The following is a 117,866-nucleotide window of genomic DNA, read 5'->3' as shown; positions in this document are numbered from 1 at the left end:
CAGGACATGGACCATTTGTCATAATTCTTCCAATGATTTAGTTTTTTAAAAAAAGCAAAACCTAATTATTTTTCCCTCCTTACTTTTCCTCAAGTTTCAACTCTAATACTTATACCACTCCACCAGACTCACCCTTTGTTTTGTGTTCCATTTTCCATATTTTGTATATTTCCTTTTCTAAACCTGAAATCATCAGAGAACTGTACAATCATGTTGATTTCTTTAGGTATCTTTTCCTCCCTTCTTATTTATTGATTATTGATTTCTAATTCATTGAATATTCATGCCTATATAGTGAGGGTTTTTTTTAAAAAAAAAAACCCATCTTTCTGGAGTCATTTTTTATTTTAGATTAAGCCATGGATTTGAACCTATTTTTTTCTGAATTAAAAAAGTGCTTTCATGTGGGTCATATGGTAAAATTAATGGACAACAGATTGGAGTTCATATAGGGCCATAAATGACCAATCAGGAAAAAAACACTTCAGTGTAATGAGCTAGTTCTTTGGAGAGTTGGATAGAAAAAATTGAAGAGACCAGCCTATGTCATTCTGATTGAGAACAGTCACCTTGTTGTGTCAAGTAAAGAATGACCCTTGATTGATTCTTTTCTGAAAATCAAGGGTACACCTTTAAAATGAGGGAGCTGGGCTGGATGGCTTCTGAGGTCCTTGCTAAAACCACATCTATCATCCTCTGATCATGTATCTGACTATGCTCCACTTTTCCTTCTTTGACTAATGTTGACTTATCAGATGTCACTTTCTCCTATTATTTCCATTTTATCAGTAAGTAGGTTTAGAGGACCCTTCCTCCTCACTGCTTACAGCACCTCTGGCTCTGTAAGAAAGGGTGTGTGTTTTTCTCCAGCAGGTCTGCCAGACGGCTAACAACAATCAGTTTATAATACAAACAGAATGTTAGGACCAGTTCCAGTGGAACACAGAGGAGGCCTATCAAAGACAGGCAGAGCTCGAAGGCACTTGGCCTTGAATACAACAGCCAAATCATCCACATGGAGTTTGTTTAGTCTGACTTAATGGTATGTGATAGAAAACAACATTATGCAAGGATGATTAAATCCTGTATATTTCTAGGATGGCTATCCATTGTTTTCAGATGAATAGACATTTCCAATCAGGGGGTCATATCTAGTGCACTTACTTAGAGCATATTAACAGGATGACGTTGCCAGAATGAGGCTACAGGAAAGGCATTAGTCAGTGGCTGTCTCCAGGCAGCACCAAAGCCCTTGGGGTTGGGCATCGTGACTAGTGAGATTCATAAGATCCTCCCCTCTACCCTCCACAAGGCACTTCTAAAAAATGACAGGCATTAAGAGAACCCACTCCTAATCCTATTCAGAATGACTTTCCCAGGTAGAAGTAACTAGTCTGGGACTATCTAGCTGCCTTTCCTCTTCTCACACCAATTTTGAGTAGACTCAAATAGTCAGGGAAATGTGTTGATGCAATAAGAAGTTGACACACAAAAAAATTATTTTAGAGGGCTGCTTATTCCAGTTATTTTCTCATCTAGAACCTCTTCCTTCCTCTTTCTGTCCATATTTTGGATTTCATTGCTCTAGGAAAATTAAGAAAAGAAATGCACTACTATTAACACCTCCAGTTAAATGGAATGGTAGAAAAAGAGCTGAAGTTGTTGGCTAAAAAGAAATATAAGGGAAGGTGGGGGCAAGCATTTATTAAGCCCCTGCTGTGTGTCAAGTACTGTGCTAAACACTTTGCAAATATCTCATTTGATTAAGAGTTCATGGCAGCTGGGTGTGCTGGTACTTTTAGTCATAAGTCTTATTATTAGACTCTCTCATTCTATGCCTCATGTCCTCTCAGGACAAGATGCAAATTAAATGTTTAGGAATGATCTAAGCTAATGTTTTTTTAGTAGTGGTCTTAATTTGCCTGGGCTTCAGACTTTCCACTGTCCCATTTAAAACATTATTCCAATGAAACTAACATCCTTTGTAATGTTATTTCACTTAACGTTCTGTTTTTCATGAAACCAGTTAACAGGTAGGTGAAGTATACCTATGTAATATCTTGGTTCCACATGTAGAAACTTAAGGACAGAAAACTGATTAGGTTCAAGTAAACCAAATGCAATGTCAATAGCTATTGAAAATGGTCAATTAGCAATGCAAATACCAAATTAAGTAGACACAAAAAATAATCAATTTATTAGTAGGTACCAGATAGAAATTCAGGCTTTGAAAATTTACTTTGAAGCCTTTGAAAGGCAAAATATGAAGGTATAGTATTAGGTCTGACTTTGGTAGGGCTTTTAAAATTCTGCTTAAAGTGGGAGTTAATAATCTTAATGATTTTGAATGGATCATAATGGTGCCACAAATGTTCCCTCCTATCTGACCACCATTCTGGGCTAGTTTGGGCACACTAACTGGCAAATGTCATCCCTGAAAAGGAAATGCCAGTGGTAGTATTCACCTAAAAGCCTAACCTTTGCATGCCTACATTAGGGATTGCCTCCAGATTTCAGCTGTTCATGCTATTCCTGATCCACTTCCCTCATCCTCCATGTCAGTTGGATAATCTAGAAATAAGTCCATTATAAATTTAGGAAGGTGTTTAGAAGCATAAATTCAGAAGATGTGAAGAGGTACCATAAAGGATGCCAACATAGCATTGATTGAAAGACATAGGACTGAAAAAGAAGGTGGGCTAGTCATGTGCTAAGAGTGGATAACCAACAGACAGGCTCTACTGGTAGCCATCCAACACCAAAAGAATTATAAGAAGGTCCCTAGCAGGTTGGATGGAATCCTTTACAGAGGATTTATTGGAAGACATGGAGAAGAGTGGAGTGGGATTAAAGGGCATGGACAGTGTGTAATTTGCATCGATGAAGAGAACCCATGTTGATAAGATCACAGATCCACTGAGGTATCTTAGGACAGAAGCTTTGAAGTTTAGAAGCAAGTCATAGAAGTAAAATACAGGGTATCCCACTCTTTGTCTGAATAAGAATGGGTTCTGTTAATGACTGTCATTTCTTAGAAGTGCCCTGTAGAGGGAGGGGGAGGGGACAATCTTATGGATTGCACTAATGATAATGCCTAGTCCCAAGGGCTTCAGTGCTGCCTGGAGATAGACACCTTTCCTCCAACCTCATTCTGGCAATGCAATCCTGCTAATATGCTCTAAGCTACTGGAACTTAAAAATGCACTAAGAGTTTAGAGTATCTTGTGTAGCATTCTCGTTCCTATCTACATTCCGTGCAGTGCTGCATCCTGTAGGTGCTCAATAATAACAATTCTCTTAATAACATTGTTAAGTTCCCCAAGCTTACTTTGTAAGCAAGCTTACTTACTTGTATGTAACCTCATTTTGTCTTTGCCAGCAGAGTGCCTGACACAAACAAAGTAGGTGTTTCAATAAATATTTCTTCATTTATTTTATATATGAAGCTTTATGGATTGCCAAATAATTTCTCCCTAATTATCCTACCTGTGAAGTAGATATAGCAAGAATTATTTATCTCATTTTGCATATAAAGAAAATTAGGCTCCAGTGAATAAAGTGACTTGTTCAAGGTCACAAGGCTAGTTAGTAGCAGTTAGATTTCAAATCTAAGTCTATTGATTCCAAGTCCAGAGATCAATGATATTTCCATGTGTTATGCTGCCTCATTAACTTCATGTTAGTTAATTGACGTAATTCATCAAGAAGAGGTCTGGATGGCACCACTTGGCAAGGTCCTACCAGGACTGGGAGTGTGGAATTTAGGCTTCTTTGGAGGAGTTGGGCACCCGAGGGCAGAGTAGATGATCTGTCAGGAGTATAGGAGGTCAATCCAGGTTGGAAGGATCAGAGGTCTATACTACTATCCCTTTTTGTCCCCCACAATCTCAACCACAACAAATACACTTATGTATATGATGCTTTAATATTTGCAAAGTGTTTTGTTCACAACCACCTCATTTTACAGATTAAACACTAAGGCTCAGAGAAGTTAAGGATTTGCTCACAATTATACAATGACTAAGCATTGGAACCTGGGTTCCCAGCACTCTTTCCACTACACCATATTGACTTTCTCATGTTAGAGCAGAAAATGAATCAGTGCAGGGAGTTAGGCAGGGCTTGAAATGTTGGATTGGTCACAGACGTCCAAGTAGGAAAAAGGATCAGGGTCAGAGTGTTCTGTAGAGGTGCTAATAAGCAGGAACAAATGAGCTCTCCTCCCAGGCTAGGGTGCTGTCTTCTCTCCCAGTTCCTGTTGGGAATAGACCACCAGTATGCAAAATCAACCCAAAGGAAAGTCACAAGACAGCATTGGTACCCGACCCACTTGGGGGCAAGGACAAAGGTACTGGAATTGCAAGCATGTTCTTGAAAAGTGATTATGCTTTTGTGGTTATGGAAGAGAATCCTAATCTAAACCAGAATCTTCAAGGCTATTGAGCTTTGTCTTTTCCTCCTGTAACAGTAATTTATCCCTGGTTGACTGTCTATGACAGTATGTTGCTCTCGTGGGTGTAATGAGCCCTCACTCACTTACATATGAGGAGACCCTCTGGTTAGTGCAGAAACTAAGCACTTTAGGAACTCCTGGGACTCCATTGCAGGCTCAGCTACTGAAAAGCTCAAGGCAGATAGCCCGATTCATGGCTCAGTTTCTTAATGTGCAAAGTGAAGATCCCACTGACATCACAGGAGTGAGGTAGGAATTAATGAGAGCCTCAGAAAGACTAAACTCCCTAAGCTTCGGGAAAGTGCCAGCATAACATTATTAAAGTGCTTTGAGACCACCCAGATGAAAGTCTCTCTCCTTTAAGTACAAAGGAACAGGAATGATAATAAACACTGTGATTTAAGAAAAGGTTCTGACAATTTGGAGGATTGCTGGACAAATATTTGCTATTCTTTTAATCTGTGTATTTTTTTGGCTTTTGCATTAATCAGATTACTTCAGGGAGGACTTTCAATAGGAACAGTTGAAAGAAATCTAAACATTAAGTTCTAGAATTTATTTTTTTTTAAAAATAAATCTTATTTTCTTTGATTATCAAGAATTTATTTTCTTCTACCTTCCACCTAGAATTCATTTTAAAAAATCATAACCTATCTCCTATCACTAATCTTGGCTGGTAATTTGTTTCTTACATACACACAAGTTTAATGTATGTGTACACATATACATATATACATATGATACAAATCATATGTATATATACACACACACCTGTATGTAAAAGGTAGGCATTTGTTGTTGTTCAGTTGTTTCAGTCATGAATGACTCCTTGTGATCCCATTTTGGGTGCTCTTGGCAAAGATAGTGGAGTGGTTTTCATTCCCTTCTCCAACTCATTTTACAGATGAAAAAACGGAGGCCAATAAGACTAAGTGACTTGTCCAAGGTCACACAGTGAGTGTTTGAGGTCAAATTTGAACTCAGGAATATGAAGCTCCTTAATTCCAAGCCCAGTGCCACTGTGCTACCTAGTTGTCTTCAAAGACATATGGATACACACACACACACATATACATATATACACATATGTGGAAATATGTACATGTGTATGAGTAGATAGATTTAGCTATATCTATGATACCTGTAGAATCTTAACAAATAACTATAGATCTCTACATCCATATGCTGAAATCATTTTGCAGATGAACTCAGTCTACCTTTGGGATCTTCATGGACCATTTGAAAGCATAAGGATTATTAACTCTCATCTTAGAATTTTTTAAAAAGCTTTGAAACAGTAACAGCCACATTGTGTGATGACTTTGATAGACTTATCTCTTCTTAGCAACTCAAAGATCTAAAACAACTCAAAAAGACTCATGATGAAAAATGCTGTCCACATCCAGAGAATGCAGATCAAAGCATACTATTTTCTCTCTCTTTTTTGTTTGTTACTTCTTTCTCATGGTTTCTCCCATTAGTCCTAAAAATAGGTTTAATATGAATGTATATTTAGAGCCGCCTATATCAAATTACACCTCATCTTGGGGTGACAGAGGGAAGAAATGGAGAGACAATTTGGAACTCAAAATCTTATGGAAGTGAAAACAAATAAATAATTTTTTTTAAAAAAAAAGCTCTGCTAAAATAATATCTAATGATATATCCTTTTTCCAAGTTCAAAGGTAGCAAATTTGATTTTCAAGGCTGAATTTCTAACAAGGATCTACTAATAATCAGCTCACTGTTTTCTTTATTCTCTTTAAGGCAGACCATAGATAATTTGGTATTCACATTGCTAATAGCTCATTTTCAAAGCTTTTTGACATTTCGTTTGATTTTTGCTAGACCTAACAGTGCTTATAGATATACTTTCTTTGGCTTCTTGTCTCCATCTGGAGTTGCTCTAGAAAAGTCTTATGTATTAGTGGTATAGCTTACAGTTAGGTTTCCCCAAATACAGGCAAAAGGGATCCCCAGCACCCATATAAGCACACAAGATACAATGGGAGTTTGGAGTCTGGAACAACCTTTATTTCCCCCCATGAAACATGTAAAAGATTCAAAGGACACACAAAAGTTTATAAACAGATACAGTGAAATAAGCCTGGAAAAGGCATCTGTAGCCAGGTTACAAAGGGCTTTAAATGCCTAGCTGAGAGGGTTGTATTTTATCCTAGAAACAATAAGGAGCCATTTAAGGTTCTTGAGTAAGAGAATGACTTGATTGAACTTGTGCTTTAGCCAGATAATTTTGGCTGCTGTGTGGAGGATGGATTAGAGAAGAGAATGACTAGAAATCAAGAGTTCAATTAAGGAGACTCCTGCAATTCTCCAGGTAAGAGGTAATAAAGGCCTGAAGAGCTGTACCAACTCTAAGAAGTGATTTTTAATCTTTGCACACTGAACTGGGCCTAGGAAAAGTTGTGAAGAAGGTAAAACTTATCTTTCGCATGCCTATGTTAGGAAATTGGAATGCTGTAGGACTAGGAAACAGAGGAAGTGCATGGCCAGGGGTGTGTTGGAGCCAGCTCTAACTGGCTCAGGAGAACCATTTAATTTTCAGTGTGAACATTTATACTTCAGAAATAGCCAAGTGTTACCAATCAGGGCTCATATTATTGTTTTACTGGTTGTCTAGATTTAAAAAAATGATGTCTATTAAGTTTAAAACTGGGTTGCGCATACATTTTTTTCTTGGAGAACTAGTTATTATCATATTTACCAGTACATTTCATGCACAATCATCTATGGTGCCCAAGGAAAACTTTCTTTTATTTTAAATTTACTTTATTTTTAATTTGTGGAATAAAACAAGCATTTCCATAGCACAACATAAGAAAAAAAAAAAGATGATTGTACATGAGACTGCAAATCTACAACTTGCTATCCCTTTTAAATAAATAATAAAGTTATCATGTAAATTCCTTTTATTTTCTTGCCCTCACCTGCCCTAGACATGGCTCTCTCTCTCTCTCTCTCTCTCTCTTTCTCTCTCTCTTTCTCTCTCTCTCTCTCTCTCTCTCTCTATATATATATGTATACATATATATGTATATATGTATGTGTGTAAAATCATTCTACACATACTTCCATTTATCATTTATTTTTCTGGATGCAGATAGCATCTTCCTTCATATGTCCTTTATAGTTAATTTGGGTATTTATAATAGTCAAAATGACTCATTTGCTCCAAGTTGTTCTTAAAATAATATTATTACCGTATACCGCATTCTCTTGGCTCTGCTCATTATAGAACCAAGGGACAGCTTCTTCCACAGTTCTCACAACTTAAGAGGGATATTTAGTTGGGGCAGGGATAAATTTAGAGGCACCAGGAGGCAGGTAAATTGTTGTATAGCAGATGATGGAAGATGGATGAGACCAAGCTTAAGCCACAGAGAATGGAGGGTGTTAGACCATTTTAGGCAGAAGAAGATGGGCTATGAACAGCGTGTTACTTGGTGTGAAAATCTAGAGAGAGAAATGAAGGGAATACTTGCTGGGGAGAGATCTGGAGTTGCAGAAAGGGTAGGGAGGTAGTGCCATGATGCCTAGGTGCCCTCCTTAGGTGTCCTTCTCTAGGAAGGGGTAGCAATGTATTGATATCACATTGGGTTTTTTCTTCTCAACATGGAGAGGAACTCTAAGGAGACAACATTTCATAATAAATAGTTCCTTTTTCCAAACACTAAAAAAAGGTAATGAAAAATACAGCATGTTACTCATTATAAGCCAATCCCATAGGTTATATTTATTTTCAGCCATAAAAACATCGCCATAAGAGAAAGTGTTGTTGTTCTCTTAGTACTGTACTGGTGACACTGAGTTGGTATCTTTGGTGCTGAGTTTGCTTATACCAATTTAGGGACCAATCACTGATAATTCCATAACATCAGATGCTGGCTAGGAATACTTATCTGAATTGTATCAGCTGACTTTGCTTTCAATTCTGGTCCCTAGAGTGTAGTACATGGTGGGTAGAGGGAAAGGAGGAGAAGACAGGGTGTGGTATCACATCACAGAACTGTAAAGCCTGCTTTGACAGCCAGTCAATATCTTTTTTCCTCTTCAGCAAGAAGGATTTGAAGGAGGACATTCCTCACTGATTCCTCATGCTCACCCGCAGGTTATGCACATCTGCTCTGTTACACAGAAGAGCTAAGAATCAAGCTCTCCTTGATTCTCAGCCACCACGTTTTTGGGGGTCATGTCAACTCATTGTTGCATGTGAATTATTGTGGTCTTAGTCAGAAGAGAAGGTCTTAAGCCCTGACCTCTGGTAAGGAGCACTTCTTTGAGCTTCTGAGCCTGAATTATTCGACGACTGCATAATGGAATTGACTCCTCAGAAACAGACGACCATGCTTAACTGTGAACAGTGTATTTTCTCTTGGCTTAGAATTAATCAGCAAATAAATAGTACATAATAACAAGAACAGGCAACTAGGTGGCTCAGTGGAGAGAGCATGGGACCTGGAGTCAGGAAGACCTGTGTTCAAATCTAACCTCGGATGCTTACTAGCTGTGTGGTTCCGTGCAAATCACTTAACCTCTGTTTGTTTTAATTCATTGGAGAAGGAAATGGCAAACCATTCCAGTATCTTTGCCAAGAAAGATGGACTTTATCCATGGGATCCTGCAGAGTCAGACATGACTGAATGACTAAACAACAACAATCCACATTAAAAATCTCCTGAGCAGCTGTGTTCTTCTATTTTATTAAACTCTGGAACCATACAGACTGCCACCCAGAAATTCTGGGAAATTTGTAGGTCAGTCCTCCTCCAAGGGCACAAAAGAGCACAGATAATATAACAAAGTTCAAAAGTTCAGCCTAAAGCAACTGTCCTAGGTGCTGCCTTGGGTTCAGGTGCAGTCCAGGTGGCACATCACTTGTATAATGAAAGAATTTCAGGTCCAAACCTCATGACATGAGGGTCATTATCAGCAGTGGAGCTGCTTCATTCTTCCTCTGGTCAAGGACTGATAGTTCTGGGAATTACTTCATACGAGTGAAGCTCACACGAAAGCTGAGATGCTCCAGCCTACAAATATCTACTCTGTTCTGAGCTGACTTAGTATTCTGAAATTCACTGGCATTATTATTTTAGTTGTAAAGAAGGAGCCCAGACCAGTGGTCTCAGATCTACTGATTCTTTGGTCAGTCATTTCTCTGCTGGGTTTGTAGACTGTGATGTTTTTCATATTTCCCACTTAAACTCAGCCTAAGGGGTAATTGTTTAGCATATGGTACCTTTCAATTCTTTCAAGGCAATAATGGGAAGCCAGCTAAGGGGAATGGGAAAGCTGAACAAATATAGTGGCATCATGTACTTAGAAACTGGAGCTGACTGACACCCTCATCTGACATTATCTCTTCTGCTGCATAAGGTTGTATTGATCAGGATAACAGGATAAAATCTATTTCCTAAGACTTTTCTATGCCAGGGAGTCTTTGATCATCTCCCAGGCAAAGAGAAGAAGTCAGCAATGTTACTGAAACTTGTAGACTTCCAGGGAAACCCTGATGTTTAATTTCCATCGTAAAATGGTAATAAAAGCCCTGTTCTCTTTGGCAATATCATAGGCCAAATCTTTGTCCTTCAAGAAGTTTGGCTTTGCCAGGCATGATGTTACATGCCTGAACTCCCTGTTGTTAGGCAAGACTGGGACCAGCAGATTGCTTGACTTGAGGAGTTCTGAGTATATTGGGTATCTGCCATAAGTCCAGTATGATGAGTCCCCAGATTAATGCCACTAGGCTGCCTAAGAAGGGGCAAACAGGCCCAAGTTGGAAATTGAGTGATAAAAACTTGAGTGCCCTCAACAATAGTGTTGGGTTCATGAATGACCACTATATTTCCACATTCTGGGCAAGATATGGATACCCAGGCTCTTTCTCTATCACCCCCCCTTCCCCTCTGTCTCTTTGTTTCTCTGTCTCTCTCTCTGTCTCTCTCTGTCTCTCTGTCTCTCTCTGTCTCTGTCTCTGTCTCTGTCTCTCTCTCTCTCTCTCTCTCTTTCTCACTGTCTCTCTATCTCACACACACACACACACACACACACACACACACATACACACACACACACAGAAAGAAAAAAGTTTGACCTCAGCTTTCAAACTGTTCTTGTGACATTAGATTACATTGAGTCATCCACACTTTCTCACCTTTGTGATCAATAATACATATTAGTGAGACAGTCAGTATGCAAGACAGTTTCAGGGAATACAGTCTTTATATATTAATAAATATTTATTAAAAATTTTGATTATCACCTGGGTCTTTTGAGACCAATTTACAAGAATGATCTTATTAGTATCCCACTCACAGAAGACACTTAATGCTTGATGATTGGTGGAATGATTTGTACCACTCTATAGCCAATGGAAATGTTTCCTCTAGTAGGGAATGGTTTAGTTCTCCCCTTTTCATTCATTTATTCTCCCTTCAACAAATATTGGATACCTATTATGCGCAGGATGTACTGCCCATAATTCTGAGGCTGTCTACCCCTCAAAGAACTTATAGTCCAGTAGGGAGAGTAAGGCAAGGATATATATATATATATATATATATATATATATATATATATATATATATATATATATATATATATATATATATATATATATATATATATATATATATATATATATATGGTAGAATGTGATGAGTTGCATCATCAAAAGGGCACAAAGGATTGGAATTCAAAGAAGGGGGACATCACATTAAGTGTGGGTGAGTCAGGGAGTAAGTTGTATTGGAGCTAGGATCTGAAGAATGGTTAAGGTTCCCATAGGCAGATATGGGGGCATTTGAAGTAGAGGGAATGGTATAAAGAAAAGCAGAGTTGAGCTAGTCAGAGCAAGAGCACATAGTTGAGTTTATGAAAGGGAGTCAAAAAAAGATTGAAAAGGAAGATTGAAGTCAGAGCTGTGAATGCCAGTCTGGGCTTATTTGGTAGGTAATTCAAAGACATTGAAAGTTTTAAAACAGTTTCTATATATCTCTTCTTTAAAAAGAATATAACAAGGCACATAAATTCTCTGCTACCAAAGAATAACTCCTCTTCTTCTCTCCTGTACTGGTGGGCCAAAGCCGAGTCTCAGAATATTGACTCTTAGATAGGAATTGATGAATAGGGTAGCCTGGGAGACAAATTTCATTATAGTGGTTCAGCTTATTCAGAATCAGGTCCCAATTCCCTCAAGTACCTAATAGCACAGATAGACCAGTAAGGATACTCAAGAGACTCCTCGACACAAAGAAAACATAACATAGAGAGCCTGGAACGATGATAGCTACCTCTAGTTAAGGCCAGAGAGCCAGGAATGAGAGCCCAGACCATCAGACAATTTACAGACATATTCCTTGGTGAATCAGATCTTGTAAATGCTCTCAGTCCATTTGTCCAGCTCCACAGGACTCTGAAGATTCCTAATATGCTTGCTGGCAATCTAACAGTCAGTGCTGCTTCTTTCTGTTTATTTTTTATTAATCTTACTTTATTCCCATTAACAAGCCTTTATTTTGTGGCTCACTTTTCGTAACACTTTAAGGTCTACAAAATGCTTTATATACATATCTCATTAGGCTATTTCATCATCTCCAATGTATCTTCACCTACAGCCGCCATGATAGAGTCTGACTGCCACTGCCCCATTAGGGTTTGAAAATCTCTAATACAACCCTACCTGAGAGATGAGAGAAGACTTCAGAATGTTTAGTCAAGGGTGTTGCTACCAATCCACAGCATAATGTTCCAAATTATCCCACTGTGTTCTTTATGCCCAAGGGGAAGAGAAGGAAATAAGCATTTATAAAACACCTATTCCATATCAGGCACCATGCCAACCATTTTACAAATATCATTTCATTTGATCCTTTCAACAACCCTGAGAGGTAGGTACTAATTTCACCCCCATTTTACAGTTGAGGAAACTGAGGCAGACAGAAGTTAAGTGATTTACCCAGGATCACATAGCCAGTAAGTGTCTAAGACTAAAGTCTTCCTGACTCCAAGGCCACTGCACGACCAGCTGCCCAAGACCTCAGGTGGCTCACAGCACAGCCCGGCATACAAGCTATCCTCAGCTATACAAATAAAATGTAGGAGGAAGAAAAGAGACAGGGAAATCTATCTGGAACAACAATCTCCACCGCCCCTACTTCCCATCTCAGCTGCATTCCTCAGCCATGCAAACATTCTTTTGTTATCCTTATCTCCAAGGCAACCAACTCTCCAACTGCATTATAATTATAGGGTCACAAGTATAGAGTTGGAAGGGACTTCAGAGGTCACTAGTCCGAACTTCTCATTTTACAGATGGGGAAACCGAGGTCACTCAGAACCATTAAGGGACTTGCCTATTGGCACACAGACAGTAGGTGGTGGAGCCAGGATTTGAATCCAGGAATTTTGACTTGAGTTTCAAGGCTCTTGCCATTACACCATGTTGCCTGCTCCATGGATCAACTTAGAAACTTTTATGCCTTTTGCTTTTATGTCCTTCTTGAAGACTGCCTCATAGTGAAAGAAAGGCTAATACCTCATTCCTCAGAGTCAGTGCTTGCTTTCCTTGTTTGCTGGCCCCACAGCTAGGTTGCTCTGGCTTTGGCCTTGTTGTAACAGCCCCACCTACATAATCCTCAGCAGCAACAGCTGTGCCACATGAGATGATTTGTCCTGGTGCTTTATCCAAGTGCCTGAATACTCTTGAGTCAGGCATGTTTAACATCGGGGCCACAGTCTGGGCCCTATGTTTCTTTAATTCTCTGGGCCACAAAGAAAATCAGTACGGTTTTATCAAAATTTCCCTAAAGAACAGCAATAACAATTGGATCTAATTTATTTACTTGTGGTTGATTCCTTGTGATTCTATTTTGGGTCTTTTTGGCCAAGATTTTGGAGTGATTTGCCATTTCCTTCTCCAGCTCATTTTATAGATGAGGAAACTGAGGTAAACAGAGTTAAGTGACTTGCCCAGGGTCACACAGCTAGGAAGTGTCTTAGACTGGATTTGAACTCAGGTCTTCCTGACCCCAGGCTTGGCACTGTATCCATTGAACCACCTATCTCCCCAGTCTGGCTTCAACTTACCTTTCTAGATAACTTCATATTACTCCTGCTCACACTATTTTAGCCAAACTAATCTATTTGCTTAATTCCATCTCCTGCCTCCATAGCTTTGCACAGACTGCCTTTCCTTCCTCACCTTTACTTTTTGAGGATGGGAATAGTTTTCATTTTTGTCCTTGTATTTGCAGTGCCAAGGATGTAGTAGATGCTTAATAAATAAATGTTTGTCAAAATGAATTAAGTTAAATTCTTTCCCAAATGAGCCTCTACAATTCAAACTGAAACAAAAATGAATGAGACTCCTGGAGGAGGCTATGCTAAGGGGTCTTTTCTCTCTTCCAGGCCTAGGCAGGTGTTTTGTTTCCCAGGGCCCAACCCCAATATAAATCCAATCCAAAGCTAAGAGGTGGTGATGTGATATGCCTTGGAACCAGATTCTTCTTTTCTAAGGAGTTACATTCCTTTCTGTAAGTAAAAGTGTGAACACGACCCATAGAACTTGTTTGGAAAAGCCATAGTGTACATTCAATACATCAGCGCTTCTCATGTTGGCTGTCACATATGGAAAAGAACTCTCCAGGCTAATCAAGAAAACAGACCACAACCAGTTTGGTCTTGGTAATGAGTCAGCTAACCAAAAATCAGAGAAGTCATTTGTCTTTCTGCCATGATCATTTTCAAGGTCAGATTGCTTGTGTGTATAGACACATCCATCATTCAAACATCCAGACTTTCGTTTTCTCCTTTACTGACAGTTGTTGTATCCATCAAATCAGATGTGCCCACAAACACAAGTAGAAACAAGATCTTTAATTTTGGAAACCACTGCAAGAAAGAAAAAGACAACTAGGTTCCTGAGTGCTTCCAGATGATGCTGGATGCCCAAGGATCTCTGTCCTTGGAATGTTCACACAAAAATGCCTTACAGCTAAGTGGGTGTTCAAGCATGTTCTCTTGTTAGGGGTTCTTAACCTTTTTTGTCTTATGGACCCCTCTGATAGTCTGGGGAAATCTATGAACTCTCCTCAGGATAATGTTTTTAAATATTAAAAAAGCATAGAATTATAAAGAATAGGTAATCTTTGTATAGTGCTTCCAGTGTGCCAGATATAGTTAATATCTCATTTCATCCTCACAACAACCCTGGGAGGTAGGTACTATCATTATCCTCATTTCTTGTTCAGTCATTTTGATAGGATGCTTAGGAGCATGTACTTGGGCCCCAATTCTAAAATCACATTTCTCTCTAGCCTCAAAATACTATCCCAGGCAGTTTCTCCCCAGCCCAAGGACACAGCCTGCCCTAGCAACAACTGTTATATCCTTTCCTGATATAGCAGCCAGCTGCACCTGTTGAACTTATTAGTCTGAACCAACTGTGTACTGACTGAACTGGCTGTGCATTGAGTCATAATGACATTTACTACTCACTGACCAATCATATGTATCCTAGACTTAGACATACGTATACTGCCTTACATTTATCTTGTCTAACAAGACATTGATGAGAGCAATCTGCATTTCTGAGCCAACCCTGATAGCTAGTTGACTTAGTGATGTTTCAGGGCTAAAGCCACACCTCCAGTTTGCCCCTGCTTGGGCTATTTCCCGATGAACTTTGGGTAAAATACCTGTGCAGTAGATACCAAAACTGCATGTTCCTTTAAGAACTGACCACTCCTTCATCACTCCCTAATCCCACCCCAAAACACCTAGTTAGCATATTTGGCACATGTTTCCCTGTATCCTCTTAAGGTTGCAGATTCCCTAAGAACTCTTGCTCGCTGAAAAGCATAATAAATCTTTACCTTAAGCTCAACATTGCTTGAGTCCGTGAATTCTTCTCCAGGCGACCTCCCCCTAGTACCATGGTCTTTGTGGGGGTCTCACACCCCACTTCCAGCCCTCATCAATTTCAGTAGTGTCTGAATCTTCATTACTCTATTTGGGGATTTCTTGGCAGAGATACAGGAGTGGTTTGCCATTTCCTTCTCCAGCTCATTTAACAGATGAGAAAACTCAGGCAAACAGAAGTTAAGTGACTTGCCCAGGGTCACAAAGCTAGCAAGTATCTGAGGCTGGGTTTGAACTCAGATCTTCTTGATTCTAGACCCTCCACTCAATCCATTGCACTACCTAACTGACTTACAAAGGAAACCAATCATATCAAAATATTTTCAAAAAACAAGTTCACAGACCCAAGTTCTTGAAGGGTTTTTTGTTTTTTTACATAAGGAACCACTTTGAAGGTGATCTCAATGATTATATTTGCCAGTTCACTTTTCTCCTCATCTGATGATGCCCTTTGTATGTGGCAAAGGTAACACGTGTTGAGAAGCAAGCCTTCTGTGGAGAGGTTGAAGAGGGCGTTTCTTGCCCCTGGGACTTATCAATCTCTCTAAAGTCTCCTTCTTTTGGGGTCTCCTTCCCACCTACAATCCTGACTTGGTAATCAGAGCTCACAGTTATTGCTTCTCCATTATCATCCTAGGCTGCCTTGCCCGCTACTTTACTTAACCTGATTTTGTCCCTTAAAGGAGGAGCTGAATGGTTTCTGTAGCAACAAGTTCCTCTAGTCTCCTTTTTACCAACCAGATGCATAAGTTAAAGGGACGGTGAGCATGGAGTTAATATAAATATACCCACAGCATACCCTTTAAAAAAATTCTTTGTTCTTCTAATAATGAAACCAGAATTAAACTGTAAGTCTCTACATATGAACATCCGATCGGATGTATTTATTTCCTTCTTTCCACCTCTCTCAGACTAGACTGCCTTCTTTCCCTCAGGAACCAGCTTTCATTTCTAAGAAGCAACAGCCTGGTATAGAATTTCTCAGATTTGGGATTGAGACCCACTGAGGAGGGACAAAAAATGTGGATGCCTCAGCTACTGAGATTTGGATGAACAGTCAGCAAGCTGCTCCCTGTCTCATTTCCTGCCTAACTCTTGGTAGGCAGTTTCTTAGACAATGCTGCAAATCTCAGTGCTGTTGACCAATTTCATTTGACTTCCACTACGCACCTAGAACATATTATAGAATCATAGATTTAGAACTTGGAGAGAGTTTAGAGGTCACATTATCATTTTAGAAATTAGATATTTGAGACCTAGGAGAGGTTACACAGTAAAGTAGCAGAACCTAATTCAGACCCAGGTCTCCCAAATCAGAATTCAGAATTTCCACTATGTCATGTTAGTTCAGATTGTATAAGTCCATAGCCAGAACTTCCTCCATGTAAAATTATTCTCATTTCACACATGAGATGTGCCTAAAACCCAGAGAGATTATTTCATTGGTCCCTGGCTTTACTGTGAGCCATGGCAAAAGTTTTAATAGAAAATGAATTTCCCAGCTCGCTGGTCAGAGTTATTCCCATGGGCTACTCAGTTAGTCTATGATTAGTTCCAATTAAATACAGTTGGGTTTCTCTAGGCTAACCTTGCTTGAAGCTTTGGTGGTCATTGAGGCCCAACTCCTTTGAGAGGTGGGCAGGTAGCAATTATTATCATGTCCATTTTATTGATGAGGGCTCTTAAGGCACAGAGATCAAAGGCAAAATTGGAACCAATCTCTCCCTGACTCTAAGACCAGCTCCTTCTCTGCTACTATCTCAGAAATGCATTTTAGCAGGAGTGATAAGGGATTCCAATATAAATGAATAAGAGAAGTGCAAAGTGCTGTAACTTCAGATGAGGGAAAGATCAGTGTAATATAAAAATGGCTAGCCAAGCCCCGACTGCCTGAAGGCCAGGGATATTCTATTGCATTCCACCCCTAGATTTTCTCCTGGAATTTTAGGGAGTTCAAGGTGTTTAGGTTCTCTGTCAATTACTTCAGCTCCCACTGGGGGTGTTCCTTCAAGGTATAAGAGGAGTCACCTGTACCTCAGTTCTGTTGAACCACTTAACAGTCAGTGTAACTTTTACAAAGGAATATATACTTCAAAGGAATAGTAAGAAATATACAAACATCTCCAACACATGGGGCATAATTTCCCACCCCACTTCTTGTTGTGAGAATTTTCAGGGTCCTTGTTAGCTATTGCCCAAATAAGCCAGTACAGAATATAGAAAGTCGACAAACTACAATTTCTTTCCTCAAGAGTGTGACACACATATATATGTGCAAACTTGGCAAATGACACACACACACATATATACATACACACACATACACACATAGTGTGTATGATTATATATGTATGTATATGTATAATTATGATTATGTATCATAATACATATATATATATTCTTCTTTCCAAAGTTATGCGAGCCAGAGAGAACAAAAGAGAAGATGGGACGTTTGGTCAAAGCAGGTACAACTGATAGACAGGAAATGATACTTATGACAACAAAAAAGAGAATGCTTAAATTGTTATAAAAGAAAGAATATTGTCCTTGTTGGCTTAGCCATTCACACTGGACCAAAGAAAATAGTGCCTTCTTTATCACAGTCAGCATCTGTTAAGCTTCTACTATGTGTTTTATTAGATAGACTAAAGAAAAGAGGGCTGCTTCCTTGAACTATTGAGATCCTCTGAGCTTACTCTTGTAGCAGTAGAGTGGTTAAGTGAAAGGGAGATATTGAAGGAAACATTTAGTATGTGTTGAGGTATCATGCAGTTAAAAAAAACTGCAAATGCAGAACAAATGGAGTCAGTTATGTTCTGCCAAAAATCTACTTTCAACACTCCAATACCACCTCTGTCTCTGGGGAGGGGAAGGGGATTAGCTTCATAGCTCAGCCTGGTTCCTATACAGCAGAATCCCAAATTCCAAGCCTAAAACCCACTTTGGGCTTGAATTCCAGGAACACTGGCTTCTGAGGGGTTTCTTGTGGGGGCTGGTTGTCTGCAATATTCAGACTGGAATGCTTGGCTCCAAGTTGGCTAGTTATAACTTCCAAGTCCAGTGGGGATTACTGCTTGTGCCTGAAACTGAGAAGGTCAAATGAAGCAAGCAAACAAAAAATCAGAGACCCCAGGCTCATTTCTTGGAGCCTTGGGATAAAAAGAGAAAGGAAGTAAGGTATCCCTCCTTCTTGCTTCAGCTCATGGTGTGGGTAAACACTGTGGGTAAACTATATGTTATTTTCACCCTCTGGATGAAACAGGATAGAAAATGTCCCAGTCTGACAGTTTTAAAGATACAACCTGTTTTGGCTACCCAGCTAATCACACAAGACTCCTATCCATGTGGTAAGGAGGGTGCAAGATGGAAGAGGAGCCCCTCCCCAGAAGCAAGGTGCCTCCATGGTAGGAGATCTGGGCATGAGTAAAGTTAGCCCCCATTACACAGGTAAAGAAAGTTTCATGGACGTTTCATGTAGCATTTGATCTGGACTTGGAGAGAAAAAATTCCATAAAGGTTTGGAATTAGTAAAGTTTAGATTCTGGGTCCTTGTGCAATTGTTTCTTTTTATTTTTAGGAGTCTTTTCACTCTCTGAAGAATTACAAAATACAACTCTATAACTTTGATCCTTTGGTCTTACTTCTGTCCTTTGGAACAAGCAGAACTCAAGCCTCATGATAGACCTCATGATAGACCTTTGTTTAAGGATTGCCATTATGTCCCTCAAAATCTTCTTCTCAAGGCTGAACCCTTGGGTGTTATTGGTATGACATGAATTACTTAGTGGAAAGGTGGGGAGAAGGGGGTGAAGGACAGAGTGGATACAGTGATACACCCTTATCCAGTCTATGACTAAATAGCGAAGGGATGATAATTCCTACAGTCTCTTGGTAAGAAGAGGCTCTTGTTGCAGTAGAATGGGAGAGGCAGTAGAAGGGATTCAAACTGGGGAAATGAAAGGAGGGGGTCTCAACTTAAAGGGCAGGACATTCCACTGAAAAGCATTTTCATTGGAGAAGAGATGTATTCAGGTGATAGGAGATGGAGTCGGTCTGGGAGGAAGGAGTTGACACTGTTGTACCTCCATGGATAACCTACTACCCCCAGAAGGAGGAAAACATGAGCTCCTCGGGGTTGCTAACACTCATCAATCGATTCAGGGAGCACAAGCAGAAGACATATTTAAATGGAAACAATAATAATCCCTTAATAATAAAGGTTTTTGTCCTGTTGTGTTCTTCTGGGAGACTTATGATCCTCAGGTTGTTTTTGTACATACTGTCTTTGAGTTCCATATGTTTTGCTTACATAGGGAACATATTTACTTTTAGTGTTTTTGTTTTTTCTTCTTTTCTCCTGGGTTGTTCTTCACTTCTGTACATTTTCATTCACAATCTATTGTTCTCTCTGTCATTTCTTTGATAAGACTTGCCATTACAGAGTTAAGTTTTTCTAATTTGCTTACTATTTTTGCTTTGCAGGAGATAAATTCTGCTCTCAAAACTCTCATTTCTCTTCTTAAACTACTCAAGAACAATTGTGGTTTCATGTTTTCAAAAGTCACAGGGTCCTCTGCCTCAGTGTTATGTCGTTTACCTTTATCTTGCAGTGTTTTTTTCATAGGCACCTGAATTCATTTACTAGATCTGGAGGTCATATTTCCTTCTGTCACTATTTTTTCTATTGGTTCATCTGTTTGTTCAAGGTCTTTGAATTTTTTTCTTCTTAAAATCTTTGATAGTTTCAGTCTTTTCCCCACTCCCTTGTTTTCTTATCACTCTCTTCCTGACTCCCCTCTGATTATGGTTTCCTTAGGAGCTGGATTTCAAAGCATCTAAGCCTCCTTCCACACTAGGAAATCTGGAGTTCACCAGCCTGATTCTCTGTGCAAGCTGACTTTTGGATAGTCAGCTAGATGATGTGCTCTTTCTCTCATGTTCAGTGGGGTGCTGCACAGCACCCCACATGTAGTGTCCCATCCCCTGGTGACCAGTCTCATTTCCTCTATTCCTCACTTTTCTGACCCAGGACTGGCAATTCAGAGCCTGCTTTCCCTGGCACCAGTGCTTCTGGATCACATCCCTAATCAGGCTTTTGGTCCTGAAGGGCTAAAGCCAAACTGCTATTGAAGCTCAAGCAAACTTGTCTAGCCTGCATCCTGGGTCTCCTAGGCTCTAGAAAGAAGTAGAAGGGAACTGGTCATAGGGGTAGGTTGTGATGTCAGCCTGTGTCCTATTTTTGGGTCTGCTATTGTTGCCTCACTACTGATAGTGTGGGAGGTGGAGAAGGGGTGCTGAATGAGCTCTGAGTCAATAGGTATCGTTTTCTGAGTTTGGAGGGATATATTTTTACCTTCCTTTGGATTCTGGGTATCATGGAAACAGCTGAAGTTGCTTTATCTTTGGCACATAATTTCTGTTTTTGAGAGGTTTGAGAGGTCAGGGAGATCAGAGAAAATGTCTAGTCCACCATCTTGTTGCTCATATGACCTGGAAGTCTATGATCTTATATTAAAGATCATAACTTAAAAAATTGAGAAGAAGCAACTCATCTATCTTTCATAGCTGTATTTAGGGAGTGAATTCTTAACCAAAAGAGGCAATTATAAATGATTAGGTAGATAATTTTGATTATATGAAATTGGAAAGCTTCTGTATGAACAAAATTCATGAAACTAGACTAAGATGAGAACCAGTTGACTAAAGGGAAAAAAAAAGTCTTTGTATCAATTGTATTTGGTAAATGTCTAATATCCAATACATATAAATAACTGACAGAAGTATTTAAGGCCAAACGCCATTCCCCAAAAGATAAGTAGTCAAAAGATATGGGGAAAAAATTCTCAAAAGAACTCCAGATTATTAGTAACCCTATGAAACAATGCTCCAAATCATTAATATTGAGAGACCCAAGGAGGCCAAACTTTTTTGTTACTCCAATTATCTTTTAATTTCTTACTTTAGCATTCTAATACCCTACAATGAATGTGACATCTTTTTGGTATTATTTCTAGAAGACTTTGTAGAACTGATCAATTTTTGGCCTTATTTGCATCAGTGGTTGAAGCATAGACTTGTGTTATTATAATATTGTATTGGATTTGCCTTAGATTCAAACAGATATCATTCAGTCTTTTTAAAGATTATACTCCAGCACTGCTTTTTCCTCCCTCTTATTGACTCTAAAGACTACTCAACTTCTTCTAAGGGATTCTTGCCCACAGTAGTATATGTAGTGATGATCTGGATTAAATTTGCCCAATCCCTTCCATTTAAGTTCACTGATACTCAAGATTTTGTTGTTTAATCTTTCCATATCCTGCTTGATTGACCACATCCAGTTTACCTTGGTTCATAGTCCTCACATTCCAGGTTTCTATGTACTTCCTTTACAGCACTGGATTTTCCTTTCATCACCAGATGCACCCACAGCTGAGTTTCCTTTTGGCCTTGGCCCAACAGTTTCACTAATACTGAAGCTTCCTGTAGTAGTCCTCTGCTCTTCCCCAGTAGTGTATTAGATACCTGAGGGGCCCATCTTCTGATGTCATCTCTTTATCATTTTAGTGTTGTCCATGAGGTTTTTTTTTTTTTTTTGGCAGAGATACTGGATTGGCTTGCCATTTCCTTTTCTAAAAGGATCACCTTTTGTCAGAATTCTCCCCTATGATCTGCTGATCTTGGGTAACCCTGCACAGAAGAGTTCATAGTTTTTTGAACTATGCAAGCCCGTCTGCTATGATAAGGCAGTGATCCAGGAGGGAAATAATAAGAGAAATGAAAATAAGGTTGCTCACATGCAGCAAACTGGCATGGATGATAAAAGATTGGTACAACCTTCCTGGAAATCAATGTGAAATTATGCAATGAAGATGACTAAAAGCTCCATATCTCTTGACTCAAAGATTCCACTGCTGGGCACATACCACCAAAGAAGTCAATAATAAAAAAAAAGGTCCCATATGCACAAAAAATATTTATAGCAGGACTTTTTGTAATAGCAAAGTACTAGAAACAAAGTAGATGCCCTTTGAATGAAGAATGGCTAAACAAACTGTGGTGCATGAATGTTATGGAATATTACTGTGCTGTAAGAAACAATGAACATGATGAATTCAAAGAAGCATGAGAAGGCATATGAATTAATGCACAATGAAGTAAGTAAGCTAGGAAAACAATATGCACAATGACTATAACAATAATTTTCCTTTCTTGTCAACTAGGCTGATTTGATAGATTGCTTTAATTTGTATTTCCCTAATTATTAGAGATTTAGTGAATTTTAAAAAAAATATGACTGAGGTTTCTTTCCTTGAGAACTGCTTATTCTTATTCTTTGATTATTTATCAATTGGGGAATGGCTTGTATGCTTATAAGTTTGAATCAGCCCCCTATTTATCCTGGAAATGGTACCTTTATCAGAGAAACTTATTTTTAAAAAACTTTTTCAGCTGTTTTCCTTCTAATTTTGGCTACACTAATTTTGTGTTAAAATTTTTAAGTTTTATAAAAACAAAATTTCCATTTTATCTTATGTGAATGATTCTTTTCCTTGTTTGATCATGAATTCTTTCCTTATCTGACAAGATATTTCTTCCTTACTTTTCTAATTTGTTTATGATATTACTTTTTATATATAATCCATGTATCCCTGATCTTAATATATGGTATGTAGTTTAACCATTTCATAACCTTGAGATGCAGAGAGGGTAAGTAATTTGCTCATTGAGTCATTAGCTTCTACTTTTTACCAAATTATTTTCTTCAGTTAACTTTTGCATCTTCTTTTCCATCTGTCCAATTGTTCCTTTGAAGGAGTTATTTTCTCCAGTTAGTTTTTGTGCTTCCTTTTCCATTAGTCCAATTTTCCTTTGAAATTCTTCTGTGATTTCTTTTCTCATATTTTTAAAATCATTGGCCAGTTTTTTCCTACTTCCCTAATTTGTCTTTTAAAATCCTTCTCAAGCTCTTCCAAGAATGCTCTTTGGGCTTGAGACCAGTTCATAGTGCCTTCTGAAGTTTCAGATGGAAGTACAGTCTCAATACTGACCTCTTTGGTATTTGTGTTTTGGTCCTTGCCCCCATTGAAAGATTCTATGGTCTTATCTTTTCTGGTTTGCTTCTTGCTCTTGATGATTACCTTTTTCCTGGCTTTTAAAGTGGATCTCTGCTTCTGGGGCACAGAGGGCTCTGTCCCACCATTCTTGTACTTAGAACTTGAGGCTTTGCGTGTTGTGGCCTCTGGTTCTTTCATTTAGAAGCTAGAATGCTGTAGCTTACCTGGTTCTGAGTTGGCTGATGCACCAAAGCAGAGGTCAGGGGAAGTCTTTCTGAGTTTCCCAGGAGTTACCCTGGAGCTAGCTCCATTAAGTGTGGGGGAAAGGTGGTCTGGCCGCAGGAGGTCTCCTCTCCTGAGCACAGGTAGACTCAGTGGTTGATGAACTCAGTTTGCCCTAGTGTCTTCCCTATTCCCCTGGCTGTGCTGAGGCATGCCTGGGGTCCCAGTGTTGACGACTGTGGGGCTTCACTCACCTGGGTCTCAGGATCTCCTCTTGGTTCACTGAGGTGGGGTTGTCTGAGACAGCTCTGGTTCTGCATGGTCCCCTTCAGCCACAGCAAGAGGGACCCCCCCCCCCTTTGCAATTTTCCTAACCTCAGGGGCTAAGAGACTGTTTACCCCTTTGACTGATTCCACTGTTACAGGATTTTTCCTGGGGAAATATTCTCTAAGTTTTTCAAGGTCAACAAGGGGAGGGTTAGAGCATTCACCAATCACTCTGCCATCTTGGCTCCCAGAAGTTCAAGTAGGTGACTGACAGACATTTACTCTGCAGGCTGAAAGTCTCAGGAGCAGTTGCTGCAGTTACCTGCGGTTCTGCGGTTCTCTCTCACTCACTAGACTCCCATCCTGGACTAATATGTTAGCGATTCTGCAGTGTTGCTGCTGCTTCAGATCACCTGGAGATTCCCGCTCGGCTTTGCTATGGCGGAGTCTGCAGTGAAACAGCCTGTGTGCTGTGCTCCTCCAGCCCTGGGCAATAGTTCCTTTCTGTTGACCTTCCAGTCTGTCCTGGGTTGCAAATCTGCCACACTCAGTCTCCTAGTGGATTCTGTCACTCTAAAATTTGTTCAGATTCTCTTTTTAGAGGTTTCTGAAGGAGTTTGTCTTAGAGCTTAGGTGAATAGTTGCTCTCACTCTACCATCTTGGCTCCACCCCTCAAGTAATTTGCTTAAGGTCACACAGGGAGTGGTTTTCTCGTTATAGGTGTTGTTAATTTTGGTTTTTACAATCCAGAAGATTTGGGGCATGGGTTACAAATTAGAAACCTTTTGAAAATTTTCTCCTATGGAAAATGCTCTTATGACTGAGGAAAATGATTTGGAATATGAGTTCACTTTCTACTACCCCAAGTTTTTGAGCTATTGAAATGGCTTTTCGCTGATGTAAGCAGGGTCTCCCTCTTACTAGAGATCAGCAGTCTTCAAAGGATGTGCTATATGTAGCTCAGTGGAATATCTCTGACTTTCACTAGAAGTGGTATAGATTACATGGAATTTAAGCCTGTGATGTATCATATGTGTTTGTGATAGAGTCCCCCTCTCTACACTGAGGTTGACATCATCAGTCAGCATGCAGAGAGTTCATACTCTTCTATATTCCAGTCTGTTATGGGCTCAAGAAAAATTAGGTAGGTGTCACCTTGGATCCCTTATTTCTCATTCATTTGTTTTTAACCAGACAGTTTTCAAATAAAATCCATATATGAAAAAGAGAAAAGGAAAAGTCAAGTAGAACACAAATCATGGAATCTCAGAGTTGGGAGGGATCTCAGAGGTCATTTAGTCCAATTTGTACCTGAATAGGAATTCCCTCTTCAGCAACCCTGTAAAATGGTCATTCCACTTGACTTGAAACTCTCCAGCGATGGGAAAGTGGATATGGTGCTTAGCTTGGAATCAGGAGGACCTGGGTTTTAATCCACCTTGTGATACTTATTCACTTTGTGACCATGAGCAAATCACTTAACTTCTCTGTGACTCAATTTTCTCACTTATTAAATGGGTGTAATAATACCTACAATGCACACCTCACGGTGTCAGTCAAGAGGATAAACTGAGATAATGTATTTCAAGTATTTTGTAAACCTTAAAATACTTTATAAATGTTGAATTATTGCAGTCAATTTCAAACTTTTGGAAAGTTAGAATTATTGGGAAAGTTTGCTTTATTATGAACCTAATTCTGCCTTTCTGCAGCTTTCCTCTATTGATCCTAGTTCTGCCCTCTGGAGTGAATAGAAAATTGTAACCTCCCTTCTTGAAGACAGATTTTTAAATACTGGAAAGATAGCATTTATATTCTGTTCTCTTCCATTGCCCACCTTATTCCCTAGTTTCTCCTTTCTAAGATTAGTAGCCCCAGTTTCCTTTAAAATTTTTTTATAATATTTTATTTTTTTCCCAATTTACGTGATAAATTGGTAGTGATAAATCAAAGAGTATGAACAGTTTTATAGACATTTGTAGTCCCTAGTTTCTTCAACTGATCTTTATGGTATGGACTCCTATATTCTCACCATCTTGGTCTGCCTTCTGCCAATGTCCTTCCTAAAATATGGAACTTGTAAATGAGCATGATCTTCCAGCTGAAGTCTGACCAGAGCAGAAGGCAATATAACTACCACCTCCCTTGTTCTAGAAACTCCTTCAAGGGAACTGAAAGAGTTAACTAGAGATCATGAAACCTTATGGGTCTTTCTGTTTTAGTCCAGTGACCCAGAGTTTTCCATGTCAGCAACATAGTTCTGTAAGAGAATGCTGTGGTGGTAAGGGCCTAGATATTAGCAGCACCTCACAGATTCCCTAGACTGTGTAACCAGAAATATTTGCCAAGCTCCATTTATGGAAATGAAGTGTGCCTACTATTGGGCTGGGGGGAGGGCTGTACTGGGATGAGGAAAGGAGGAAAGGAGCCTCTTCTAGTCATACTCAAGGGCTGGTAAGTTTTTTTATAAACTGGACTTTCATTTGGTTTTGTTTGTGAAGATGTCACTGCCTATTCTCTGGAAAACTTTCAGTTGTTGTTTTCTTGAAAGTTATCATTTGTTGGGGGTAGTAAATAGAATGCTGGTCTTGGAAAGGACCCCAGAAACCATTTGGTCTAATCTATACATAACTAGGAATTCCCTCTATAATTAGAATCAGATAGGCCTGAGTCTAAATCTTGTTGTAGATACTAGCTGTGTGGCCCTGGGCAAGTCACTTAACTTATCTTAGTTTCCTCATCTGTAAGATGGAAATAATAATGGCACCTGCCTTAAGGAGTTGTTATAAGGATCAAATGAAATAGTATATGTAAAGCACTCTGCAAACATTAAAATGTGACATTAATGTTGTCTATCATTATTGTTATTATACAGTCTCAATTATTAATCCTTAGTACATAGTGAGTTCTCTATCTCTTGACATCCTTAGTGGAATATAGTTCCAACTGCCTTAAATGTTATGGATATTATAGTCACCCTTCAATAAGAGGCTAAATTGAAGAACCTAACTGAACCACTTATTTTCCATTTGACCTAGGGCAAGTTGCTTAACTTCTGGGCTTCAGTTTCCTTCATTTTTCTATTAAAGGAGAGGATTAAATTTTTAAAGGAATAATATTAAAGTATTTTTAATTAAAAATTAATTTTCTTACAGTTTCTTCCAGTGCCACTAGGGGAAAAAAAGAAAATCAAATTCTTTCATTGACTATGTTAAAAAAAAGTCTCATTCTGTACCCTAAATCTATCTTTGTCAGCAAGTGGATAGCATGCTTTATCATTGGTCCTCTGAATCATGCATTGGGTTGATCATGGTTCTTATAGCTTTCAAAAGTTGTTTGCCTTTATGGTGTTGTTATGGAATAGGTTCTCTTTATTTTGCTCATTTCACTCATTTCAGCCTTCAAAATTATTTATTTTTACAAGATTGATGTTATAAATAGTTCTTCTGGTTCTGCTTACTCCACTTGGCATCAGTTCAAACAAGTTTTTCCATGTCTTTTAAAAATCATCTGTTTATTTCTCATGACATAATAGTTTTCAGTCACAGTCATATACCATATTTTGCTCAACCATTCTCCAACTGATGGGTATTCCCCTACTTTGGGCAGCTAAGTGGTGCAGTGGATAGAGCACCAGTGAAGGAGTCAGGAGGACCTGAGTTCAAATCTCACCTCAGACACTGGACACTCACTAGCTATGTGACCCTGAGCAAATCACTTAACCCCAATTGCCTCATCCTGGGTCATCTCCAGTCATCCTGATGAATATCTGGTCACTGAATTCAGATGGCTCTGGAGGAGAAGTGAGGCTGGTGACCTGCACAGCCCTCTCTCACTCAAAACAAAGTCAAGGGCAAGTCATGTCTTTATTTCTCTGATGGTGTGGTCTTCTTTGACAACGAAGGATGAACACACACACACCCTTACTTTACATTAGATTAAGCTTGAGGAAAATGACCTCTAAGATCCCTAACAGCTTTAAATCTTTCTTCTATGATCCTATGACTACTGAGGCTCTTCCAACTTGAATTTTATGACTCAGCCTGTATCAGCAGCATATGGCAGGAGCAAGGACAATTAACTTCCTCTAAGTAGACTGAAAGATTCCTCAGATGCCAAACCATAAGAAAAAGCTTCTGGAATTGAGAGCCCATTGATGCTCCACTCTCTTGCTCCAGAGAAGATTAAAAAAACTTTTGGTCTACTTAATGCAAAACAATCATTGTGTATACTAGGTACTAAGCCAGGTGGTAAATACCAGGATGCTAAGACAAAAATGAGAGTCTCTGCCTTCCAACAGCTTACATTTTACTTGAGAACCAGGAATGGGAACATATACATAGATAAGTAAATACAAAAATAATTCAAAGTAATTTCAGGAGTTGAGGGTGGGGAGCACTAATGACCAAAGTATCAAGAAAGTCATCTTTTGGTAAGTGACACTTTAACTAAATCTTACGGGACGCTAGGAATTCCCAGAAGCAAAGATGGGGACAGAGAGTTATTTCAGGCATGGGGGACAGCCTGTGGGGAAAAAATGCTAGCTTCAGGGAGTAGTAAATAGGCCAGTTTGGCTGGACTACATAGTGAATGAGGAAGAGTAATATGAACTCAGTCTGGAAAGATAGGTTGGACATCCAGAGAAAGAACTAATGGAGTCTGAGTGCAGATTGAAGCATATTGTTTTCACTTTTTCTTATAGTTTTTTTCTTTTGTTCTGTATCTTCTTTTACAACATGACTAATACGGAAATATATTTTATATAATTGCACATTTATAACCTTTATCAGATTGCCTGCTGTCTTGGGGAAGAGAGGGAAGAAGAAAAATTTGAACTCAAAACCTTATAAAAAATGAATGTTGAAAATCGTCTTTACATGTCATTGGAAAAGATAAAATACTATTAAGTAAAAAATAAAATTTTGATGATACTTTAAAAAGAAAAGAAAGCTAGGCTGGAGCCATATTGTGAGGATATTAAATGCCAAAAGACTTTGTGATTTATCCTAAAGGAAATGTGTTGCGGCTGAAGTTTCTGGAGTATGGGAGTGACAAGGTCAGATCTGTGTTTTAGAAATTCAAATGTGCCGTTAATGTAGTGGTTGAAATTGGAGAGAGGAGAGACTGTAGGTTAGAGAGACCAATTAGGAGGTCTTTGTTTTTTAGTTGAGGTAAGAGGTGAGAAAGGTTTGAACTAAGATGGTGGATGGGAGATTGGTGAGAGAGATCATTTGAAGGTAGAGTTAACAAGATTTGGCCACTATTAGATATGGGAGGAGAAGAGAGAAAAGTAAGGGAAGAATCCCAGGTTTCAAACCTGGAAAGAGGATGGTGGTCTCAACAGAAATAGGGAATTTAAAAGTAAGGATAAGTTTGGGGTGAAAGATTTTGGACATCTATTTTAGAGTTGAGTTTGAGATGAAGGGACATCCAGGTAGAAATTCTCAGCAGATGCTGGAATATTTACTAGTGTTAATATCTCCTCTACCCCTATCCCTTGCCAGATGACCTTGTGACTGTTTTGTATATATGTTTTTGTACATATTTGTCTCGCCCTGATAGATTGCAAACCTTTTGTGGGCAGAAACTGAGGCACGTTTGTCTCTGCATCCCTAATGCCTAGCACAATGCTTGGCACATTGTAGGCACTCATTAACAATAATAATGATAGTAATACCAATAATGTTAGCTAACTTCATATAGCACTTTAAGATTTTGAGGTGCAAAAATTAAAAAATAAAAAAAAAAGATGTGTGAGGTACTATACAAATGTTATCTCATCTTAACCTCACAACATCCTTGGAAAGCAGGTGCTATTATTATACCTGTTTTACAGATGAGGAAACGGAGGTACACAGACATTAAGCGACTTGCCCAGGGTCACATAGCTAGATTATTAAATGATTGTTGATAGATCGAATGTTCACCCAGAACAAAAGAAAGGGGGGAGGGGAATTGTAATATCCTGAGGATATTGTTTATAATTCCACTACAGAGAACACGGGTTTAGATTTAAAATACTAGAGATCCCCATTGAGAAATATCAGGAGCTTTAAATATGTAATCTTTACTAATGTTTTCTATATATCACTACTAAAAAGACTGGGGCCAAGAGAAGAAAGGCAGAAACTTAGTTGCAGATTCTCTTTGACAGAGGGGTGAGTGTGGAAGGAAAAGACTGATTCTTCAGGGCTTGGAAATCTTTTCCCACTCAACCCCACCCCCAATTTCCTAATAGACATCAGCCCCTCATACTGACATTGAACCAGGTTATCCAAACTCTTCCCTCCCAATGTCTCCATCACAAAGGTTTCTGATGAGAAGGAAAGTATTTTATTTCTTTTTCTTCTTTTCTTTTTTGGTATGTCTCTAACACCTCATTTACTAGGCCCAGTCATCTGGGTTTGTTTTACTTTCTCTCAGCAGAAAAGCTTCTGGTGTTTATAGACAAGTCTTATGCTGAGGGAGGAGCAGAATGCCAGACTGTTAGAGACACTGAAGGCAATTCCTTGGGTCCCTTTGAAAACATGCTGCTCTGAGGAAGTTAGCCATATTTGGGGTGATGCTGATATCTCAGATGGAGCTTGGAAATGAATGGCTGCTCTAGGTCAGCCACTCAGACAAATAATGAGCTAATTTCTCCTCAGCAGTGTCTCCTATGCAGGCTGGTCAGAGTCTGCCAAGGAGTTACTATGCATGGAAATGAATTACCCCTTTCATCAACACTTCCCCTGCGTCACAAACCCCTCGCTCAATTTCATGTTTAAATAGCTCACTCCATTGATTCTGAGTTATATGTGATCATTTATTCAGAGCAGAAACAGAGCCAGAAGCAAACAAAGAAGAAGACAAGAGGAGGGAAGGATTTTATGCAGCTAAAAACTGTGCATGTTTAACTAACCCTTGAACATTCTACTTTTCAGATTAGCTGTAAAGAAAATTCTTAATCCATAGTTGCCTTCCCTCTGTAATACTCCTGGGAAATTTTACTTTGTTGCCAGATTTTGAGAGCTCGGAGACGGATACTTATGGACACTGTAGGTCAAGGAAAATATAATTTGGGAGAGTGACTTTGGCAGCTTGGCATAGTGGGTAGAGTACTGGAACTCAAATCATTATTGTTCAGTCCTTTCAGTAGTCTCAGACTCTTCGTGACCCCATTTTGGATTATCTTGGCAAAGACACTGGAATGATTTGCATTTTTTCTCCAGCTTATTTTACAGGTAAGGAAACTGAGGTAAACAAGGTTAAGTTCACTTGCCCAGGGAACTAAAATAGAGAAGGCCTTAATTCTTATTCCACCTATGATATTTCTAGCTGTGTGACTCCATGCGAGCAATCTAACCTCTCCGACCCTCGGTTCCTCATCTATAACCACTGTGGTATACATTTCAACTTGTAGCTGTGAGGCTAAAGTAAGATAAGTAGGTAAGACAGTAAGGTGCTAAATAAATGTCATTATTGTTGCTAAAAAAGAGTCTTGGCTAAAGACAAAACTGAGCTGATAGAAACTCATCAACTGGGATCCTGCTAAGTTTTTGTAATGTCCAGTTCGATAATCTGTATGTGTCAAAGACTTCCCCCTTTATTATAGCCCCACTTTGAATTCTCTTCATGTCTTTTCTTTCTTCTCTTGCTCTACTCCTTGGGGCCAGATAATAAGAGGAAGGGGGCTAATGAAGAAGGAAGAAAATGTCAACATTTGAGCCTGTAAATGAATGATAATCTGTCGCAATTTTGCAAGTCTTACTAGGCACCTACGTGTTGCTGTCTGTCCTTCATTCTCCAAGAGGACCACCATGACATCACCATGTGTCTGACTGTAGCTGATCAGACAAATAGAAGCTTGGAATGCTCTACCACAGGTCAGCACAAGTAGTCTATATGAACATTTGGGATGGATTCCCTAAATTTGTGAATCACTTTTGAGCTACTTCAGTTCTGCTTTGCTTATAGAGAATAGTGCCTTCTCTGATGAGGGCATGTGGTGCTGGATAGTCCTGTGTCAGTGTTTCCCATTTCATGCAATCAGTTCCAAAGTTCTTAAGAGAGACCTTGAGTGTGCCCTTGTATCGCTTCTTCTGACCACCATGTGAGTGCTTGTTCTGTGTGAGAGATCTCCATAAAAAAGTCTTTCAGGAAAGCTCTCGTTTGGTATTTGAACAATGTGACCAGCTCTCAAGAGTTTTACCCTCTGCAATAGAATTTGAGTGCTTGGCAGTTTAGTTCCAGAAAAAGACCTCAGTGTCTGATATCTTAGCCTATCAGGTGATCTTCAGAATCTTCCTAAGACAATTCAAATGGAAGTGACTTAGTTTCCTGGTATGGTGCGAGTAATATTCCCCTCCTCCCCGCCCCCCCCATGCCCATGTAAGTTGTTATTTTTTTTCTTAAAAGGTATTGAAACCCTACTTGAGATTTGATTAGCTTGAGACTAAATACTCAGGCTGTCACCATCACCTCTTAGTGACGTGAGTACAAAACATCCAAAAAGAGCTGCAGTCATATGTTCTGACGTGTATGTGGTGGACTACATGGGGCAACTCAGGGAGGGAAGCTTTGATCCCCTAGAACTGTCCTTAGTGCATTTTCTCATTGAATGCTCTTCTCCTCTAGCTAGGTAAATCTTTTAACTGTTGAATGACCTACGAGTGTCTCATTTCACTCTAGTGTTGAACACAACCTATCAGGGCAATATCCCAAATCAAATCCAACTTATAAAAATTGGTACAGAATAAGCTGGTTGTGGTGTCAAAAAAAAAGATTCAAGAGATATAATTTTGGGTAATTTAATCATTCTATTAATAAGGTCAACTTGTATATTAATAAAAGGATGGTCATTTGGCCATTTCTCTTAGACCAAAGACCTCTAATGGTGGTGGGCTCACAGTTTATATGCCTTTGGAAGAGCAGGTATTTCTGATGGTGGCAATCAATTCTGATTGGTTAAAAATTAATCTTGGTCAAAAAGACTTATTTTTTTCCATATCACCTGTCTGACAAAAGGGTGGATCTACATTTTCCCAGACCTATCTGAGCAAACATAACAAGCAGAATCCACCCATTGGCCCAAACTTTGAATTTCTTTCACTCTCTTTGATTAGATCTCAGCCATCCTGACTGGGTAAGTGTTTTAGAAAGATTTCCCACACTGGTTGATTTTTGGAGGTAGAAGAGGGGAAAAACTTTGCTTCTGATTCAAGAGTTTGCTATTAATACAAAAAAGAAATAATCACTTCTCACATTATTGAAGTGTGGTCTGAGCAGTGCAGAAGAAGGTGAGTCTTTGGACACTATCTCTAGAGATGATGGTTGTTTACTATGAGGTACTGCCACCTCTCCCTCCCCCTCATGAGACTGGGGAGTAAACTATGATCATTCATTAAGACAGACAAATGTAAATGTGCTCTGTGTCCTTAAGAACTGTTTCTAGGAGATAATTGTAGCAAATCATCTTTTATGAATAGCAGTGGGTTATTTTGGGGCCCTCCAACCTGGCAGTTTAATAGGTTCTACTAGTTGATTTCCTCAGAACTTAGTTTATCTTCAAAGCATCCAGGAACCAAGAGGGATTGACATTTTGGGAGGTTTGTGTGTATCATTAAAATTTATTTTCTCCTCATTAGAAAAGGACAAATAAAGAAGAAAAGGATGAGCTTAGTTCTTGGTGGGAATGGATACCTTTGTGTTGCCAGTGGTCATCATTACCCAATGTCCTTGAAGGAATCCTACTGAAAGAAGGTACCTTCTAGTTTTAAGAAAGTAGTTGTATGTGAATGGGGAAAGAATTGTTTGGTTTTTAGTGATGCTTTCAAAATGACAATGCAGATGAACAGCTTGTATTCAGTCCTGCAACTGTATATGGATCTAACCAGTTACTTGAAGGGGTGGCATGAGAGACCCAAACCTGAAAAAATGCAAACCAATGCAGATCTCTGGAATTTTAGGATTATCTAACAACTGTGCTGAAGGAACTGTTTGAAATTTTCTAAAAAAAATTGACATTTGAGAGGTCAAGTGAAATTGGACCAATATGGACTTTGTTGTGATTCTTTGGCACAAGTCATTGAGGGAGGCACTTGAAAATACAATGCTTAATTCTCCTTCAGAAATCAAAGACATTTCTGGAATTAGGAACATGGGCAAATGTGTCAATTGAACCCTACTTAATTTGCTACAGATGGACAGGGGTATGATATCAGTTTAAGAAGTTTCTACAATGAGGCAGCTGATGGCAAAGTACATAGATCATTGGACCAAGAGTCAGGAAGACCCAAGTATAAATCTGGCATTAGGTACTTACTAGCTTTATGACACAGGGCAAGTCACTTAACCTGTGCTTGCTTCAATTTCCTCAACTGAAAAATGTGAATAATAGCACTTTACCTCCCAGGGTTGTTGTGAGGATCAAATGAGAGAATATTTGTAAAAGTATAAAAATGCTTAATCCCTCCCCTTTTCCTACTCTTAGCCACAGCATATAAATTGTAAACTCTCCTCTCTCTCTGTCTGTCTCTTTCTGTGTCTGTCTGTGTCTGTCTGTCTCTCTCATCTCTCTCTCTAGCTCTGATTTTCTGTGTCTGTCTCTCTCTTGTCTCTTTCTCTGATTTTCTGTGCCTCAGTTTCTCTGTCTCTGTTTGTCTCTTTCTGTCTGTTACTTCTAGTGAGATGCTTTTGTAGAGCTTAGTCTCAGGTGCCCTTTTTGGAACTAGAAATAATGACTGCTGCTTGCACATGGCAGAGGGAACACGTATCAGACTGGAGAAGTCTCTAGCTTTGTGTCATTTGGCTTTTATTTGTGTCTTTCCACAAGTATAGGCAGGCAAGCAATCCTGAACTGGATGTGCCTCCTCTTTGTGGCTTTGAAGTGCCAGCAGTTCCTCGATCTTTCAACAGCAGCGGGAGGAATTTCCTGCATTGGAAGAGGAAGGGGAAGTCAAGCCCTGACATGATGAGCTAGAATCTTTTATGGTTGCCTCTGTCATCTCATGTGATAGTTCCAGACCTCATCAATCATACTCACCAGATAGGGACAGTTACACTTTGGCCTACAGTCCTCCACTCCAGCAAAAGAGGACAGAATCAGGATTCTGAAGTAGCTCCTGCACTAAGACTTTTGGACTACCTTGTATAAGTAAATTAAATAGGAAGAGGTTAATAGGTACCTGGAAAGTAAGGAACTTACAGGTGGGTGGACTAGATAGAAGGAGGGGCTTGACGGAATCAAGGAAAAAAAATAATAATTCAAGGATTCCAAGGGATGAGAGGAGGAGGAAGAACATTCCAGGCCTGGGGGTCAGCCAGTGCAAAGACAATGTTACTGGAATGTCATATGTGAGTAATACCAAATAAGTCAGTTGGACTAGACAAAAACTAGAGTTTGTGGAGGGGAGTAAGAAGGCTAGAAAAGTAGGGTGCGGTCAGATTGGAAAGAGTTCCGAATGACAAACAGAATATATTTGATCCTGAAGGTAACATGGAATTATTGGAGTTTATTGAGAAGAAGGTGAGGAGTTTCCTCATGGAAGATTTTCCTATAGCAATAAAATCATAGGTCTGGTCTAAAGAAATGTATTTCATAAAGATCTTTCCAGATTTTTTTGTATTACTCATACTGGCTAGCCTTAATCATCCTTTTACTCTTCATTTCCTCTGTCCTAGTTCTTAAGACCTTTCTGGGAGGCCCTTCCCCCAGCCCTGTGATGAACCAGTTCATTCTTTGATCAGCTTCCTGTTACTCTTAGAGCCTCTAGGCTCTCTGAAAAGGTCTCTTAGCTCTTCGCAACTCTTCCTGCCCTGACAGCAACTTCAATCCACACCCTACTTATAGCATGGATCACCGTAAGAGGCAGAATGGTAGAATGGAAAGAATACCGCACCTGGATTCAGGCAGAAACAGGTTCAAGTCCTACCTTAGATACTTGCTAGATGTATTGGGCAAGTCATTAAACCTCTCAGAGTCTCAGTTCCCTCATCACTAAAATGAGAGATTTGTATTCGTTGGCCTCCAAGAACACTTCTAGTTCTGTCTATGATCTCATAAATTCCTTCTTCCAGTAGTTAGCTGAGTAAGTCACTTAACTCTTGAGTTTCAGTTTCTTCATTTGCAAAATGGTTATAATAATAACTATTAATAATATATTATAATATATATTATATATAATAACTATTAATAATATATTATAATATATATTATATATAATAACTATTAATAATATATTATAATAAATAACAGATATCCCCTGGCAGAGTGGGTGGATGAGAACAATTTGTTCCAATTACCATAAAGGTGGCTGAAGCAGGCTCTGGGCTTAGAGCTTGGTCATTCCTCAAACATGTCAAAGTCATCCATTACATCCCAGGCCACTGTCAGTTGTTCTGACTGTCATCTTGCCACCAGACTTTAATGACTCTGGAAGAAAGAGTGAGGCTGACAACTTTGTGCAACTCTGCCTCACTTAATTCCAATTTATGTGCAAACCAAGACATCACCTCATGATGTCATGGGTCCTCTTTGACAAAAAGGATGGACAATAAGGTACCTTCTTCATAAGATTGTTGTGAGACTCCAATGAGATAATATATATTAAGTTTTTCATAGACTGTAAAGTATCATTTAAATGCTAGTTATTATTATTATGGAAAAGAAGTGATTATCCTATTTTAGTATGCTTGATAGTGAAGAGGAGTGTCTGGTACATGGCAGACAACAAATAGAAACACAAGCAAAAAGAAAGACAATCTCAGAATGGGAGAAGACAACACATAAAAGAAGATGAAAATATTGGTTGTGGGGTGAAGAGGGATGAAGGCAAAGTCTAAAGAATAGGAAACTGAGCTGGGAAGGGAATAAAGAAAGCTTGGCTGGTGTAGGACTATCCACAAGATGGAGGTGTCTGGAAAGAATTTACCAGAAGGAAAAGAAGACCAGCATGATGAAGGGATGTTCTAGGGGAAGACGGCTCCAGGCACTGACAAAGTTCCATGGTGAGAAGGCAACTGGATTATGTTGGTAAAATCTGGAGAGAATAAGAAACACAGTTGGCAGAGTGGTGAAGCATGGTTGAACCATACCTGTTGCCAAAAATGAGGCCCTTGAAGAAACTCACCCATGGGAAAAGGGGGCTATCATGGCAGATAGATGTTTGTGGGTGAGAAAGCCCCAAATGCTGAAGGAAGTTTCACTGGTGGTGGTAGGTTAGAATACCTCTTGCTATTTTTAGGCCCTTCCTCCATCACCTTTATTCAATAACTTCTCCTCCTTTAGCATTCATTGAATCCATCACCAAGGCAAGATTTTGGTAGCTGTTGTTTATAGACCTGTAGGACACTTACTTTTCTTCCTCAGTGAGTTCAGTGCCTAACTCACAGTCATTCTCTCCTACCTATCAAAGTCAACTGCATTTCCCTGAAGTCATGTTCCTCTTCAAAAATGAAGGAAAAACACAACACCTTGAATATAAATTTTGATACTCCCTCAAACATTCTAACCACCCAATCCTTAACTTACTCATTTCTTATGACTTCTACCTCCACCCCACATCAGCTGGACACAGAAATGATCATACTCTTCATCTTACCATGACACACAAGTGTTCTACTTTCAAGTTTGTGAACTCTGAAATCCCATTATCCCATCACAATCTGTCATCATTCCACCTCTCTTTCTGCATTGTAATCCCTAACCCTATTCTTCATCCTTACTGAGACCTCCAATCCCTCCACTCCTTAGTTATTTCCTAGGCCATCACCCCTACATTGGCTATGCTCTCCTTTTTTCCCCATCTTGACCTCTTGGTGAACCAGTTCAACTCTATACTGTCCTCTTCTCTTGAGTTCTTTGCTTTTTTATTCTAGTAGTGTCAATACTGCCCTGCCAACCTTCAGATATTATGTGGGAAATTTTTCTTCCTTTTCTCCTTCCATTTTTAATTTAAAATGGTCTCAGAAACACCCCCCCCCAAGCAAATATATATCTTGCCAACTTTTGTTTTTCCTTTTGAATTTTTAATTACAAATTTAATATCAGTCCATAAAATGATTTCATCTTACTTTACAACTATTTTTGTTTAAATAAATTACTTTACACATCAATAAGCATTTGTTAAGCAACTATTAGGTAGCTAGGTGACACAGTGAATAGAGCACCAGGCCTGGAGTTATGAAGACCCAAGTTCAAATCCAGCCTCAGACACTTAATTAGCTGTGTGATGCTGGACAAGTCATTTCATCCTGTTTGCCTTAGTTTCCTCATCTGTTAAATGAGTCAGAGAAGGAAATGGCAAACCACTTTTTGCCAAGAAAACCCCAAATAAGTTCATGAAGAATCAGACATGATTGAAAATGACTCAACAATAACCATAAGCACCTGTTATGTGCCAGGTACTGTGCTAACTATTGGAGATGTACAGAAAGGCAAAAAATAGTTGCTGATCTCAAGGAACTCACAATTTAATGGGGGAAACAATGTGCAGATAACTATGTATAAACAAGATACACATGGGATAAAATGGAGATAATCTCAGAGGGAAGCCACTGGAATTAAGGGAAGCTGAGAAAGGCTTCTTGCAGAAGGCAGGACTTTAGCTGAGACTTGAAGAAGCCAAGGAAGCTAGGAGGCAGAGATGAGGAAGCAGGTAGGCATATGATTCTAGTCTTATCCAAGATTGGCCATGTAATCCTGCTGTGATACAGTTTGGAGCCTTGTGTTTCTAGGGAAGATGAAGTCTTCAAGGCCATTATAGAACTAATCAATCAAGTACTATTATATAACACTGTCCTAGGCACAATAGGAAGCATAAAAGAAAGATGATATACTCTCTGTTCAAAAGGAATGTATGATCTTTTCTGTTGGAAAGCAATAATATCTGAACCCATCAAAAACTCCTCTTTTCTCCTGCAAAGAGGGTTCTACAAAGAAAAGCTCAATGGGCCAATTGAGCTGTACTCCTGGTCATTAGAGTATGATTTATAGGTACCAATCCATATGATTCACACTTAGTTCTTTGGGTATCCAATTTTTATTCTCCAACTTTACCTCTAGACTCAGGGGCATGGTCATGGACGAGCAAAGAGTAAGCAAGAGTTGGACATACGTGGAAAAGGAAGGAGAGGGTATTTGGGCTGGCCTCGTATTGGTTTCAGTGCTATTGTACTATACTCATACCAAACCCTCCTTGCAAAAACTTATAGTACATGAGAGAATGATTAAGAGAACAGTAGATAAAAAAAGATAAAGAAGCTTATTTCAGCATGGCTATGATGATCTGAATTTTCACCTTGCCCCCTTCACTTATAGGGAAAGTAGTCAGGAGAATATATGGAATATATATGCTCTTGTCAAGTGTCTCACTTAGTCCATATTTTGGTCCTGTATCGCTCCAAAAACACAAAGTACTTGTGAGTTAGATATCCTTAACTGTTAGCACTCTGGTCAAGCCTATGGACTTCTTCTGAGAGTAGCATTTTTAAATGCATACAATAAAATCTATAGGATTACAAATAAAATCAATCATATTAAAATGTGCCCATCATTTGAGATCCAGTTTCTTACCCATCTTATACGGTAGGAATCTGAGGTGGATAGGGTGTGGGAGAGCAAAAATCCCTTGAAAAAAAAACTTTAGATCTAGCAATCAATAAAGTATAAGCTAGAGGGTGCTACATAGACAGAGAAGATTTACATGTGATTTTCTAGTTCTATTTTCACAAAGATATGAACTACACTTCTCTCAATGACACTCAGAGGAATTTTCCATGAGCAGAGCCATTTACTCTTGATAAACATTGGCTGCCTTCTCTTGCTTGAGTATTCAATGCGAGCACCCAAAGTCACTGAAATAATATACTGAACTGGCTGCACTAGGGAGAGCAACTCAGGCTTTAATTACAAAGATATAATTATGTGAAGAATTACTGGTGATTTTCAAACAAGAAGGGACTGACAGCGATGAATCTAATTAGCCAGCGGAAAAGGGAAAGGATCCACATTTAGCTGAGTCTGATTCTTTCACAGGAGAATACACTAAATATAAATTATTCCTGTGTATTTAAGAATCTTGCAAATTCTGTCAGACTTATGTAGCACAGACTTCTGTGTTCATATTGCAGGAATTTTAAGTTTAAATGTTTCTATTTCTATTTTAAATTAAAATTTTAAAAATTAAAATGTGGGAAGCCCAATTTCTTTTTAAAATATCGTTTTTATTACATATACTTCTAGCCTAGAACATTTGAAGATTCTAGCATCTTCAAAAATGATGAATTCTTGGTGTTTTCTTCTTCTTTTAATAATATTTTCAGTAACAAAAAAGGAAGGAAGAAGAAAAGACAGAGGAAAGGAAAAAGAAAGAAAGATGTATTCTTTATGTTGCTTGGTACATGGTATGAAGTGCCAATCTAAACTTAATTTCTGCCAAACTACTGTCTAGTTTTCCCCTCTGTTTTCGTCAAATGGTAAATTCTTCTCCTAAGCAACTAGGGTCCCTTAGTTTATTTAACACTATAATACTGTGTTTGTTTGTTTATTTATGTTGTTAATCTAATTTGTTCCACTAACCCAGCTCTATTTTTTACACAGTATGAAGTCATTTGAATGATTATTGTTTTGTAGTACAGTTTGAGATGTGGTACTAATAAAACCCTCTTTCTTCCTACATTTTATCATAGTTGTTCTTGAGATTCTTGACATTTTTTTCTTCCATATGAATTTTTCTATCATTTTTTTCTAGGTCTAAAAATATTCCTTTGGTAGTTTGATTGGTATTAAACTGAATAAGTAAAATAGGCTAGGTACAATTATTATTTTAATTATATTGACTGAACTTAACCTTCAGCAATTACTGTTTCTCTAATTATTTAGGTCAATACTTTTGCAGTTTTTAAAAATATTTGAATTCATATAATTCCTAGGTTCATCTTTGTAGATGTACTCCTAAATGTTTTATAACTTCTGTAGCTATTTTGAATGGAATTTTTCTTTCTCTTTTTCAGCTGTTTTTTTTAAGGGGGGGTAATATATAAGTATGTTGGTGATTTATATGGATTTATTTTGCATTCTATAATTTTATTTATTTATTATTTCTAAATTAATTTTTGGTTAATTCTTTAGAGTTTTCTAAATAAATAATCATACCTGCAAAAAAGCAATAATTTTGTTTCCTCTTTCCTTACTCCCTCAATTTCTCTTTCTTATGTTATTACTATAGCTAGTATTTCTCAGAATAGGTTAAATAGTATTGATGATAATGGCCATCCTTGTTTTGCCCCTGATTTTATTGTAAAGAACTCAAACTTGTCTCTATTACATATGTTTGCTCTTGAATCTACAAATATATTATTTACCATATTAAAATAGACCAATTTATTCTTGTGATTTCTAGAGTTTTTAATAGAAATGAGTATAGGATTTTTTAAAAAGTCTTTTTAGCATTAATTCGCATAAACATACTTTTTTATTATTTATAATATTCCATTATTTCATATTTATAGTCTTCCTTATGTTGAACTAACTTTGTATTCCTGGTATAGATCTATTCTGGTTATGGCGTATAATGTTCCAATTTAGTAATCTCAATGGCACCTAGTAGAAAGAATCAGGTTGTAGAGAAGGCCAGAGAGGGCCAAAGTTAGGCTGGGACAGTAGATATGACGTATCAGAACAAGGGAATATGCTGCCTGAGTAGCTTAAGTGAGTTACCAAATGTTTCCCTCACAATAACCCTGTGAATGAGAGAATGCAAGTACTCTTGGGGACATATGTTACAGACGAGAAAGCTAAAGTTTAGAAACAATAAATGACTTCTTCAGGGAGGCGGGACTCCAAGATCTATGTGCTTATGACACCACATTGGCCTACTTTCTACCACAGTCAAATAATGAAAGGATATACAGGCAATCGTAATCATAACAAAGCTGATATATGATAATAACCTGGAGATTAGCTATTAGAATAAGGCCTATGTAAGTATCCTAAATCCAGACTGTGAGCTCAGTCCAGACTCCAATTTTGGGTAGGAAGGAGGTAACCAGCAGGATTTCTGATCACTCTTAGAAATACTAGGCCCTGGGAACTAGAAAGCCTTAAAAGTAATCAAATCTGATCCTCTCATTTTATAAAATAGGTAAGCTAAGACCAGGTAAAGTGATTTTTTTTTAACTCATGGCCCAGAGAAATGGAGTCACTTGTAGAGATAAGACTAAAATTCAAGTCTCCTAATACTTGATTCAGTTCACTTCAACAAACATTTATTTAAGCATGTAAAGTATTGTGCTATATGCTAGAGATACAAAAGCAGAAAGGGACTTACATTCTGGTAGGACCATATGGAGAAGTATTGAATACTGTGGATAAGTTCACTTACCTTGGCAGTATACTTTCTAGGGATGTACACATTGACAGTGAGGTTGACAGATGTATTCCCAGAGCCAGTTCAGTGTTTGGAAGGCTCCGAAGGAAATTGTGGGAGAGAAGAAGTATTAGAATGACTACCAAACTGAAGGTTGGCAGAGCCATGGTGCTGTTGTAATGCCTGTGAAACCTGGACAGTCTACCATGGCCATGCTAGGAAACTGAATCGCTTCCATTTGAATTGTCTTAGGAAGATTCTGGGGAGAGAATTCTGGGAAGATGGGAGAGTAGATCAAAAAAATCCAAGCTCTCAAGATTTTCCCCCACAAAAGAGATAAAATAACACCTTAGCACTAACAAAGTGTGGACAAAAATTAAAAAAATAAGGGCACTATAGGGATCTTCAAGGGACAATTTGAGAAGATCAGAAGAAAAAGCCCAGGGTGAGGTTTGGTGCCTGTGAAGAGTAAACTCCTCCAGGTCAGGGTCTGTTTTAACAAGTGGTAAGCTCTGGGGTTAGTTGGTTTGAGGGGCTGCCTTGGCCCCAGCCACAGGAACTTTTACCTCCCAGATAGTGAGGCGAGTTGGGCATCAGAGTTCCAGAAGATCGAGGGAACCTCTGCTGATAAGGAATGCCAGAACCAGCTGTGCTGCAGAGAGTTAGTGGTGGGGGCAACAAGGAACCAGCACATGCCAGGTGAATGCAGAAGCAGTGGGGCAGAAAGCCTCTGGCTGTGATCACTTACAGGAGGTTGGAGGTTGGCTTTGGTTCCAGATTAGAGGGGAGAACAGAAGATCTGGGGCAAGAGGTACCATCCCCCATCACCCAGGGGCAGAGGTGATTAAAAATTAAGATATTACCACAAATACGCACAGGCAAAGGAGAAAGAATCCAACCATAGAAAGCTATTAAAGGAATAGAGAAGACCGGGGTTCATCTTCAGAGGAAGATATTGAAGTAAAGAAACCCCCCAAAGAGTAATGTCAAATGGTCACCTACCCAAAAAGAACTCATAGACTTTTAAAAAGACTTTAAAAATCAAATGACAGAGATGGAGGAAAAACAAATAAAAAGATTCTGAAGATCACCTGGTAGGATAAGGTACCAGACACTGAGGTTCTTTCTTGAACTAAATTGTCAGGCATTCAAACTCTACTGCAGTGAGTGCAACTCCAATGGACTGGTCACGTTGTTCAGATGCCAAACATGCTTTCCTGAAAAACTATTTTACAGACAAGTACCACATGGTGGTCAGAAGAAGCGATACAAAGACACTCTCAAGGTCTCTCTTAAGAACTTTGGAATTGATTGGGTGACATGGGAGACACTGGCATAGGGCCACCCAGCATGGTGTGCCCTCCTCAGAGAATTGAAGTAGCTCATGAGAAATGAAAGAAGTGCAAATTTAGAGAATCCGCCCCAAATGTTCACATGGAATACTTGGGTTTGACCTAGTAGAACATTCTGAGCAAGTACTGGTATGATTAGCCACAGACAGATACCCTGTCACTTGACTCTAACATAATGTTGTAATTTTGGTCCTGTTTGAGAATGAAGGAGTGCAAGCAACCAATCTCCAAGGCAGGACCTGTGATCTGACTCTGAGGAGGCTATGGTCCTAATGGCTGTCCGTTAAACCAATTAGATACAGAAAGGTGGGTCATATCCTATCCTCACCACAAAAGTCAATAGTGGAGCTTATCTGCCACACTGAATACACTCACCTTTATCCTCCAACACTCCCCAGTTCCACTCAGTTCTTCTGCTGTGAAAGTTCCTAACTTCTCACCTTTCTAGACCAGAAGTTAGCCGTTTAGGGACATTTTTCGTTGGGAAAATCTGTTCTTCTTATCCTCTTCAACATACTCACTCTTCAATTTCCATCTCACCACAGCAAGTGACTCTCAGAGAGCAGGGTCTGGATCCTGGGCAATGACCAGTAAGCTTCCCCTCCCTCTATGTAATAGTAATAGTAGGGATAGTAATAATAATAAAACACTAACAGCATAGAGTGAATGTTCCAAGAGCTAAGATGCTACATCATACATCAAGCTCTCAGGATTCCAGGGAATAACCAGGAGGAATTGGGGTGTCTTCTTTATTTATATCAGCTTAAGCCTCACTGGTCATCACCATTGTTAGGGACCTGTCACTAGTACCCCATTTCTATTTAACTGTTTAACATCGATTTACTTTTATAAAGAGATATTTATTTCCAAGTTGAAAGTACAAATATTCTCTCTACTTCAATACCTGAGGGAAGACTATCTCCTACAAAACCTCAGTCTCTGGGGGGAACAGTAGATTCAATTTAGCTAAGATCCTACATGGCATTGATCCCACCAAGTTCATGTCTAAATGCAGTACAACTCCTCATCTCCACTTCTGCTGATGTAGATTCAGAAGGTCATTCCCAAAAATACCTTATCCTTGGGGCATTGATGGCTGAAAAATCCAACGCTGGACAGCAAGACACAAAGGCACCTTCCAGACCATTTGAATTCACTAGGCCATGGACACTCCATTCCCTCTTCCAGATGTTGTGAGTGAAAAAGTCATCAAGATATGCTAAGATCGACTGAGGAAGTAGTGTGTACTGACAGGCCTTTTTGAAGACTAAAAATTCTAGCTACACAGTTTGCTCCAACCACATGGTTGGCCAAAAAGAACCAGCTACAGAATGTATACATATGCTCCGCTGGCTCTCCATGGCATATCTCCTAGATATCATCATGATTCAAGCATTTATCATGTTAGAGAGCTTGTAACAGCTGTGCACACTGATGGGGTCTGAGCAGGTACCCAAATCCCTTACTCTAACGTTTACATAGCTCTTTAAAGGTCATACCCATTAATGTATGTTGGTGGTGGCTCTAACACCAGGACACTCTTATTTCAGGTTTGATATTGGGATAAAATGAGGCACTTGTAAGTCACTGAACAATTAAAAAAAGGAAGTTTACTTTGCCCTAACACATCACGAACATGCAGCAAGGATACAGTGGATAAGACATTGTGAAGGACATGGTGACTCATGTCTTTAGGCATCTACCAAGTTCAAAGGGCTTACATTCCACATGGCTGAGGCTTTTTATGTCCTTAGGTGGCCAGGAAGCTATGTCAGGGAAGTCATGACTAAGCAAGTTCTGGACACAGTTTTATCTCCTTTTTAGGGGAAGTTAATCCTTGGTACAGGGGAAGGAAAAGGGGTTTGGGCCTACCTCATGTAGGTAGAGAGGGAACACTAGTAAATATTAGTTTATCTAATCACACAGTGTCTTTAAGACTCTGTTCTGAGCCCTCTTCTCTTCTTTCTCTCCATTTTCTCATTTGGTGATCTTATTAGCTCCCAAGGAATCAATTTCCCACTGTATGCAAACGATTCTAAGATTTATTTATCCAATCTAACCTCTATCTTTATGGGCAACTAGGTGGCACAGTGGATAGAGTGCCAGGCCTGGAATCAGGAAGACTCATTTTCATGAGTTTGAATCTAACCTCAGACACTTACTAGCTATGTGACCCTGGACAAGTCACTTAGCCCTGTTTGTCTCAGTTTCCTCATCTGTAAAATGAGCTGGGGAAGGAAATGGCCAACCTCTCTGGTACCTTTGCCAAGAAAACTCCAAACGGGGTCACAAAGAGTCAGACTCCACTGAAACAACTCAACAACAATAACAACAAACCTCTATCCTGACTTCCAGTCTCACACCTTCAACTTGTTATTGAACATATCAAACTGGTCGCTCTGTAGACATTTTAAACTCAATATGTCCAAAACTGAACTCATCATCTTTCCTCCCAAACCCTCCCTTCTTCCCAGTTGCCCTATTACTATTAAGGACACTATCATTCTCATTGTTGCCCAGACTTCCAATCTTGGTGTCATCCTATGCTCCTAATTCTCACCCCATATCTGCTTCATAGCCAACTGGTCATCAAGTTCTATGGATTTTATCCCAGTAGCATCTCGCACAAGTTTTCCTCCCCTTCTCTCCTCTGACACAGCTGCCACCCTGCTGCAAGCCCTCATTACCTCATGCCTGACCTATAAGACTTCTGTTTAGTCTCTCAGTTCCAGGTCTCACCCCGCCTCCAGTCTATTCCCCACTCAACTATCATAATGTTCTTCCTAAAGCCAGGTCTCACCATGTTGCCTCCCTCTTTAAAAAAAACTCTATTACTTTCTGGATAAAACATAAAATGATCTTTAAAAAAAATTTTTAAAGCTCTTTACAACCTGGCCTCTCATTACCTTTCCAGACTTTTAACATCTTATTCCTCTGGTATGGGCCAATGACACTGCCTTACTAGATGTTCCTCATACATAGTTTTACCCTATCTTTCAACTTTATTTCCCATAATTTTTGCTTTTTCCCTGTCTGTCCCCCATTCCTGTAACGTTCTTCAATCTCATCTCTACCTTCTGTATTCTTTGGCTTCCTTCATATCTTGGCTTCGTACCTCACCTTCTGCAAAAGGCATTTCTTGGTCCCCTTCAATGCTACTGCCTTCCTTTTGCAATTTGCCCTGTACGTACATAGTTATTTTTGTTGTGAATTCCCAAAAGGCAGGGAATATCTTTTGCATTTCTTTGTATCTGTCATTCTTAGCACAGTGCCTCGTATATAATAGGTACATAACAAAAGAAGTGCTTGCTGACTTGATTCTGACTCCAAATACCCTCTCTTTCCACTCTCCCACAATGCTTCCCTATCTCTAAGTTTGTCTCCAAAACTCAAGCTTGTTTTTGACTGTTATATCATGCTATTGACTTCCACTGAGCTCATAGCTTTTTCCAAACAAATTGTGCCATCTTCTATTTTTGAAGTTGCTTTTTTTGTGCCCAAGCAAGATTTTACATTTGTCCCTATTAATTTTTATAGGAATTAATTCAGTCCAGTATTCTAGCCTTTCAAGATTTCTTGGTCCCTGTCATACAATGTTTTATCTATTCCTTGTGGAAACTAGGTGGTGCCATGAATAGAGCAGTAGGGCTGGAGTCAGGAAGACTTGAGTTCAAATTTGACCTCAGAAACTTACTGTCTGGGTTACTTTGAACAAGTCACTTGACCTCTGCTAAGTTCAGTTTCCTCAAATATAAAATGAGGATCGTAATATCATCTACCTCAGGTGGTTATTGTGGGGATAAAAAGATACAATATTTATAAAGTTCTTAACATAGTGCCTGGAACATAGTAGAGGCTATATAAATGGTTTTCCCTCTCCCTGCTTGTGCCATTAGTAAGTTTGACCAGTTTTCCTCAATCTACACTATTTATAAAAACATTACAGGGTCAAGCTCAAATCCCTTATGCAATCCATTGGAAACTTCCTTCTAAGTCAGTAACAATGACTATTTTGGAGATCTAGTCATTCAACTAGGTCTGAATTCATCTGTTTATTTTGTTGTATTTGCCTGTATTTTCATCTCTTCCAAATGGCATGAAAAATTTTATCAAATGCTTAGATAAAATCTTGGTAAACTGTACCTACAGTACCCACCTACCAGTTTATTAACCCTTCAACAAGGGAAATAAGGTGAATATAATGGACTGGGCCAGACTCAGGCTGACACAAAATTAGAATGAAATAAGACACTCATAATCCATGTAATAGTTAATAAAGGGTTTATTTAACCATAGCAAGGGAAGGATGTTTAGGGAATGTAGGGAAAGGATGTTCATCCAGGATTAAGCCTTGATTCGGCTGAACACAGCTATCCTGTGTGATTTATGTTGCTGATCTATGGCTACAAACCCAAAGAAGGAGCTCCCGGCCCTTCTCTCCTGATTGTTTTGTATCCTGGCTACTAGAAATCTATGTCAATTTCCTAAACTTTAGTCCCCAGAGCCAATTAAATCTCAAAGACAGTTTCAATACCTTTTAAGGAAAAACTAGGCTAATTTGGATCGGGGGTAGGGGGAGACGTTTAGATGTTGCTCCTGCCACAATTTGTCCAACATGATATGGTCTTGTTGCAATAGCCCTGGCTCCTTATGACCACTGTTTCCTTTTCTAAATGTCCACAAGACAGTTTTTTAATAATATGTTCCCCGGAACTGAAGTCAAATTCTCTATCCTTTCTTTGGTAGATTCCATTTTATTCTCCTTTTTCACAATCAGGACATCTATCCTGTTCCAGTACAATGCTCTCTCTTGGCTCCCTATACCTAGAACTGAAGAGGATAGACAAGACCAACTCAAAGTCCAAGCTTATGTCTCAGAGCCACACAGCCTATGTGGTAGTGAAGTGACTCTTAAACTTTCTCTCTTTACTCCTTCATGGTGTCACCTGGTATGAGTGAAGAAGTCTTTTCACCATTTAGACACAAATGAAGGGCAGGAGGCATGGGGAGAGAAGAGGCAGACTATGGTCAGTCAGGAAGTTTTAAAGACTCAGTTCTGGCTAAGCAGAAAATGCACAAACTCAACTCTTCATCACATGGTAGGACAATGCAGAGTGTCCATGCATGAGCCTGTTCTCCTGTCTCCCAAAGGAAGGTCCTCAACCTCTTCCATGTGGGTAACTCCATCTTAGGTTAAGGAATGTGTCAAACCCCATTACAAAAGATGATCGGAGTTCATCAAAGGCCACCAGATACTTGCTTACAATCTCACTACTTATCTTAGACATTTTTGTTCTATCTGTTCTAGTCCAATGATCATTCTTATTTGTAGAGAAGATAGAAGCAAAACATGGCAAGCAATCCTTTGGAAATATTTAGAGATATTTAGATAGGCATAACCATTTCCCTGGTTCTACTCTTTAGTTCTAGAAAGACCAAAGTCTAGAAATGCTCTCTGTTTTTGTAGGAAGTACCTATATATGCATACATACACATATATACATATACATATATGTGTGGATGTGTGTGCATATATATGAGGGGTTGTGAGGAGAGAGAGAGGGCTCCCCCTCTCTATTTCTCTCTCTCTCCCACAATGTAATAGGAATTTTCCTCAGAATCAAGTTTCACTTGGTGCTGGGTAGCAGATATCAGCAAGATAATATGAACCTTGGTTTTTCCTAATAGGTAGGAAAAGTAGAGTCTAGTGGGCACTGTAGCTGTTAGAATCCTCCTACCCCTAATTACAGAAGTGGTTAAATGAAACGTGGTTAATGAATGTAGTGAATGAAATGGGGTTAACAATCCCTAATCAACAAATCAATCAATATGTATTTATTGAGTCCCTACTACTGTGCTGCCTCAGGTACTATAGGAATCCACCATAGAATAACCCCATATTATGGTTTCACTTTAAGAAAGTTATAGCTAGTGGCCATTGGTCTCCAAAGAACAAATCTTTTCTTGGCATAGACGTAAGTACAACCCAGAAAGAGAATCTGCAAAAGGGTTAGACTTGAACACTTTTTCTTCTTTATACTGAAGCAGTCAGATTAGTGGTATTCTTTCTGATGTCAGTATCAGAACAAAATTTGGGAAGCCAATAGGCAGCATGGTGTATTGGCAGGAGCACTGGCTGGAAATCAGGAGATTCAAGTCTGAGTCATATCTCTACCACTAAGTAGTTGTATTGATCAAGTCACTTCATTTCCCTGATCCTCTTCTTTATATCTAAAATGAGCAAATTGTCCTAAGCAGTCTTTAAGATCCTTGCCAGCTCTAACAATCCATAAGATTCTAAAATAATCGAGTGATGTCCTTGTCTAAGAGGATAAACTGCAAGAATGAAACTCACCTGGTTTGCTCATTAAGAATTTCCCAGGAACTGCATTCAGATGGAAGGGAAAGGAAACTGCTCAGCATGATTAGCATTTGATTTTTGTTGAAGGACTTACAGAACTTAACTAAAAGAAAAGCTGTAAGTGCTTAGCTTTGGGAGCAGGGAAACAATAGGGAAGGAGCTCAAGAGATCAGCTCTATTTTTAAAAGCATTTTTGGGTGTGTTGTGAAAGGAGTAGATATGACACTATTTGCTGTTCAGTTGTTCTTAGTATGTTAGCCTTCTCTTAACTAGGCATGGCATTGACCACAATAGCAACTGATATTAGCATTATGATAGAAGACATTTTTACATCTACAATTAAAAGTGGAGCCTCTGTGGAGACAGGTAGAGTAGTGGTTAGAGCGTTGAGCCTAGACTCAAGAAGACCTAAGTTCATATATAACTTCAGATGCTTACTAGCTGTGTGACCCTGGGCAACATCTATCTGCCTCATTTACCTCATCTGTAAAATTGGCATAATAATAATAGCACCTACCTTGTAGGGTTGTTGTGAGGATAATATTAATTGATATTTGTAAAGTATCACAGTGTTTGGAAGAGTAGTTGCTTAATAAATGCTTGTTTCCTTTAATTTTTCTTCCTTCCCTCTCTCCTTTCTTCCTTCCTTCCTCCGAACAGATCAGGTAAAATTTGAATGAGAGGAATGGGAGATTATATCTACAGGAAAGTCTAGACCGTTTAAGGTTCCTGTAAATAGGAGTACCCAGTTTTGAATGTTGTTATTGTTGTTCAGTTGTATCTGACTCTTCATGGACCATTTTCTTGGCAAAGATACTGAAGTGATTTGCCATGTCCTTCTCTACTTTTATATAGGCAGGAATTAAATGATTGACTCAGGGTCATATAGCTAGTAAGTGAAATGAAGTAATATCAAAAAATTTTACAGCAAGTTTCTCTGATAAAAACCTCATTTCTCAAATAGATAATGAGTATCAAAACTATATTTCTGTCATAGAAGGAATTTGAAATGACTCTTTCTTTACCTATTTTTCAAATAGTTTATATATTATTGGAATTAACTGTTGCTTTAAATGTTTTGTAGAATTCACCCACTGATTCTTTAGGATTAGATTATTGTGTCCAATTTTTTTAATGTATGCTGCCAAGGCCCTTTGTTAAATGTAATTCTTATTATATTATGGTCTGAAAAGGGTGCATTTAATATTTCTGCTCTTCTGCATATGTTTGTGAGATTTTTATGCTTAATGCAAGGTCAGTTTTTGTGAAGGTGTTGTGGACAGCTGAGAAAAAAAGGTATACTCATTTCTATTCCCATTCAGTTTTCTCCAGAAGTCTGTCATGTCTAACTTTTCTTACATTCCATTCATCTCCTTAACTTCTTTCTTATATTTTATGATTAGATTTATCCAGTTCTGAGAGGGGAAAGTTGAGGTACTCCATTAATACCATTTTACTGTCTATTTCCTCCTGTAACTCATTTAACCTTTCCTTTAAGAATATGGATGTCATACCTTTTGATGGATACATGTTTAGTATGGGTATTACTTCATTGTCTATGATATCTTTTAGCAAAATGTAGTTTCCCTAATTATCTCTTTTAATTAGACCTATTTTTACTTTTGCTTTATCTGAAGTCACTCTTGCTATGTCTGCCTTTATTTTTAATATTAGTTGAAGCATAAAAGATCCTGCTCCAGCCCCTTATTCCATGTATGTCTCTCTATTTCATGTATTTCTTGTATACCACATATTGTTGGATTCTGATTTCTAATACATTCTTCCGTCTGCTTTCATTTATGAATGCTTTCATCTCATTAATATTCACAATTATGATTATTAACTGTGTATTTCCCTCCATCTCATTTTTTTTGTTTATTCATCTCTTTCTTTTTACCCTGATGCCCCTCAAAAGTCTGTTTTGCTTCTGACCACTGCCTCCTTTAGTCCATCCTCCCTTTTATCATTCCCCCATTTCTTTTATTCCCTTCTCCTCCTATTTCCCTGTTGAGTAAGATCAATTTCTATAGTCAACTTTGAACCAATTTAGATGTGAGTATGGTTCAAGTGTTGCCCTTCTCTGCCATTTTTCTGTCCTCTATAAAATCTCTTCCTTGCATACCTCTTTTAGGTGAGATAACTTTTCCTAGTCTATCTCTTCTTTCTCCCTTCTCCTACTGCATTTCATGTCTTTATTTTTTTGAGATCATCCCAACATGATCAACTCACCCTTGTGCCCTCTGTCTATGTAAATTCCTCATAATTGCCCTGATAATGATAAACAATAATGATAAAGTTCTTGAGAGCTACATGTATCTTTTTCCTATGTAAGAAGGTAAACAGTTAAATCTTATTAAGTCCCTTATGATTGCTCTTTCATATATATCTTTTTTATGCTTCTCTTGAGTCTGGTGTTTGAATGTCATTTTCTATCCAGCTTTGGTCTTTTCATCAGAAATGTTTGAAAGTCTTTTATTTATTAAATACCCATTTTTGCCCTGAAAGATTACACTCAGTTTTGCTGGGTAGGTTACTCATGGTTGTAATACTAGCTCTTTTATCTTCTGGAATATTGTATTCCAAGGCCTCCAACCTTTAAGGTAAAAGTTGCTACATCTTGTGTGATCTTGACTCTGACTACAATATTTGAGTTTTTTTCTTTCTGATTGCTTGAAGAATTTTCTCTTTGACCTATGAGCTCTAGATTTTGACTTTAATATTCCTGGGTGTTTTCATTTTGGGACCTCTTTCAGGAGGTGACAGGTGCCTTCTTTCAATTTCAATTTTACTCTCTGGTTCTAGAATACCAAGGCAGTTTTCCTCAATAATTTCTTTTTTTTTTTTATTTAACTTTTAACATTTATTTTCACAAAATTTTGGGTTACAAATTTTCTCCCCTTTTATCCCCTCCCCCCCCCAAACCCAAGCATTCTAATTGCCCCTGTGACCAATCTGCTCTCTCCTCTATCCTTCCTCCCTGCCCTTGTCTCTGTCTTCTCTTTTGTCCTGTAGGGCCAGATAGCTTTCTTGACCCCTTACCCTGTATTTCTTATTTCCCAGTGGTAAGAACATTACTTTTGATCCTAACACTTTGAGTTCCAACTTCTTTAGCTCCCTCCCTCCCCACCCCTTCCCTTTGGAAGGCAAGCAATTCAATATAGGCCAAATCTGTGTTGTTTTGCAAATGATTTCCATACTAGTTGTGTTGTATAGGACTAACTATATTTCCCTCCATCCTATCCTGTACCCCATTACTTCTATTCTCTTATGATCCTTTCCCTCCCCATGAGTGTCGACCTCGGATTGCATTCTCCTCCCCATGCCCTCCCCTCCATCCTCCCCCCCACCCTGCTTGTGCCCCTGTCCCCCACTCTCCTGTATTATGAGATAGGTTTTCCTATCAAAATGAGTGTGCATTTTATTCTTTCCTTTAGTGGAATGTGATGAGAGTAGACCTCATGTTTTTCTCTTGCCTCCCCTCTTTATCCCTCCACTAATAAGTCTTTTGTTTGCCTCTTTTATGAGAGATAATTTGCCCCATTCAACTTCTCCCTTTCTCCTCCCAATATTTCTCTCTCACTGCTTGATTTCATTTTGTTTTATAAGATATGATCCCATCCTCTTCAATTCACTCTGTGCACTCTGTCTCTATGTATGTGTGCATGTGTGCATGTGTGTGTGTGTACTCCCACCCAGTACCCAGATACTGAAATGTTTCAAGAGTTACAAATATTGTCTTTCCATGTAGGAATGTAAACAGTTCAACTTTAGTAAGTCCCTTATGACTTCTCTTTGCTGTTCACCTTTTCATGCTTCTCTTCATTCTTGTGTTAGAAAGTCAAATTTTCTTTTCAGCTCTGGTCTTTTCATCAAGAAAATTTGAAAATCCTCTATTTCATTGAAAGACCAATTTTCCCCCTGAAGTATTATACTCAGTTTTGCTGGGTAGGTGATTCTTGGTTTTAGTCCTAGTTCCTTTGACTTCTGGAATATCCTATTCCATTCCCTTCAATCCCTTAATGTAGAGGGTGCTAGATCTTGTGTTATCCTGATTGTATTTCCACAATACTTGAATTGTTTCTTTCTAGCTGTTTGCAATATTTTCTCTTTCACCTGGGAGTTCTGGAATTTGGCCACAATGTTCCTAGGAGTTTCTCTTTTTGGATCTCTTTCATGCGGTGTTCTGTGGATTCCTTGAATATTTATTTTGCCCTCTGGTTCTAGAATCTCAGGGCAATTTTCCTTGATAATTTCATGGAAGATGATGTCTAGGCTCTTCTTTTGATCATGGTTTTCAGGTAGTCCCAGAATTTTTACATTGTCTCTCCTGACTCTATTTTCCAGGTCAGTTGTTTTTCCAATAAGATATTTCACATTATCTTCCATTTTTCCAATCTTCTCGCTATGTTCTGTGATATCTGTCTTTCTCATAAAGTCCTTAGCGTCCATCTGTACCATTCCAGTTTTGAAAGATCTATTTTCTTCAGTGAGCTTTTGAATCTCCTTTTCCATTTGGCTAATTCTGCTTTTGAAAGCATTCTTCTCCTCATTGGCCTTTTGAACCTCTTTTGCCAATTGAGTTAGGCTAGTTTTCAAGGTGTTAATTTCTTCAACATTTTTTTGGTTCTTCTTTAGCAGGGAGCTGATCTGCTTTTCATGCTTCTCTTTCATCCCTCTCATTTCTCTTCCCAGTTTTTCCTCTACCTCTCTAACTTGATTTTCAAAATTCTTTTTGACTTCTTCCATGGCCTGAGCCCATTGAATGGGCTGGGACACAGAATCCTTGATTTCTGTGTCTTTGCCTGATGGTAAGCATTGTTCTTCCTCGTCAGAAAGGAAGGGAGGAGGTGTTTTTTCTCCTAGAAAGTACCCTTCAATAGTTTTATTTCTTTTCCCTTTTCTGGGCATTCTCCCCAACCAGTGGCTTGACCTCTGAATATTCTCCTCACACCCACCTCGCCTCCTGGTCCTCCCAGCCAGCGTTTGGGGACTGAGATTCAAATGCTGCTTTCCAGCCTTAGGGCTTTTGGCGGGGGCAGGGCTGCTATTCAGTGTGAGAATTAAGTTCAGGTGGTCAGGTCGGGGCAGGGCCGCCTCTCAGGCCCAGTTCCCTCAGGGGGTTTATGCACAGACCTTCCACAATGGATCCAGGCTCCCACCTGCTTGGGGAGCCCCTGTCTGCAGCCACCTCTCAGCTTCTATCTCCCGGGGGGGCCCGAGCCATGGGGGCACCCCACTCCCCTCTCAACCCGCCAAAGAGACTCTCTCACCGACCCTCACCTGTGGGTGGAGAGGCTTGTGCCGCCGCTGGAAATCCCGTCCCTAAAGCCTGCTCGGATCTGTACCTCTTGGAGCCACGGCCGCCGCAGGTCCGGGCTGGGCTCCGAGTCCTCAGCGCGACGGACCCTCCGCGAGAGGTTTGCAGGTCCCTCTGTGGGTGGAGGGACCCTCGTGGCCGCAGGATATCTCGTCCCCGTAGCCCGTTCGGATCTTTTCCTCATGGTGTTGCGGCCGCTGCAAGGCTGCACTCAGCTCCCAGTCCCAGCGCCCAGTCCATAGCGCGAAGGACCCCCCACGAGAGGTTTGCAGGTCTCTCCGGAACAGAAATCTCCCTCGCTCCAATATTCCGTGGCCTCTGGGTGCAGAATTCACCATGGGTTGGTCCCCTCTAGTCGTTCTGTGGGTTGTGGGTTCGGAGCTATGTGTATGTGCGTCTTTCTACTCCGCCATCTTGGCTCTGCCCCCTCCTCAATAATTTTTTGAAATAAGATGTCTAGGCCTTTGATCATAGCTTTCAAGCACTGGGATAAATCTTAAATTATCACTTTCCCCTAATTTCCCTAATTGCCTTCACCTACACCAGCATTTCTATATACTACTAACAAAATCCAGCAGGAAAATATAGAAAGCTATCTACAGTCATCTAAAAATTCTCTAAATCACTTTTGACTAGAGAAAGGCAAATTAAAACAACTCTGAGGTACCATCTCATACCTATCAGATTGGGAGACATGACAAATAAGGAAAATGACTATTGGCAGAACTGAGCTGATCCAACCATTTTGGAGAGCAATTTGGAATTATACCCAAGGGTTATAAAATGTGCATACCCTTTGACCCAGCAATAGTGCTTCTAGGCTGGTATCCCAAAGAGATCATAAAAATGAAAAGGGAACCCACATGTACAAAAATATTTATCGCAGCTCTTTTTGTAGTGGCCAAGAACTGGAAGTCAAGGGAATGCCCATCAACTGGGGAATGGCTGAGCAAGTTGTGGTATATGAAGGGGGAGAAAATTTAAAACTTATGGAAGTGATTGTTGAAAATTGAAAACAAATAAATAAATAAATTTGGAGGAAAGAAAAGAAAATGACAAATGCTGGAGAGGCTGTGGGAAAATAGGTACACTAATACACTGTTGGTAGAGTTGTGAACTCAACTATTCTAGAGAACAATTTGGAATTATTTCCAAGGACTATCAAACTGTGCATACCCTTTGATCCAGGAATATCACTCTTAGGTCTTTATTCCAAAGGGAACAAAGGAGAAGGACCTATATGTACAAAAATGTTTATGGCGGTTCTTTTTATGTTGACAAAGAACTGGAAAGTGAGGGGATGCCTATTAATTGGAGAATGGCTGAAAAAGTTCCAGCATATGATTATGATGGAATACTACTATGCTATAAGAAGTGATGAGCAAGGTGGTTTCAGAAAAACCTTGTAAGACACATGTGAATCCATGCAAAGTGAAGTGAGCAGAACCTAGACAACACTGTACACAGTAACAAGCAATGTTGTAATGATGATCAACTGCAAAAGACTTAGCTACTCTAAATAATGCAATGATCCAAGACAGTTCCGAAGGACCCATACTGAAAAAATGCAATCTATCTCCAGAGAAAGAACTGATGAACTCTGAATACAAATGGAAGCATACTTTTTTCACTTTATTTTCCTTTATTTTTTTGCAACATAGCTAATATGAAAATAAGTTTTATATGATTTCAGATGTATAATTGATACCTTATTGCTTGCTTTCTCAATGGGTAGGGAAGGGAGAGAATTTAGAATTAAAAAAAAATTTAATGAATGTTAAAAATAAATAACTACTTTATTTTAAATAAAGAAACCAAGTTGCTACTGGCAAAACAAATTGAACAATTAGGACAATTAACTCAATTTTTCAGTCAGCAACCTTATTTTTCTGTGTACAGTTTAAGTAGTGATTGAGAAGTTGAGCAAAACTGGCATGGAATGACTTCTTGGAACCACTGTCACCAAAGGGTCCACCTCCTCATTTTTTTCCCCAGAATTCTGGCACTAAAATTTCTCTGTGAATCCAGGAAAGCCTTGCTTTCCCTTCTGCCTCATTTGCTAGCCTCCTGTTGCCACTTCTAGTAATACTTTTCAAACTCTCTCTAAAACACGAGCAACATCTCCACAACCTCTACATTCAGTTGGCACTTAGACCATAGAGCCAGAGCTGGAATAGACCTCATAGGCCAGGTAGTCCAAACACCTTATTTTATCAATAAGAAAATGGAGGCCCAGGGAGAGTAAGTCATCTGCTCAAGAATTTGAATCCAGATGAGAGTCACTGCTCTTTATATACTACTGTACTGTCCATAATATTACAAGTCCAAGTTCAAGTATGTGGAGAAGGCTCTAAGAAAGGCAATGATCACCCACAGGGAGCAGAGGTAGAAGGAATAGACTTAAAATACAACGGTAGAAATTGATGCTAGACATTTTGGTATCTAGGTGCTCTTACTATCTATTAACTAACCATTGCTCTTTTTGTCTATGTGAGACTAGACATCCAAACCTCTTTTTTTTAAGTCTTCCAAAAAATGATGTTTCAAGAATCTTTAGTAACCTCACATTCAAGTTTCTCTAGATTATCTTTCTAATCTTATGTCCTGAATTCTTCTTCACCCATTTTGTACTGCTCGCTATGCTCCATACACATATTTCCTGGATCATTATCCCTAATGCTTGGAGTGATCCCTCTACTTCTCTCTGCCTGTTCAGTTATTTCCCCTCTAAAAGGTGGGGACCAGCTCAGTTTCCACTATGATGCCTTCCCTAAGCACTTCCACTCATGGTAATTGATCTCATCCTTCTGTGAAATAATGGCATTTCCAGTTTCCTTCACTCATTGGACACAATCATAGCCTGCCCAGTGACAATTTACATTGTCATTTAACTTTTTTGTGTGTATCTTCTCTCCCCAGATAACTCCTTGAATACTGTGATAGGCAGAACTATAATTTAAACCATGCAAGGACTCCTCAGCTTCTTTGGAATTCTATTCAAAAGTTAAATCACTTGTACCTTCTTTTAAAATCGTTTTTTGTGTCTTGCACGCATTTCTGTTGTTGTTGTTCAGTCATGACCCATTTGAGGTTCTCTTAGCAAAGATACTGGAATGGTTTGCCTTTACATTCTCCAGATAAGGAAACTGAGGCAAATGGAATGTTTCACACATAACACACAGGAGGCACCAGAGGTCTTGAACTCCAGCCTCTAACAGGTTCACTCTTGACCTAGTCAGACAGGCAGACAGCTTCAGAGGAGTTAGTAATGGGCTTTATTCTAGTCTAGTATTCTCAGAAGGGCTGTGGGAGAACCAGCTCCTACAGCATTCCCTAATCACCCTTCTCACAGGGGCTGGCAAGAAGAGGGGACAACTACACATACATCTCAATATGATCAATTGAGACAGGCACACTTGTACATTCCCCTATATCCCCTCAAGCCTCAATGGGGGCCAGTTGAGGCATACACAGATTCCCCTGTGCTTCCCATAGTTTTTTTCCCAGAGGTTCCCCGTGGTTTCCCCCATGGACTCCCCCATGGATTTTCCCCCTCACTGACCAATGTCCATTTGCTTTTATAGGACAACAGACAAGGAAGGCATCTTGCCAACAAGTAAGGTAACAGGTTAACTTTAGCAATATCTTCATTCTGCACAAGCATGGTAAATATCAATTGTGTCACTTCCACATCTCATGGCGCAACCTCAATAGAACAGTCTGTCACTATGATTCTAGAACCCTTGGTGCCGTTCTGGGAGTTGTTATCAAACACCTAGAGACTAGACATTGCTGTGGTCACGGATCCTGAGAAACTTACTCTGAGAAGGATAAAAAAATCCTCCTCACATACACTGGGTTAAGTACTTACTCAGGGTCATGTAGCTAGTAAGTATCTGAGACTGGATTTGAATTCAAGTCTTCCTGACTTTAGGCTCAACACTCTATTCACTATGCCACCTAGTTTCCTAAGGATAGTCACTATCTTCCTAAAAACCACCTCCATATTTTTGAGTTTGGATTTGCAGGGATGATATTTTATGCTTTTTCTGTGTGTACTGAAGCATCCAGAGAGCTCTAGGAACAAAATAGGTCATCAGTCAATCAACAAGCATTTATTCAGCATAGAAAAGGTGTCAGACAATGTGCTAGGTACTGAGAATACAAGTAAAGCTAGATGCCTGATAAATACTTTTTGGTCTACTGATTTTTCAAAAAATCCCCAAGCTGACAACTTTACTGTAATGTTGTTGTTGTCGTCTGATGGGGATGTCCACAGTGTACTTTGGGATATTTAGAACTCCGAGTTAGCTATGAGTCTATGAGTTAAAGTTTACTCAGACTGATGGCTTTTTTCTTTTTTTTACAAAGTCTCTTTTTGCATTGTTAAGTGAATTTAATGCTTGCAAGGAATGTCAAATTGTCAGCCTGGAGGATAAATTCCACTATTTATCCAAAGAACAGGCATAACAGCTATGTCCCTCAACCCTAACCTTGAAGGACCTCTCCCTAGCACATGAGGTTAATTTGGTCTTGGTGACCTGTTCTATATTGCTTTCCTTAGTCCCCAAGGCTATGTGTGCTGAATAATTGTGTCCATCCCACATTGTGGAAGTGGGATGGGGGGAGAATCTGCTGAGGTCAAAGGGTAGGACAAAGAACATGAAAGTTCAAAGGGACTTTGAAGATCAGTTAGTCTCATATCTCTTTATTTAGTAAATGAAGGGTTGGCATTAAAATTCATTCCAAACTATGATTGATATCTGTACTCTCCCTCTTGCCTTGATACGCATTCTGGAGCTACTGCCCTTGAATCTACATCTAGTTTACAAGAAGTTGAACCAAATGTTAAGTGCCTTAATTGGAGTCAGTATTTACTTGAGAGGCCTTTTGGCTATGTCACCAGCAAATGTCTGTCTAAACCTCTCAAAAACACGACCTTTAATTAACCGGCTATATTTAAATATAGTTTTGACTTCTAAGACACATTCACATTTTTGTTAACATATTTTCCTCATTACTTCTACCCAATGGGTTCTGCTCTTTATTTATTTCTCGAGAATTGTTTCCAGAGAATAGAAAGCAAACAAAATAGAACATGGTTAGGAACAGATTGCAAAGTTAAAAACAAAACAAAACAAAAAAACACCCGACAACCCACAGCTCCTTTGCTAGCAACTTTTGACAAAATAGCTCACCGAAAGTTCAAAGAAATGAAGCTCACAGTAATTTAAGATATATTAGAGAGCATGGCAGTTCTCACAATTTGGCTCCAGTTTACATTTTGGAGGTTATTCTACATTCTGTATTTCACATTTTCCCTTTATACACTTTCAGTTCTAACCCAACTGGTCTGTTTGCTCCTCATGCTCCACTTGGAATTTCTTATTCCTGTGCTTTTGCCCAAGTCACACCCCTGTCTCCTCCCCTACCCCCCACTCCGTCACTGGATACCTTCCCTCCTCACCTTGGCCTCTTAGAATCCCTAACTTCCTTCCTTCAGGGTTCAGCTCAGCTGCCACTTTCTATGGAAAGTCTTTTCTGATCCTCTCAGCTGTCAGTGCATCTTTCCCCCTCAAATTTTATTAATAGCTAATGATAATAACAATAATTAACATTTATACCACACTTACTATGTTCTAGGCAGTGTGCTAAGCACTTTACAAATATGTCATTTGAGCCTCACAAAAACACTGAGAGGTCGGTGCTATTATTATCTTCATTTTATAGATAAGGAAACTAAGGCAGAGTTTAAGTGATCCACCCAGAGTCAAGCATCTGAGGCAGAATTTGAACTCAGGCCTTCCTGACTCCAGGCCCAGCACTCTATCCATTGTACTGCCTCACTGCCAATCTATATACCTACTCGTATACATGTTGTATTTTTGCTAGTAGAAAACTCCTTAAGGTTAGGGACTATATCCCAAGATCATAAGCTGCATCATACCTCAGAGGCCATGTAGTCTCTTCTACAACTGAGGAAACCGAAGCCCAGGGAGACTGAGATTTACCTAAAGTCACACAGTATCAGATGTAAGGCTTGAAACCAGGTCCTCGGACTCCAACGCCATTGTCCTTTCTCTTGTAGCATGTTACCTCTTCCTTGCTGCTTTTTGTTTCATCTTTGTGTCAACAGTGCGTGGCAAATAGTAAATGCTTAGCAAATAAATCCTAGTTAAATGGGATTGGGAAAGTAGATGCTATTATTATCACTATTTTACATATGAGGAAACTGAGGCTGAAAGAGATTAAGAGATTATCCTAGGGTCACACAACTAATAAATGTCGGAGACAGGATTTGAACTCCTGATTCCGAGTCTATCATGCTAGTCACTGTGCTATAGAAGTAATAGCACTAGCAACAGTAACAGGTAGCATATGCGCGCACACACACACACACACACACACATATATACACACATATGTGTATGTGTGTACGTATATAGTGCTTTAATGATGACAAAGTGCTTTGCAAATAGTATCACATTTTATCCTCACAACAACCCTGGAAAGTCGTGGCTATTATCTCCCATTTACAGACAAGGAAATAGAAGTTGAGAGTAGTTAGGTGACTTGCTCGGTCACACGAGGCAGATTTTGAATTCAGGCTTTTCTGATTACAAGTCTGGCCTACTAGCCACTGTATCACGTGATCATGAGGAGAAGGAGGAGGAGGATAGCTAGCGTTTATATTGTTCTTCAAAATTTGCAAAGTGTTTTACAAAAATTTCATTTTGCCCCCTCAACAACTCTGAGATATAGACATTATTTTACACTGAGGAAGCTGAGACTGAGAAACGTTAAGTGATTTGGCCAAGGTCACATAGTCTGAGGTTAGATCTAAGACTGGGTCAGGGAGAGGCAATGTCCTCCACAATTCAGACATAATTGACTCCTTTTTATGAACTCTCGATTGCCTGGCACATCCATTTTAGGGGAGTGGGGACTTAATTTTACCCTACTTTAAAAAAAAAAGAAAAGAAAAAGGCCACTGTTCCACCAAGCTCATTGAGTGGCAAACAGCCGGGCACTCTTTGGTCAAGCTGAGGTCCTTCCTTTGACCTGCTCATTCCTGGTGACCTTAAGTTAGGCCATGCAGTCTGCCTACTCCTTTAGATTCAGATGACTCATTGTAGCTGAATGCTCAGCCACAATACAGGGACGTGCTTCTTTGCAGCTGGCTTTTTATGTCTGACAAACTGGTAACTGATCTCTCCTGCAACCTGCCTTTTTCTGCCTCTGGCCCTTCATGAATTCAGATTGTTTCACTATCTGTGTTTGCCTTTCTTTACCATCTAGTGGAAAGCCCCCACAGCTTGAGCTCTGAGGTCTCTGGGGGAGCCATGGAAATCTGCCAATTGTCCCACACCTCTGGCCCCACCCCAAACCCAACTCATGGGAGTAGGGCAAGGAGGATAGGGCAGGAATGAAGAGCTGTACTGTAGAACAGATAGGGTTTGCTTCCTTGGAAACCACCTCCTACCATCTTTTATATGCATCTGTGTGGGCTTCTGTGCACACAACATGAGGGAGATAAGCTAAAGGGAGATTATAGAATATCTTTCTCCAAATGCCTTTGTAACTAAAATTGGATCTTATCTCTAAGATGGCTTTGTTGTGTTCATTCCTGGAGCCAGGGATTCCCTTTCAAGCTTCACTGGGGTCATCTAATTCTAATCTTTGGGGTGATAGATTAAGATAGAATCATAGAATCTCCAGGCAGAACAGAATCTCAGAGATGACCTAATTCAATTCATACCTTAACAGGAATCAGTACAGGGGAAAAGTGCTGGGTTTGGAGTTACAGGTCATGGATTTGTATCCTGGCTCTGCAATTTACTATTTGTGTGACCTTGGGAAGGGGTTGGACTTTTCCCAAGGTCCCTTGCAGCTCTAAATCTTTGATCCTATGATACTTCTGCAGCAGTTGAACAAGTTGGCTCCGTTTGAAAACTTCTAATGATAAAGAGCTCACTACTCCCCAAACCTGACTTGTGCACTGTGGGACAACTCTTAATCTTGAGGAAGTTTTCCTTGCTTTAAGTAAACCTCTGTCTCTGCAACTTCCACCCATTGGTCATAGTTCTGCCTTCTGGGGCTGAGAAGAAATGAGTCTAATCTATTTTCCACACCACAGTTCTTCAAGTACTTTAAGACAGCTACTTTGTCTCCCCTAAATCATCTGTTTTTCTGTCCAACCATCCCCAGTTCTGTCAAATGAGGTTAGTATGGTATGACCCATTTTTGATGCAGCCATACTGACTCTTAGTGAGTGTTGCTTCCTTTTCTAAATCTTCAGAAATTATCACTTTAATAATTAATTATAGAATTTATAGCAGAAATTAAGTCAAGATAATTGCTCTGCAATTTAAAGATCCTACTCCTTTCTCCTCTTTGATAGTACATTTGCCAGTGTTTAGTGCTAAGGCACTTTTAATATAATGAAAGCAATTTTATATAAGTACTATAAGACACTTGCACATGGAGAATAGTTTCCATGGTATTTCAAAGATTCCGTCAAAAGTGGTGTAGTGGAGGGGATCCTGGACTTGGAGTCAGGAAGACCTGGGCTCAAGCTTTACCTCAGATATTTACTAACTGTGTGACTTTGGGCACACAGTTAAGTTCTTTTTTAAAAAAAATTAATTATTTTTAGTCTTCAACATTCACATCCACAAGATGTTGAGTTCCAAATTTTCTCTCCATCTCTCCTCTCCTCCCTCCCAAAGAAAAAAGACATTCTGTGCACAAAACATGAGGGAGATAAGCTATCCCCCCAATCTGCCCTCCCTTTTATCAGCCTTCACCTTTCCCTTCTATTTTTCTTTAGAGCAAAATAGGTTTCTATACTCCTGTATTTCCCTGTTGCATGTAAAAATAATTTTTTTTAAAAAAACTTTGAGTTCCACATTCTTTCCCTTCTTCCCTCCCCACCTACCCTTATTGAGAAGGCAAGCAATTCAGTATAGGTTATACATGTGTAGTCATGCAAAACATTTCCATAACAGTCATGTTGTAAAAGACTAACTATATTTCCCTCCATCCTATTCTGCTCCCTTGCCTATTTATTCTGTTCTCTCCTTTGATCTTGCCCCTCCTCAAAAGTGTTTGCTTCTGATTATCCCTTCCTCCCTTTTGTCTTCCCTTCTATTATTCTCCCCCCTCTTATCCCTTACTCCCTTGCTTTCTTGTAGGATAAGATAGATTTTCATACACAACTGAGTGTGTACGTTATTCCCTCCTTAAACCAAATCCGATGAGAGTAAGGTTCACTCATTCCTTCTCATCTCTCCCCCTCTTCCCCTCCATTGTACAAGTCTTTTCTTGCCTCTTGTATGTGAGGTAGTTTACTCCATTCTACCTCTCCCTTTCTCCTTCTCCCAGTACATTCCTCTTTCTCATCCCTTAATTTTATTTTTTAGATATCATCCCTTTATATTCAACTCATCTTGTGCCGTCTGTGTGTAAATATATATAAATATATAATGTATATAATGTGCACATGCAGTGTGTATATGTGTGTGGGTGTATATATACATGTATATATACATACATATGTATATGTATATGCATACACATACATGTATGTGTGTGTATGTGTATATGTGTATGTGTGTATATTTTATATATGTATGTGTATGTGTATATTCCCTCCAACTACCCTAGTATTAAGAAAGGTCTCATGAGTTACAAATATAATCTTTCCATGTAGGAATGTAAATGGTTCAGCTTTAATGAGTCCCTCTTTCCTGTTTACCTTTTCATGCTTCCCTTGATTCTTGTATTTGAAAGTCAAATTTTCTATTCAGTTCTGGTCTTTCCATCAAGAATGTTTGAAAGGCTTCTATCTCATTGAAGATCCATTTTTTCCCTGAAGTATTATACTCAGTTTTGCTGGGTAGGTGATTCTTGGTTTTAATCCTAGCTTCTTTGACTTCCAGAATATTATATTCTAAGCTCTCCAATTCCTTAATGCAGAAGCTGCTAGATCTTGTGTTATCCTGATTTTGTTTCCACAATGCTTGAATTGATTCTTTCTGTCTGCTTATAATATTTTTTCTTGACCTGGGAACTCTGGAATTTGACTACAATATTCCTAGGAGTTTTTCTTTTGGAATCTCTTTCAGGAGGTGATCAGTGGATTCTTTCAGCTTCTGTTTTACCCTCTGATTCTAAAATATCAGGGCAGTCTTTCTTGTTATTTTCTTGAAAGATGATGTCTAGGCTCTTTTTTTGGTCATGGATTTTGGGTAGACCAATAATTTTTCAATTATTCTTGAAAGATGATGTCTAGGCTCTTTTTTTGGTCATGGATTTTGGGTAGACCAATAATTTTTCAATTATCTCTCCTGGATCCATTTTACAGGTCAGTTGTTTTTCCAATGGGATATTTCACATTGTCTTCTATTTTTCATTCCTTTGGTTTTGTTTTGTAATTGCTTGATTTCTCATAGAGTCATTAGTTTCCATTTGCTCTGAACTAAATTTTAAGGAATTGTTCTTTTTCGGTGAGTTTTGGACTCCCTTTTCCATTTGGCCAGTTCTGCTTTCTAAGGCTTGCTTCTCCTCACTGACTTTTGGACCTCTTTTGGCATTTGAGTTAGTCTATTTTTTAAAGTGTTATTTTCTTTTTCTTTATTTTTTTGGAGAGGGGAAGACAAGGCAATTGGGGTTAAGTGACTTGCCTAAGGTCATGTAGCAAGTAAGTGTGTGAAGTGTCTGAGACTAGATTTGAACTCAGGTTCTCCTGATTCCAGAGGCAGTGCTCTCTACTCACTGCGCCACCTAGCTACCCTTAAGGTGTTATTTCTTCAGCATTTTTTGGAATCTCCTTTAGCAAGCTGTTGACTCATTTTTCATGATTTTCTTACATCACTCTCATTTCTCTTCCCCATTTTTCATCTACTTCTCTAACTTGATTTTTAAAATCCTTTTTGAGCTCTTCCATGGCCTGAGACAAATTCATATTTTTCCTGGAGACTTTGGATGCAGGAGCTTTGACTTTGTTGTCTTCTACTGCTTGTATGTTTTGATCTTCCTTGTCACCAAGATTCTATAGTCTGATTTTATCCCCCATTTGCTCATTTTCCCCAGTCAATTGCTTGACTTTTAAACTCTTTGTTAAGGTAGCACTCTGCTTCTAATGTGGAGGATGCACTGTCCCAAGCTTCAGGGGTTTTGTGCATCTGTTTTCAGAGAGAATTCTAGAGATCTGTGAATTTTTAGTTCTTCCAAAGTATGATCAAAGAGAGATGTTTACTCCTCTCTTGGCCTGTTCTCTGATCTGTGAGTGACCACAAGTGCTCTTTTCTGCCTTGGAACTGTGAGGAGAATTTCTTCTCCACAGGTTCTGCTACACTGGCACTCCTCACCCCAGGTCACATAGCACCACTGTGATATTCACAGCACAGACAGTGACTATGAATATGCCAGCATAGTTCTGAATAGCTAAGAATAACAGATTCTGCATGTAGAAGGCAGAAGAAAAACTTTTATTCAAACACCAGAAAGTCAAATCCATCATAACAACAAAGAAATCCATCATAATAACCAAGAAGTCTATACATATTATCAGGTCACAAACACTCACAATCTTAGCTACCTGATTCCTCTGTCCTTCCCAGCTCCAACTAATCTGATGAGCTTCTGCTCAGCTCTGCTGCAGCTCCACCCCTTTCTGTTCCACCCATTTAGAAGCTCCTTCTACCACCAGCTCCATGTGACTTAAACTTATGTGATTTAGGCTTCCATGTGACTCAGGCAGGTCACATGGTCTATTAATGAATGTGAAAGATGTTCCCATTTATATTACCACTACAGACCATCACCTAGGACTGTGACCCAGATCCAAGTACAGGCAAAGCAAAAGAATCCCGCCTCAGCACCAGCAAAGAGATCCCTGCAGCCCCCTTCTGGCCAGCTGTTTGATTCCCCCACCCTCTGTGGGCCAAGAACTCCCAAAGCAGTTACAACACTACCTTTGCCACCCCAAGGCTGGGACCAGAATGCACTCTCCTCCCACCCAGGTGCCACAGACCTTTCTTATTGACTTCTAAGTTGTCTTTGACGTTTGTAGGTTGAGAAGTCTGAAAACCACCACAGCTGCCAGTGATTCGGTCCTCTGAGGCCTTCTCTGGGTTTGCTGGGAGACCCAGTCTAAGCAGGCATGGCCAGCATTGGTCTGTGCTCCTCTCCCAGTTGGGTGCAATAGACCTTTCCTGTTGACCTTCTAGGTTATTTGTTTCACTGTGTCATTTTGTGGCTTCTGCTGCTCTAGAATTTGTTCACAGTAATTTTTTACAGGTATTTGGAGGGGTTTGGGAGAGAGCTCAATCAAGTCCCTGCTTTTACTCCACCATCTTGGTTCTACCCAGCCACTTAAGTTCTCAAGGCCTCAGTTTCCCCATATGTAAAATGAAAGAGACCCTCTAAGATCCCTTTAGTTCTAAATCTATGAGCCTATAATTGGGTGACAGTGTCTTGCCAACCTAAATCATCAGTTATTTTGATATGTTGGTATCTAGTTCTTCTGAGCCTAATGACTTGAACAATTTCATTCTTGAGAACTCCACGCACTCTGAGGCTTATTCTATCCATAGTATTATGGGCTGATCCTACTTATTCTTTCTCTGAACTCTTTAAAATGGATTCTCCCCAAACCTAGGGTATGTCTCATTCTAGACTCAGCTTTCCTCTCCTCTGTTACAGATTCTAAACAGGAGTGGCTATTTCCTTCCAAAGTTTCCATTATTCCCACTTCAATAAACAGTTTTCTTGTCAGGTCCAGAACAGCAGTTCTCCTTGTAAATTCTTCCACCTTTTAAAGGATGGAAATATCATTTAATCAAGTTAAGAATTTATCAGCTGCTAAATTTAAAAACAACATCTTGATAACTCTATTTCAGTATGATTGGTTTCCCTCATAATCCTATTTATTTGATTAATTAAAAAAAACATTATTCTGAGAAGGGATTCACCCAACTGTGAAAGGGGGATCCATGATGCAAAAAAGATTGAGAACTCCCTGATCAAGGTTATTTTGAATTCCATCCTGTTGGAGAGTTCCTAAAACTATTAGCTACTCTAGAATTTGTTCAGAAACAGATATTGCTCTTATTTTGACTTTCATCCCCTTTTTTGGTCCTTTTCTTAATTTGTTTTAGGGGCAACAACATCACTTTTTTTGTATAAAGGCGAGTGAAGTTTTTTTCCCTTTTGCTTCCAATTGCCTTTTGGGGTTAATTTTCCCATATTTTGTTCATCTTCTCCAGGCTCAACACAAAGGGAACAAGAGATTGAAGAATAAAGATACGTAAAAATAGGAGGCAGACTTGTGATTTCATTGATATAGGGAACTTTCAGGTGAGGGAACTCCTTAAATTAGCACCTCCTTTGCAACTTAGAGTCTTAGAGAATTCCCTAAAGGGTTAAGTGCTCTAACCAGGGTCACCAAGCCAGTATGTGTAGGTGGGACTTGAACCCAGGTCTTCCTGTACTGGCTTTAGGTCACCTATGTACCCACCGCACCAGCCTGTTTTGAGTTTAGCACAATAACATTTAATGGTTTTCTTCTTCATACCTATTTATTTTGTCTCCCTTGCTAGAGGGTAAGCTCCTTGAGGGCAATGACAATATCATATTTCTTTTGTTTTCCCCATAGCTTGTAACACACACAGTGCTAGGTATTCAGAAGTTTAGTCAGTGCTTGTTCATAGGTTCATTGAATTCTGAATCATGACTGATTACTCAAAACCTAGGATAGCTTATTTAATTTTTCTCCAAATTGCTTGTATTGCAGATTAACTTTTACTTTTCTGCCCATTTACTCTATTCTGGGCACTGTACTGTGCCTAGAATACAAATACGAGGAAAAAATAAAGACAGCCCCTGCCCTCAAAGAGTTTATAGTCTAATGGGGTAAAGCAAAGCATGACAGAGAGTTTAGTGCAGTGTAAAAGTCTGGAGAATGAGGAACAGAACTGGGACCTAGGCACTTCCTCCTAGAAGTTCCAGGCTGGAATTCACCAATTTGAGGAAGGGACAGAACAGACAGAGCCATCTCCAGAGTGGGTAGGCAGCTCAGGTAGAGGTGTGAAAATCATTCAGTCAGCAAGCATTTATTAAACTCTTATTATGTGCCAGGCACTGTGCTAAATGCCAGGGATATAAAAAAGGACACACACACAAGATAGTCTCACAGTCTAATGAGAGACAATATAATAAGAAGTAGCTAAGTGACATAGTGGGTAAGAACATTGGACTCGGAGTCAGGGAGACCTGAGTGCAAACCTCACCTCAGGTACTTACTAGCTATGTGACTCTGGGCAAGTCACTTAACTTTCTTCAGGCTCCGATTCCTCATTTGTAAAATGGGGATGATAATAATAGCACCTACTTCTCAGGGTTGTTGTGAGGATCATTATTATAAATCATCATTATAAAGCACTTAGCCCAGTGCCTGGCACATGGTAAACTCTATATAAACATTGCCTATTTTTATTATCTTCATCTCTGTGCCCTTGTCTTTCATGCATGGAATATACTCTTTTCTCATCTCCATATTTTAGCTCTTGTGTTTCCTTCAAGGGTCAGCTCAAGTACTCCCTTCTACCTGATGCCTTTCTTGATTCTCTCTAGTATCCTTCCCCCCAAGTAATCTTCCATCTCTCATCTATCTATCTGTCTATCTATCTATCTACCTATCTCTCTAGCTAGTCTGTCTGTCTATTCATCTATCTGTCTGTATCACTTAGAAAACTTTAATGTGCTATGTAAATGCTAGCTAGCAGTAAGAGAAACAAGTTATATAAGATATACATGAACATATATACATATGTGTGTATATATGTGTATGTATATACATTCATAAATATACATATATAAGATAAATTGGAATAGTTAACAGAGGGAAGGTACCTAGTGTTAAGAATTGGATTAGAAAGAAATGAGGCAGGGAAATCAATGAAAAGCCTTTTGCTATGGACTAGGAGTATGAAGATGAGGACTTTTACCAAGGTGGCAATAATATCAGTGATGTGAAGGAGGTATATGAGAGATTTTAATGAAAATACAAATGACATGACTTGGCAATATACTGGATATCGGTGGGTGAGTGAGTGTGAGGAGTAAAGAGTAACACCTAGGTTGCAAGCCTGGGTGACTGAGAGGATGGTGGTACCTCCAAAAATAATAGGCAAGTTAGGAAGAAGACAAGGTTAAGAAAAGGGGAAGATAATGGTTTAGTTTTGGACACATTGACATTAATATGTCTAATGAATAACCAATTTGAGATATTCAGTAGGCAGTTAGATGTGAGATTGAAGGTCAGGAGAAAGGTTAGGGCTACCAAATAGATTTGAGACTCATCTGTATAGAGATGATAACTGAATCCATGGGAGCTGATGAAATCACCAAGCAAAGTCATATGTTGGGAGGAGAGAAAAGGGTCCAGGGCAGAAGTTTTGGGGAACAACCACGATAGCTGGACAAAGATCCAGCAAAATCCAAAGGGATTAGAGGGGAACTGGGAAAGAAGTGGCCTGGAAACTTAATCAAATGCAGCAAGTTCCATGTCCCAGATCCAGTCCACTTAATTGTGCTCTCCTTGGTGCTTAGACTTCCCAGAGATCTCTGTGTTAATTCTTTCATCCAACCCTACTATGTTCATCCTTATCCTGTTGTTCCTGGACAAATCCTTGAATTGCAAGTTCCTGCCTCCTGCCTGCTCTCTGCTAGACCTTTTCTTCCCTTTCCCTGCCTTCTCTAAGTCAGTCATCCTGAGTGTCACAAGACACAGCACCACCTCCTGTTATAAGGCTGGGCAGGCCTAGAATAATCTAATCACCCTCAGGGACTGGTCATCACCACTCCCTCAGTGGAGTTCTCTCCAGCCACTAGCAATCTTCCTGAACTCATTTAGCAATTCTTAGTTTTCGGTTGTTCCATCATACACTCTCCATGTCAATGATTCTGAATGCCCAGCCACAAACCCCATTCCCATTCCCACTGTTAACATCCTTACTTCTATACCCCTTAACTCTACCTCCCAAACGTTCGATTCCAGATATACTCACCCTTTCCACTGTGCTCTCTGAAGTGGCCACTCCATAGTTAACAAGCTTGCTTTCTTCTTACATTTTTTTCTTCCTCTCTCCAATATTTATAACACACTTACTACAGTTCCTGGCACATAGTATGCGCTTAAATATTGTCTCTCCCACATCCACAAGTATACCCACTGAGACCTGTTTTCCTCCTGACAATTTATTTGTGGACATACTTTCCAATTCTGGCTGTACTTTTTCTCACACCTTCCTTATTTACTAATTGTGATGGAGGAGTCAAAATACTCCTTGTCACTCTAAGCCTCTTTATCTACCACCATTACTCAGTAATCTCTCCTCTTTTGAGGGTCGTTCAATCAAAATTTATCACCCAATAAGGATTCTGGTAGCTCTTGTCTCCTGTTCAGTGCTTGTCTCACAAGTCTTTCTCTTCCTCCTAACATCCGCCTTTCTTAGGGACTTCAACATACATATCAATATTTCTTGAACACTCTTACTTCCCAGTTTCTCAGTCTACTCATTTCCCACGACCATTCAGGTACTCAGAGACAGTCCTACTCTTGACTGCCATTACTCACAAGTGTTCTACTTCCATTTTCATGAACTCTTAAATTCCCTTAACTGATTATCATTCTTTATCATTTTTATCTTTCCCTCTACCTTATGACCTCTATGTTCTTTGTCCTCATCATGACTTCTAATCCCCCCACTCTTCTGCTCTTTGCTAGGCTATCACCCCTACACTGGCTTTAATTCTTTCTCTTTTCTATTATTATCCATTTATGAATCATTTCAGGTCTACTCTCCTCAATACTTAGGTCCTTTGTCTACTTGTGGTATCACTGATCCTGTCTTGCTAAGCCCCAACCCTGGGTTTCTCCCACCCAGGTTGCATCTACTACCTTCTACTACCTTACCAATTATATAACTACAATATAGAGCTGGAGGAATGTTTATCAGAGTCAAATGTCTCAGTCTCACTAAATCTTTATCCATGTCACACTCTTGACTCATAGTGATTCCCCAGTTTGTTCTAGGCCCTCCTCTCTACTCCTCCTATATTATTTTTCCTGGTGAGCTCATTAGCTCATATAGATTCAATTATCATCTCTATATAGGTGATTCCCAAGTCTGTTAAACAGTTCTAATCTCTCTCCTCATCTCCAATCTCACGTCTCTAGCCACCTATTAGATATCTCAAACTGGATATTCCACAGATATCTTAAACTGAACATGTCGAAACTGAACTTATTATCTTTCCCCCCAAACCCACCCCACTTCCAAATGCACCACCATCCTCCCAGTAACTTAGGTTTGCCATCTAGGTATCATCACTGAGTCTTCACTCTCACTCACTGATCCAATTCAATCACCTGCTAAAAGCTATCATTTCTATATGTTTTTTTTCCTCTTCTAGCATTGCTACCACCCTGGTGCAGTCCCTTGTCATTTCATTCTTGGATTATTGCAAAAGACTGCTAGTTGTACTTGCTGCAGTGTGATGTTCCTAAAGTGCACATCTGACCACATTGCCACCTTCTTCAATAAACCCCCATGGTTCCCTATCTCCCTCCAAAATCAGAAAAAAAAATTGGCATTCAAAAAGTCTGTATGGGGGGGTGGAGCCAAGATGGCAGAGTAGAAAGACGCACATACACTAGCTCTGAACCCATAACCCATAGAATATATGTAAAAAAAGAACCCCCAGCTAATTCTGGAGCAGCAGAAGCCACAGAAGAGCGGAGCGGACAAGATTTCTGTTCCAGAGAGCCCTGCAAACCTCTCACAAAAGGTCCGTTGCGCTGCGGACACGGAGCAGAGCCCAGCCCTGCCGTGGCCACACGGCACCGAGAGGAGCAGATCCGAGCAGGCTTCAGGGACGGAATCTCCAGCGGCTTGTGGGTCCCTCCACCCACAGGTGATGGGGGTTAGTGAGAGGGTCTCTTTGGCGGATCGAGAAGGGAGTGGGGTGCCCCCATAACTCAGGCCTCCTCGGGAGGCAGCAGCAGAGGCGAGAGCAGACCGGGGCTCCCCAAGCAGGCAGGAGCCCAGATCCATTGTTGAAGGTCTCTGCATAAACCCCCTGAGGGAACTGAGCCTGAGAGGCGGCCCTGCCCCCACCTGAGCACCTGAACTTAATCTTACACTGAATAGCAGCCCTGCCCCCGCCCAAAGCCCTGAGGCTGGGAAGCAGCATTTGAATCTCAGACCCCAAGCACTGGCTGGGAGGATCAGGAGGCGAGGTGGGTGTGAGGAGAATATTCAGAAGTCAAGTCACTGGCTGTGAAAATGCCCAGAAAAGGGGAAAAAAAATAAGACTATAGAAGATTACTTTCTTGGTGAATAGGCATTTCCTCCCTTCCTTTCTGATGAGGAAGAACAATGCTTACCATCAGGGAAAGACACAGAAATCAAGGCTTCTGTATTCCAGCCCACTCAATGGGCTCAGGCCATGGAAGAGCTCAAAAAGGATTTTGAAAATCAAATTAGAGAGGTGGAGGAAAAGCTGGGAAGAGAAATGAGAGACATGCAGGTAAAGCATGAACAGCAGGTCAGCACCCTGCTAAAGAAGACCCAAAAAAATGCTGAAGAAAATAACACCTTGAGAAATAGGCTAACTCAATTGGCAAAAGAGGTTCAAAAAGCCAATGAGGAGAAGAATGCTTTCAAAAGCAGAATGAGCCAAATGGAAAAGGAGGTTCAAAAGCTCACTGAAGAAAATAGTTCTTTCAAAATTAGAATGGAACAGATGGAGGCTAATGACTTTATGAGAAACCAACAAATCACAAAACAAAACCAAAAGAATGAAAAAAATGGAAGATAATGTGAAATATCTCATTAGAAAAACAACTGACCTGGAAAATAGATCCAGGAGAGACAATTTAAAAATTATGGGACTACCTGAAAGCCATGATCAAAAGAAGAGCCTAGACATCATCTTTCATGAAATTATCAAGGAAAACTGCCCTGAGATTCTAGAACCAGAGGGCAAAATAAATATTCAAGGAATCCACAGAACACCGCATGAAAGAGATCCAAAAAGAGAAACTCCTAGGAACATTGTGGCCAAATTCCAGAGTTCCCAAGTCAAGGAGAAAATATTGCAAGCAGCTAGAAAGAAACAATTCAAGTATTATGGAAATACAATCAGGATAACACAAGATCTAGCAGCTTCTACATTAAGGGATCGAAGGGCGTGGAATAGGATATTCCAGAAGTCAAAGGAAGTAGGACTAAAACCAAGAATCACCTACCCAGCAAAACTGAGTATAATACTTCAGGGAAAAAAAATGGTCTTTCAATGAAATAGAGGACTTTCAAGCATTCTTGATGAAAAGACCAGAGCTGAAAAGAAAATTTGACTTTCAAACACAAGAATGAAGAGAAGCATGAAAAGGTGAACAGCAAAGAGAAATCATAAGGGACTTACTAAAGTTGAACTGTTTACCTTCCTACATGGAAAGACAATATTTGTAACTCTTGAAACTTTTCAGCATCTGGGTACTGGGTGGGATTACATACACACACATGCACACATGCATACACACATAGAGACAGAGTGCACAGAATGAATTGAAGAGGATGGGATCATATCTTAAAAAAATGAAATCAAGCAGTGAGAGAGAAAGATATTGGGAGGAGAAAGGGAGAAATGGAATGGGGCAAATTATCTCTCATAAAAGAGGCAAGCAAAAGACTTATTAGTGGAGGGATAAAGAGGGGAGGTGAGAGAAAAACATGAAGTTTACTCTCATCACATTCCACTAAAGGAAGGAATAAAATGCACACTCATTTTGGTAGGAAAACCTATCTTACAATACAGGAAAGTGGGGGATAAGGGGATAAGCAGGGTGGAGGGGATGATGGAAGGGAGGGCATGGGGAGGAGGGAGCAATTTGAGGTCAACACTCATGGGGAGGGACAGGATCAAAAGAGAATAGAAGTAATGGGGGACAGGATAGGATGGAGGGAAATATAGTTAGTCTTATACAACACAACTATTATGGAAGTCATTTGCAAAACTACACAGATTTGGCCTATATTGAATTGCCTGTCTTGCAAAGGGAAGGGGTGGGGAGGGAGGGAGGTAAAGAATTTGGAACTCAAAGTTTTAGGAACAACTGTCGAGTACTGTTCTCGCCACTAGGAAATAAGAAATACAGGTAAAGGGGTATAGAAAGTTATCTGGCCCTACAGGACAAAAGAGAAGATGGAGACAAGGGCAGAGAGGGATGATAGAAGAGAGAGCAGATTGGTGATAGGGGCAATTAGAATTCTTGGTGTTTTGGGGTGGGGGGAGGGGACAAAAGGGGAGAAAATATGGAACCCAAAATTTTGTTAAAATGAATGTTAAAAGTTAAATAAATAAATAAAAGGGAAAAAAATTTCTACTAAAAAAAAAAAAAAGTCTGTATGGCCTGTCCCTTTACTATCTTTCCAATCTTATATTTTACTACTCTCCAAGTACTTTACAAGTCAGGTACACAGACCTTTTTGTTCCTCACACATGTCATGCTATCTCCTGACTCCATACCATTTCACTGGCTGTTCCCCATTCCTGGAATACTCTCCCTCTTCATCTTTGCTTTCTAATTTCCCTATATTCCTTCAGTCCTTAGTTCAAATCACACTTTCTGCAGTAGACTTTTGTGAGTCTTTCCCTCTTTCCACCCTCTCCTTCCAGTCTAGTGGGAAAGACATTCACGCTACATATGAACATGTACATATACAATCTCATATGTACACAGTTATTTGCGTGTTATCCCTCCCAGTATAATATAAGCCCCTTGAGGACAGGGATCATGTTTTATTTTCCTTTGAATCTACAATACTTGGTACAGAGCCTGGTATGCATTGTAAGAACAAAAAACCTCAACAACAACAATCCTGCTATTGATGAGTTAACTGAAACTCGATATGAATAAATAATGATAGCTAAAATAGCTACTGGAATACTGGACTGCATTAATAGAAGCATAATGTTCAGCATGGTTGAGTTGATAGTCCCACCATATTCTATACTAGTAAGACCTGCTTTGGAGTACTCTGTCCAGTTCTGGGAGTCAGAGTTTAAGAAAGACAGCAAGTTCTCATTCTCCAGAGAGCTACCAATGGTCAGAACCCATAAGCATGCTATAAAAAGAAGAAACACTAGAATGAACTGGGTGGGTGGGTGGTTTTATCCCAGATAAAATATGACTTAATGAGGACATAATGTCTTCTAATATATGAAATACTGCCATGTAGAGAAAGGATTGGAATTATTCTCCTTTGCCAATAAGGGAACAAGAAAGATTAATGATTTGAGATTACATAGGGAGAAGATTTTGACTAAATATAAAAGATATACTTTCTCTTTGGGGAGTAGGGAAGGAACCAATGAGAGTTAAGTGACTTGACCACGGTCACACAGGCTAGTAAGTGTGTGAGGCCCCATTTGAACTTAAGTCCTCCCAGTTCCAAGGCCAGTGCTCTGTCCACTGTACCACCTAGCTGCTCCGGAGGAAATACTTTCTACCAATCAGAGCTATCCTAAGTTAGATTGACTTAACTTTGGAGGGAGTGAGTTTCAATTCCTCAAGAACAGGCTGGATGATCCTTTCTCAAGGATGTTATATAGAACCATACTCAGGTAGGATTTAAAGTAATCAAGCTTTGACATTCTTCCTAATTCAGCCAATAACTTAGTCAATAAAAGTCATGTTCCAGGGACTGTACTAAAGACTGGGCATTGAAAAAAACAAAAAACACCATGTGCCCCAAAAGACTGTATATTCTAAGGGTGGAGAGAACATGTAAATAACTAAATATATAAAAGCTATATAGAGAGTAGATGAAGGGAAGGTAGAAGAGAGAGCCATTAGCAACTGGAGTGACCAGACAGTATCTTCTGAAGAAGGATGTATTTGAGTTTTGTCTTGAAGAAAATCAGAAAAACTAAAAGATGAAGGCAAGGGTTCAAAGTCTTCCAGACATGGAAGACAGCCAGTGCAAAGGTGTGGAGATGGGGTTTGGATTGCCATGTGGAGATGAATCATAAGAATATGTGCTAGAGAGTCAGGTGTACAAAGACTGAAAAGTTAAGAAGAGACCAGGTAATAAAGAGCTTTAAATGCCAAACAGAAAGCTTTGCATTTATGATTCTAAGTGTTTCTTTATTTTTTTAAATGATACTAAGATCTCATAAGTTAACATGAACTTCACTTTCTCAATTGTATAAAAGGAAGTTAGGGATTTTTAGACAAATCAACTGCAGTATACGGTCAGACTACTTTTAAGACTCCTGAGATACGAACAGCATTTTCCCTGTAAATTAAGCTCATCCACTCAATAAAAGGAATGTAGGTTTGCTGACAACAATACTTTAGAAATAAGCTTCTCACAGTTTAAGGTCTAATTGCTTGTCAATTTTTTTCTGATCAGCTCCAGTAGTTTGTGTCTAGGAAAAGAGTGTCTGGACTTCCTGTCAATTACTCATGGTCTCAGACAGCCCAATTTCCCTGTCAGGAGAACAAACTCACTTCTTTGCAGGATGTGAACCAATAAATGTCTGTTTAGTGATCTCAAAAAACAAAGCCAAATTGTAAGCTGTGGTTTGTGGCATTTAATTGATCATGAAGACATATCTTGGCAGAAGAGGGTTTTTTTGTCTACATTTTGTAGAATGTAACATGAGACCCAGTCCCTTCCCTGTTCCCATAGCTGTTCCACTGACTGCTGTCAATAACAGAGATGAAGAAAAGGGCCCCAGAGCTTTCTGTACTCAGGACAAAGTGGGGTAAGGGAGGGGTGTGGGGAATGATTACCAGAAGATCATTTTTTAAAAGAGTGAATAGGCAAGGAAGAAAAATGCTGGTACAAAAAGGAAATAACTCCTAAGTACAGCAATACTCAGGCTCCTCTCAAACTCTGAAGCAGTTGTCATCACCAGACTGCACTTGACAGTTAGTCATGTGCTACCTGCCATGGGACATCTCTATTATAGTCTTGACCTGTTATATAAATATTTTAATGTTATTTATCTTTGGCCATCTTATGCCCTCTCTCCCTGACTAGAGTATATGACTCATGGGTGTAAGATAATGTCATATGCATTTTATTCTTCCTATAACCATTCTCCTCATACAGAACTCTCTATCACATTGGAAAAAGCACCAAACCTGGAGTCAGGAAGATCTGAGTTTGAATTCGGCCTCAGACAGCCACTGTGTGACCCTGAGAAAGTCATTTAACCTCTGTTCACCTCATTTTCCTCATCTGCAAAATAGGGATAATAACAGCACCTATGTCCAGGGTTGTTGTAAGGATTAAATGAAATGATAATCATAGAGCATTTAGCCCAGTGTCTGGCATATAGGAAGCACTATATAAATATTACTTATCGTCATCATCATCATCATCATAGTCATGTGCTTTTGCACTCCACGTCTTTCATGCATGGAATACACTCCTTCCTCACCTCCATCTCTTAGAACCCTAGTTTCATTCCAGGCTACACCTAAGCACTACCTTATCCCTGAAGCCTTTCTTGATTCTCCCCAGTTCTTAGCACATCATTTCTCCCCAATAAGTTTCTCTTTTATCTTATGTCTATGTATCAGTATGTTGTCTCTCTGTCTTTAGGATGTAAGTTCCTTAAGGCTGGGATCCTTTCACTTTTGCTTTTATATCCCCATCGTCTGGCACAGAGCCTGGCACATGAAAGGAGTTTAATAAAGGACTGGGGATTGACTGATTAGTAATACTTTTCACAGTTTTTTTGCACATAGAGTTGGGTTTGATAAATATTTGTTGACCTAATTTTCTGATCAAACAATAAAAGAAAGAAAAGCTAAATAGTTAATCAACTAGTTGTTTTATAAATAGATATACATGTATAGATGTGAAAAAGTATGTGTATAAATGTGCATAGATATTTTGGAGGGTACATCCTCTTAGGGAAGTATACTATTGAGGAAATTTGTTGTAAGCTTTTATGATGATCATTTTTTGTTCTAAGATTTACTTGCATTTCTTTGTGGAATGAATTGCTTTTTACCTTATTTTAGGGGCTATAGTGTTCTTTTGCACTTTGGAAAAATATGATGTTAGAAAAAGGATACAAATTTCTTTGAACTTAAAGGTTTAAGAGTCCAGCCTTAGAGATAATAAAAGTCAGAAGGTTTAAAGGTAGTATGTTTAGTGGAAAGTGAGTCTAGATATCTTCAGTTTCAAGGGAGGATTCCCAGAATGTTACAGATACTAGAGAAAAATCTGAGGATTTGGTCATGTTTGTAACATTAGGGAACTACTGGTGTCAGGGGGTGCTAACCTCAGTTTCTCTCCTGAAGGGATTTCTATGCTCTGGCCAGAGGCACACAATTTAGACTGGATTCAATCCTGGGTGAGCCTGGTCTCTAAAGAGACAATAGATGGGCTGTCTTTTCTCACATTCTTTGACTTGTTACATCACCTATCCCAACACTTCAAGAACAAATTATTTTAAACTTTAATTTTAACTCAAAAGGAAGAAAGGATAACATATGTTATGAGTCAGTCACAGGACAGGTTATTTATTTTCTACACACAGAAAAAATGTTAAAGGACAAAAAAATCCCACAGGGAACGCTGACAAGATGAATTCAAGTGAGATTTAGTGATGCAACTTTGAACTATCATTATGGTCTCTCAGGTTGCTGATACTTAAACCCCATCAGAACATAAAGAATTCTGTGGAACCTCTGAATGGACCTGGTCATATTTCACCTTACTTCTGCATTATCTACATAACTCCTGGTCATTCTCCAATAAAGAAACTCCCCCAAGGGCCTGTCAGTTCTATCCAATGGACTAAATCAGGGATTCTTAACCTTTTTTGTGTCATGGACCCCTTTGGCAGACTGACAAAGCTTATAGACCTCTTCTCAGAACAATGTTTGCAAATAATTAGAAAGAATGCTGAATTTCAATTAGAAATTAATAAAAATAAAGTTACAATTTTTCCCCATCCAAGTTTATGGACCCATAATTGTGGGGTTTATGGACCCCTGGATTAGATGGACAAGAGTTCTCCAACTCACAAAATAGCCTCCAAGTCTGCATATCCCTATCACATTCGGCAAAGGAAACACATAGCGGACAAGGCAAACAGGGATCCTAGCGGAGGCCTTCTCTCACCAGCCCTTTTCCTTCCCTCAAGAGAAGTCTCACAGCTACATGATGCTATCTGGAAGGTTATAAGAAGAGAACAACCAGAAACACACTTTTCTTTTGATCGATGACAGATTCATCAATTCCTTCAGATCCATGGATGGTGAGGGAATCGCTTTCTCGTTTCAAAGCATGCACGTCCTTTTGTACTGAACCACCACACTGCCAGAAGCAAGGTCAGCTTCACACACATTCCAGGGGATGGTCCTAATTCATATGTCTACAGAACTCTTTTAGGGTTAGGACTTATCATAATGCATCATTTAGAGATTTATAGGATATAGTTAGAGCTGGAAAGAACATTATAGGTCATTGAATTTAATCTCATTTTTATAAAAGTCCAAAGAGAGTCAAGTAATTATCTGCAACTTGTAAATGGCAGAGCTAAGATTTGAATCCAGGTCTTATAACACGAATCCAGTGTTCTTTTGGCTGTACTATCACTTGGTGCATTACATTTAGGAAAGTGTTGCTGTTTTCATAAGCATGGAGACTTCGAAAATGATACAAACGTGAGGAAAGCAGGTACCTCCTCTCCACAGAATGTTAGGGGGAGAATATACCTCTTTTTTTTATTAGTCTTATATTTGGTTGCAATCTTGTGTATGTATACATACACCCTCAGAATGGGTGGGTGAATGACAATTTGTCGATTGATAGTTTATTGCCTATTATTATTACCTTTTTGGAATGGAGGGCTTAATTCACCTTTTACAGACAGAAGAATAGGTTTCAGAAAAGGATGAAATAACAAGTTGTGTGGCTAGTTGGAGGAGGCTGATTTCTAACAAGTTTGGACATCCTTGATTCAATCACCTCTTTAAGGTGAGCAAAGGGGGCAGCTAGGTGGCCCAGTGAATAAAGTACCAGTCTGGGAGTCAGGAGGACCTCAGTTAGACACTTGACACTTACTAGTTGTGTTATCTTGGGTCCCAATTGCCTAGCCCGTCCCATAAAAAAGTGAGCAGAATGCTCCCAAATCTAGCTTTTTCTGGCTGGCTGACCATCTCCCTTTCATTTCCTTGCTTTCTCCCTTCCTCTACTTGGTTTGGAACTGAGAGGCCTACGTGTTCTATGTATAAAGATGGGCTCAGATGACCCAGTAGTGATGTTCAAGTTCTCCAAGTCCACACTGATTTTGACTCCCATTTTACAGGGCACAAGAGCAAATAGAGCCTTGAAGACTAGCTGGATAATTTTATGTAAAAGCAATAATTATAATGGATTAGAGGTATGGTATATGAAATATTTTCAGACATGGCCAATGTATGATCTCTACTGCTTAGTTATATTTATTTGTTATAAGAGATGGTTTTGGGGGGGAGAATGTGGGAGGTAGAGATATTGATTTTTTAAAAATTAGAAAGAAAAGAACATCAGAAAACTTTAAAAATATATACAGAGAAAAGAGCAGAAGGAAATTCAGAAAGGACACATGTAAACAGAGCACTGGTGATATTACCACTTTGAATTTAATATACATTTTAAAAAATCCTAAGGGAAACATAAAAGATAGTCATCATTTCATACAGAAGCATCTTTCCTCTTCTTTGTGTATAGAAATATTTGTTGATTTTTGTCAAGTTCGTAAAAATTTAAAAATTTCAAGCAGTGGCAAAATAAGGCAGAATTCAAATGATCCCAGCACTATTGACCTAGCTCAGATGTTTATTAAGAGGACCAGGCTTGGTGTAGGTACTCCTGTTTGTTGTTTGTATTCACTGACAGTATCCTGTCATTGGAAGCTAAAAAAGTGAATTTCTCTCATTTTAACTCTGGTGCCTGGCTGATCTTCCTTGGCCATAAGGTCCCTGCATGCTGTTCAGGCTTCTCTTTTCCATCTGTCTCTTTTAACATGAGAATTACCCAGCCATACTTAACCCCACAAAATACATCAACACCATAAAAACATTTTTAAAATAGTGCTAAAGGCTTGCCCTTTCTTCTATGTTGATTCCCAATATGCTGATCATAACAGAGTTCACAGGCTGTGTTTATTTTCTGGCCTGTGATGAGTGACCTTTACTGAACAAGGGCTTCTCACTGTTTCTCTACCCCAGCTGGGAGTGATGGAGGCAGGAGTGATCTCTTATGGATAAATTAGTGACTTTTCTCCTCCTTTTCTTCCTTCTTTATTTTAATTTTCTCCTGCAGTGCTTCTGTTCTCAGACTTGAAAAGGCTGTCATAGCTGCTGCTTCTTTCTTGAAACTCAATTCAATCTAATACAGCGAATATTGATAATGCATCTACTATGTGTAAGGCATTAAACAAAGTACTGGAAAGCCAAAAAAAGAGAAACAATCCTTGACCTCATAGAGCTTATATTCGGGTAGGAGTGCAACATTTGTGCAGATAAATATAACCTGATTTGAAGAGAGGAAAACCAGGGAAAGAGTGCCTGGAGGGGGTGGCTCCCAAGATGAGGGAAGCTAAGGAAATAAAAAGAATGCCATAGCTTTTTCACCACATGAGTCAATATAGCTCTAGTTGCCACCTTGGCTAAGTGATTCCCCAGGGATCTCCACTGGAATTCAAATAGTATGGGAATTCAGGTCTTCTTTTATGGAGTTGCCAGTCATTGTGATGATAGTGAGAGGGCACAGGATCACAAAAGCTTAGAATCAAGGCTAAGCAAAGGCATGAGGGGAACAGGTACAAGACAACTGCAATGCCAATCATCCCTAGGCTGGTATACCCCAAGAACTAGAGAGCTTCCAGAGAAATCTCATGGCTCTTTTTCCTCCTTTTGTGCAAAGTATATCCACACAATAATACAAAATCTCACTGTATAAGGTGACAAAGCAGCAGCTCTCTATGGATTACTATTTCAGCTTCACTGGCATTTTCCTAGAACCTATCACATAATTGCTTTATGAGCAAAGTAGAATTGAAGTAGTTCAAAAGAAATTCAAGATGTGCACATTTAGAGAATCCACCCCAAATGTTCACAAGGACTATTTGTGCCTGACCTATGGTGGAGCATTCTGAGCTCATATTGGTCTGATCAGCCACAGTGAGACACACTGTAACTTAACTCTGGCATAGTGATGTCATTTTGGTCCTTTTCGAGAAGCAAGTATCAGAACAGATCACATAATAGGAACTTAATAAATGTTTGTTTATTGAATTTGTCTTGATTTGGGCATCTTCAATATGTAATTCATAGATTTAAATACATTCCAAGTACTGTGTCAAGATATTGTCTATATTTTCTATAGGTCAATACTATAAGTCAGCATGTGAGAGAAGGACTAGAGAGCTTATACAGCCAAAATACCTTATCAAAACTGAGACTTTTTAAGTAAGGTTTAGAATTAGAGGCTGATTCTCTCATTTTAAAGATAAGGAAATTAAGGCTCACGAAGGGTGAATGACTCAAAGTCAAACAAATAGCAAGCTTAAGAGGTGGGATTTAAAACCAAATCATAGCTCTAGATGTGAAAGGGATCTCATAAACCACCCAGTCTAACTCCTTCACTTTACAGATGAGAAAACTGAAGTGCAGGGAGTAACCTTGTGACTTGTCCAAAGTCATACCATTATAAATAACAGAGATGAGACTGAAATCCAGGTCCTCTGAATCCAGAGACAACGCCTCCCTGACCACATTGCGCATGGTATAATGGGGATGGAACTCTGCTGAATGCTTCCTTTTTCAATCAATAATGGTCAAAGTTGGTTTTTCTGAAGCTTTGACAGGGAAACCCAGAATTTCAGTTTGGAAAGCTGATTCTATGATCTCCTTTTATCAGGTATCAGGAATGTCACAATGATATAATTATAGTATTTCATTGATTAAGATAATCTCAGGCAGTCCAAATGTTGGAACTGAAAGGAATTATTGAAATGAAAAATTTTCCAAGCTTTTGCTTTTGGCTTCGTTTGGTCCTGTATACTTGGTTTTGCCCTTCAGTGAGGTTAGAGAATGAAAGTGAGTCTTTTGTGAGTCAAGTTTCTAGCTCCATTTACAGATCTCTTTCCTGGCCCTGCTACATTTAAGTTTTACGTTGGTTAACATGGCATTTATTTCCTAATCCTTCAGGGTCCCCAAAGAGTGTGTAAACCAATGACTGTTTACTTTTGCCTCATAGATCTGGATTTACAAGGCCAGAACTCAGGAGATGATTTTTTTTCTAACAACTTTGCCAAGAAATGTTACCTTCTAGGGGCCTTAGTATGGTCTTGTGCTTTGAGTAATTAGGCTTCCCCCGTACATTCACATCTGACAGCAGCAAATTTTCCTTTTCAATGATGCTTTTAAAAAATTAGAATAGAGTGCTTTAGCATTAATTTTAACAAATAACACTAACATTTAATTAGGATGAGATTCAAGCAAGATTTAAATAACTAAAACCACCCAAGTATAATTAGGTATTTGTCTCACTGATCATTACCATTTGTGATCAACTGCTTGATCTAACCTTGGTACTTTCCTCTTCCACCATCACCTCCACTACTACACATGCCTCTACCTTCACTTCTACCCTAGTCTTTCAGAAAATATATTCAGAATTCATTGTGAATTTTTATTGAAATCACTTCCTTTCAGGGCTTTCCTGTGTCTCCTGGACTTCAGGGAAGTTGGGTCTAAAAGTCCATCCAGATACTTTCCTCAATTCCTTTATTATTGATTTTATAATAAAACTTTGGAATTGATTGTATGACACGGGACACACTGGCTCAGGACTACCCAGCATGGCGCGCCTTCATCGAAAAAAGGGGCTGTGCTCTATGAGCAAAGCAGAATTGAAGTAGCTCAAAGGAAACTCAAGATGTACAGATTTAGAGAATCCACACCAAATGTTCACATGGATTATTTCTGCCTGACCTGGTAGAGCGTTCCGAGCTCATATTGAGCTGATCAGCCACAGTTGGACACACTGTAATGACTCTAATGGAGTGATGTCATTTTGGTCCTTTTTGAGAGTGAAGGACAACCACCAATCAACCAACTATCCAACCAATAATGAAACATAAAATTCAAACTCATGTTATTGTTAAATGGTGGGCAGTCACTGAGTAGGATGATGCCAGAGACTTGTAGAAATAGCTACTTGAGAAGAGGAGCACAGAGATGGGGCTCTCTTCACTATTTTCTTTGTAATTGGGCAATTACCATCCATCTATCTATCTATTTGAAAAGTAGAAGTGTCTATTCTTTTTCTAGTCCATGCCCTGAGTTTAGCTAATCTCTAACATATATTTCAAGAGGTACTATGTCACACCTTCTTGTCAGGTATATCTGCTTTTGATGGTCAATTGTTCTATTGCTACTTGGACCATTGTATTAGCAATTATTCTCCACTGTCATTCAGAGCACCTAGGTTTGTGAGAGCATTACCTCAAATCTATAAATGGGCTTGGGTTTCCACTGCTAACCTGGGCTGCTATGACAAAAAACATAAAGTGTATTCCCCTTGTAGGTTATTTCTACTTCCACCACCCAAAGGATAAAAGGATATTCTCTTTAGATTTGGCTTTGGGACAACAGTCTGTTCCCTTACTTCTCTGATTACTGCCTAGGATCTGAACCTAGAATCCTTTGCCATTTGTCTGGTTTACTTCTTGACTGACTGACTTTGAACTGGTTTGCTATTTTTTTCATACATAACCCAAGAAGTTTGACTTGATTTTCTCAACCAATCAAAAAATGTTTCCTCTACAGGCACCTGCCTTTTGTCCAATGGCCCAGAATCCTATGTTCCTTTCAGATTGATTAAGTGTTTGCCTATATATTGTAATAAGGTTATAGGAAAATTTCTTAATACTTAGTTTACTGTTGATTGATTTAATTAAAGTTTCTATTTCTTTTGTGATTAATAGGAGGGTTCTACCCACTCACCCTAACATAACTTATAGAAAAATGGTGAAATTTTTATATGAGATTGAATAAAGTTCTATACATGCCCTCAAAGACAGTTTAATGTTCAAGGTATGTTTTAGAAATTATAAACTAGCAAATAATTAAAATGCTAGAATGGCTTTAGGGGTTGATAATTTTGGTTGTAGATATGTTGAGGCTGAGAAATTAATGGTTCCTAATTAGGAGTTCTTTATTTAAGTTCTAAAAAAAAATTCTGTTTCCTACATATTACTGATTTAGCTTTCCTGAAAGAGCTATGCTAAATATTAAAAAATGCAATAATCAGAATATAGAACAATAATCATATAGATATAATTCCTAGTATTTGTATAGTGCTCCCTATTTTTCAAGAACTTTCATTCCTCAGCCACCCAGATTACTGGATTCAAATCCCATTTAAGACAGTCTTCACAGGGTTACAGAATTGACAATGCTAACATTATGATGAAGTGGAAAGAATATTCGATTTAGAATCAGAAATCCTCCATTTGAATCTTGATTTTCTTCCTGTATATATGACTTTGGGAATTTAAACTCTTATTTGTATTAAACTCCTTATCTGTAAAATTAGGGAGTTGGATCCCTTACAGTTCTAAATTCTATGAAATGAAATGATCAACATAATGTGAGTGTATGCACAATGTTTGATCCTTTGCTCAAATCTGATACTACAGACATTTATCTAGTTCTATGAAACCAGCAATCAAAGGCTGGAGTGTCATAAACTCAGCTAGAAATATTTGTTATCCCTTTCCCTATAGGAACACAGTAGTATTCTGCAGAGCTCTCCACGTTCTGAGGTAATAATTTCACTCACTACTAGCAGCTATGCAAAAATATTCCAGAAATATTATGAGAAGCAACCTTTAGCTTATCTCCAAGTTAACATACTAATCCCTTCTTAGGGATAATAAGGCAAATATCGTGGTCAACAACCTATAGAGGTTCCCAGTAAAATGGACAGCTCCAGAGCCAGACATTAACTTAAATGCTGGGGTACAATGTCCAGGAAAATCTTCTCCACTTTATGACAGAGGAACGTGCATTCCCAGCATGTTAGGAAAGATTGAGATCATGATTTGGCACCCTTTTTTTGATTTCGAAAAGCACAAGAGAAAACATCTGTGCTCCCTTATGCCTTTCATGGGCAGTGTGACAATCTAATCCCTTTCTGATGCCTTGAGGGTACCCAAGGATTTTCAACATTGCAAAACACACAGCGGGGCTCACTCCATTTGTAACTCACACCACTGATATCAGATAGGAAGTTCTGGATCCATCTTTTGGTTTGGGGCATATGGTGAGGCTTTTGCTGTGACAAAGCTTTCCCTAGGCTGTCAGAGATATTGATCTCTCTAGAGGAGCCAAGGGAGCTGTATCTTTCCTTTCCGTCCCGCTGTTGAGGTCTGGAACATTTCAGTTTGCTCTCTTTTCCTTTCTTCACCCACCTCATGTCATAAACTTTACTCCCATGCTTAACGGCAAGAAATTCATACAAGAGCTTTTTAATGTTTGGATAGAATCACTTTATTAACATGTGAGCTTTATGCCCCTTGGAAAACATAAGGGCCTATAGCTACGAGCAGAGGATTAGAGGTCTTGATGACCATTTGCTTGCTTAATTTAGTTGAACAGTTAGTTTAATGGAGAAAATATAGTTCCATGGTTTATATGGGTTAATTCAGTTTAGACTAGTATGCTAAATTACTCGGGAAGATTAGGCCCACACATGAAGTAGAGAATCAAAGCACCTATCTGGTCATCTAATGACTGGATACACACATATGCACGCACATGTGTATGTTGTGTATAAAATAAATAAAATTCTATCTATCCATTTATTTATTTATCTATCCATAATTAAAGTTGAGCCATCTTTTATTACAAACCTTCAAAAACCCCTCTTAATTCTAGTGCCCTCCCTCTGTTAATTATTTTCTATTTATCCTGTAACTAGTTTACTTTGTACATATTTATTTACATGTTGTCTCCCCCATTAAATTGTACGTTCTTTCAGGGCAGGGACTGTCTTTTGCCTCTTTTCATGTCCCCAACACTTAGCACAGAGCCTGACACATGGTAAACACTTAATAAAAGTTGATTGATTGAAGGAAACTATTTGGTTTAGTCTGAAAGTGCTGGCTGGGATGAACGAAATCTGGAATCCTGTACTGGCTCTGCCACCAGCTTGGCTTGGTACATTTCTAGATTTTGGTTTTCTACATTATATATATATATATATATAAACAAGGAGGTTAGATTAAATGATTCTGTTAACATGAAGATAACACCTAGACAAGAAGTGGAATGGACTTTAACCTTTTTTGTGTGTATCATGGACCTTTTTGGCATGGACCCTAGTAGTTCCTCTTCCAAAAACACTGACGAAAGGGTTACTTTAGAACTGTCAGTATGATGAAGCCACTGGCAAACTTCCTACCTAAGACTTCACTTTAGAAGACTTCACTTTAGAAATGACCTTAACATGACCTTGCACTATCCATCCCAGTATCTTCATTGACATAATGGAAGCAGTGATGCTGATTTCATAGTGTTGTGGTAAAGATTAAGGACTTAATGACCACCTAAACCTTTAAACAAATATTTAGATATAAGTAGCATAGAACTACTAAAGAATTAGATATAATAAGACTAATTGTACTAAAACCAACATACCTTTCAATAGTGCCAACCACACCTAATAATATAGATGTCTATTTCTTTGTTAATATGGTTTGCTTTCTGAAATGTTGGTTTTTCCAGTTTTAAGAATTATAGTTAATTCTAGCCAAGAGTATTATATTTTCTATATAGATTTCTCCAATATCATTTTAATACTAAGCCACACCTTAGACTTGCAGACAGAAAGGAATAATGAGTCTAGGATTTACAAAGTTTCTGATATAGATTTATGGGGCAGTTAATATTTTGTTCCAGTAGGTAGCCTTTTATGTATGAATCTCAATGCTTTTCACAAATATTAATTTAGCCTCATAGATGGGTAAAGTATCATTGCCCTCATCTGACACATGGAAAAACAGACATAATTTGCTTGAGGCTATTTAGAAAGTTAGCTCTTCAGCTGAAATTACCCCTTAATTTCCTGCCTCTCAGTCCAGTGGATGATTTGGAATGTGAAATCTTCCTTTGGAGATTGAAAGAGGTAAACATGAAAGATGTGCTATGTTTTAATTAGGATTATAGATTTAAAATCATAAGAGAACTTAAAGATCACCTAGTATAACCCCTCATTTTATAAATAAGGAAATTGGAGCTCAGAGTCTCAAAGTACCTTGTCCAAGGTCACACAAGTAGTAAGCAACAGAGGCCTTATTGAATTAAGTCAAGTCAAGAAGCATTTCTTAAGTGCTTTCCATTTGCCAGGCACTGTGCTAAGTGCTAGGGATATAAAGAATGTCAAATATATGTATATATATCTACACACATGTGTGTATACATACATATATTCATATACATACATGCATACATACATCTGATCCCTCCCAAGATGCAGTATAATGGGGGAGACCACAACTGCAAATAATCACGTACAAATGAGATAGGGACAGAAGAAAGTGGAGGTCATCAACAGAAGGAAGGGAGATCAGGAAAGGCTTTTTGCAGAAAGGATTTTAGCTGAAACTTGAAGGAAGTTAAAGAAGCCAAGAGGGAGAGAATTTGGAGGACAGCCAATGAAAAGGCACAGAGTTGGGAGACGGAGAATCTTGTGTGAAGAACAACAGGGAGGTCAGTGCCACAGAGTTGCAGAGTACATGGAGGGATGTCAGGAACAAAAGACTGGAAACGTAGGATGTGGGGCAAATTATGAAGGACTTCAGATGCGAGAGAATTTAAAATTTGATCTCCAAAGTCATAAGGAGCCACTGGAATTTACTGAATGGGAGAAGAGGAGAAGGTGACTTAGTCAGACCTGTACCTTAGAAAGACAGCTGAGCAGAAGATGAACGAGAGCAGAAAGAGACTTAAGGCATGGAGACCACCCAGAAGGCCCATGCATGAGGTAATGAAGGCCTGCAGGAAGGTGATGGTAGTGCCAGAGGAGGGAGATTAAGAAATTTAAATCAGCAGGGATCTTAGGAGTCATCTAATTCAACTCCCACTTTTAAAGATAAGTAAACTGAGGCCCAGCGAAGTTAAGTGACTTTCCTAAGGTCACATAGATAGCAAGTAGCAGAGACATTTAAACACAAGTCTTCAGATTACAAAACCAGGACTTCTACAATGCCAGCGGGGCAACTTGTTTTATAGCAAACTTTAGTAATAAAGAAACTCACATTGAATTTTCAGTGTGTGGTCTTAGATTCTGCCCCCTGTAGCAGATGTGGGGCCTAAGGAAATAAAGGAGGAGTTGACGTGCCTCATGCCTTTTTAAAATGGCTATTTATATCTGACCGAGTGGTCATAGCAATTTCCATTGCAACTTGCCTCTGGAATTGTTTGGGTTGGGAAACAGGCTTCAAAGACTCATTCCTTAAAGAAACTTGGATTGACCTTTTGCTGACAGTGCATTTGGCAGGTTTGTGTGACTGCTGGCAAGCTCACTCTTGATAAACATATCCATATTGTTGCCTGGGCTTGTGTTGCCTTCTCTCTGGTGCTGGGTGTTCAAGAGACTGCAGAGGAAGAATTTGGTGTGTAATATGTCTCTGTGTTTGTGAGGAATTCTTATGGGTTCTAATCACGAAGCTTGAGAGCCAGCCAAGACCAAACCTAAACGTGCTGGGAAATTCAATTTTAATTCTCTCTTGGGAGAAGGGGTCAGGCAGGGTGGGGAAAGAGGACAGAGATGATGAGGGAGGGGTTTTGACAAATCCTTGGGCTGAGGTTCAGTGTCCAGACAGTGGAAGCCTCTGCAGAGGACTGGCTTTTCCTAGTGCCAGCATCATCCTGGTACTGGCACCATGGAAGTTGTAAAAGAGCAAACAGCAATGTCTTGGCAGGATATTTCATAGGATTTTTTAAAAATTTTATTATTGTAAAATATAGCCCTGAACTTTTGTGTTTGGAAGAAACTTTGTAAGTTATCACTTCAGTTCTATTCATGCCCTCTTATCTCACACACACACACACACACACACACACACACACACACACACACACATACACACACTACGATTATCCAAGTGGATACTTATAGAGATAGAGTGTCCTTGATCACAAATTGAGGTTTGGGGGTAATTGTGGCAGAGAATTGCTTCTCTCATACTATTTTTAGGCTTAGGCTTGAGGAAAATTTCCTTGTATTTCTTCTAGTATTTTTTACTCTTGCTATGACAAAAGAATGTTTGCATTTATTAGAGACTTAGGAGTGTCCTTAGAATATTTTTTAATTAGAATACATTTCCCCTGCTCCTTTAGACCCTTAGGTATTCTCTTTTCAAGTATACATCCATTCAATGGTTGGATGTTCTTGGGCAAGTTACTCAGACTCCCTGAGCCTCAGCTGGTTCCTCATTTGTAAAATAAGGATGATGGAGAGTATCTGCCTTGTTGATGTCTGAAAGAGAATATTTGGGAGGAATGGCTGCTCAACAATGTCAAAAGCTACAGAGAGATCACAGATGACCAAGTATTACAAACTTCAGAAAGGTCAAGGAAGATGAAGACTGATCAAAGACTATTGGATTTAACCATGGAAATAACTGGTTGGCTTGAAGGGAGGCTTTTCAGATGAGTGGTACTGTCAGAAACCATATTACAAGGGGATGAGGAATGGAGAAGTGAAGAAATGGAGGAGGCAATCAGTGTATATAACTCTTTCTAGGAGTCTTTCTGTAAAAGGAAGGAAACTTGAAGGAATGACAAGATCATGTGAAGGATGAGGTAGGTCTGAGTCAACAAGGAACGAGACAATAGATAAGGGGAGACTGAGGATGAATAAGAGAGGAAATGCTCAACAAGGCAACTTCCCAGAAGAGAAAATAGGTTTGGGATTCAGGAAATAAATATGAGGGATTGGCTTTGGCATGAAGAAAGGTCATCTCTATCTTGGAAACTGGAAAAAAAAAGTAGAGAGATTGGATGAAGATATATTGGGGATCTGAGGTATGGAATAGGGCAGATGGTAGACCATATGGTATATGGTCTTGATTTCCTTTGTAAATTAGTATATGGGAATAGGGATGGCATTATGAGTTTGAGGAAAGAAGAGAAGGCTCACAACAGCAAACTAGGGAAATGGGGGAGTCAACGAGGAAGAACAAAGGGATTACTATGCAAAGGGAGGGTCCAGCTGAAACCAGGTAACATAAATTTGTAATGGATTTATAGTTGCATGATTAAGGGGGATATTTCATCCATTTGGAAGCATCTTTGGTAAGCATACAAATTCCTGCTTTATGTTTCACCAAGCTTCTTCTTCAAAGTTTTAAAAACAACTTTATTAGTTTCCACTCTTTACTACATTTCTCCATATGAATTTATAAATGATTTCTTAGTCTAAATTTGTATTGTCCTTGGCTGCCATATATCCCTGGCTGGTAAGGAGATTGAATGATTATCTAAACTGCTTTGGTTACCTCATTGTTGCAATTGATTTACTTTCTTAGGAAATGGCAACAGTCTGTGTTAATGCCTATTCTTTAAATCATTTTCCATTTTTTATATCCATTTTAGGTTTGGGAAAGACATTGTTAATATTTAATATAAATTTTAGACTTTAATAAGGGCCAAAGTTTGAATTAAGAAGAGTCTGGACCTAATAGTCTCCTTTGTTTAACTTAGAAGATACCTTTTGATGTCAAGCAAACAAATGGGACTTCCTTACCAGACCCTTCTTCTGGCGTCTTAGTGATAATCAAAGGCCTGATTAGGACAAGATATCTGTTATCTGGGTGATGGGACCTTTTCCTTATCTTAAATCACAGAGATATGCTACAGAATGAAGATGCCCATAGCTTGGGATCATAAGACCCAACTGACGCCACTTTTGTTTACAATGTGTCTATCTAAGAGAATTCCTTTCTCATGGCAAAATGTACTTAAGACAGTCGATTTCTGTACTAAGTCAGCCAGTTCTGATCCTGGCTCCATAGCGCTATGTAACTGTTATCTTTATGGGGAATTGATTAATTAATTAAATCATAAAATGTATGCATTTAGCCTGTTGCCTTTTCTTAACAAAGTTTTCAGGTCAACAGTTATGGCGCCCAAACGTGGATTGGAACTGTGGAACCGAATGGACATTTCCTCATCTCGCCAACGCCAGGACTCCGGCACCAATAAGAACCGTTTTTCCTAGAGTCCTGGGCCTTGACGGGGTCGGGGTAAGTCCTTCCATTCCCAGCTTCCAAAGGACTCAAAAATTCCCTTTAAAGATAACCGCAGGACAGAGACCACTCTGCGTGAAAACGCCTCTGTATTAATTAGGTCTCCTCTGAAGATCGATCTAGGGAAATCAGCTAGCTATGGCTCAGTCAAAAAAAACTAGACCAACCTGATGATCACAGGTATTACTAGCACTAGTGTTAATCAACTAAAGATAGCCCTAAATTACTTTGGCCACCACAGGGCTCTTTTGGACCGGTCAAAGTTACTTTATCTTACAACCAAATTAAGAAAGGCCAACAAAATAACTAGCCAGCAGCGAGAATGTTTCCTCCTGGGCTTGCTGACTTAGCTGAGAGAGAACAAAAGACAGGTAGCCTCTTCCCTGTAGGGCTGGGAGCTGCTTCAGCACCTAGCCGTATCCTGGCAAAAATCCTTTCTTCTTCAAGGGCTCCAGTCTGTCCTTCCCTTCACTCTATTCCTTTCCCCCTTTCCTTCCTCCCCCTCCCCTTGAAGGCCTCTGATCTGGGGAAACTGACGGCACCTAGATGCAATCTTTCCCCCTCGCCTTCCCCTTACCTGCCTTAGCCCTGAGGAAGGCAGCCTCTGTTCAAGCCTCCGTTGCCTCCCTCCTCCCCATTCCCCTTCCTCGCTTTCCTGTAAGGGCTCTGGTCCTGAAGAGGACAGTTACAATCCACCTAAGAACTAAAGGCCTGAAACTATTCCCATGGGGCCTGTTTCTTTAAGACAGTCAGAAACTTTGGGGCACCAAGGCTCCCCACCCCTCCAAAGACCGCAGGGGTGCTCTGAGCAAAGGCTGCAGGATTCCCCTTTATTATCAGACCTTGGATTCTTGCAACCCCCTTTTCTCAGAATGATAGTAGCCAATTCATGATGGGGATTTCTAGCAAGCTTCTAATTGCCCTCTCTCTCTGGGTTGTTTTTTTTTTTTTGTGAGCTACGTTTGTATTTGTCCTGTTGTCAGTTTGTCTGTTGGTGTATGTCCCTGTCTGTATCATGCGTGCTGTGAATGAGTGTGTTATCTTGTAAGATTTAAATGCAAGCAGCCAGACTTTAGGGGCTGCAGCTAGGGAAATAGACAAAATTTTAACACTTTTCCTTGTCATTCTGGTCTGGCCAACCAGGAATTACAATGGAAAGTTAGATCATCTTAGGTAAAATCATTTTAGCAGATTTGTATGTTGTGAAATTAATCAGAAATATTTCGGGAACTGATCATTTGAAATTACTCCTAAGATTGTGGGTAGCCCACTTTTCTAGGTAAAACTTGGAAATGCCACCTAGGTCCTAGACATTCTGCCCACCCTGTCCCAACACCTGCATATCGCCTTAGGGGCTCAGTAAATTCTGCTGCTGTGGGGGGATTGGTAAACGTGGAAGAATCAGGCCTGTAGTGAGCATTCTCTAAACTCTGCCTGTGAAAGTCACCACTGGGACATCAGTTTTTCTGCTCTTGGTAAGCTTCACTTCTCTGTTCAGTTGCAAAAAGTATTTTATCTCTGTTTGACCCATTTTCTGATTTGTAAAAATAATTGTGCTTGTTGTTATGGGATCAAAATGATAAAATGGTTGTAAAATGCTTAACATAATGACTGGTATATGTTACATAAAACATTATTATTTTCTAATGTAATTGTTATCTTTGAAGTGGTTTTAATTGCTAAAAGTAATAAGATCAATAATTTCTGGAAATGCAAATTATACCATCTGCAGTTATTGTTGTTTTAAAACTGTATTTCTAGGATTGTATTTCTGAATTTCTCTTAGATTGTGAAAATTGAGTGACCACTGTAATCTAGAAATAGTGTTAGACAAAGCCATTTTTAATTTGAATTTTGTTGAAACTAAAAGATGTTGGGAAAATTGTGTAACACCAGTTATGTTACTTTATCAGTCCTGCTAACTTTGTCTTATAATGTTTTGTAATTGTCATTTAGAAAACCAGGTATTTTCACCTTTTGTCTGTTAAAAATGTTAAAGCTTAACAATTTGGCTATCATCTATGAAGTTGTAGGATTGTTAACTAAGTTATTTGGGATTACTGTTTTAATACTGAAACCTAAAATTGTTAAGTGATTCCTATGCATGGAAAGGAGGGAATGGAGTGAAAACTTTCTTTAGATTCCCTCTGCCCATTCAGAACAGTCCCACAGTGGAGTGAAAACTTTATATAAATTCCTTCTGTTCATTCAGAACAATCCTCCCATTCCTGTGGGTAAGATCATCAGTCCTAGTAAAGGAATTTGGTTGGTTAATGCAGATTCTAAATAATGAATATTACTTGCACAGAAGTGGTAATAGATAGAGAGAATTTGTAATAATTGGCTTTTACATCAGTAAAGTTTTAAAAAATGGAATCCCTTACGTGTGTGTGTCCTGGTAAATCTTTATTGTTTATTGTAACTCTAAGAAACTGTTTTTAAGGAAGAGAAATAATTCCATCAACTATAAATTTAGTCATTAACCTCTTTGCTTTGTTTAAGCTGGAATGAGATTCCAGTACAGTTATGCTAGTAAAAAGTAATAACTTAGGAGCTATCTTGTCTTATGGTTAAAATGCAAAGGCAAATGGAATAATCTGGGTAATAGGATTGAGAGATTTGGAAAGATAAATTAAGTTCTGTTTGAAACTATGAAAGGTAGATAAGATTTGGGAATAAATATGGGTTATCCAAACCCCTCTTGCTCCTAGATAGTTGTTCTGGATACTTTTGTGTCAGTTTCAGATAGTTTAAAGTGTGAGGAAGTATTTTATCTGAGGGATACCAGCCAATATTGATTTGCTATATAAGACTGGGACTGCAATTTACTATTGTTTGAAGCTCTGATTACAGGAATACTTGTCTAAGTTATCATAAAGCCAGTTGACATGTGCTGCAGGCTAATGGTGGATGCATGGAAAGGTTTTGAAGACGACCTTGGACACGGCCTAGGTAGGATCTTCCTAACTTTATTTCCAAATGTGCTGTTTCCTTTCTGAAAAAGGAAATTCCCCTGATTACTCCGAAGCCCTGCTTTCAGCACCTGGTGACCTCACATGTCAGATAACAGCTTATTCCTGGAATCAACCAGAACTAAGGAAATCCTTTCCTTCTGTTAATATTGTCCCTCTCTTTTTCCTTTATACCAAATCTTTGTAATTAAGAAGTTCTGTAAGTACAACTAAGTTTATCAAATAATAAATGGAAATCGGAGCATCTCTGAGTTACTAAAATGGGATGCAGGAATGAATAGCTTACAATTTTAACCTACATTCCTGGCCAAATAAAAATAAATATAATATAGAGATAATATCGAGGAAATGATTAGACCAAGTAATAAGAGCAAATCTTGAGGAAAAGTAACAGGATCAGACTGATTCCTCTAAGAATTATATACAGGAGTATATGATTGACTTCTAAAATTTATCATGCTTTTGATAATAAGATCTCAAATCTGGATTTTTGCACAAGATTGCATAAGATAGTGGTAAATTATTTCTTGTCTGTTAAAGTACCTGTCCAATAATTTAAAGGGCAGATGAGTTCATTTTATGATTGAACTCTCACATTTTAAAAGATTCTTGTTCCAGATAGAAGATTTAGGTAAAAACAGAAACAGCAAATAAGATGAACTGAAATTTTCTGAAATTTCAAAAGTGGAGAACAAATTTTAAGTAATTGTACTAATTTATATTGTCTGACATATCTGGGAACTTCTAGATCTGAACCAGAAAAGCAGAATTTTCTTTTTGAACTATCCCAAGAATAAAACCTATTGTTAAAGATAAGATATCTAGGTATCAGATAACTACATGAGAAATCTGGGATTCAAAGTTAAATGAAAATGAAGAATGGATTACTGGGATACAAGGAACTTAATGTTAATTAACTTTGAAATAATAATTGCATTGATTTGTATGGTTCATGTTTAATTTTCTTGTTTATATTGGTGACATGTAAATCTCCCTTTCAAAACTAGTCTATTGTGAGCCATCTGTACCCGACAATGTGAAAATGCAATTTTGTGAACTGAAAAACAGAAAAACAAAAAACTTCATTGTGCTGTTTGAACCTAGCCCTGCATGGCTGGGAAACTGAACTATTGCTAAGTGTCTTTAGCCATGTTAACTATGTTGTATTGTTTCATCTCAACTATCGAATCATGTTTTCTGGAAGACCCTGTCAGGTTTTCTGTATAGACTCTTGGATCCGTCTGTCACCTCCATTGCCCCTGCTCCTGTGTGGACCTTGCCCTCCAAGTTTGAAAGGGCCTGAAGAAAATGACATCAGACAGAGACAACTTTCCCAAGACCTACATGAAGATTTAGTTTTTCTTATCTTTGTTGGTCTACAGGCGAAGCCTTCGGCTTGCCTTTGACCAAAAGGAGGGAATGTTAATATTTAATATAAATTTTAGACTTTAATAAGGGCCAAAGTTTGAATTAAGAAGAGTCTGGACCTAATAGTCTCCTTTGTTTAACTTAGAAGATACCTTTTGATGTCAAGCAAACAAATGGGACTTCCTTACCAGACCCTTCTTCTGGCGTCTTAGTGATAATCAAAGGCCTGATTAGGACAAGATATCTGTTATCTGGGTGATGGGACCTTTTCCTTATCTTAAATCACAGAGATATGCTACAGAATGAAGATGCCCATAGCTTGGGATCATAAGACCCAACTGACGCCACTTTTGTTTACAATGTGTCTATCTAAGAGAATTCCTTTCTCATGGCAAAATGTACTTAAGACAGTCGATTTCTGTACTAAGTCAGCCAGTTCTGATCCTGGCTCCATAGCGCTATGTAACTGTTATCTTTATGGGGAATTGATTAATTAATTAAATCATAAAATGTATGCATTTAGCCTGTTGCCTTTTCTTAACAAAGTTTTCAGGTCAACAACATTAAAGCTTTGACAAAAAAAACCACCTTCAGCACTTACATTCAAAAAATCTAAATTAGCTGACAAGCTCTCTCTATACATTTCCATTGGTTTCTAAATGACTTTCCCTTTGATTATTTGGATCATTTGTTTGTATCTTCAGAACTTCATTCTTGAAATCTTTACATTCCTCTTAGGGCAACTTTGCCTATAAAATATGAAGTCACTGTTTCCTTCCATTCCTTATATAAACTCTTTAAAACCTCCTCTCCCCAAATCTAGGGTGTACGCCAGACTATCTCCACCTTCCTCTCCTCTATCACAAATTCTTAGATAGAGTGGTCACTTGTTTCCAAACTTTCCTATCATTTCTACTTCAGGAACAAGTTCCTTCTTGTTATTAATTTCTGAAATATAGGGAAGTGATTTGATTTTATAAGCATGGGAAACTTACAATGTGAGTATTCTATCCACCAACAAAGGTCAGGTCTAAAATTCTTCTATAATACAAGTGATAATTCCTAGGGTGTTGCCCGAGGCCCATGTGTCACTCAGAATTACACTGCTAGTAAATGTCAGAAGAAGGATTTGGACCGAGTCCTTCTTACTCCAAGCTCAACACTCCCATTCACTAGGTTGTCTATATTTTTAACATACATACACACATTTTCATTAAAGTGACTTGATTATATTTCAAAATGTTATTGAAAATTTCATACCTATATTTAAGATAATTGGATACAAATGGAGATGTCACCAATGTAGATTTGGTGACATCCTCATACTGGAGATGGCTCATCACTGTGAAGTGACTTGCCCAAGGTCACACGTGTTAATTCTATGTAGTCAAGGAATATCTATCTTCTCTCTTTAACTTTTGCCTTTTTATTTTGTCTCTGACTTTTGCCATCCTCCCAGCTTTCTGGGCCCGTATGTCCAGTTACCGCACTAATGTATTTATTAGGCAAAAAGATTCCACAACTGAATCAGTAAGCACCCCAACATACGCAGGGGGGCTTGCTATCACAGGTTCTTAGATTTGCGTTCATAAAAGGAAAGGAAACTTTTGAGAGCTTAACAATCACTTTAATCAAGCACATGTATCATTCCTTTAACTAAGCACATATATCATTCACCTATTTTAGGGGAGTCAGCACCCCAAACTTCAAAGAAAACACAGAGAAATTATAAGTCAACAGATATGGCTTCCTCTTCCTGAATTCATCAATTGGACCCCAACTGTCTGACTGTAATTACCAGAGAGGGAAGCACGACATCTGGGTTCTCAAAGCTGGGGGGCTCCTTAGCCACTTCCCTGAGTTCTCATCTAGCACTCAAACATTCTTTCCAAAACTAAGCCCCAAAATAAAACCCACATCTCAGTGTCTTTATGCACTTTTTAGAGCTAGAGGGCATCACATCCCTTGAGAACCTGTGTCTCATTAACAAAAGACTTGGACCTTCTAACAAATCTTCCCAGGCCCTGCAATGGATGGAGAAAATCCTCCCCAGTCACATTCAAATAGAGGCATTATACTTCTTGATTATACTAAAACAAAAACAGCTAAAGATCCTACTTTACTTGCCATTACAACAGCCTAGAGTGGTCAAAATGGCTTAACTCAAGACACATAAAGCTAGAAACTTAAGGATGTGGACTTACTTTGTTCTATATAATAGCTCTTTCTCACAGGTCTCAAATCCTTACTTTGCTTTGCATATTATCTCTCTCTCCCAGGCTTATCGGAACACTTTGTCAGCTGACAAGTCTATCAATGTCTGTCTCTCAGACACACTCAGATGGAAAGTGACACGTTTCCATCTAGCTGTCCTCCCCATGTAGACAAGAGTTGGCCAGAAGAAACAGGGAGCACATGGCCTGGAGCAGTAAGGGAAATACTTAGAGACACACCATGATGCACTGACAAAGAAATAGAAAGAATAAGGAACTGAGAAAGAGGTATAAGGGAAACCCCAGAGAGACACAGCTCATAAATGATATAATATACCTCTTGGGTCCTACACTTACTTGTAATATTTTCATCTTAGAGATCTAATGGGGAATTTAAGAACACTATATATGATAATAATAATCAATATCTGTGTAGAACTAAAAGCTTTATAGAGTGCTCTTTTCACAACAACAATGTGAGATAGATGGTACAAATGTTAATATATCTCTATTTGAGAAATGAGGAAGCTGAAGCTTGTAGGATTGTGATTTGCTTAAAGTTACTGTAAAGGCAACCACATTGGCATACCCAGGATGACTGCTAGTATGAGTTCTTATATCTGCTTTACTAGGAAAGATAGCTGTTTAAGGGGTCAACAATCTTTTTAAATTATATTCACTAGTTCAGGGGAAAAGTCCATACCCTGAACTTCAGAGATAATATAAGCAGAGAAATAAAGACCAACAGACAGGGCTCTACTGCCTGAATCAAAGCAACATTGCTATACACTTTACATACATCCCCGGATTGAGAGCCTTTACATCTGAGCAATTGGGAAGCTCTCAACATATGACCACTCGCAGTCTCAACCAGGGAAGCACAAGATCCTTCTCATAAGTGAGCCCCCAAAGCAAAACCTCACCCCAGAGTATATATACAATTCTTAGACCTAGAAGTCTTCACAATCCTGATGACGCAGTGCCTAATTAGACATTAGCAAGAGGTGTGAAAGCCTTCCTACAAGCAAGCTTCCCTTAATGGACTCCAGGTGAGGCCTATTAATGGGCAGGGAAGATCTTAAATCCCATTAATATTACAGTTAAATGTTGGGTTTAGGCCTATATCTCTAGACTCTGAGTGCAGTCTCTTTCAGCTGTCTCTCTGGTGTGTTAATATCTTGGAAAACTGGTTCACCTGATGCTCACTCACTCTAGAAATGTCCTTTTACACCAGTACAAATGTGGTTTGGATTCTGGAGAGAAGTGGTCAGAGACAGATGGAGAGAGGACATTCCCTTGTCATTCACCTGGCATTCTCCTAGTCATGCATTTTGTGCTCCTTTGCACCTATTTTGATCATTTTGTGTGTGACAATGAATGTCACATAGAAAAGAACGTGGCATGGAAGTTACCAACTCTAGGTGAGGGATTCCCTGATATAACAAGGTTTAAGCATAGTACAGTAAGAGAATACAGGAGGCATACAGAAGAAAATTTTTCTCTTGTTACCATGGCTATAGCTATGAGCAACAAAATTGTACCAGATGGAAGAGAAGAATCAAGAATAATGATAACAATAAAATTGTATAGATATGCCTTGCTGCCTTGATGTACCACTACCCGGTAATCATATTGTGAACTTTAAAAACAGATGAATTAAGATGTAACTGATAATTTTGCAAAGGGATTTTTACTGTTCTCTCCACCTCCAATCCTGGTAGAATGTAAGCCCCTTGAGGGCAGACTGTTGGTGTCTCTGTTTCCCAAACTCAGTCAGGTGCCTGGCACATAGTAGGAACTGAGTATATGTGGTCCAGGGAGGCTTTCTTAATATGGTGCCTGGCACATAATAGATGCTTGATAAATATTTATTGATTCTCTATATCCTTTTTCTAAGTAAGCTTATCAGCATTCAGAGATTCAACTACTATCCCCAAATTACACATCCAGCCCCAATCTCTCTCCTTATCAGTAGTATTATAATACTTTCAAATGCATCTCAAATGCAACGTGTCCAAAATGGAACTCATTTTATTTTTCCCAAATCCATCTCTCCTGAAACTTTCCAATTCATGTTAATGATACCATCATCCTTCCAGTCACCTAGATTCACAGCTTTGGGATCATATTTAATTTTACCCTCTCTCTTATTACATCCAACCAGTTGACAAGTTTTGTCAGTCATATTTCAACAAATATTTCTCACATCTATTACCCCATCTCTATCACTGTCTTATTTACCTCACTTGAAGCCTTCTCATCTCTCATCTGGACTACAAAGCATCTGTCTTTTTTCTTTGATATATCCTTCACCCAGCTGCCATATTGATTTTTCAAAGACACAGGTTTGACCATGTCACCCCTCTACTCAAAAATCTACAATGGCTCTCTATTATACCTTAAAAGTCCTTTATAGCAGGGCCCCCACCTCTTTTTCTATCTTATTTTATATTATTTTCTTTCCCATCATCTTCATTACAGTCAGATTGATCTGCCACCTATTCTCAATACATGACATTCCACCCTCAGCTTCCATTCCTTCAAACAAGTAGTCAGTCTCCCCTGTCTAGAATGCATTTTCTTCAGTTATTGGGTTTTTTGTACATTTTCCCTATTCCTTTTAATCCCCTCCTAAATAAAAGTAGTTCCTCCCTCAACTTTCTCAGAGCATTTTCTCTGGATCCTTCCAGGCTTTTATCTCGCTCTTCTTTGTATCTTTGTTATTTTTTTATCTGTACTTCTCCCCACTGGATGCTAATTTCTTGATACCAGGACCTAGGTGATTTCTATTTTTGTATTCCTGGTACCTTTCACAGTGCCATGCATTTAGTAGGAATTTAATAAATGTTTGTTGAATTGAATCAAATATCCTTTCCAATTTGTAGTACACCCTAATACCTTGACAATAAAAATAGGTAAAATTGATATAGCACTCTAGAATATTCAAGGTGTTTTACACATACACATTATATAATTTTATTCTCATATCAGTCCTATGATGTAAGGATTATTATTATTCCCATTTTACAACTGAACTGTAAGTGACCGACCTAAAGTCACATAGCCAGTAAAAGTCTAAAGTGAGATCTGAACACAGGTCTATCCCAACTTCACTTCTAAAATTTGATCCACTTTACCACCAAGCTAACTTTAGGTACAAAAGGATAGGCACCAAGGAAATGTATAGTTTACACCAATCATATCATTATTATAAATGTAATCGTTACTGAGAGTATTGTAAATAAATCTCAATCAATTATAATGGTATTAGAGTTGGTTCTCTCCATATGACATGTGCAATAGCAGTAGACATGACTCCACCATATTTAAACATATAGTAGGTACTTAATAAATGTGTTGAGATTGAAATTGTTGAAAATGTCACAATTCACAATGAAGTATACAAATAAGGGACAGAGAGAACAAGGTAAAACCTGGTCTATGAACAGATCTTCACTTTATTTTCACCATTAGTTTAAATCCACCAAAGCTTTAATTCAAGTGGCTTTAACAGAATCCAAGCATGCTAGTCTATATTTTATTTCCTCTCCCTTTCTTATCCTCTAGTGGCAAGGCAAACAAACAGCAAGTCAGCCTGCCTACCTGCCCAACACAGCTCCTCTGTTTTTCACTCCAAGGTTTCCCCAGAGATTCTGGTCTTCTGTTGCAATCACCTGCACCTGCACACACTTGCCTAAGTGAGAAGTGACACTCATTAGGAAACAGAATTTTTAGAACTAGAAGGTGTCTTAAGAGTGATTTAGTCCAATCTTCTTATTTTCAATAAGAGAAAATGGAGAGACAAAGAGATCATTACTTAGTCATATCTTGCCACATCAGTAAGGAAACTTAAAGTTTCACAACTCGTTCAAAGAACATTTATTAAGCATCTACTGTGGTGAGTACTGGAAGAGATGCAAAGTTTAGAGAAGACCTAGTTTCTGCCCCTGGTAGAAGGATGCAACACAGACACAGGATAAAACCCTATTAATGTATGGTAACTACTTTAGGGAGTTGCATAATAAAATCCTATGTAACATCCAAGGGGAAACATTTTGTTGCTGACTGGAGGGACTATTAAAGACCTGAAAGAGAGGGTGACTTTGATTTGGGGCAATAGGTAAAGAGGGAGATAGAGGATTCTCAACCACAAGGAATAGCATGAGCAAAGATATAGAGGTAGGAAGGGCAAAGTTGTATATGAGGGAAAGTCCAATTTAACTGGAGCATTCATCAAGTGACAAGGAGCAATGTAAAATAGTATAGGACTGATAAAGTAGGATGGCACTGTCTGTGAAGAGCCTTGAATGTCAAGAAACACAAGTGAATATTGTTGAACATGCAGTAGGCAACCATGGATGATTTAGGCTCAAAGGAATGGTGACTATGCATAACGAAGCAGTGCCAAGAAGGACGAATGAATGAATGAAAACCATTTTAAAGCATCTACTATGTACCAAATGCTATGCTAAGCACCAGGGCTACAAATACAAAAGTGAGACAATCCCTGGCTTCACAGAGCTTGTGTTGTCATGGGGGAACATATGTAAGTATGTATATATATATATATATATGTATGTGTATATATATATATGTATATATATACATGTGTTTATGTGTACATATACATGGATATATGTATATATTTTGAAATGGTGACTGGGCAACGACATTTTGTTCTAGGAAGTCAGAGAACTGGTCAATGAAGCCATCAGTGAGTCAAGTTAAAACAGGATTTCCAGAAACAATGGAAATATTGATTTGATATTAATCCCAGAATAAGGGGTAGAAAGATTGGGGGAGAGGAGACCCACAGCGTCAGGGAAGATAACCTCGGTGGGATACTGAATGTGATGTGAAGCATGTGGTCCTAGACCCCATTCATCAATGGCAGTTTCAAAATTAAGTGGATCAAGTTTACTGAGGCCTGATCTCTGGAGGTCCAATGGACTAGAGGACTGGCAAGGAGAAGGTCAAGCTTCAGACATCTTTCTCTTACTGCCAGTAGAACTCCTCTACCTTGATGTTCCACCAGTATCATTATTTTTTAAAAAATCTTTGTTACAAGGGAAAGTTAACTGGGTAGGGGAGGAGAAGAAATGTAGTCAGAAATAACTGTGATGTAAAAAAAAGGTATAATAATCTGTGAAAAAAATAAGTTCCCAGAAGCCTGGTACCTCTGCTTTTCTATATTGACCCCTGTTAGATTGAGAGAAGAGGAGAAGCTGGTGCCCATATCACTATTGTTTGCAATAGCTACTATCAGAACTATAACTAGGAATTTTTGTACCTGTGGCAAATTCAATTGTTGGAGAATCCGTAGGACAGTCCTATTATTGGGGAACCTATTCCAGGAGGGGATTTGGCTCTTCCTCCAGAAGATCCAGCCCATAGTGATAAAGATTGCTTTGGGAAAGAAGAATACAAATGACCCACACCCAGTCCTCAAGGAGTAACCTGTACTGGTTACAGACCCAGATGCTGCCACCACCACCATCATCATCATCATCATCATCATCATCATCATCATCATCATCACCACCACCACCATCACCACCACCACAATAATAGCTAACATTTACATAGCATTGTAAGGTTTGCAAAACAGTTTACAAATATCATCTTATTTTATCCTTACAACAACCCTGTGAGGTAGGTGCTATTGTTAGCCCTATTTTACAGATTCAAAAAGTGAGGCAGTCAGAGGTTAAGGGACTTGCCCAGAGTCACACAGCTAGTGAGTATCTTTAGATTGGATTTGAATTTAGATCTTTTTGACTCCAGGTCCAATCTTCTATGTTTTGCCAACCTAGCTGCCTATCCAGCTGGTCCACAGATTAGTTGAAAAGCCTTCCTAATTATGGGAAAAATAGTAGATGTTTAATGAGCATTTGGTGAATTGAATTGAATTCCCCAACTTGGATTTCTGGGTGCTAACCCTCCACTTCACACTCTGACTAAACTTCTGCCTATGACTTTCCTATTATTGAAAAATTGTGGCATTTAAAAAGTACTGAGAGCTTTGGAATTTTTAGTAAGAAGGCTTAGATGCCAAAACCTTATGGGTATAGTGATCATATTTTCAGAACCAAAACTTGTGTCACATGTACTGACAAAAGATATTCCTTTTGGAAAGCTTCACCAAAGTACACATCTTTTTCTGAAACAAGGATTGTCTCAGAATATCTGGGACATATGGTAGCTGTATTTATGGGTAATGTGTGAATCACAGGGAAGAAATCTGCCCTCCTTTGGGCTCAAAGCCAAATGTTGATGACACAACAAAGTCAATAGGTCATGAGTGCTCCATTGCCTTATTTTAAGCTGATCCAACTTTTGGTGACATTAAAAAAAATGGTCAGGTTTTGGCCAGGGAGGACTGACTGCTCTTTGTTTGGAGTTTTTAAGGAATGGAAACTTTTCCTCGCCTCTTCCTGGGCTTGTCTCAGGAGAGAAACTTGCTATAGCCCTTTGTTCCTACATAAGTTACCCTAGAATTGTAAGGTTCCCATTATAAGTGTATTAAATTTGATTGATTTCTCCTGCTGTAGACTCAGGGTGGTATAGAAGACTTGAAGGCACTGATTTTCAATCTTGCTACTGTCCCCTAACAGCTGGATGACCAGGGGAAAACTACTTAACTTCTCCAAACCTCAATTCCCTCATCTGTAAAATGGGATGACCTACTTCACAGGGTTATTGGAGGATCTAATCAGATGATGTACGTAAAGTGCTTTAGAAACCTTAAAGCTCTATGTAAATGCCAGCTATTATTATCTACAAAGCCTCTCCTTTTCTGTCTAGTACACAGATGTGGATGCTTAACAGGTTTTATTTCAGAACCAGAAACTGAACCAGAAATTCAAAAGGCAGGATTATAGCCTTACTCTTGTAAACTGCCTGGTGACTTTCAATATAATTGGAGACTGCATTTTACCTCTGATGGGTATTATCTGAAGTCCAGCCTCACTAGTTTGTAAGTCCATTGCCAGCTTGGCAGCTACAGAAGCTCTTGAAAACCATCCTCTGAGACACAGAGGGGTTGTAATGAGTGTTAGTAGAATCTAACCACAGTAATGAAATTATAAGCCTTTGAAGTTTTGAAGTGGGCATTTTAGAAGATGAAAAAGGCATACTTGTTCCAGAAACGCCAAGTCAAGATTCCCTTTTTTGCTGAAAATTGTACCAAAATCCTCAAATTTCTAACACATGCTATCTTCTACATGAAGACTTTCCTGATCCCTCCAACTGTTCATGTGTCATGTCATCACCACCAAAAATATAATAATAACAAATTACCTCACATTTATTTTATACATACATATTTGCATGTGTGTATATACACATATATGTATATGTATTTTATATATTTATAAACATACACATTTTATGCATACATAAGTACATGCTGTCTTTCCCAATAGAATGAAAACACTTCAAAAATAAGGACTCTCTCATTTTTGTCTTTTATTTGCAGTGTCTAGCACAATATCTGGTATACAGTGAGCACTTAATTAATGCTTGTTGATTGATTGACTAACATTCCTGCCCAACTTGGCTTCCTGGATATTGAGATGTGTAAGCCTATTCAGGCTCCTAATCTTTTTACATCCTTCATTTCCTTTTTTTTAAAAAAAATAAATTTTATTTTATTTTTAGATCTGCATTCTCTCCCTCCCAACCCCTGGTCTCCCCACTGATAAAACAAGAAAGACAAATAGCCTGTTACAAACAGTAGAGTCAAGCCCTTCATTTCATTCTAACATTGCTGATTCTGCCATGCCCTCAAAAGTCACACTCTCCATTCTTGTATGAATTTGGGCATACCCTCTCCCCCTGCCTACCACCTTGATCTCCAGATTCTATACTTAACCAGTTCACCCTACTGACCTATTCTAGTTCCTGGTCCTGGATGCTTTTATCTAGTCCTGGACTGTGGACATCCATGACCTAGTATGGACAATGCATTCCTAGATCCCATTTGGAAAGTCTAGTCAGTGTGAAAATTTGTTTGGCATGAAATTGTCATGATGATTCTGGAACCATTGTGCTGCTGTTCCTAGAGATGCTTCCTCAGCATACTGATTTCTGGTCTTTTCAGTCATGGTTCATCTGGAATGACTGATATTTCTAGATATCTGGTGATCCTGCTCCTGGAGATCATGCCAATCAATTTCACTTAATGTTTCTGTTTTGCTGCCATCATTGTTGAGATAGAGAGGGTGGAGAGGAAGTAGTACTTTGGGGCAAGTGTAAATTGCTGTGGAGCATCCTTTCTCATTCCCTTGCCACTCTGACATTAGTTTCCTTTCATCCTCCACCCACCACATTCTCTTGCCTCTCATATTAGAATTTCAAAATGTCAGACAGGTTGAGAAAGGCACAAGGTACAGGAGATTGTTTCAGTTCTGTTCAGTTAAGAAGCTCCCAATATTGTATTTATAGATCAACATCTAATTATTCTCAAGCTATTTGGAAGGAGGGCATAATAATCCATTACCTCCCTTAGCTCTAGTCAGAACAACACATCTAGGAAAGAGGGGACAGCAATGGGCCATTTGACTGCATTAAGGAGGTAGGTTTCTTTTGTTAACAGGATTGGACCCTCTAGATTTGAAATTGTTTTTTCCCTCAATGAGAGGGTGGCATTCCCTAAGAAGATTATAAGATCTGTCATAAAACTTAGAATGCAGAAGGCATAATTTTTCCAATACCCCAGGGAGGCAATAGAGGAGTTAACTAGAAGGAAGGTAATTTTTTCCAGACTTTCATACATGTAACTTGACTAGATTGGAAGAAGCAGGAAGGATATAGAAAAGAGGCACAGAGGATTTCCCCTCCTTTTATTAAGACCAGATCAATAATCTAATCTCTCTCTCTCTCTCTGTCTCTCTCTTTCTCACACACATACTCACTCACTCTCTCTGCTTTCTTATTCTCAAAGTGAGCACAGGACATTTTTGATGACTGCTACACTATTGAACAGAGCAGAACACATCTACTTTTTTGCTTTGTGTTTTATTTTTGGTTTTGTTGCTGATTTAAGGGGTTGGCATTAATAAACCATGTTATCTGGTGCCAAATAAACCAAATAGGTCCCTATAACACAGTCATATATAATCAATCTGTATTCTAAGATTATTTTAAAAACACATTATCAATATATATGACATTCTAACAGTTTATATTTTCATACTAAGCTAAACTTCTCCATCTCTAAAATCCATTCACTCACCAGTCTTTATTTCTTTCTTTCTTTCCATTGCTGGGACTCATTGTTTTTGTTTGTTTGTTTAGTTGTTGTTTTTTACTGAGTCACATTCATAGTACTATAATGCTCTAATGGCGATATGCTCACGATTCTGGGAGTTGTGGCTGGGAGAAGAATTCCTTTCTGAACCACTAGCTGTTCCTAGCATTTCACTTGCCCCAAGTCTTCATGTAAACATGACTTTACATTCTTCTCACATTTTTCTTCTGCTTCTTTTTTTGTGTTAACTTGAGCAAGTTGCTTAGCTTTTTATTTCTCATTTAATATCCTTCTTGGTACCCTTCAGAGCATTGCTAAGATTTAACAGTAAAAGTCAATAAACTGTTTTTGTTTGTGTTGCTGGGAGAAGGGGAACTTAAGAAAGTTAGCGATTTAATTGGCCCAAAGTCTTCTTGGGGCATCAGTGAACATCTCCACTACTGTTGACTATAACGAACAGTTCAAAACTCTTAGCCTAGAGTGACAATCATTCCTATTAAAACAAGAAGTTTTTATTAAAAAAATGTGTATCCATCTATATAATGCATCTCCATCTTGTGTGGCAATCATAGGATGTCAGGAGGGAACATTTCCCTCTAATGCTAATCCATTAACATAAAAACAGCCAGCAGCAGGCAGGCATTCTTTGTAGCTACCTGAGCTATCACTGAGTAGTTTGGTGCATCTAAAAATAAAGCTTCTTGTCTAGGCATTCTTGAAATCAGTTCATCCAAGAAAACAGTTTGTAGTATGGCTTTTGGTATAACGAAATGCCATATTTCTCTTAGATGCTGTTTTTTGCTCACTCTTTAGAGAATTACCTAATTGGCTTAGTCAAAAGAGCCAAAACAAAGTGCATATAGGTAAACATTCTGTAATGTACAGTGATGAAAGGAGAGGGTACATTCTTTCTTGTACTGCCAATTTACTGTATACCTGTGCAAAGATAATTCAAACATGCTTCAATGCCCCATTCTATGACAAAGCAATAAGGACATTGGTATGTGTGTATGTGTATATATATATATGTGTGTGTGTGTGTGTATGTGCAAGTATGTATATGTATATGATGTATACAAATACACTGATAGATGTATTTATGTGTTTTAGTTTTCTCTTAAGGTATTTGCACAGGGGAGAAAAAGTTAAACTGGGTGACTAACAACAAAACCATACCAATAGAACAGCCTCTGGTAACTGATGTGAGAAATAATTGATTTCCAATCAAAGCCTCAGACATGTTTTTGGAAATATGATACTCTGCAGCTGGGTTTCTTTACTGTCTTGTGAATGTTATTCATCTAATCAGCTCTTTCCAGTTCTCAAAACTATCCTCTTTGCCTACAGATGACACAAACCAGTGGGGTTTCTAACAGAGCAACCTTGTCTTGGGTTTGGACCCACCAGCACAGCAATCCAGGTGACATACAGAAGAAGAAAATTTCCAGATTACCTTGGAGAAATGGGAACTCCTGGGGATCCACAGCCTTCAGCAAACCTCATGATTGCCAAATGCAAGCAGTAACCAACCCACAAAAACTGTCCTTCACATGCCAGAGAGAAGGGTCTTTGCTGAACTGATCACCAGTGTGAATTTGCCTCTTCCACTGACTTTCATCCCTTGGCTGGTAATTGATTGTACTTGTAACATACTGAACTCTTCCTTTCCTGTTTCTTCCTCCTCCACTGACTTAGGAGAATAGTAGTGGCCTGAGGCACTCCAAAAGACAAATGTGATATAGAGTTGGTATCTAGAGGGTCTGGAAGAAAAAGTGTCCAAAAAAAAAAAAAAAAGTAAGAGACCCAAGAAAAGAAGAATCCTCAAGTTGTCCACAGGTGTGTCACGCTGGGTGAATTGGAACAATAACTCTTGCCAGACAAGAGTGCTTTAGATTTTCCCCCTGATGTTGCCAAAAGAAGACAGAGACTCCAAAAGGTTTTAATTTGACTTGCATGAGAAGCTTCTTGAAAAAGTCAGTTTTTTTTTTAATGGCACTAAGAACCCGCCCCCTCCTTGCCATTGTTTTGAGAACTATGGGCAAAGACAAGTCTTGAGAAATACTTCAGCCAAATCAAGACTGCTCTCAATCTACTGCTTTATCCTTTTCTGGATTTCTGTATCATATATGCCCTTGGAAAAATTGTGAAATTGGCAAAGTCTAGGAGATAGCTCAGGAAGAACACAGTGGAAATATCATTGGCCTTGGAACAGAGACCCCTGGTTAGGTTCTGCTACTTGCATCCTCTGTGATCATGGAGAAAACATTTACTTGTCCTAAACTTGGGTTTTTCATTAGCAAAATGGACATATTTGCACTACCCATCTAAGAGAGTTATGAGCAAAGTGCTCTGTAAACTGCTCAGTTCTATACTATCCTCTTCATTTGAGTCCCTCGACCTCTTATCTTGTCCTATCATGCTTTGCCAAGCCCAAGCCTTGGATTACTCCCACCATGCTCTGCTTGCTCCCCTATTCATGTGCTGCTGAACAGAGCTGGAAAAAAAAATCAAGAAAACATGTTGACTGGGTCTACTACAAATTTATGTGGTTTAATCTCAACTAGGCCTTCATTGCTGCAGGGTTATCCTTTTACACCCCCCTAACTGATTCACTATTCTGTTTACCACAATGGCTATTCCACACCTTTCCCTCTCTCCTTAAGCTTCCTCTCTCCACCCTCTTAACTGAAGATCTTGCCTCATTCTTTACTGAAAAAAAAAATATTGAGACCACTCAGAGCTAACTCTTCTAACCTACTCCTCATCCCAAATCATTCAGATGTGTCTTTCCCCCATTCCCTCTTTTACCCATCTTACCTGGAGAAGTAGCCCTTCCCCTTTCAGGGCAAGCCTCTCTACATACCACTTTGATCTTATTCCATTCTGTTTCTGTCACCAATCTTCAATATATCCCTATACTGAACTGGCTGCTTCTCTGCTGCTTATAACTGCATATGACTCCCTCATCCTAAAAAATCCTTCACCTGATCCAAGCAACCTATCATCCTGTATCTCTCCTCTTTTATATGACTAAACTGGTGAAAACAACCTATAGTTGGTGCCTCCACTTTTCCTGTAACTGTACTTTAAACCCTTGGCAATTTGATTTTTGACTTTACCATTCAACTAAAACTCTCTCCAAAGTTACTAATGAGCTCTTGATTGCCAAATCAAAAGGCCTTTTCTCAATCCTCATCCTTCTTGATCTCTCTGCAGTCTTTGACACTATCAGTTGCCATCTTCTCTAACATAGTCTCTCCTCTAGGTTTCCATGACTTTCCCTCTCTTGAGTCTCCTTCTACATGTATGACCACTCCTCCATCTCTTTATGGTTGTTGGTCTGATTCATGCCAACTAATCGTGGGTGTCCCCCCAAGGTTCTGTCCTGGGTCTTCTTCTTCACTTAGTGGTCTTATCAGATCCTTTGAGTTCAAATATTATCTCTATGCAGATGATTCTCAGATCTATTTATCAAGCTCCAATTTTCTCCTGGGCAAGTACCTGGTACAGTGGATAGAGCAATGGACTTTGAATCAAAAAGACCCATCTTCATGAGTTGAAATCTAGCCTCAGGCACTTACTAGCTACTGGGCAAGTCACTTAACCCTTTTTGCCTCAGTTTCCTCATCTGTAAAATGAACTGGAGAAGGAAACAGCAAAACCACTCCAATATCTTTGCCAAGAAAACCCCACATGGTGTCATAAAGAATTGAACATGACTGAACAACAACAACAAAGGGTTTTATCAGACCACACAAATCATGCCAAGTATAAACAGCTTTCTGGTGGGACTAAGCCCCTCAGTGGATAATATTTACCAATTTTGGAGGTTTCTATTTTTCTCTGCTACAGTCTGGAATGTAGTTCAGCTGTATGTGATTATAATTTACAAGCAATTGTTTTAAGATTAGTTAGTGACCTTTAACAGTGTCTTGTATTTGCAGTCTGAGGAGAGAAGTTCACATTTTTGACCCCACGGAAATTATGCCATGTAACTGAAAATATCAGAGGTATCAGGTTTTTTCCAGTTTGTTTATTTCCTGATCAAACAGAAGTGAAACAGTTTAGATATCTCAGTTAGCAATAAAAATAATTTTAAAGGAGTTGTTTCAAAACCATTATAATACTTGTTTCTGAAATGTTATAGTATGTTTAGAGTGTGATACTCTTAACCTGAGATCCATTGACCCCCAAGGAGTTCATGCTAGATTTCAGGGGATCTGTGAATGGGAATGGGGGAAAAATCTTTATTTTCATTAGCTTCCAACTGAAATTTAGCATTTCCTTCATTTATTTAAAAACTTTATTCTAAGAAGGAACCCTTAAGCTTCCCCAGACTTCCTTGACACAAAAAAAGGATAAGAACTCCTGGATTATAGGTCAAGGCTCGTTGTCACTTTACTTTATTGAGCCTTAGTTTACTGATTGGGTAAATGAGAATCATGATACTTGTAACACCTACCTCCTAGGTTTGTTATAAAGAAAGCACTTTGTAAAAATTTAAAATGTTATATAAATAGGAAGAGGGATTATATTCTTCTTGGCCCTAGAGGGCTGAACTAAGACAGAGGATTAAAGTTGTAAAGAGGCAGATTTCACTTTAACATAAGAGATAACTTCCTAGCAGTAGACAGAGCAACCAGGCAGAAGACTCACCTCCCTGAGTTCAAATCTGGACTCAAACACTTAATAGCTATGTGACTCTGGGGAGGTCTCGTGACCCTGTTTGCCTCAGTTTCTTCCATTGTAAAATGTACTGAAGAAGGAAATGGCAAACCACTCCAGCATCTTTGCCAAGAAAACCCCAAATGGGGTCATGAAGACAAAACTCACACATGTGTAGTATAAAATAATATTAGGCATTGATTACAAAACAGTAACTGTTGAAGAAGCTCGGGGCAAGAAGAGTCTCTATGTTTTGAAATACCATCATGGCTCTAGAGCTGGAGGAAACCTCAGAGGTCATCTAGTCTGATCTCTTTTTTAGAGATAAGAAAATTGGGACCTAGGGAAGAGGAGGAAGTTGAGCAAGGTCATACAAGTAGTCAGCATTGGAGGCAGGCTTTGAACTCGTCTTCTGCCCGAAGAACCAATATGTTTTCAACATGAACCACATGGGAGATATAGGTGTTGAATGGGGACATGAGGTTCTGAATAGGATTTGGAGGAATAGGATCGATGGGTTAAGAGCTGAACAAGAATGAATGCATTTGTCAGGGGCTTATCATTTCAGTTCATGATTTGTTATGTCATTCTGCTTCTAGAATTGACAACTCTACGCTGTCAATCTCAATGGCTGCAGAACATATCTAAGTCAAACCCTTAAACTCTGGACTTGGGAAATAAAATGCTTATATTAAATACTAAGTACTACTTTGTAATTTGTCACCTAAGGGGAATAATCAGAAAACAGAAAGACGTGAAGCAGTGGAAAGGAAGCTGGGAAGTTGAAGAATGTATTTGTTTGCTCTGGTGTAGAATATATGTCCATGATTCTCTTTAGGGAGGTGGGTGTTATGTCCTACACACTAGATGCAATGGTTTCCAACTCAGATAGAAATGGTTCCCTGAAGACCATACATTGACTTAAAAAAACACAAATCAATAATATCAATATTGAATAATATTTTTATTTATTTTATTAAATATTTCCCGATTACATTTTAATCTGGTTTGGACTGAACTTGGGAGTTCTGTGGCAACAAGCAGTCCATAGGCCAGAAGTTTGAGGTTTCTTCCCTAATGTGATATTTCTTAACTGTGGTTGTCAGATCTAAAATTTCAAGGATCATAGACAAAATCTCACACTAAGTTAAGGCTTATTGACACTTACAAACTAATTTACCAGACATATTGCCTCATAAAAGACTTGACTGCAATTGCCTCATTGGCAATCCTAGGATCCCTCTTTGATCTGTTTTGGGAAATGGATCCTTAAGTATAACACTACCCCAGGAAATGGCTGTATGCAAGTAATGAATGACTTCTAGATAATCTACAAATATTAGGAGCTATGCAATTTTACATTGAAGTAGAAAAGGAAGTGCAGCTTCTTACAAATGACCAATATTTGGGATAAGCAGACCCCAGGTAACTTGGAATAGACCATTATGAATAGGTCAGATGAAGCTAAACACTGGTTGTTGGATCTCCTTGGGGGCCTAAGACTATACTCTGGGTAAGCATCAGTCCTTCTGACTCTGTTTTGATATAACCCCTTTCCTCCTTTGGGTGAAAAGGCTTGATCTACTTGGTCAGAGTCACCAAGCCTTTTGGGGAAGAGGGCTACATAATTATGTTTGAGGGAGGTTATCATATCTTTGGAGGAAAAGCCCTTGATTAAAAACAAAAACAAAGAGAAGCAAAGAAAAGGAGAAGAGGGAGACAAAAAGAATGACATGAAAGTTGGAGGATATCAGCTGGGAGAAGGAGGAAGAATCAGCAATGAGGGAAGGAGAAAAAATGAGTATATATCTATTTTGCTAGCTTTGTGAAATCTTGTTTCTGTAAAAATAAATTTGAAGGGTCAGAGCTAAAGTTGACTGGGTGTGTCCAGATTCCCTGAGGATGACATTTTTGGTGTCAAAACTGTTACAGAACTATTTCTTCAGAGTTCTTCAGTGTTCAGTCAGGATTTTCCCGAGAGGAGGTTAATAGGAGCAAAAGGTCTCAGCTGTCACAGAGGTTATTACTAGTATAACCCTTGTGTCAATAACTGTCATAACATAAAGGACTTGGAGGAATTTTCCTCTTCTTTTGATTCATAGCCTCTACCCAGGAAACTTGGGGAAAATGTATGCTTATTACCCTCCCACATGTCAGTATACTAATTTCAATTCCCTCCTCATAAGCATATAGTTCAAAATATTACAAAGAAAGTCTTATTTAAATGAGAAAAACTAAACATTCTTGAATAAACAACCTTAGTCCCAAATGTGTATGTAAATCCCCATTGTAACAGTCTGAATTCAAGCTCTCTCTTGACCCATGATTACTACTGGTTTAAGGTGAAGTCGAGAGGTAATTTTTCCCTCTATCCTTTCCCATATCTATTGAAGAGCCACCCTAGTCACCAGTTTCAAAGACAAGACAAGGACGAATTCCTAGAGCTCTCCAATATTTTGTTGCTATCTCCTTCATGCCAGATAAGGACTAAATTATCAGTTCCCACTTCTCAGCTGCCATCATTTCTCTTATCCTCTAATAGTTTTTCCTTTGTATTTTTTCCCCATCATTTAGAAGCCCTGCTTTATCACCATACATTCCTTGAAGCAATAATATAATTTATTATCTATTCAGGCACTTGGGAGAGGCGGCGGCGGGGGGTGGTGGTGAGGGAGAATAAAACTATTCCAACATCCTCTACCCTGAACCTTAGAAATGAATGTTGAAAACTAAAAATAAATTAATTAATTACAAAGAAAAATAAACAAAAAAAGAAACTTAGATCCATTCTAACTATATTAAGTGTGAATATCTCTCACTGAAAGAATTATGGAGCCTGAATGCAGATTGAAGCATACTATTTTCACTTTGTTGTTTTTTCTTTCTTGTGGTTTTCCAACCCTTTTGTTCTGATTCTTCTTTCTCAATATGACTAATGCGGAAATATGTTTAACATGATTACACATGTATAACATATCAGATTGCTTGCTGTCTTGGGGAGGGGGGAGGGAAAGGAGGAAAGAAGAAAAATTTGGAACTCAAAATCTCATAAAAATGAACATTGAAAACTATCTTTACATGAAAATAAAAAATACTATTAAGTTAAAAAATAAAGTTTAATCTGCATTAAAAATGTCTCTCATTCTCTTAATAAATATTAATATAGTAGTATAAGGTAAAGGAAGATGGGGTCCTAAGATAAATTTCAAAAAGTTTTGCCTCATCCTTTGTTAGTTGAAAAACCCAATTCCAGACTTATTGGAAGAAAGGAATTCCATCATGGAATTAGGTAGCATAATATCATAGAAGTAAATTTGGGCTGAGATTCCAAAAGCCACAGTTCAAGTCCCAGCCCTGCCACTAACTAGTTGTGCTTACTTTAGTAAGTCATTCAACCTTTGAGTCTCAGTTTCTTTATCTGACAAATAGAAGGCACAGTGGATACAGGGTTATACTTGGAATTAGGAGATATCTTGAGTTCAAATCCAGCCTCAGATATTTAATGCATGTGACCCAGGGCAAATTGTTTAATAGCTGTTTGCCTCGGTTTCCTCCTATCTTTGCTGTAAGGACAAAAATGAGATTTTATATATATATATGTATATACATATATAGTGCTTTGTAAACCTTAAAGCACTATACAAATGCTAGCTATTATTTTTTCAACTAGGATCTCA

The 117,866-nt window shown here is 38.9% G+C and overlaps 2 long non-coding RNA genes across 3 annotated transcripts; one reads left to right on the top strand and one right to left on the bottom strand.

Annotated features, from left to right (window-relative positions):
• Positions 1-26,272: 26,272 nt before the first annotated feature.
• LOC140529267 (uncharacterized) lies at positions 26,273-117,309 on the top strand. Of its 2 annotated transcripts, XR_011975476.1 has the most exons (4): positions 26,273-26,392; positions 31,683-31,803; positions 33,565-33,679; positions 110,872-117,309. It is a non-coding gene; the product is annotated as an uncharacterized lncRNA (long non-coding RNA). The 2 variants fall into 2 exon arrangements; XR_011975475.1 differs by lacking the exon at positions 26,273-26,392 and having other exon boundaries at positions 27,337-31,803.
• Positions 34,714-37,518, bottom strand: LOC140529266 (uncharacterized). Its single transcript, XR_011975474.1, has 4 exons — positions 37,449-37,518; positions 36,850-36,957; positions 34,962-35,063; positions 34,714-34,850 (listed from the first exon to the last, which is right to left on the bottom strand). It is a non-coding gene; the product is annotated as an uncharacterized lncRNA (long non-coding RNA).
• Positions 117,310-117,866: the final 557 nt, after the last annotated feature.

This window comes from Notamacropus eugenii, chromosome 2, assembly GCF_028372415.1.
Source record: "Notamacropus eugenii isolate mMacEug1 chromosome 2, mMacEug1.pri_v2, whole genome shotgun sequence".
Lineage (NCBI taxonomy): Eukaryota > Metazoa > Chordata > Mammalia > Diprotodontia > Macropodidae > Notamacropus > Notamacropus eugenii.
Note: the sequence above shows the minus strand (reverse complement) of the source record. Positions and strands in the feature narration are given on the sequence as shown.